Raw genomic sequence first — 144179 nt, forward strand, 5'->3', positions numbered from 1 at the left:
GTGTTTGTAGTGCACTATTCTGCTTTTGTGGTGTGCTGCGCTATTGGTGTAGCATGCCACAGAATGAGTATACAGAAGCAGGGACTCCTGTTTATCCTTGGACTTCCTGTTCCTGCACCTTGAGTGGGCACATACAGGAAGCAGCGCCACTCACATACACAGGGGTCTCCATCGTACCAACCTGGTGGTGAGAGCCGCTAGCTGCAGTGTGCTAGTACCTTGTGCTAATATGTTGTAGTGCTTCCACACACGAGCGCTCCGTACATCTGTAAATGGGCCAATCATAGCAGTGGACCTAAGAAGAATGGCCCGCTCCCAAACCTGACTCTCCCTATGAATCAGGTGGGACCACCCTGGGTATTATAGCCCCAAACTAAAGGAATAGTTTGCCCACTGTCTACATAAACTGGCATAATAGATAAATGCCTCACTGATCACTTTATAGGCAGTATCATTTGAGCAAACGTTGCATAGATGACTAGTACAAGCAAATAAGAGAAACTTGTTGAAGTCACTCACAAACTTTGTGAAGTCTTTCTTACCCCTGACCATAATACCCACTCATCTTACGTCATTATGCTGTCTCAATTCTGCTATTTTTTGTTGTTCAGCATTTACTGTTGTATCTGTGATAAGAGACTAATAAATGAGTTTATTTTTGTTAACTTAGCATTTTTTGAAATTTACATCACTTTGTTTATTTTATAATTTTTTTTTATTTATGATTTAAGCTTTAGATGCTCTATTTTTGCAGTGCTGGAAGGACATAACCCACAGTGGGTAGAAAGAAGTGGCTGCCTCAATGTAGGAGAAAGGGATCTAACACATCATGAGGGATATGGGGAGCTTATAGCTTGCAGTGATGGTGACCACACTGCAGGGAGCGGGGAGTGTTTGTGGCACACACCACAGGGATTGCGATAACATTTTTTATGGGGAACCATCTTCAAAAGGTTTGAGGAGTCAGAGCTACATGAAAAAACAACACTGTAAAAAAAAAAGTAATGCATTTATTAAAGGTCTAGGAACTATATGACCCACCAAATATAAAATGTTTGATTGTCAAGCTAAACCTTTATATTAAAGAATGTTTTCTTTATTGCTGCCTGCGGATCTTCATTCAATGCATGCACGTACAGTATGTACCTGAACAACAGAGCAGTGATGCAGAAGCGCCTTTTATCTACACAAGTGGTAAACAAAAGGATCCTGGATTCTTCATTCCTGCAGCGAGGCATGTAATTTTTCTCAAGGAATAAAATGAAATATTGACAGTGGATTATTAGTTGTATTATTAAAGGGGTACTCCGGTGGAAAACTTTTTTTTTTTAAATCAATTGATGCCAGAAAGTCAAACAGATTTGTAAATTACTTCTATTAAATAAATCTTAATCATTCCTGTACTTATTAGCTGCTGAATACTACCGGCGGAAATTATTTTTGGAACACAGAGCTCTCTGCTGATCACGAGCACAGTGCTCTCTGCTGACATCTCTGTCCAGAGTAGAAGAAAATCCCCATAGCAAACATATGCTGTTCTGGACAGTTCCTAAAATGGACAGAGTTGTCAGCAGAGAGCACTGTGCTCGTGATGTCAGCAGAGAGCTCTGTGTTCCAAAAAGAAAAGAATTTCCTCTGTAGTATTCAGCAGCTAATAAGTACTAGAAGGATTAAGATTTGTTAAAAGAAGTAATTTACAAATCTGTTTAACTTTCTGGAACCAGTTGATTTTAAAAAAATATAAAGTTTTCCACCGGAGTACCCCTTTAAAGGAGTACTCCACTGAAAAACATTTTTTTTTTAAATCAACTGGTACCAGAAAGTTAAACAGATTTGTAAATTACTTCTATTAAACATTTTAATCCTTCCAGTACTTATCAGCTGCTGTTATGATCCACAGGAAGTTCTTTTCTTTTTGAATTCCTTTCTGCCTGACAACAGTGCTCTCTGCTGACACCTCTGTCCTGTGGATCATAACAGCAGCTGATAAGTACTGGAAGGGTTAAGATTTTTTTAATAGAAGTAATTTACAAATCTGTTTAACTTTCTGGCACCAGTTGATTTAAAAAAAAAAAAATAATAATAATAATAATGTTCCCCAGTGGAGTACCCCTTTAATGTCAGAACAACCCACACCATCCTATAGGATAAGTTCATTTCTCACATATGAATGACTGACACACAATAAAACATCAAAGGTTGTTTGATCGAATAACATACAAATAAGAGCTTCAGATGAAGCAGAATAAGTGGCGAAAAATGGATGTTGAAAGAAAAGTAAATACAAATTATTTTTTTTAAATGAAAAAGGAAGCAATAATGGGTAAAATTGGTTTAAGTGCCTGTTTGAAAGCATGATTGCACCTTAATCAGATTGCACCGTGGTGTATTGAGTCCCATGGGGAGAAAATAGCATTTAAAAGTTTGAACGGCAGGCCCAGATGTGCATCTCCTGTAATTTCATGCTTAAGCTTCCATAGGCTGCTACATGTCTCCCTGCAGCTCCTTCTCCCACCCGTCACCGACGGCATTATTAGTACAAGGAGTTTCGTAAATATTAATGAGGTTTGAAACGATCAGCTTTGGGTCTACGAGAAATAGCAGCTGCAGGTAATTCGGAAGGGTGTACAGACAGGAAATTAAAGCCACGTAAAGAAAGTCACTGGAAAATTCAGAAATTACTTAACAGAATTGATCTAAAATGCCTTTTAACCTGCTACAAGGCAGACAAGACCCTTAAATCTGGATTAACTCTTCCACATTATGACATATGCTAATAAATAATTTACTTTATCCCCACAACCATATTTTTTTGAAAGTTGACAAGTGGAATTTGTGAAAACGCAAACCAAGACGTTATTACATCAAAGTGTAACGATTTGTAAAAGTGGTATCAAAACTTGGAGACATACAATGACCCACATTTACCAAAACTACATATCAAATATCCATTATGCATCAAATCTCTGGATTTGATGGTCTACTGAGGATTGATATATTTTTTTATTCTCCAAATAGACTAAATATTAATTGGCTTAAAATAAGCAAAGATTTGGCACCATTTGGTGCATTTTTTGGTTCACATATGTCCACAACCCCTTTTACAAAAGTGTGAAAAAAGTGTCTAAAAAAATCTAAAACAAATAATAAATGTAGCATAAGTCAAGTGAACACCACAGTTGCACTTGTTTGGCAAGGCAGGACACCAGGTGTTTTTACACCTGAAAAAAGGTGCAAGCTAGTGCTGAAACTCGTCGGTTCTATTGCTTCTAACCAATAAAATTGAAAAATCTTATGCAACGGCTGTGACAAAGATTCTGTGTGTAACAATACAGCAGCACTCTTTCAGACCCTATTCTTTTTCTCCATTACATTTGCCTACTTATCCATACCCTAGTATAAATAGATCAGGTCCTCAGAGCAGCGTAATAATATACTTTTATGCCTTTGGTAGAGTTTTGCCTATCCTATTGCATAACCCTTCGGGTAGGGTGACACATACTGTATTTTGCTGTGTAATTGTTGCTGCATATTTTCTTACCCATTGAAGTCAATGAGTAGCAAAATCAGCTGCAGAAAATATGCAGAAAAATATGGCACATGTGACCCTACCTTTAAAAGGTTAGTAGACACCATAGGTGTGGTGGTGGGTTTGAACCACTTTAAAGGGGTACTCCGGTGGTTAAGATTTTTGGCTATATTGCATCTTCTTTTAAACCCTTAAGGACCCAGCCATTTTACACCTTAGGACCAGAGCGTTTTTTGCACATCTGACCACTGTCACTTTAAACATTAATAACTCTGGAATGCTTTAAGTTATCATTCTGATTCCGAGATTGTTTTTTCGTGACATATTCTACTTTAACATAGTGGTAAAATTTTGTGGTAACGTGCATCCTTTCTTGGTGAAAAATCCCCAAATTTGATGAAAAATTAGAAAATTTTGCATGTTTCTGACTTTGAAGCTTTCTGCTTGTAAGGCAAATGGATATTCAAAATATATATTTTTTTATTCACATTTCCAATATGTCTACTTTATGTTTTCATCATAAAATTGACGATTTTTAACTTTTGGAAGACATCAGAGCGCTTCAAAGTTCAGCAGCATTTTTCCAATTTTTCACAAAATTTTGAACCTCGCTTTTTTTCAGAGACCAGTTCAGGTTTGAAGTGGATTTGAAGGGTCTTCATATTAGAAATACCCCACAAATGACCCCATTATAAAAACTACACCCCCCAAAGTATTCAAAATGACAATCAGTAAGTGTTTTAACCCTTTAGGTGTTTCACAGGAATAGCAGCAAAGTGAAGGAGAAAATTCACAATCTTTATTTTTTACACTCGCTTGTTCTTGTAAACCCAATTTTTGAATTTTTACAAGGGGTAAAAGGAGAAAATGTATACTTATTTTTGTAGCCCAATTTCTCTCGAGTAAGCAAACACCTCATATGTCTATGTAAAGTGTTCGGCGGGCGCAGTAGAGGGCTCAGAAGCGAAGGAGCGACAAGGGGATTTTGGAGAGTACGTTTTTCAGAAATGGTTTTTGGGGGGTATGTTGCATTTAGGAAGCCCCTAAGGTGCCAGAACAGCAAAAATAACCCACATGGCATAACATTTTGGAAACTAGACCCCTTGGGGAACGTAACAAGGAATAAAGTGAGCCTTAATACCCCACAGGTGTTTCACGACTTTTGCATATGAAAAAAAAAAATATATTTTTTTTTCACTAAAATGTGTGTTTCCCCCCCAAATTTCAAATTTTTGAAAGGGTTAATAGCAGTAAATACCCCCCAAAATTTGTAACCCCATCTCTTCTGAGTATGGAGGCACCCCATAAGTTGGCATGAAGTGCATTACGGGCGAACTACAATGCTCCGAAGAGAAGGAGTGATATTTGACTTTTTGAGAGCAGATTTTGCTCGGGGGGCATGTTGCATTTAGGAAGCCCCTATGGTGCCACAACAGCAAAAAATACCCACATGGCATACCATTTTGGATACTAGACCCCTTGAGGAACGTAACAAGGAATAAAGTGAGCCTTAATACCCCACACTGGTTTCACGACTTTTGCATATGTAAAAAAAATATATATTTTTTTTTCACTAAAATGTGTGTTTCCCCCCAAATTTCACATTTTTGCAAGGGTTAATAGCAGAAAATACCCCCCAAAATGTGTAACCCCATCTCTTCTGAGTATGGAGGTACCCCATAAGTGGACCTGAAGTGCACTACGGGCGAACTACAATGCTCAGAAGAGGAGGAGCACCATTGAGCTTTTGGAAAGAGAATTTGTTTGGAATGGTAGTCAGGGGCCATGTGCATTTACAAAGCCCCCCGTGGTGCCAGAACAGTGGACCCCCCCCCCCACATGTGACCCCATTTTGGAAACTACACCCCTCACAGAATTTAATAAGTGGTGCAGTGAGCATTTACACCCCACTGGCGTTTGACAGATCTTTGGAACAGTGGGCTGTGCAAATGGAAAATAAAATTTTTCATTTTCACGGATCACTGTTCCAAAAATCTGTCAGACACCTGTGGGGCGTAAATGCTCACTGTACCCCTTATTACATTACATGAGGGGTGTAGTTTCCAAAATGGGGTCACATATGGGGGGGGGGTCCATTGTTCTGGTACCATGGGGGCTTTGTAAACACAAGTGGCCTTCAACTCCGGACAAATTTTCTCTTCAAAATCCCAATGGCGCTCCTTCTCTTCTGAGCATTGTAGTGCGCCCATAGAGCACTTTACATCCACATATGGGGTATGCTCTTACTCAGAAGAAATTGGGTTACAAATTTTGGGGGGGCTTTTTTTTATTTTCCCTTCTGAAAATGAAAAATTTACGGTGACACCAGCATTTTAGTGAAAATTTTTTTTTTTTCATTTTCCCATACAACTTTAATGAAAATTTGTCAAACACCTGTGGGGTGTTCAGGCTCACTATACCTCTTGTTACGTTCCGTGAGGGGTGTCGTTTCCAAAATGGGGTCACATGTGGGTATTTATTTTTTGAGGTTTATGTCAGAACCGCTGGAAAATCAGCCACCCCTGTGCAAGTCACCAATTTAGGCCTCAAATGTACATGGTGCGCTCTCACTCCTGAGCCTTGTTGTGCGTTCGCAGAGCATTTTACGCCCACATATGGGGTATCTCCGTACTCAGGAGAAATTGCGTTACAAATTTTGGGGGTCTTTTTTTCCTTTTACCTCCCGTGAAAATAAAAAGTAAAGGACAACACCAGCATGTTAGTGTAAAAAAAAATTTTTTTTTACACTAACAGGCTGGTATAGCCCCCAACTTTTCTTTTTCATAAGGGGTAAAAGGAAAAAAAGCCCCCAAAATTAGTAGTGCAATTTCTCCCGAGTACGGAGATACCCCATATGTGGCACTAAACTGTTTCCTTGAAATACGACAGGGCTCTGAAGTGAGAGAGCGCCATGCGCATTTGAGGACTAAATTAGGGATTGCACAGGGGTGGACATAGGGGTATTCTACGCCAGTGATTCCCAAACAGGGTGCCTCCAGCTGTTGCTAAACTCCCAGCATGCCTGTTAGTGGCTGTCCGGAAATGCTGGGAGTTGTTGTTTTGCAACAGCTGGAGGCTCTGTTTTGGAAACACTGCCGTACAATACGTTTTTTATTTTTTATTAGGGGGACAGTGTAAGGAGTGTATATGTAGTGTTTTACTCTTTATTATGTGTAAGTGGAGTGTTTTTAGGGTACGTTCACACTGGCGGGTTTACAGTGAATTTACCGCTAGGAGTTTGCGCTGCGGTGAAAAATTTGCCTCAGCTCATACTTGAAGCAGAAAACTTACTATAAACCCGCCAGTGTGAATGTACCCTGTACGTTCACATGGGGGGGAAAACCTCCAGCTGTTTCAAAACTACAACTCCCAGCATGTACTGACAGACCGTGCATGCTGGGAGTTGTACTTTTGCAACAGCTGGAGGCACACTGGTTGGAAAACCTTCAGTTAGGTTCTGTTACCTAACTCAGTATTTTCCAAACAGTGTGCCTCCAGCTGTTGCAAAACTTCAACTCCCAGCATGTACTGATCGCCGAAAGGCATGCTGGGAGATGTAGTTATGCAACAGCTGTAGGGATCGCAACTACAACTCCCAGCATGCAGAGACAGCTGTTTGATGTTTAGGCTTGCTGGGAGTTGCAGTTTTACAACATTTGGAGAGCTATAGTTTAGATACCACTGCACAGTGGTCTCCAAACTGTGGACCTCCAGATGTTGCAAAACTACAACTCCCAGCATGCCCAGACAGCAAACTGCTGTCTGGGCATGCTGGGAGTTGTAGTTTTGCAAGATCTGGAGGTGAACAGTATAGAGATCACTTTGCAGTGGTCTCAAACTGTAGACCTCCAGCTGTTGCAAAACTGCAACTCACAGCAAGCCTAAACAGCTCTCTGGGCATGCTGGGAGTGGTCTCAGACTGTAGCCCTCCAGATGTTGCTAAGTAACTCACCGGTTCCCGTCGGATCCAGGGAGCTGCGTCGCGGTCCTCTTCTTTCGCCGATCGTCGCCCGCTGCCGCCGCTGATCGTCGCCCGCTGCCGTGGCCGATGGGTAAGTGGATCTTCGGCGCCGGTCCCTGTCGGTTTCCCCGTCCTGCCCCGCCTATTGTGGGTGAGCAGAACGGGGAAACCAAAAGTAAACCCCTCCGCCCCCGATCTGCTATTGGTGGTCGCGTCTAGACCACCAATAGCAGAGATAGGAGGGGTGGCAACCCTGCCACCTCACTCCTATCGCTACAGGGGGATCGTGGGTGTCTAGGACACCCACGATCCCCCTTCTATTCCGGGTCACAGGGTCACCATAGACCCGTATGACCCGGAATCGGCGCAAATCGCAAGTGTGAATTCACTTGCGATTTGCGCCGATTGCCGACATGGGGGGGGTCTAATGACCCCCCTGGGCATTTACGCAGGGTGCCTGCTGATAGATATCAGCAGTCACCCCGGCCCGATCCGCCCCCCCCCCCCCCCCCGGCGCGCGTCGGGGACCGAAATTCCCACGGGCGTACAGGTACGCCCTTGGTCCTTAAGTACCAGGGAGCAAAGGCGTACCTGTACGCCCTTGGTCCTGAAGGGGTTAATGTTCATGTTTTTTTGCAATTGACATGTATTATATATTTGTGTAGTATGTCTTTTTTTCTTACCTGTTTGTGGGCCAGGAAGTTCTGTAGTTTTGTGTTGGATCTCTGACTGTTGTCCACAGGTTAGGATTAGGCTGTGGACAAGATGTCATGTTTTTTTTTTCTCTGTTCTTTCAAAACTGCATGAGAGAGATAGGCTACACCCCCTAATCTCCCCCTCCAGGTGGTCACAGGTGTGCATGAGAGCAAGAAGCTCCTACACAGCCCCTCAACTCCCCTCCACCTGCTTTGTCTTCTGAGGACGCAGGTCTGCACTGAAAGAAGACAGAGAAAATGTATGTGAAGGGATAACAAGGTACACGGGCTGGGGATGTATAGACTGCAGGGGAATAAATCTCAGACTGGGGATGATTTCTACGTGTGAGGGGGCTCCTGATTGACACATGCTGGGAGTTGTAGTCCCTGTTATGTGTGTGCATGCTAGTGTTTACAAACCAGTGTGCCTCCAGCTGTATCAAAACTAAAACTCAAAGCATGCTTGGACAGACTTTGGGCATACTGGGAGTTGTAGTTTTGCAACAGCTGGAGGCACACTGATTGGGAAACACTGTCCTTGTCAGGATTCGGCAGGCTGGAGGTGGATCCTCTGTGTCAGAGAGGGATTGGCGTGGACCGTACCGGTGGACCGATTCTAAGTTGCTACTTGTATTCACCAGAGCCCGCCGCAAAGCGGAATGGTCTTGCTGCGGAGGTAGCAACCAGGTCATATCCACCGGTAACGGCTCAACCTCTCTGACTGCTGAGACAGGCGCGGTACAAAAGGACTAGGCAAGAGCAAGGTCGGACGTAGCAGAAGGTCAGGGCAGGCAGCAAGGGTCGTAGTCAGGGGCAACAGCAGAAGGTCTGGAACACAGGCTTGGGACATACACAAAACGCTTTCTCTGGCACAAGGCAACAAGATCCGGCAATGCTGGGAAGGGGAAGTGAGGTTATATGAGCAGGGAGCAGGTGGAGCTAATTAGACTGATTGGGCCAGGCACCATCATTGGTGCACTGGCCCTTTAAATCTTAGAGAGCTGGCGCGCGCGCGCCCTAGAGAGCGGAGCCGCGCACTCCAGAACGTGACAGCCGGGGACCGGGACAGGTAAGTGGCTTGGGAAGCGATTCGCGAGTGGGCGCGTCCTGCTATGTGAATCGCATCCCCAATGTCAGTGTCAGTGCAGCGCTCCCGGTCAGCGGGTCTGACCGGGGCGCTGCAGAGAGGAGAACGCCGTGAGCGTAACAGTACCCCCCCCTTAGGTCCCCCCCTCTTTTTGTCTCCTTGTCCCTTCAAATGAGACGAGAACATAGGGGGCGACTCTTGAGTATCCTTACGGAAAAAAGAGAAGTCCTGGGAAGCTATATCAGCGGCAGGCAATCCAGAAGAAGTGGGAATGGGGAGGGGGGGGGAGAGGGTGAAGCTTGTCACGGGGCAGAGTGTTACCAGGAAGGGGGCTATGAGGAGCAGATGTGAGGCATCGTTTGTGACAAGCAGGACCCAAATTCTTGATCTCCACAGTGGTCCAGTGGCAGACCAAGGAGGACTTCAAAGGTGCAGTTGGGCAGAACAAAAAATTCAATTTTCTCATGATGCAGTCCAATGCTCATAAGCAGGGGTTCTGTGCGGTAACGCACAGTGCAGTCCAATTTTACTCCCTTGACCGAAGAAATGTAGAGCGGCTTGACGAGACGGGTCACTGGGATGCAGAACCTATTAACAAAAGAGGCCAGAATAAAATTTCCAGCAGAACCAGAGTCCAAGAAGGCCACAGCTGAGAAGGAGAAGTTGGCAGAAGGAGCAATCCGCACGGGCACAGTGAGACGTGGAGAAGCAGAATTCACACCAAGATACGCCACTCCCATTTGAACAGGGTGCGTGCGTGCGTTTCCCAGATGCGCAGGACGAATAGGGCAGTCCACTAGGAAATGTTCATTACTAGCGCAGTACAGGCATACTTTTTTATCTCTGCGACGAGACCTCTCTTCATGGGTCAGGCGAGACCGATCCACTTGCATAGCCTCCTCGGCGGGAGGCACAGGGGTAGATTGCAAAGGATACTGGGAGAGAGGTGCCCAGAGATCAAGGTCCTTTTCCTGGCAGAGCTCCTGGTGTCTTTCAGAAAAACGCTTGTCGATGCGGGTGGCCAAATGGATAAGTTCAGACAGGTTAGCTGGAATTTCTCGTGCGGCCAGTACATCTTTGATGTTTCTGGATAAGCCTTTCTTGAAGGTCGCGCAGAGGGCCTCATTGTTCCAGGCTAGCTCTGAGGCAAGGGTACGAAACTGGATGGCGTATTCGCCTACGGAAGAAGTTCCTTGGACTAGGTTCAGCAAAGCAGTCTCGGCAGAGGAGGCCCGGGCTGGCTCCTCGAAGACACTACGGACTTCAGCGAAGAAGGACTGGACTGTGGCTGTGGCAGGATCATTGCGGTCCCAGAGCGGTGTGGCCCAAGACAAGGCCTTTCCAGACAGAAGACTAAGTACGAAAGCCACCTTAGACCGTTCTGTAGGAAATTGGTCCGACAACATCTCCAAATGTAGGGAACATTGAGACAGGAAACCACGGCAGAGATTAGAGTCCCCATCAAATTTGTCCGGTAGAGACAAGCGGAGGCTAGGAGCGGCCACTCGTTGCGGAGGAGGTGCAGGAGCTGGAGGAGGAGATGGTTGCTGCTGTAGCAGTGGCAGAAGATGCTGTAGCATGGCGTTCAACTGCCACAGCTGCTGTCCTTGTTGGGCGATTTGTTGGGATTGCTGGGTGACCACCGTGGGTAGGTCAGCAAGACTTGGCAGCGGCACCTCAGCGGGATCCATGGCCGGATCTACTATCAGGATTCGGCAGGCTGGAGGTGGATCTTCTGTGTCAGAGAGGAATTGGCGTGGACCGTACCGGGGGACCGGTTCTAAGTTGCTACTGGTATTCACCAGAGCCCGCTGCAAAGCGGGATGGTCTTGCTGCGGCGGTAGCAACCAGGTCGTATCCACCGGTAACGGCTCAACCTCTCTGACTGCTGAGACAGGCATGGTACAAAAGGACAAGGCAAGAGCAAGGTCGGACGTAGCAGAAGGTCAGGGCAGGCAGGAAGGGTCGTAGTCAGGGGCAACAGCAGAAGGTCTGGAACACAGGCTTGGGACATACACAAAACACTTTCTCTGGCACAAGGCAGCAAGATCCGGCAATGCTGGGAAGGGGAAGTGAGGTTATATGAGCAGGGAGCAGGTGGAGCTAATTAGACTGATTGGGCCAGGCACCAATCATTGGTGCACTGGCCCTTTAAATCTTAGAGAGCTGGGGTGCCAGAACGTGACAGCCGGGGACCGGGACAGGTAAGTGGCTTGGGATGCGATTCGCGAGCGGGCACGTCCCGCTATGCGAATCGCATCCCCGACATCAGTGTCAGTGCAGCGCTCCCGGTCAGCGGGTCTGACCGGGGCGCTGCAGAGAGGAGAACGCCGCGAGCGCTCCGGGGAGGAGCAGGGACCCGGAGCGCTCGGCATAACAGTCCTAGCCTATTCAGCATACACATCATGTTACACTAGTGTGTCCAAACCAGTGTTCCTCCAGCTGTTGTAAAACTACAACTCCCAGAATTACCTGACAGCCTTTGAGCATTCTGGGAGTTGTAGTTTTGCAACAGCTGGAGGCACACTGATTGGGAAACACTGGCCTAGCCTATTCAGTATATTACAAACAAAGTGCATTGTTTCCAAACCAGGGTGTCTTCAGCTCAGCTGTCTCATAACTACAACTCCCAGCATGCCCAGACAGCTTTTGGCTGTCCGGGCATGCTGGTAGTAGTAGTTTTGCAACACCTGGAGGCACCCTGGTTGGGAAACACTGGTGTATGCCCTACAGAGGTGTGGTGAACTACAACCCCCAGGAGACTACAGAGGCAGCATGCTGGTGTTATACCACAGACTGAAGACTCCTGAATGACACATGCTGGGAGTTGTAGTCTCTTTTGTGTGTGTCTGCCAGTGTATCCCAACCAGGGCTGATTATATTAGTGTGCTGTGTATAAGGGGGCCGACCCGGGGATAATAGTAGGGTGGGTAAAGGGCGGAACAAAAAAAAAAGTGGCATGCTGGGATTTGTACTTTTCAGCACAGCAAGAAACAGGAAATAGAAGCAAAGATAGGAAAACAAAGTGAGGGATAAAAAGACAACAAAGAACGGAAATAGAGTAGGCTAAGCAACAAGAATAGAAATGAAACAAAACAAATAGGGTAAGTCAAAAATGGAAAAACACATTGACCACCGGAGTACCCCTTTAACTACTACACAAGGGAGCACCCTCTGTCTTTAATAGAAAATGTTCCCCCTAGATGTGGCAATCAAAGTGATGTCACATATACTCTCTCCAAAAGTTGCAAAAAAGTTTCTGTATCACTGACATAAAACCTACCTGGCAGGAGTATTGACTACATTTGGTAACTTTGGGTAGCAGGTTCTAAGGGATCCTCTGATCTTCATCCCTTAAACTTTGTTGCAGAGAACTTCAAGGTAATTATAATCAATGTAGTCTGCAATGGCTGTTGTGTCCATGTCTGGTACTGTGGGCAAAAAGTAGAGCAGGCAAAAAATATAGCTGAGCAGTTGAGGTCAGATTTTGGCTATTACAAGTAAAAGACAGGAGGTCAGGGCAGGCAGTCAACACAGATAATAGGAAGTAGGTCAGGGCAAGGAGAAAATGAAGAGAATAGTCAGGAACAACCTGGGTTAGAACTAAAAAACTCAACGAGAAGACTACCTTTACAGGTCATGAGGTCTATACAACCATATTGTTCAGGAAAGAAAATGACCTATTGTTTAAATCAAGTTTTTATGTTAAACATAATATTTAAGAATTTTTGCTATGTTTATTTTAATTTTTAATTTTACCATCTATACTTTAAAGGGTAGCTCCACCATCCCTTTTTTTTCTGTCCCTGCCTATTGCCCATCTATCCCTAACCCCTTTTCTGCCTTTAAATTTCTTTTTTATTATCTTAGAAATGCCATTTGTCTGCCTGGTAGTGTGCTCACTACCAGGCAGACTTCCCCAGCAGGCACGATGTCAGTGATGCCGTCAAGGGGGGCCGACTTCCACCCTTAGTTCACTTATACAGGGTGCCTCCAGCTGTTTCACCAATGCAACTCCCAGCTTGCCCTGACATCTATTGGCTGTCAGGACATGCTGGGAGTTGTAGTGGTGAAACAGCTGGAGGCACCCTGTGGTGAAAACAGTATCCGAGTTACGGCTGCGTAACCCGCTCCCACAAAACCCGCAACCCTCTCCCCGTAACCCACTCCCCATTCAGGCGTGACGTCACGCTAGGCTGCAGCCGGCCACTAGGAGGGAGACCCCTAGTGGCCGGTTTTAACATGTAAAATAAACTATTTTAATTTAAAAAAAAATAATTATTAAACTATATTATAAATCTGTTGTAGTACATAAGTACTACAACATATATAAAAAAAATTAAAAAAAAAGTTGGTGACAGTGCCCATTTAAAATATTCCTGAAATCCTGCAGTTTCCATTCTGGCCACAAGGCCTTAAAACAAGATGAGACCTTATGTTCTGTACAAATCATTTCCCAGCTGTCTTTCCTTATCAACGCAGACAAGAGTACAGTGAAAAGTGACACAAGTGTATACGTAACAGAGATACACACAATAGCTGTTGTTAAACACTCAGCCTTACCCTCCCTTTTGAATGACCTCTGTAAAGGTCTCAGAGCAAGCCCAGACTGCTTTTTCATTAATATGAATGGGACAGCTCCAGTCTATTGTTATGAATCTGAATATTTGGAATGGCTTTCAACACAATCACCCACAATGCAAATAACCGAGCTGGCCAGAAATTGCACCTATACCCGTGGTGCTGAAGAAAAGGAACACGAAAAAACAACGGATCTGGCACTAAAAAGGTTAAAACAATGGATATACGTGCACAATAAAATATATTAAAACTATATTTATTAAGATATCATGCACGTTCAAAGTGGAACACCCACAGGGCCCTTGTGCGTGACCAATAACTCTAAATGAAAATGAAACACATAAAATAGTAGAGGCATACACTAATATAATAAAATAATGAAATGCTAAGTGCAATAGTGACTTAATCCTCAGAAGTTGCTTAAAAGGGTTTTAGCAAAAAACTGGAAAATATAAACTGCGACAAGTCCTGTAAATCAAGGCTGGAGTAAAGGAACAACTTGGTGTTCCGTACGATCCTGCAAACAGAGTGGGGAGCAAAATGTACCATTAACCACTCTCCTGCAAATAAAGTTATATTGTATTCACTGTGTGCTGCCCGCTTCTTGCTATAATACAGCAGTAAATCCTGTAAGCGAAACAAAGTTTAAGGTGCCAAGCACTGCTCACCCTCCTTACGTGTGCACCTCCTGGTTCTTGCACCGGGTGCAGCTACAATCCGTCCTTGTGTGCAGACCTATTAGCCAGGTCTGAAAGCACTGATCTAATTACCGGGTTTGGGTGTAGCGTGCTCACTGGAGGTGTTCCGGAGAGTGTAGGAGTGATGGTCCGGCCAGTACAATGAATGAATGTCGTTAGTAGATGTTGGTGTCCTCGTGGTAGATGTGCATGCCGAGCGCTTTTCGGAAATAAGCATTAAGTAAGCAGCTGGGACTGGTCACAAATCAAATAGATTGTAATTCAGATATTGGATGTATCTTGTTTAGACGCATTTCGGTCCCTCCATAGGGACCTTCCTCAGAAAAAATGATACATAAGCAATAGTAATCAATGTTGCCTATGTCCATGTGGCTTGTTGTGAAGCATATCTTTCAATGTTGATAAAAGCTGGAAAGATGGCTGTCCCATAAAAATGTTTAAAAAATTTAGTAAAAAATGAATGCAAAAAAACAGACAGATTAGAAAAAACAACATGTTTCAGTATCTGAATCAGTAAAAAAAAATCTTTGGGATACATTTACTTTAAATAGGGTATAGTGTAAATGTCTCCATGGCGGGAGTTTAGGGGTGTGAGTGCTTTAACTGTGCATAGAACAACTCAGATGGAAGCAGAGAGAATGCTGCAAGAGGGAACTGGTGGACAGCAACAATCACCACATAGAATGGAAAAGTGGCACCAGGTGGTCACTGCAAGGTTGTTGTACTGAACAATTGTGGTCCTGCTCCAGCCCTGTATCCGATCCTGTACACTCACAGGTTGCCCTAACCAGGGGCGTAGCTAGAAACCCCAGGACTCCGATACAAAAAAATTGCCCTGGGCCCCCCACACCCCTGTACTCCCGCCATGGAGACCTTTACACTATACCCTATTTAAAGGAAATGTATCCCCAACCGCGCCAGAACTGGACATAAACCAAAAATAGCCCCCGGGTATTTCAGAATAAGCAGCCTATTTTTTTTTGGTGGGGGTCCGACTGCTTGGACCCCCACTGATCACCTAGGTTAACGTGGCTCTCCAGCTGTTGCAAAGCTACAACTCCCATCATTTCTTGAGAGCCTCAGGGAGTTGTAGTTTTGTAACAGCTGGAGAACCACAGATTGAAGTACTGTTTCACCCATCATGACTACAGCTGATGGGACAGTCAGACATAATACACAATTATATCATTAACCTGAGTGACATAATCTTTTTTGTCTTTCCTTATCTTTTTCTTCATCTGGTTGAGACCGCAGTGACTTCTTCCAGCTACATCTTCTCTCATCAGTGTCTGATGCACGGACATCATTGGCTCCTCACTTTGTAAGCAGATCCTCATCCTTGGTATGAACACAATAATCATTATAACCCTGCCAAATACTGCCTACCACTGTGCCCCTGAATATAATAGTCACACATTGCACTGCCTTAACATAATACTGCCACACACTATACCCCTGAATATAATATTACCACACTGAACCCTCTGACTATAATACTGCCACACACTGAACCCCTGAATATAATACTGCCACACTGTACCCTCTGAATATAATACTGCCACACACTATACCCCTAAATATAATACTGCCACACACTGTACCCTCTGAATATAATACTGCCACACACTGTACCCCTGAATATATTACCACACTGAACCCTCTGAATATAATACTGCTACACACTGTACCCCTGAATATAATACTGCCACACACTGTACCCTCTGAATATAATACTGCCACACACTATACCCCTGAATATAATATTACCACACTGAACCCTCTGAAAATAATACTGCCACACACTGTACCCCTGAATATAATACTACCACACACTGTATCCCTGAATATAATACTGCCACACACTATACCCCTAAATATAATACTACCACACACTGTACCCTCTGAATATAATACTACCACACACTGTACCCCTGAATATAATACTGACACATACTGTACCCCTGAATATAATACTGCCACACACTGTACCCCTGAATATAATACTGCCACACTCTGTACCCCTGAATATAATACTACCACACACTGTACCCCTTAATATAATACTACCACACTGAACCATCTGAATATAATACTGCCACACACTGTACTCCTGAATATAATGCTACCACACTGAACCCTCTGAAAATAATACTGCCACACACTGTACCCTCTGAAAATAATACTGCCACACACTGTACCCTCTGAAAATAATACTGCCACACACTGTACCCCTGAATCTAATACTACCACCTAACTGAACCCTTTCTATATATTGTGGCACTGGCACCATAGGCAGGAGTTCTGTGCCAGTGCCACCTTACCGTGCCCCCATATATACTGCACCGCCATATGCTGTGCCACACCATGCACCAAGAACCATGATGCACCGACCCACACTGCCCTCTGCCCTCTCTCCTCTCATTCCTGTCCAGCATCCTTCGCCATGCTCTGCTGCACTTTGGTTACGCAAGGGACATTGCTCTATGCTGCTCTTTTGGTCAAATGACAGCTTTATCACAGAATATTCAGCAGCGGTGTCCCTAGAGTGACATGCACACATTAGCCAGGACCAGCAGCAGGCAATTTAATCCTCCCCACCCCGACCCGACTCATGAATCATAAGTGATGATGTGCAGAGCCATGCTGCCTGTCACTGCCAGTCCACCACACACAGCCCTTCCTGGCTCAGCAGCGTTGGCGCCTAAGGGACCGGTCCTGTCTATCATACACACAAACTCATTATATATGCGCACACATACATACACACACATCATACATGCATACACACATCATACATATATACACACATCATACATGCATACACACATCATACATGCATACACACACATCATCATACATGCATACACACACATCTTACATTCATACACACATCATCATACATGCATACACACATCATACATGCATACACACATATCATCATACATGCATACACACACATCATACATGCACACACACATCATCATACATGCATACACACATCATACATGCATACACACACCCACACATATTCATACATGCATGCATACACACATCCTGTCTCCTGTCTATGGATGTTTTTCCTTGTAGTTCTCCTGGTTTTGACTCTTTCCTGCTCTTTTATTGTATTTGGTTTTACTAGTGTACTTCTGGTTTGACTAGTTGTTCTCCTGGTTTGACTCCTGGTCTGTCTCTGGATACTCCTCTTTGAAGTTAGACATTTTCACTGATCTGTCTGTTGCTGACCTAGTTTGTCTGACCTTACCCACACCAAGCACTTATTTATTGTAAAGACAATCATCCAGTTGGGGGCTACCACTTAGGATGGATCATCCAAGTAGGCAGGAACAGTTGTTTTGGGCAAGCTCTTGGCTGCATTGCTTCCTAATTATAGTTGCAAGGGCCACTGTCTTTCTGTGCATATGTTAATGTGCCTATGTGTGATTTATAGAATGTCCACGAGCACAGACCCAGACAGGTCCTCCCATTGTCCGTGGTCTTTTTTGCAAAGTAGGGGCACACATACCTTCATACTGACGCTGGAGAAGAGGTTTGTTGGTTAGAGTTGGTGTCACTGCGGTTTGTTCTGATAATTATTATAATTATGTTACTATAAATCACTAATCAGCCCACACATAGAATACTGTGTACAGTACTGGGCACCAGTGTACAAGAAATATATAGTGGAGCTGGAGAGGGTTCAAAGACGGGCAACCAGAGTAATATGGGGAATGGAAGGACTACAGTACCAAGAAAGATTATCAGCATTGGGGTTATTTCATTTAGAATCAAGAAGGCTTAGGGGAGACCTAATAACTATGTATAAATATATCAGGGGACAGTACAGAGATCTCTCCCATGATCTATTTATACCCAGGACTGTATCTATAACAAAGGGGCATCCTCTACGTTTAGAGGAAAGAAGGTTTCTACACCAGCACAGACGGGGGTTCTTTACTGTAAGAGCAGTGAGGTGGTCATGGTGAACTCTGTAAAAGAATTCAAAAGGTGTCTGGATGCATTTTTAGAGAGTAATAACATTACAGGTTATGTATACTAGATTTATGGGGACAGAAGGTTGATCCAGGGATTTTTTCTGACTGCCATATTTGGAGTCAGGAAGGAATTTTTACCTCTAGTATGAGGGTTTTTTTGCCTTCCTCTGGATCAACTCAGTAGGGACTCATTAGGGTTATAGGTTGAACTTGATGAACTCTGGTCTTTTTTCAACCTTATGAACTATGTTACTATGTTACTAAGGGAGAAAGAATATGGTAACTACCAGCTCTCAAATTAGAGGAGGCACCTGTGATGAGACAGCCCCTATATTTATTCATATTATATTTAAAAAAAACATATGCTAATTATAATTATGAGTAAAAGAAGAATATAATACATATAAATTATGGATGTCTAGCCAATAAACTGTAGTCCTCCAAGGTCATTTATACAATCCCTAACCATCACTGATGTTTGTCTCATAAGCATTTTACTATACATATAAATGGCCTTCTTCATGAGGAGCCTTGGTCAGCAGTATTATGTATTTATGCAGCGCTGTTTAACATTCAGACATTAAAAATGATAACATTTCTAATCAGAATTCAGCATAAATATTTAGGGATAAACACAGAATTACTGTTTTTTTTATAGTCAGTCTGCTCATGGGTATAGCCAAAGTACTCTAGAATATATCAATAGCTTAAAGCCCTATTTACTCCATTCCCAGAATTTGTATGGTGACATTTACTTAAATTACTGAAATTAGATTTCTAATTTTTTCATTCATCATAATGAAGATGATAGATAGATTGAACGATAGATACATGAAAAGATGAGATTAAAATGTATTGATAGAAATAGAAATAGATAGATAGATAGCCTGATAAGGTGGATGGATGGATGGATGGTAGGTAGATAAATAGATATACAGATAAATGTATAAATAGAAAGATAGTTAAACAAACAAAGGATAGATAGAAAATGGATAGATAGATAGATATGAGATAGATAGATAGTAGAGATGAGCGAATTTTTTAAAAATGTCAGCCGATTCGCCAAATTTTTCCCCAAAATTAGTTTTGGTCCGAATTTATTCACGGCAAATCACTATTACAAATAATAATCCTTTCTGGCCTACAGAGAGCCTCAATAGGGGTGCAGACCATTTTGCCTTGCTGAAACACGCATAGGATGTGTGCTGGGTTAGTTAAATAATACTGTTATTCAGTATGACATGCAGATCAGAGGCGTCGCTATTTGAATTACTGTCGCAGAGCGGTACAATGACAGAGCCTGAAGGTGGCATCAGTATAAGGAGACAATAGTGGCTGTATGGCACAGCGTGGAGGTGGCGGCAGCATGAGGAGACCATATAGTGTTTGAATGACACAGCCTGGAGTTGGCGATAACATGAGGAGATCACCTAGTGTCTGAATGACACAGCCTGGAGTTTGCGGTAGCATGAGGAGAACATAAAGTGGCTGAATGACACAGTTTGGAGGTAGCGGAAGCATGAGGAGACCATATAGTTGCTGAATGATACAGCCTCGAGTTGGCAGCAGCATGAGGAGAAAATATAGTGGCTGAATGACACAGCCTGGAGTTTGCGGCTGCATGAGGAGAGCACATAGTGTTTAAATGACACAGCGTGGAGGTGGCGGCAGCATGAGGAGACCATATAGTGTTTGAATGACACAGCGTGGATGTGGCGGCAGCATGAGGAGACCATGAAGTGGCTGAATGACACAGCCTGGAGTTGGGGGAAGCATGAGGAGACCATAGAGTGGCTGAATGACACAGCGTGGAGGTGGCGGCAGCATGAGGAGAACATATGGTGGCAGAATGAGACAGTCTGGAGTTGGCAGCAGCATGAGGAGATCATATAGAGGCTGAATGACACAGCCTGGAGTTGTCGGCAGCATATAGTGGCTGAATGACACAGACTGGAGTTTGCGGCTGCATGAGGAGACCATATAGTGGCTGAATGACACAGCGTGGAGGTGGCGGCAGCATGAGGAGACCATATAGTGTTTGAATGATACAGCGTGGATGTGGCGGCAGCATGAGGAGACCATGAAGTGGCTGAATGACACAGCCTGGAGTTGGGGGAAGCATGAGGAGACCATAGAGTGGCTGAATGACACAGCGTGGAGGTGGCGGCAGCATGAGGAGAACATATGGTGGCAGAATGAGACAGCCAAGAACTGGCATCAGCATGAGGAGAAACTATGGTGGCAGAATGAGACAGCCTGGAGGTGGCAGTGGCAGCATCAGGAGTCCTGAAAGTGACCCGATGACAGAGTGGTGCATTTGGTGGCAATACCAGTATCTTGTGACGAAGGTGGGTGAAAAAAAGGAGAACTTGGCATCTTATGGGTGGCATCTAGTGTTGAGCGGCATAGGCCATATTCGAATTCGCGAATATTCGCAAATATATGGACGAATATTCGTCATATATTCGCGAATATTCACATATTCGGAATATTCTCATTTTATTTTCGCTTATGCGAAAATTAGCATATGCAAATTTTCATATATGCGAAAATTCACACACCTGTCTCACACAGTAGTATTAGAGCCTTCTTTACACCACACAAACTGGAAGCAGAGAGGGATGTGATGTGTACTGTGAAAAAAATACAAAAAAAAAAACGAATATTCGTAATTACGAATATATAGTGCTATATTCGCGAATATTCGCAAATTCGCGAATATGCGATATTCGCAAATAAAATTCGCATTGCGAATATTCGCGTGCAACACTAGTGGCATCAGGCAGGTGGCAGGATCAGAATAGTAGCTGAGGCAGGTAGGCAGAAGAAATTGTGTCTTTTGTTTGAGTGTGCACAAGTAAGTATTGAGGATATGTATTACATAAAACGTAACTTTTAATAACATGCTTAGGATAAAATATATGGACCCCAATTTTTTTTTAAATCAAAGGGAAAGGTGTGCAAAAAGCACCATTTGCCACCTTCACCACCAAGTATCCTAAGCATGTTATTCAAAGTTAAGTTTTACATAATGCATATCCTCAATACTTACTTTTACACACTAACACTTTTACAAAAGAGTCCATTTTCTTCTGCCTACGTGCCTCAGCTACTATTCTGATCCTGCCACCCACCTGATCCATCACATCTGATGCCAAGTTCTCCTTTTTTCACCCACCTTTGTCACCGGGTACTGGTATTGCCACCTACCACACCACTCTGTCACCGGGTCACTTTCAGGACTCCCGATGCTGCTTCTGCCACCTCCAGGCTGTCTCATTCTGCCACCATATGTTCTCCTCATGCTGATGCCACCTCCAGGCTGTCTCAGTCTGCCACCATAGGTTCTTCTCATGCTGATGCCAGCTCCAGGCTGTCTCATTCTGCAGCTATATGTTCTTCTCATGCTGCCGCCAACTCCAGGCTGTGTCATTCAGCCACTATATGGTCTCCTCATTCTTCCGCCACCTCCAGGCGGTGTCTTTCAGCCACTATACTTTTTTTCCTAATGCTACTGCCATCTCCATGCTGTGTCATTATACTATATGGTCCCCTCATGCTGCCGCAAACTCCAGGCTGTGTCATACAGGCACTTTATGCTGCCACCAACTCCAGGCTGTGTCATTCAGCCACTATGTGGTCTCCTCATGCTACCACCACCTAAACACTATGTAATTCAGCAACTATATGTTCTCTTCATGCTGCCGCCACCTCCACGCTGTGTCATTCAGCCACTATATGTTCTCCTCATTCAGCCACTATATGCTGCTGCCAACTCCAGGCTGTGTCATTCAGCCACTATGTGGTCTCCTCATGCTGCCACCAACTCCAGGCTGTGTCATTCAGCCACTATATGTTCTCCTCATGCTGCTGCCACCTCCAGGCTCTGTCATTGTGCTGCTCTGTGACAGGGATTCTAACAGTGACGCCTCTGATCTGCATGTCATACTGAATAACAGTATTATTTCACTAACCCAGCACACACCCTTTGTGTGTTATAGCAAGGCAAAGTGTTCTACACCCCTATTGAGGCTCTCGTTAGGCCAGTAATAGCCCTTTTCAATAGTGATTCGCCGCAAATAAATTCGGAGCAAACCAATTTTTTATTTTTTTTATTTGGCGAATTGGCCGAATCAAAATTTTCAGTAGGGATGTAGAACATTTTGCATTGTCGTAACATGTATAGGGAGTGTGCTGTGTTAGTGAAATAATACTGTTGTTCAGTATGACATGCAGATTACAGGCATCACTATTAGCCCCTTGGGGACCATGGGTTTTTCCATTTTTGCACTTTTGTTTTTTCCTCCTCACCTTTTAAAAATCATAACCCTTTCAATTTTGCACCTAAAAATCCATATGATGGCTTTTTTTTTTGCGCCACCAATTCTACTTTGTAATGACATCAGTCATTTTACCCAAAAAATCTACAATATTACAGAAAAAAAAATCATTTTGCGACAAAATTGAAGAAAAAAACTTCTACGTAGTACATTTTTCGATAAAAATTACACCTTTTCTTTATCCTGTAGGTCCATACGTTCAAAATGATATCCTACTAATATAGGTTTGATTTTGTCGTACTTCTGGAAAAAATCATAACTACATGCACGAAAATTAAAATGTTTAAAATTGTCCTTTTCTGACCCCTATAACTTTTTTTATTTTTCCGCCTATGGGGTGGTATGAGGGCTAATTTTTTGTGCCGTGACCTGAAGTTTTTTACGGTTCCATTTTTGTATTGATGGAACTTTTTGATTGCTTTTTATTCATTTTTCATGTTATAAAAAGTGAACAAAAATACGCTATTTTGGACTTTGGAATTTTTTTGCACTTACGCCATTGACCGCGCAGTTTAACGATATATTTTTATTTTTATTTCTGCATGCAGCGATACCACATATGTTTATTTTTATTTACATTGTTTGTTTTTTTAAATGGGAAAATGGGGGTGATTCAAACTTTTATTAGGGAAGGGGTTAAACAATCTTTAATAACTTTCTTTTTTTTTGGAATATTATAGCTCCCAAAGGGGGCTATAACACTGCGCACACTGATCTTTTACACTGATCACCCTTTTTCAATAGCTATTGAAAAAGATGTGACTCCCGATACGCGTCTAGCTTATCCACCCCACAGCATTCAGATCACCATTGTAAGCCTAACACCATCCTACCATTTGCAACAGCAGGAATCCCTTGCTTTTGGGACCACTGTGCATACGTGCGCTCTCAAATACGAGGACGACACCTTCAGCATTGCTAATCTGAACCTGCATCCACTCACCAGCCACACACGGCATCCTTGTTGCCATCAGAATTGGGAAATCCTTGGACTTACCACGCAGACATCCACACTGAGCCGACTGCCAAGCCGAGCCAGTCTGCGATACGGAGGCCAGTGAAATAGGGGCTTTCATCCCAGGTTTCCTACACACAGCGGAGCGGTTAATTGTGCAGAAGCACCGTCATATATTTGATACTTTATTTGCTACTATTTTGCTAAACTTCAGTGGACTGCAACACTACCAATATACTTGAAGTATACCCGACATTTGTAAAAGTATCTCTGTGGATTACAAAGCATTTCTATGAATTACAAAATGTTATAACTGTCCACAATTTCCTATACCATTGGTGACTGCCCCATTATTTTATTTCAATATTTATTATTTTTTATTATTCTTTGCACAATGTAATATTATTTTAACTGTTTTTGCACAAATTCTTTAATACATTTAGTTGATCCATAGCAAGGACACTGTTAGGACTACTATATTTTACATTAATAAACAAATTTTTACTCATATCATCTACTGCTAGTCTATTTTCACATACACACCTACCTCACATCTCAATTCTAATATTTATTTAATACAATTTTATTTAATATATACCTAGTGGTCTGTATACCACTATATTCTTTATTCCCTTTCTGGCACATAGGGTTATGTGTAACACAGAAACCTCAGTACATATTAGCACAGTGTGAGCCCCCCAATCTCTAGTTTCCTTTATTTAATTAAATTTTACATAGTTACATAGTTAGTATGGTTGAAAAAAGACATCAAGTTCAACCAGGGAATTGAAGGGAAGGGTGTAAGGGGATAAGGGGAAGGGATGTAGTTTTATAATTCTGCATAAGCATTAATGTTATTTTGTTCCAGGAATGTATCTAACCCTGTTTTAAAGCTATTAATTGTTCCTGCTGTGACCAGTTCCTGAGGTAGATTGTTCCATAAATTCACAGTTCTTATGGTAAAGAAGGCGTGTCGCCCCTTTAGACTAAACCTTTTCTTCTCCAGACGGAGGGAGTGCCCCCTCATCCTTTGGGGGGGTTTAACCTGGAACAGTTTTTCTCCATGTTTTTTGTATGGGCCATTTATATACTTATATACGTTTATCATATCCCCCCTTAAACGTCTCTTCTAAAGACTAAACAATTGTAACTCCTTTAATCGCTCCTCGTAGCTAAAATGTTCCATGCCCCATATTAGTTTAGTCGCACGTCTCTGCACCCTTTCCAGCTCCACAGTGTCCCTTTTATGGACAGGCGACCAAAACTGAACAGCATATTCCAGGTGAGGCCGTTCCAATGCTTCATAAAGGGGGAGTATTATGTCCCTGTCCCTTGAGTCCATGCCTCTTTTTATACATGACAATATCCTGCCGGCCTTGGAAGCAGCAGCCTGACATTGCATGCTATTCTGTAGTCTGTGATCTACAAGTACACCCAGATCCTTCTCTACCAGTGACTCTGCCAGTTTAATCCCCCCTAAGACATACAACACATGCATGTTACATTTATCCACATTAAACCTCATTTGCCAAGTGGATGCCCAGACACTTAGTCTATCCAAGTCATCTTGTAACCTATACACATCCTCTATTGACTGTACCGTGCTACAAAGCTTAGTGTCATCTGCAAAGATAGAAACAGAGCTGTTAATACCATCCTCTATATCATTGATAAATAAATTAAACAACAGCGGTCCCAGTACAGAACCTTGGGGTACACCATTAATAACCGGGGACCAATCAGAGTACGAATTATTGACCACCACTCTCTGGGTACGCTCCATGAGCCAGTGTTCAATCCAGTTACAAACTAAAGTTTCCAAGCCCAAAGACCTTAACTTACCTGTCAGACGTCTATGAGGGACAGTATCAAATGCTTTAGCAAAATCCAGAAACACTATATCCACAGCCATTCCTCTGTCAAGGCTTCTACTCACATCTTCATAAAAGCAAATTAGATTGGTTTGACAACTTCTATCCTTAGTAAACCCATGCTGGCTATCACTTATAATACAATTATCCCCTATGTATTCCTGTATGTAATCCCCTATAAGTCCTTCAAACAATTTACCCACAATGCACGTTAAACTTACCGGTCTATAGTTGCCTGGCGAAGACCTAGAGCCCTTCTTGAAGATTGGTACCACATTCGCCTTGCGCCAGTCCCTTGGCACAATACCAGACACCAGAGAATCTCTAAATATCATGAACAAGGGTACAGATATTACTGAACTTACCTGTCTAAGAACTCTTGGGTGTAGTCCATCCGGTCCTGGAGATTTGCTTACATTTACTTTACTTAACTTACCTTGTACCATTTCTACATTAAGCCAGTTCAGTACATTACATGATGTGTTACCAGCACTGACCTGTCCAATGTCAGCTCCTCCTTCTTCCATAGTATATACAGAACTAAAGAACCCATTCAGTAGTTCCGCCTTCTCTTGATCTCTTTAATTTATTTACATTTTTTTAAATCCTTTTTTGAGGACCCATTCTGGTGAGCATCGAGCTGACGGTCTGCCTTGAGGCGAGATACCACCGGTTCCAGCCCTGCCTCTCAGCGCCCCCCCCCCCCCCTTCCGACTGTCTTACTCTGAGTGGAACTGCAAATGTTTCATTTAATCATCTATGGTTCATTCTTATCACTCCAACCTGTTTCATTGTATTCTTGTGGTAATTTCAGAGGTAATATGACTAGAGAGGAGAGATTTTTTTAAAAAATTGATTCGTCAGATTTGATTTGCTCATGTCTACTGAGGTCCCATTGGAGTGCAAGTCTGGTGCCAGCAGCTGTGGTAACTCCAACCCCAATAGTGTATAATTGCTGCAGTGTATAATTTTCTGTAGTGAAAAAGCTTGTACTTGCATCTTAAAATCGAGCTGGCGGTCTGCCGTGAGGCAAGCTACTGCCTGTCCCAGCCCCTGCCTCTCAGTGCACCTCCATGCTCTGAGTATCCACTTAAAAAAGGAAGGTACTGCAGTACCAGCAACTTGGACAGGAGTAGATTCAGCATCTGTTCTGTTGGATAAGTGGGCGCTGAAAGCTAGAAGTGGCTGCAGTGAAAAAGCTCATACTTGTATATTAAAATTGAGCTGGCGGTCCTCCACCAGGCAAGCTACCACCTGTTTCAGCCCCTGCCTTTCAGCAGCCCTGTGACTGTAAAAGTGAGAACATTTCATTTAATCAGTTATGGTTCATTGTTATCGCTCCAACCTGTTTAATTGGATTCTTGTGGTAATTACACAGGTAATACAGTTGCAAGAAAAATTATGTGAACCCTTTGGAATTATATGGTTTTCTGCACAAATTGGTCATAAAATGTGATCTGATCTTCATCTAAGTCACAACAATAGACAAACACAGTCTGCTTAATCTAGTAACACACAAAGAATTAAATCTTACCATGTTTTTATTGAACACACCATGAAAACATTCACAGTGCAGGTGGAAAAAGTATGTGAACCCTTGGATTTAATAACTGGCTTAACCTCCTTTGACAGCAATAACTATAACCAAATGTTTCCTGTAGTTTCAGATCAGACATGCTCAATGGTCAGGAGTAACTTTTCCTCTTAACAGAACAGTTTCAGTTCAGCAATATTCTTGGGATGTCCGGTTTTAATCGCTTTCTTGAGGTAATGTCACAGCATCTCAATTGGGTTGAGGTCAGGACTCTGGCTAATCCAGTAGGTGTATTTTCTTCTGTTTAAAGGGGTACTCCGCCCCTAGCATCTTAGGATAGCGGACAAGATGTCAGATCGCCGGGGTCCCGCTGCTGGGGACCACCGGGATCTCTGCTGCAGCACCCCGCTATCATTACTGCACAGAACAAATTCGCTCTGTGCGTAATGACGGCAATACAGGGGCCGCAGCATCAATACAAGTCTATGGGAGGGGGCGTGGCTGCCATCGCGCCCCCTCCCATAGACTTGCATTAAGGGGGCGGGTCGTAACATCATGAGGGGGTAAAGCTGTGATGTCACGATGCTTTGGCCCCTATATCGCTGGTTATTACGCACAGAGTGAGCATGCTCTATGCAGTACTGATAGCGGGGTGCCGCAGTGGCGATCTCGGGGGTCCCCAGCAGCAGGACCCCGGCGATCTGACATCTTCTCCCCTATCCTTTGGATAGGGGATATGATGTCTAGGGGCAGAGTACCCATTTAAACCATTCTGTTCTTGATTTATTTCTATGCTTTGGGTCGTTGTCCTGTTGCAACATCCATTTTCTGTTGAGCTTCAGCTGGTGGACAGATGGCCTTAACTTCTCCTGCAAAATGTCTTGATTAGCTTGGGAATTCATTTTTCCTTCGATGATAGCAATCCGTCCAGGCCCTGATGCAGCAAAACTCCCCCAAACCATGATGCCCCCACCACCATACTTCACAGTTAGGATGAGGTTTTGATGTTGGAGAGCTGTGCCTCTATTTCTCTACACATAGTGAATGTTTCTTCCAAACAACTCAACTTTGGTTTCATCTGTCTACAGAATATTTTGCTAGTACTGCTGTGGAACATCCAGGTGCTCTTTTGCAAACTGTAAATGTGCAGCAATGTTTTTTTTTGGACAGCAGTGGCTTCCTCTGTGGTAACCTCCTATGAAATCCATTCTTGTTTAGTGTTTTACGTATCGTAGATTCGCTAACAGGGATGTTAGTGTATGTCAGAGACATTTGTAAGTCTTTAGCAGACACCCTAGGATTCTTCTTCACCTCATTGAGCAGTCTGCGCATTGCTCTTGCAGTCATCTTTACAGGATGGCCACTCCTAGGGAGAGTAGCAGCAGTGCTGAACTTTCTCCATTTATAGACAATTTGTCTTTCTGTGGACTGATGAACAGCAAGGCTTTTGGAGATACTTTTATAACCCTTTCCAGCTTCATGCAAGTAAACAATTCTTAATCGTAGGTCTTCTGAGAGCTCTTTTGTGTGAGGCATCATTCACATCAGGCAATTGCTTCTTGTGAAAAGCAAACCCAGAACTGGTAGGTGCTTTTTTTTTATAGGGCAGGGCAGCTGTAACCAACATCTACAATCTCATCTCATTGATTGGATGACACCTCACTCCAATTAGCTCTTGGAGATGTCATTAGTCTAGGGGTTCACATACTTTTTCCACCTGCACTGTGAATATTTACATGGTGTGTTCAATGAAAACATGGTAAGATTTAATTATTTGTGTGTTATTAATTTAAGTAGACTGCGATTGTCTATTGTTGTGACTTAGATGAAGATCAGATCACATTTTATGACCAATTTGTGCAGAAATCAATATAATTCCAAAGGGTCTACATACTTTTTCTTGCAACTGTATATGAAGTTGACCACCATAGTGCCTCAGTCTTGAAAATATTTCGAGTTAACCAGTCAATGAAAGCAGATGGGTTGCTGATCGAAATACGATCGCTAACTGATACCAGGAGCTCAGGCCTCTCGCTGCGACTCCTGACATACTTAGTGCGTATATGAGGGTAGGGCAATATGCTCCACTACACTTAAAACAGTATTTGTCTAGAACAGCAACAGGTGTGTACTTTTGGCTGTACTTTCACAGTAATTAAACCCTTAAAACTTTAACAGGAACAAAATGGTACACCACATAGATGTACGTATGTGGTAGGCACTTTTGAGGGGAGTACAATACGCTCCACTACTCTTAAACCATATTTGTCTACAACAGCAGCATGTGTGTACTTTTGACTGGCCTTTCACAGTAACTAGGTCCTTAGGACTATAACAGGAAAAAAATGGTACACTACATAGATGTACGTACATGGTAGACACTTATGAGGGGTGTACAATATGCTCCACTACACTTAAAATAGTATTTGTTTACAACAGCAGCAGATGTGTACATTTGGCTGGCCTTTCACAGTAACTAGGCCCTTAAGACTTTAACAGGAACAAAATGGTACACCACATAGATGTACATACATGGTATGCACTTATGAGGGGAATATTATACGCTCCACTACGCTTAAAACAGTATTTGTCAAGAACAGCAGCAGGTGTGTACTTTTGACTGGCCTTTCACAGTAACTAGGCCCTTATGACTTTAACAGGAATAAAATGGTACACCACCTATGTATGCTCAGGTTACACTTAAAAGAGGACAATACGTTCTGCTACACAACCTGTATTGGGCAGGCACTAATAGCAGGTGATCTTGACTTTTAGTGCTCTGTTCACCCTAACTGGCTGGCTAGTATTAGCTTTTCAGTTGTTATATACACCAGTGCTGCAGCACACAGTTGCTCTGTACTACACCCAAAATTGCACTTTCTCAATCTCTCTCCCTTCCCCATCAGTGCTTCTAGGCTGGATTTGGGCTTGAGGTGAATCACTGCTGTAAAAATGCTTTTCTGTGCAACACACACTGCTCTCTGTCCCTCTTTCTCTCTCTCTCTCTCTCTCTCTCTCTCTCTGCAATAGAACGCTGACGTGACTGAGGAGAGTGCTCACCCGTCCCCTTCATTAGCATAATAATGAAGGGGACGGGGGCAACAGGGGAACATGAAGCAGACAGAGTAGCTTTGTCAGCCGGCTCCCTGCCTCCAATGCTCACTGGGGGTGCCTTAGGATTAAATCTGTTTAAAAGCCTAACTCTGCGAATAAACAATGACTTTAAGTAAATGCCCTTTATTGTACAGCTCTTCACCAGCACTATAACCCAGTATAGTGTTTTAGTGTGGGTAAACTAGCTTTCAGATTCTCTTTTTTAAAGTACTTAGAAGTAAGTAACTGCGGTAGAAGCAAAATATATACTGAACATGAATCTGTAACCTTCATTTAGTTCTGTAGAACGGATCAAGAAAGAGATTTAAAAAAAATTACTGTCACATCAGAGTTTTTAATCAACTAAAGTCATTGCCCAGTAAACATAGATTTACTGAATCATACATTTTAGGAAAATGATACACGCTTAAAGATAGATGGATGGAGTAGGGACTGATTGCAAATATGAATCCCTTTAATTAATGCTAGTCTATAAGAAGCTTGGAGAAACTGGAGAAACTGCTTCATTTAAATGATAGATTCTATAGGATACTCTAAAATGGACTTAATGAGTGCATCAGCAGCTACTTGAAGACACCACAAAGTGCTGATAACATATTTAGGGAGACATCTTTATTTATTGCTATTCATCTTAAAAGGGTATTCCGGTTGGCAGCCATTATCACCTATGAACTCTATAGAGCAGTGGTCTGTAAACTGTGGACATCCTAGGCTCCCCTTAATGCTGTGCTGTGGTGAAACTACAAGTCCTTGCAGCCCTGTGGAGAATGATCTCCCTCCCACCCAGCGGTCGCTCCACCCATTGAAACTCAGAATGAACATTGGGGCAAAGATCACATAAGAATTGCGAGACCAGCCATCAAACACAGGTACAGGCATTATATTATGAACTACACTAAATTTGCAGCCTCTGTAGCACAGTCAAATAAAAAATAGATCCCGAAATACCCCTTCAAGTAAAATTGTGCTGCACCTTCTCTTCCTGTGTCTGGTTATCCCACACCCACAACACCAAAGTGTCACAAACCGGCAGGACTGGTAGTGAATCCTCTGGACCAGAGAGGCGATGGCGCGGGCTGTACTGAAGGACCGGTTCTAAGCAGTTACTGGTCTTCTCCAGAGCCCGCCGCAAAGTAGGATGGATTTGCTGCGGCGGTAACTACCAGGTCATGTCCCCCAGTAACAACTCGACCTCTCTGGCAGCTGATATAGCGTGGAACACAGGGAGTAGGCAAGAGCGTAGTCAGACGTAGCAGAGGTCAGGGCAGGCAGCAAAGGTTCACAGGAAAGTAGACAGTAGCAACGGGTTCGGCAACTGGCAAGGCAAACTAACACAGTAGGGAACGCTTTCTCAGAGGCACAAGGCACAAAGATCCAGCAAGGCAGGAAGGGGGAGGCAGCTTATATGGGAAGGACACCAATTACTGGTGCGCTGGCCCTTTAAATTTACTGAAGCCGGTGCGCGCACGCCCTAGAGAGGGCCGGGGCCGCGCGCGCCTGGATGCAAGAGTGCAGGGAGCCATGCGCCGAGGATCAGGTTAGCCGGGCAGGGACGCGGCGCGTGAGCGGGAACCAGCCGCCACGCCAGCCGCGTCTCTGAAGCTGTGGAACCCGCACTCCCGGGACTGAGGGCTGAGGCAGCGGGCGCTCTGGTACGGAGGTGATGACCGGAGCGCTCGCTGTGACACAAAGGCACACCCAACTTCCATCTGATCTAAACACCAAAGACAGAGACAAAATAATGATGCACAATAATCAATCTTTATTTATGCACAAAAATAAAATAAAACAATAAATCAATCTTTATTTATGCACAAAAATTTTAAATGTACATAAAAACTGAAGAGAGATGGGTACATAGAATACACTTGCAGAAAAATGAGAGGTAGAGATAGTAATATATTTTACGGAATTATGCCAATGTACAACGGGAATGTATCAGAGGATGGTACAGTATATATCTGTTCACATAATGGTAAATGTACAAAAAGAATAATAATATGACATAATAAGGGCCAGAAGAGTATCTATAATAGTCTGTACAGGGTCCATATGAAAAAGAAACTCATGGATAATGATAGAAATGATATACAACAATGCTATCACATTAAGGCAAGAATATCTCAGCACAGTAAATGCATTGTTATACACAGAATAGATACATAGCTATGCACCCTGTAAGGCGTTGTCTCACCTCAAATCCCAACGCATGTTTTTGCCAGATTGCTTCGTCAGTAGTGATAAGCAGCATATGCCATATTCGAATTTGCGATATTTCGCGAATATGAGAACGAATATTCGTCCCATATTCGTGAAATTCGAATATTCATTATATTCGTGACGTTTTTTTGAATTGAGAAATTTCGCTATTGCGAATGCGAAATTAATAGCGAAATTTCGCTTGTCTGCGCGCTATAACATCATGCGAGGGACGTTGCTAGGGACGTTGCTAAGCTCTGACAACTGTGCTTGCAGTACTCTAATTAGCTCACAGGCATAAGTAGGATGGAATTTCCAAGAATATTCGCATTGCGAATATTCGTATTGCGAATATTCGCAATGCGAATATTCGCAAGCATAAACCTTTCGCCTCACAGTCTCATCCCTGGGTCTTTAATTAAATGATACAAGCAAAGCATTTCAGAAAAGAAAAAAAAGACAAATATTCGTAATAGTGAATTTTAATCGCGAAATTCGTAATATTCGCGAATATGCGATATTTGCGATGAATATTTGAATTGCAAATATTCGTGAGCAACACTATTCGTCACTACATAGTAAACTGGGGGGCATCCCGAGGACCAACTACACTACCATTACCCCATTACCTGCAGGCTATACTTTGCCAAGATTGTGAGTGTGTTTGGGGAGATTACACTGCAACACCATCATTGACATAACCACTAGGACTTCTCCACAGTAGTACTACAAGTCCCAGCAATGCACCCCAGGCGCACAACAGTTTAACTGCTGAGATATCTTTAAAAGTCCCACCAGGATATGATGCCATTAAAGTCCAGTGACCATGAGTTGGAGAGCAACACAGTCTCAGGCAGTGGTGAGTAACACATTATAAAACTGTAGATTTTATACATTTTCAAAAATGTTTTCCATGGTTTTTAATTTTGCATTTAAATATTGTTCTGCAATTGTCCTTAATACACCAAATATATTGTACATTTCCAAGTTGTTGTCCTTGTAAACATAGAAAAAACCCTTGTGTAAAGTTATATAATATGGCCTCTGGTTAGAGCTATTGTCAGACGGACCTTGCTGCGCCGTATATCACAGATCGGTTGCACATTCATATTATTGCATGAACCATAAAAGCGAGCCCCTTACATTGGTGATGCAATTAAAATGAATTCATTAGCAATCTTTATTACAACCCTAATAGGGCATTTTAATAGCATTCATAAAGAAACATCCATCTTCTACAGAAAGCACAAAGTACAATACAATAGGAAGGATGTAGTTAGATATGATTTGAATAAATGGAACCATAATTTCTTTTACATAAACTGTATTAGTGAATAATAGGGCATACAATGAACCTGCTGGGTCAATGCCATAAAGATAAAACAAAAACACAATTATCATAGAAGAAAAATACCGTAGAGTTCAAGCCTAATAAAAGCAAAATAGAAAATATTTTATTGCAATGTTAAATTTCAAATTAACCTTTGATTTCTGTGTCTCCCACGGCGCGGCAACAGTTGTAGCACTTGACATCTTGTCAGATGTCTAATTTACCATCAATGTTGTGTTGCTCTTTTTTTTATAGTACTTTTATGGAGTTATTTAAGGTAATGTCAGATTGGTAAGCACCTGGAAAAGCAACTATCCAGCACTGGAACGTTTTGCTGTTATAAAAGAAAAGAAGGCATTAAAAAAAAGGAAATACTTACCTCTCTTCTATCTCCATTGATCTTCTGCCTTCAGAAGAGGGTAGATGCAGTGACATCAACAGCTGTGCTTTTCTGCTCCATTTACAGTGACTGTGCTGATTTTACAGGCATCAGCACACTATTAAAAAAAAAAAAATAGCCAGCATAACTACCTAATACACGGGTGCATGCTGCTGTGGCAAATACAAACTTTACAAATACAGTGACCCCCGACATACGATGGCCCCGACATATGATAAAATCGACATACAATGGCCTCTCAGAGGCCATCGCATGTCGATGTAAGCATCGACATACAATGCTTTTTTATGTCGGGGCCATCGCATTAAGTGCTATCCGGCAGCGCAAAATGCTTAATCTGCTGCCGGAGAGCAGCTTAATGTTCCCCTTGTGGTGCAGTGAGTATTACTTACCCCTCCACGATGCTTCGGGGTGCCCCTCGGGTCCAACGCTGGTCCTCCGTTGTCTTCTCGGCCCTCTCCGGTGAGGTCAATGCGCTGTTAAACACACCGTCCTGTCATCCAATAGGTATGGCGTACGCAGCGGCGTAATAACGTCGCTACGCAGGCCCAATAAGGCCTTGCGGAAGACAGCGGAGGGCCGAAGAAGACCAGGAGAGCCCAGCAGAGGACCAGAGAAGACCAGGAGAGCCCAGCGGAGGCCCGGGGTCACCATCGGGAGCAGCGGGGACACCATAGGGAGCGGCAGGACGCGGTCCGGAGCGGTGGGGACAGGTGAGTACAGCTTCCTATACTTTACATTGCACGAATCCCTCAACATACGATGGATTTGACAAATTTGACAAACGATGGCTCGTTTGGAACGAATTACCATCGAATGTTGAGGGACCACTGTAGAAGGTTGAAGCAGCACTCTTGGTCAAAAAATGGAGGTTCATAGCGCACTTTTTGATCAAAACGTGTCCCCCATCCACCACGCAGAGGTGGCCTCACATCAGATGGGACCCTTACACACTTACTCTACTCATCTCTGACTGAGAGTGCTGATGCAACCTTCTATTTGTATATATCAGCACACTATACATGGTATTTCAGACAATTGTTTCCACCATTGCCCTTGGTTCTCTGAAGTCACAGCATCAGCCAAAGCTATAACCAACTTTTGCCCATAATTCCATTGAGCGAAGGATGTTAATGTTAAATCTAGTTATTCAGCCATGGCACCAAATATAAATTAACTGTTTGACTGGACACTTTAAGGGTACATCCATATGTGGCGTATTTGTTGTAGATTTTCTGCATGGTACATCCACACCTTTTACTGTACATTATTATTAGAGTGAGATGTAATTTGGAAAATCTCTTCCATACTTTGTGAATACAATCCACACAAAATTTGTGTGTGAATTGACTTGAGATGAGGAATACAATTCTTTAGAATATGTCTGTTTTGGTGTTGGACCCACATTTGTCCTTACATCGGACATGTATGGTACGGCCGTCTGGGCCTTAATAGCTCATGCTGTACATTTTGCGCCATAAAGTGCAGGAGGAGCTATCAGCAGCATGCTTGCAGGGTTCTAATCGATTTTTATGGCAGCCAAAGACCTTTAAGAGGTATTCCAGGATTTTTTTTTTAGGGGCTGTAAAGTTAGTGTAGTTCATAATATAGTGTCTGTACCTGTGTGTGACGGTTTTCTCACAATTCTTCTGTGATTTTCACTCCAATATTTATTTTTACCAGCAAACAAAATGACTGTTGTCTCATTAAATTATTATTAGGTATAGTCCTTCTTCTCTTCACATGGCCTGGCAAGAGTTGGACAGGCTGTGTCTGCTTTATAGACTGATCTAGTGTATATTGAACAAGCTTGGTTCCAACCTTTTGGATAGAAAGGGTTAAACCTGGGAGACCCCTCCCACAGACCTTCTAGCAGTTTCTACATAGAAACCAACTAAGGTAAGTCACACAATCAAAGTTCTATGCATCCTTATAGACAAAATCCACCAGTAGTGGCACTAAGTAGCAAAATGTTTAACCCATGCACTTCCTATAACTACAGTGTATGCAGAGGTAGCAGTGTGAGCTTAAAAATGATAAACCATATGTGTTTGACTATACTTAGATACAGGTGTGGTGACCCAGTACAGGATAACATGTTCTTATGTACTTCTGCCCATCCTGTGTTGCAGAAGTTGCATCAATATCCATCTTAAGCCCACATTTCTCTTGACTCTATTCCATAAACTGTAATGCCATGGTTAATGTATTTTTTTTATTTGCTTGTCACCTTAAACCTGTTATCACGTCTGGGCAGGGAAGTAGTGCACACTATTCGCACCCACTCCCCCTATCCCTACCTACTTACAAACCCACCCTAGGTAGCGGGTCCGTAACCACGGTGAAGGTCCCTAATTACAATAAGTGAGGGCAGTACAGTCAAAATAATCTATATATATAAAACTCACATGTTACTTATATGTCAACAACAAACATAGGCTAGGTGATTTAACCCTTACTTACCCCCATTTGCCAGGGGCGGGGTTTATGTTTAAAGTCCTATACAAGTCTATGGGAAATATATGTTACTGCATAACTTCCACACGGCTGGAGATATTTCGATAATACTTGGTCACATGTTATTTATATGTCCACTTAAAATATAGGATAATTAATTCAACCCCTAACTACCCCCATTTGTGAGGGTCAGGGTTTTTTGTATGAAGTCCCATGCAAATCAATGGGAAACGTATGTTCTCACATAACTTCTGTACGGCTGGAGATATTTCAATACCTAGTACACATATCACAGGTCGGAATATGAGGACAGGAGGGGAGGTCGAGATAGGAGGTCAAGATAGGAAGTCAAGATAGGAGGACAGGGTGGTCAGGATAGGAGGTCGAGTTAGGAGGTCGGGATATGGGGACCAGATATGAGGTGGAGATAGGAGGATGGGATAGGAGGACGGGATAGGAGGTCGAGATAGGAGGTCGGGATAGGAGGTCGGGATAGGAGGTCGGCATAGGAGGTCGGGATAGGAGGTCGGCATAGGAGGATGGGATAGGAGGACGGGATAGGAGGTTGGGATAAGAGTTCGGGATAGGAGGTCGGGATATGAGGACGAGATGTGAGGATGGGATATGAGGTTGGGATATGATGACGGGATAGGAGGTCAGGATATGAAAACAGGATATGGGGTTGGGATATGACAACAATATATGAGGACGGGATATGAAGTCAAAAGCTTCCTCCTTTGTTTATTTTCCTCCCCAACAAGGATTAGGAAGGAAAAACCGGGCAACGCCGGGTATTCAGCTAGTAAACTATAAAGCAGACAGAGGTTGGGACACAGAATGGAATCACTCAGACTAACAAAAAAACAACTAAACATACACACAATAAGTCACTGTCCACAGTCAATACCAAGAGGTTACAGATAAGCCAATTCGCAAAGCCAAGGGAAGAGTCAGAGAGTGGAGCCAAAGGGTCAAAATGCCAGATATAACATATATATATATATATATATATATATATATATATATATATATATATATTATAAATGCTAGCTAGGAGTACATAGAGCTCTATAGCAGCCAATGATTGGGAGCAAACTGCCAGCTTATATGGAGCCAGCACGGGCGTAACCCAGCAACAAGAAACAACAAAGAACCAGTTAGAACCTTTTAACCCTATAGGTTCTGACAATACCCCCCCCCCTTTTAGAAGGGGCCACTGGACCTTTAAATTTACAATTTTAACAAAGAACAGTGGAACACATTATGAACCTTAAATGATAACCTCATTAATAACCTCAATTATCTTATAAGGCTAAATGAACCAAGGAGCCAACTTCTTAGATGGAACCTTGAGACACAAATTTTTTGTAGATAACTACACTTTATCACCTACTTTAAATTTAATTCCACAAGTACGTCTCTTGTTGGCAAACTTACTTTGTACCTATTAAGCATTTCTCAGGTTCTTCTGAATCTGGGCCCAAACTGTGCACAGTTTACTCATGGTAATCTCGACTTCAGGATTATCATTAACAGTATTGGTACAGGAAGAAAACCGTGGATGAAATCCATATACACAGAAGAATGGTGACATACCAGGAGAAGAGTTTTCACGATTATTCAAGGCAAACACAGCAAGAGACAGAAAAGATACCTAGTCCTCCTATCTGCTACAGAACATCTAAGGTACTGTTTAAGATTTTGATTCATACTTTCTGTTTGACCGCTAGATTGAGGATGAAAAGCGTATGAAAAAAAAAACAATTCAACACCCAACTGTTTACAAAAAGCTTGCCAAAATTTTGAAACAAATTGAACCCCTTGATCAGACACAATATTTTCTGGAACCCCATGGTACCTAACAAAATGTCTTAAAAATAAATCAGCAAGAGCTTTGGCCGAAGGGAGAATTTTCAGAGGAATGAGATGACACTGTTTACTGAACATGCCCACCGCCACCCACAAAACGGATTTTCCCTCAGATGGAGGTAGATCAGTCATAAAATCCATAGAGATATGTAAATGGACAAAGGACACAAGTCTCCTGCGGGACATGTCCGAGGAGTTTTTGCTCCAGCACAAATTTCACAAGCAGTAACAAAAGCCTCCACATCCCTGTTGAGAGCTGGCAACCAGAATTTCCTGAAACAATTTCCCTGGACCCCAAATGCCAGGATGACCTGCTAACAGGGAACCATGACACTCTTCAATAATACGGAGGTGAAACTGACTAGGTACAAAGACCTTGTCTCTAAGAATCTCTGGAGGAACCAAGCTTTGATTGCTCAATATGCGGACACTGCAGAAATAACCACACCAAAGAACAGTCTATGGATAAGAATCTATAGGCTGAGAAGCACTGAAACTCCAAGATAAGGCATCAGTCTTGACATTCTTAGTACCCGGACGGTAAGTAATAACAAAATTAAACTAAGTAAAGAACAAGGCCCACAAGGCTTGACGAGGATTGAGACATTTGGCATATTTAAGGAAGGTAACATTTTTGTGGTCAGTGATTACTGAAACCTGATGAGGAACTGCCCCCTCAAGAAAATATCTCCACTCCTCAAAAGCCCACTTGATTGCCAAAAGTTCTCGATTTCCTACATCATAGTTTTGTTCAGCTGTGGAAAATTTTTGAGAGAAAAAGGTACAAGGACGTAACTTAGTCAAAGATGCATTTCCCTGTGACAATACTGATTCCACAGAATGGAATCACTCAAACTAACAGAAAAAACACTAAACATACACACAATAAGTCGCTGTCCACAGTTCGAGTCGATACCAAGAGGTTACAGATAAGCCAATTTGCAAAGCCAGGAGAAGAGTCAGAGAGTGGAGCCAAAGGGTCAAGATGCCAGATATAACAGATACAATATAAATGCTAGCTAGGAGTGCATAGAGCTCTATAGCAGGCAAGGATTGGGAGAAGACTGACAGCTTGCATGGAGCCAGAACAGGTGCTCCAATCAAGGTCAGCTGAGCAGTCAAGACAGACGGGCGTAACCCAGCAACAAGAAACAACAAAGAAGCTGTCAGAACCTTTTAACCCTATAGGTTCTGACACCTGTTGTTAAGGACCTTGTTGTTAGGAGAATATGCAGAGGTGAACTATGTGACTTATCTGCCCAATGGGACTTCTTAAAACCTACTCCATATATAGTGAGGTCAGAGTTCAGTGCAGTTAGTTCTTAGGCATAGTTGAGAGAAGTGTGGAGTCTGTCTGTGAGGTGATTCTGAAGGAGGCCTGAGGTCTAGTCCAGCAACCACCCATCTACTACCAGTTAACCCCTGCGCCTGGGTGATAGTCAAAGCCTGGCGGTTAGCACTACAATCTGGGGGATTCAGTTTAAGTCAAGTCCAGAAAGCAAGTCAGTAAAGTTAGTCAAGTCCAAGTAACTAAAGTATAGCGTACCAGTCAAGTCAGCCATTTACAGCACAATCAACTATAAGTCCCAGCAAGCCGATAAGCTTCCCAAAGTTCACCCTGCATCTCCTTCATGCTAATCTGAGCTGTAACAGATTGTACCATCTTTCCAACCTCTGTAAAGCAAACCAGTTATTCATAATAATAAGTTATTATTTGCCCCATGTCTGGCACAGGAGAAGCTGGTTTACCTCGGGTGGTGTATAGGTCAACCACACCCTGGTGTCACGGAACGGTTTATTACACATTACCCTCATCTGACACCACACAGAGTTAGGTATTTGGAAAGAGAACTTCTCAGTCACATGGCACCTTATAGTTCAATAGCTGGGAGGTGGTACTGGAACACTGTATATGGACTGTGCACTATACAAATAACAAAGGTACTCTGCACTATTGCTGTAATGCACAGCATTGGTTATTACAGTATACATTTGGGGAAAGAAATCTCTGCTGCAATGTTGATGAACTCATTGTGGAAACCATCAAGCTTTACAAACAAAATGAGATATAACACACATTAATGGTTGCTGTTAAAAAGTGCTAAACACTCCTCTTTTAACTCCTGCAAAAAGCAGCACAAAACCGCATAACATATGCACAAAATCATAGTTACATAAAGACACTGTAAAGTGTGTTATCACAGTTTACTCATAAACACCTAAAAGAGGTCCAACTCCCCTCTTTCCAGGGCCAGACTGGGACAAAAAATTGGTCCGGGCATATTAGACTATGCAGCCCATTTTTTTCAGTGGGGCTCCCAGCAGTCAGACTCCCACCAGAATAACATGGGCTGCATTGTCTAAAATCACCTTGGTTCAAGTGGCTCTCCAGCTTTTGCAAAGCTACAACTTTCATCATGTCTACAGAGATTTAGGCATGATGGGAGTTGTAGTTTTATAACAGGTGGAGAGCCACAGATTGGGGTACAGTTCCATCCATCATCACTGCAGAAATAACAAGTGACTACAGGCTCTAATGGGAGTCAGGCAGAATACACAAAGGTAGAATGACTCACAGCTGACGTCGTCTCTGTTGTCTTTCCTTTTCTATTCTTCTTCTGATCTGCACCATCAGGACTTCTTCCAGCTATGTCTACTTCTGCAGAGTCTGATGCCCGACATCATAGGTTCCTCACTTTGTTAGTAGATCTTCATCCTCTATATAAAGACAATAACCATATCAACCCTGCCAGACATCATGCCCCCTAAAAATTATACTCCCAGACACCATGGCTACATTCACAAATCTGTAATTCCGCTCAAATTCTGTTCTGCATAGTTTACTACAGAATTTTTTTGCGGAATTACTGCAGAATTTCTGTGTGCCCAAACCACTTAATTCTGCCTTAATTCAAAGCCTCTTTGAGTTCAAAAGAATTCCGTCTGCAATTTCGCTAAATTTAAAGACATGTCCACAAAAAAATTTGGTGTGTAAATGGAAAACAATGTGACACTGCTGCAACCTGATTTCCACCGGCTGAATGTCCTCAGTGTGGAAGAGCCCTAAGTCTCCGCCAGACCCCTAAATTCTCTTCCAGACACATCTTTCCCCTCCTTTCTCAGACCCTTATCTCCCTCTAGACTCTTCTGTCCCCCTCCAGACCCCTAAGTCTCCTCCAGATTCCTCTGCCCATCCTAGACCCTTCAGTCACCCTTCTTCATACTTCCCTGTCCCCTCCCCAGGCCTTTCTGTCCCATTCTTCTACCACACAGACCTCTCAGTCATCCATCATATTTTACTGACCTCCCTGACCCCTTTGCCCCCTTTTCCTCCCCCCTGACCCCTCAGTAATGTGGCTTCATACTTTTCTGCCCCCCCCCCCCCCTTCTTCTCTCCTCACAGACCCCTCCTTCACATTTTGGAACCCAATCTCCCCACCTCACTTTGTAGAGGAGAGTTGGTAGGGAGGCTCCAGTGGTGGGCGAGGCTCTAGCAGTGAGGAAGGATCCAGGTTTCCCCTCCTGCTCGGCAGAGAGCAACCGGGGCAGAGACATGTCCGTGATGTCAGGGGTGTGCCTGTGCATGGATGTCTGGGGCTCTTAACGTGGCAGTGTCCCTGCCCCTGTTCACTTCAGCTCGATCGGGGAGGGAGGTCTCATGGGGGACTGGGCTGGAAAGTAAAAGGCCAGAGCCGGTTTTATTAAAAAAAAAAATAATTTCAAAAAGCACAGGCACAAATGATCGACAAGGGTGCCAAGAATCATTCCTTCCACCACTGAAATACAGCACTTATAGTCTATTCTAGCAGTACGTCACTAATATTATGCAGTATCTCACAAAAGTGAGTACACCCTTCCCATTTTTGTAAATATTTTATTATATATTTTCATGTAGTAAAGTGCACAGCCTGTATAACTGTGTTTAATGTGCTGTCCCATCAAAATAACTCAACGCACAGCCATTAATGTCTAAAACTTGGCAACAAAAGTGAGTACACCCCTAAGTGGAAATGTCCAAATTGGGCCCAATTAGCCATTTTCCTCCCTTGTGTCATGCAACTCATTAGTGTTACTGGTACAATGTCTCAGGTGTAAATTGGGAGCAGGAATCTTAAATTTTGTGTTATAGCACTCACACTCTTTAATAGAGGTCACTGGAAGATCATCATGGTACCTCATGACAAAAACCTCTGAGGATCTAAAAAGAAGAACTGTTGCTCTACATAAAGATGGAGTCGCTATAAGAAGACCGCCATACACTACATAAAATTGGTCTGCATGGCTGTTGTCCCAGAAGGAAGCCTGTTCCAAAGATGATGCACAAGGAAGCCCACAGTTTGCTGAAGACAAGTAGACTAAGGATATGGATTACTGGAACCATGTCCTGTGGTCTGATGAGACCAAAATAACTTATATGGTGTCAAGTGTGTGTGGCGGCAACCAGGTGAGAAGTACAAAGACAAGTGTGCTTTACCTACAGTCAAACATGATGATAGGAGTGTCATGGTCTGAGCCTGCATGAGCGCTGCTGGGACTGGGTAGATACAGTTCAGTGAGGGAACCATGAATGCCAATATGTACTGTGACATACTGAAGCAGAGCATGATCCCCTTAATTCAGAGACTGGGCCACAGGGCAGTATTCCAACATGATAACAACCCCAAACACACCTCCAAGACAACCCCTGCCTTGGTTAAAAAAAAGCTGATGGCGATGGATTGACCGAGCATGTCTCCAGACCTAAACCCTATTGAGCATCTGTGGGGCATCCTTAACCCCTTAAGGACGCAGGACGTAAATGTACGTCCTGGTGAGGTGGTACTTAACGCACCAGGGCGTACATTTACGTCCTAAGCATAACCGCGGGCATCGGAGCGATGCCCGTGTCATGCGCGGCTGATCCCGGCTGCTGATCGCAGCCAGGGACCCGCCGGCAATGGCCGACGCCCGCGATCTCGCGGGCGTCCGCCATTAACCCCTCAGGTGCCGGGATCAATACAGATCCCGGCATCTGCGGCAGTTCGCGATTTAAATGAACGATCGGATCGCCCGCAGCGCTGCTGCGGGGATCCGATCATTCATAACGCCGCACGGAGGTCCCCTCTCCTTCCTCCGTGCGGCTCCCGGCGTCTCCTGCTCTGGTCTGTGATCGAGCAGACCAGAGCAGGAGATGGCCGATAATACTGATCTGTTCTATGTCCTATACATAGAACAGATTAGTATTAGCAATCATGGTATTGCTATGAATAGTCCCCTATGGGGACTATTCAAGTGTAAAAAAAAATGTAAAAAAATGTAAAAGTAAAAGTAAAAAAAAGTGAAAAATCCCCTCCCCCAATAAAAAAGTAAAACGTCCGTTTTTTCCTATTTTACCCCCAAAAAGCGTAAAAAACATTTTTTATAGACATATTTGGTATCGCCGCGTGCGTAAATGTCCGAACTATTAAAATAAAATGTTAATGATCCCATACGGTGAACGGCGTGAACGAAAAAAAATAAAAAAAAGTCCAAAATGCCTACTTTTTTAATACATTTTATAAAAAAAAAATATAAAAAATGTATTAAAAGTTTTTTATATGCAAATGTGGTATCAAAAAAAAGTACAGATCATGGCGCAAAAAATGAGCCCCCATACCGCCACTTATATGGAAAAATAAAAAAGTTAGAGGTCATCAAAATAAAGGGATTATAAACGTACTAATTTGGTTAAAAAGTTTGTGATTTTTTTTAAAAGAAAAATAATATAAAAGTATATAATAATGGGTATTATTTTAATCGTATTGACCCTCAGAATAAAGAACACATGTTATTTTTACCATAAATTGTACGGCGTGAAAACAAAACCTTCCAAAATTAGCAAAATTGCGTTTTTCGTTTTAATTTCCCCACAAAAATAGTGTTTTTTGGTTGCGCCATACATTTTATGATATAATGAGTGATGTCATTACAAAGGACAACTGGTCGCGCAAAAAACAAGCCCTCATACTAGTCTGTGGATGAAATATAAAAGAGTTATGATTTTTAGAAGGCGAGGAGGAAAAAATGAAAACGTAAAAATTAAATTGTCTGAGTCCTTAAGGCCAAAATGGGCTGAGTCCTTAAGGGGTTAAAGGGGTTATCCAGGAAAAAAACTTTTTTTTATATATCAACTGTCTCCAGAAAGTTAAACATATTTGTAAATTACTTCTATTAAAAAATATTAATCCTTTCAGTACTTATGATCTGCTGAAGTTGAGTTGTTCTTTTCTGTCTAAGTGCTCTCTGATGACTCATGTCTTTGGAACCGCCCAGTTTAGAAGAAAATCCCCATAGCAAACCTCTTCTCCTCTGTGCAGTTCCCGAGACAAGCAGAGATGTCAGCAGAGAGCACTGTTGCCAGACAGAAAACAACAACTCAACTTCAGCAGCTGATAATTATTGAAAGGATTATGCTTTTTTAATAGAAGTAATTTGCAAATCTGTTTAACTTTCTGAAGCCAGTTGATATATATATATAAAAAAAAAAAAAGTTTTTTCCTGGAATACCCCTTTAAACTGGGGATGGGAGAGCTCAAGGTTTCTAACATCCACCAGCTCCATAACGTCATCATGGAGTCATGGAGTGAAGAGGTCTCCGGCGGAAAACTCTAAAGCTCTGGTGAACTTCAGGCTCAAGAGGCTTAACCACTTAAGGACCTAGGGCGTATGGATACGCCTTGACGTCCTGGTACTTAAGGACCAAGGGCGTATCCATACGCCCGTGGGAATTTCGGTCCCCGCCGCGCGCCGGGCGGGGACCGGGCCGGGGTGACTGCTGATATCAATCAGCAGGCACCCCGTGCAAATGCCCAGGGGGGTCATCAGACCCCCCCCCCCCCCCGTCGGCGATCGGCGCAAATCGCAAGTGAATTCACACTTGCGATTTGCGCCGATTCCGGGTCATACGGGTCTATTGTGACCCGGTGACCCGGAATAGAAGGGGGATCGTGGTTGTCTAAGACACCCACGATCCCCCTGTAGACATAGGAGTGAGGTGGCAGGGTTGCCACTCCTCCTATCCCTGCTATTGGTCTGCTATTGATCGTCAGAGGCGACGACCAATAGCAGACCGGGGGCGGGGGGGGTTAACTTTCATTTTCCCCGTCCTGCCCACCCACAATAGGCGGGGCAGAACGGGGAACCGAAGGGGACCGGGCGCCGACGTCCACTTACCCGTCCGGAGGCTGCGGCGACGTTGATCGGCGGGCGGCGTCACGTGCGTCTGAAGAGGACGGCTGCCGGGATCCTACGGAAGCCGGTAAGTAGATCTGGAGGGCTAGAGTCTGAGACCGTGGTCTCTAACTGTAGCCCTCCAGATGTTGCAAAACTACAACTCCCAGCATGCCCAGACAGCTGTTTGGGCATGCTGGAATATGTAGTTTTGCAACAGCTGGAGAGCTGCAGTTTGAGACCACTATACAGTGGTCTCTAAACTATATCCCTCCAGATGTTGCAAAACTACAACTCCTAGCATGCCCACATAGCTGTTTGTTGTCTGGACATGCTGGGAGTTGTAGTTTTGCAACATCTGGAGGTCCACAGTTTGGAGATCACTGTGCAGTGGTCTAAAAACTGTAGCTCTCCAGATGTTGCAAAACTGCAATTCCCAGCATGCCGAGAAAGCAAACAGCTGTCTCGGCATGCTGGGAGTTGTAGTTGGGTACCTCCAGCTATTTCATAACTACATCTCCCAGCATGCCCTTCGGTGATTAGTACATGCTGGGAGTTGTAGTTTTGCAACAGCTGGAGGCACACTGGTTGGAAAATATTGAGTTAGGTAACAGAACCTAACTGAAGGTTTTCCAACCAGTGTGCCTCCAGCTGTTGCAAAACTACAACTCCCAGCATGCACGGTCTGTCAGTACATGCTGGGAGTTGTAGTTTTGAAACAGCTGGAGTTTGCCCTCCCATGTGAACGTACAGGGTACATTCACATAGGCGGGTTTACAGTAAATTTCCTGCTTCAAGTTTGGGCTGCGGCAAATTTTTTGCGGCAGTGCAAACTCCTAGCGGGAAATTCACCGTAACCCGCCAGTGTAAATGTACCCTAAAAACACTACACTACACTAACACCTAATAAAGGGTAAAACACTACATATACACCCCTTACACTGTCCCCCCCCCCCCAATAAACAATGTAAAATGTCTTGTACGGCAGGGTTTCCAAAACGGAGCCTCCAGCTGTTGCAAAACAACAACTCCCAGCATTTCTGGACAGCCACTAACTGTCCAGGCATGCTGGGAGTTTAGCAACAGCTGGAGGCACCCTGTTTGGGAATCACTGGCGTAGAATACCCCTATGTCCACCCCTATGCAATCCCTAATTTAGTCCTCAAATGCGCATGGTGCTCTCTTACTTCGGAGCCCTGTCGTATTTCAAGAAAACAGTTTAGGGCTACATATGGGGTATCTCCGTACTCGGGAGAAATTACACTACAAATTTTGGGGGGCTTTTTTTCCTTTTGCCGCTTGTGATAGGAAAAGTTGGGGGCTACACCAGCCTGTTAGTGTAAAATGTTTTATTTTTTTACACTAACATGCTGGTGTTGCCCCATACTTTTTATTTCCACAAGCGGTAAAAGGAAAAAAAGACCCCCAAAATTTGTAATGCAATTTCTCCTAAGTACAGAAATACCCCAGATGTGGGCGTAAAATGCTCTGCGGGCACACAACAAGGCTCAGGAGTGAGAGTGCACCATGTACATTTGAGGCCTAAATTGGTGATTTGCACAGGGGTGGCTGATTTTACAGCGGTTCTGACAAACGCAAAAGAAAATAAATACCCACATGTGACCCCATTTTGGAAACTACACCCCTCACCGAACTTGACAAGGGGTATAGTGAGCATGAACACCCCACAGGTGTTTGACGAATTTTCATTAAAGTTGGATGGGAAAATGAAAAAAATTTTATTTTTTCACTAAAATGCTGGTGTTACCCTAAATTTTTCATTTTCACATCGGGAAAAAGGAAAAAAGCCCCCCCAAATTTGTAAACCCATCTCTTATGAGTAAGAACATACCCCATATGTGAATTTAAAGTGCTTTGCGGGCGAACTACAATGCTCAGAAGAGAAGGAGCGCCATTGGGATTTTGTAGAGAAAATTTGTCCGGAATTGAAGGCCACATGTGTTTACAAAGCCCCCATAGTGCCAGAACAATGGACCCCCGACACATGTGACCCCATTTTGGAAACTACACCCCTCACGTAATGTAATAAGGGGTACATTGAGAATTTACGCCCCACAGATGTCTGACAGATTTTTGGAACAGTGGTCCGTAAAAATGAAAAATAAACTTTTTCATTTGCACAGCCCACTGTTCCAAAGATCTGTGGGGTGTAAATACTCACTGCACCCCTTATTAAATTCTGTGAGGGGTGTAGTTTCCAAAATGGGGTCACATGTGGGGGGTTCCACTGTTCTGGCACCACGGGGGGCTTTGTAAACGCACATGGCCCCTGACTACCATTCCAAACTAATTCTCTTTCCAAAAGCTCAATGGCGCTCCTCCTCTTCTGAGCATTGTAGTTCGCCAGCAGAGCATTTTACGTCCTAACATGGGGTATTTCCATACTCAGAAGAAATGGGGTTAGACATTTTGGGGGTCATTTTCTCCTATTACCCCTTGTAAAAATGTAAAATTTTGGGGAAAAACTGCATTTTAGTAAAAAAAAAAAAATTTTCATTTACACATCCAGCTTTAACGAAAAGTCGTCAAACACCTGTGGGGTGTTAAGGCTCAGCGGACCCCTTGTTACGTTCCTTGAGGGGTGTACTTTCCAAAATAGTATGCCATGTGGGTATTTTTTGCTGTTCGGGCACCACAGGGGCTTCCTAAATGCGACATGCCCCCAAAAAACCATTTCAGCAAAAGTTGCTTTCAAAAAGCCAAATGTGACTCCTTCTCTTCTGAGCATTGTAGTTTGCCCGCAAAGCATTTTACATCCTAACATGGGGTATTTCCATACTCAGAAGAGATGGGGTTACAAATTTGGGGGGGCATTTTCTCCCATTACCCTTTGTAAAAATGGTAAATTTGGGGGAAAAACTGCACTTTAGTGAAAATTTTTTTTTTTTCATTTACACATCCGACTTTAACGAAAAGTCGTCAAACACCTGTGGGGTGTTAAGGCTCACTGGACCCCTTGTTACGTGCCTTCAGGGGTCTAGTTTCCAAAATGGTATGCCATGCTGGGGTTTTCTGCTGTTCTGGCACCATAGGGGCTTCCTAAATGTGACATGCCCCCCAAAAACCATTTCAGCAAAATTCCCTCTCCAAAATCCTATTGTCGCTCCTTCCCTTCTGAGCCCTCTAGTGCACCCGCCGAACACTTGACATACACATATGAGGTATTTCCTTAATCGAGAGAAATTGGGTTCCAAATTTAGGGGGGATTTTTCATCTATTACTCCTTGTAAAAATTCAAAAACTGGGTCTACAAGAACATGAGAGTGTAAAAAATGAAGATTTTGAATTTTCTCCTTCACTTTGCTGCTATTCCTGTGAAACACCTAAAGGGTTAACACACTTACTGAATGTCATTTTGAATACTTTGAGGGGTGCAGTTTTTATAATGGGGTCATTTGTGGGGTATTTCTAATATGAAGGCCCTTCAAATCCACTTCAAAACTGAACTGGTCCCTGAAAAATTCCGATTTTGAAAATTTTGTGAAAAATTGGAAAATTGCTGCTGAACTTTGAAGCCCTCTGATGTCTTCCAAAAGTAAAAACACGTCAATTTTATGATGCAAACATAAATTAGACATATTGTATATGTGAATCAATGTATAATTTATTTGGAATATCCATTTTCCTTACAAGCAGTGAGCTTCAAAGTTAAAAAAATGCTAAATTTTCAATTTTTTCATCAAATTTGGGAATTTTTCACCAAGAAATGATGCAAGTATTGACAAAATTTTACCACTAACATAAAGTAGAATATGTCTCGAAAAAACAATCTCGGAATCAGAATGAAAGGTAAAAGCATCCCAGAGTTATTAATGCTTAAAGTGATAGTGGTCAGATGTTCAAAAAATGGCCGGGTCCTTAAGGTATATTTGGGCTGGGTCCTTAAGGGGTTAAAGGCAGTGCTGGAAAATAATTAAGGCCACACAAAATATTAAACACTTTGGGCCCAAGTTGGTAATTTCAACCTAGGAGTGTACTCACTTTTGTTGTCAAGACATTAATGGTTTTGTGTTGAGTTATTTTGAAGGGACAACATTAAATACTGTTATACTGGATAAACACTTACTACTTTACATTGTAGCAGAGGGGTCTTTTCTTCAGTGTTGTCACATGGAAAGATATAATAAAATACTTACAAAAATGTAAGGGGTGGACTCACTTATGGCGGAGATATTGCACACACACACACTCACACACAATATATGAAAGTTGGACTCACTTATGCAAGATACTGTAGTCCTGAAAAAGTAATGTATAATCCATAATGAAGGTAAACATGGTTCTGGTTCTGTAGGACAGTACAATATTAGAACATTAGCCTCAGATTGGCCATTGTGGCAAAATCTAATACCCTAAAATAGAAGGAAGAAGAGAGACGCTGTAGAGCTTTGTACCATCTCCACGTAACCATCAGGTACTAAAATCTCTCTGCAGCCTCTTCCTTGTAATGAAAAGTTACAATTATAGTGATGTTCTACTTTGAAAGAAGCTTTTACCTGTCAGAAGATGCCATAAATACCTAAATAATGCTATCTATATGGAAATGTTGATTTCTAAAGTATTCAGTCCAGTAATAATCACATCCACTTAAATGATCTTGCATTATCAAGTTAATAGAAGCTGAAGTCGCTAAAGCAGGAAGCTCCGAGAGCGAGGAGGGAGATTTATAAAAAGTACTATACGAGTTTATTTTCTTTACTGCGCTAGGGGATAATTTTATTTCCAATGTGTCAGTAAAAAGGGAGAGAGGCAGCAAGTTATCATTTCCCCTTGCTTGTTGGAGATGCTTACAGAAATACATAAACAGTGCACTACGGCGCATATTTATTGTGGATGTGAAAAATGATTAACTCTCCTGCAGCGCATGAATCGGAGACCGAGTAAATCCATTCTCATCAGGACCGTCACATAAGCTGCGCTTAGTACATAACTGCCTTCACACTGTACCTCCGGGATTGGGAGCTGGACTTACTGCAAGGGCGACCAATCTTGGGTCATGGATAAACTCTAAATAGAACTGGAATTATATTGGTGGAGGTCCCTGAGAAAATTGCTGGGTGGTGTATTTTTATATATTTTACTGTCCTATACAGAGAGATTCAGACATCACTGTTTGCCTACACCTGTTAGATCAGTGTCCTCACCAGGGTGCCTCCAGCTGTCGCAAATCTACAACTCCCAGCATGCCCGGACAGCCAAAGTTTTATTTTTTTTCCCAACAGAGGACTGATCTTTTCTATTATACATTACTATACTTCCATATTGTAATATAATATTCCTGTGTTACATTAGAAAGGAGCTTATTAGTTCCTGGACATGGGAACATATCTGTACTCTGTGGCTCACAGGCTTCCTTTGTAAAACTTTGGTTGCCTTCTTTACACTATACTCAAAACATAATGCAATTCATAGTAATACACAGTGGTACAGAAAATAGTGGTACAGAATGGTTGGCAGGGATGTGGGCAGTGGGGACAGTTGCACCTGAGCCATGCTGCCCAATTGTGTTTTCACTTTAAATTCTCGGTCTACGTATAATGTGGATGCCAGGAAGTTTGTTAAACATAACCAAAAGACCCCATTCAGACAACCATCTGGAAGGCCAAATATTAGCATAGCACAGGGCCTAGAGGCTTTAGCTGACACCTTTCTTGGGTGCCATATTCTGAATCTGTCGATTGGCTTTTTGTATATTTGGTGTCCACTCTCAGTGGGCTAATAACTGGTAAAGTAAAATCATGTGATAGGTATGCTTTTAGGGTCTATGCACATGGCAGAGCCTAATGCATGTCTGGATGGTAGTGCGTGGTGGCTGTGCAGATACTTAACCCCTTAATGACAATGGTTGTACATTTACGTCCAATGCTCCTGTTATATGAAGTGCACTCAGGAGCTGGGTGCCCTTCATAACCTGTGAGTCACGGTTGCTATCAGCAACCAGCACCCATGGTTAATGCTGGACATCGCAAATCGGGCCGATGTCCAACATTAACACTTTAGACGCAGTCATCAAAGTTGATTGCAGCATCTAAAATGGGAGAAAAATAATCCCGACTAGCTCAGTGGGCTGATCAGAACCCTCATGGCAAAACTGCGGCATCCCGATCAGCTGAGAGGACGGCGAGAGGTCCCTCCCTGGCTCCCTGCTGTCTGATCCGCGCTCCGAGGATCCAGTCAGCCATGGTAGACTGGAGCAATCGAGCACCGATAACACTGATCAATGTTATGCTATGGCATACCATTGAACAGCGTATGCAATCCAATGAATGCATGTAATATTCCCCTATGGGGCCAAAAAACAATGCATTAAAAAAAAAAAAAGGAAAATAAATGTGACAATGAAAGAGAGGTAGCGTGCACTCACCGCGGGTAAACAGCTGCAGGCCCAAGGTTCGGGGTCACCACGGCATAGACGGAGACGGTAAGGGGCGCTCAGAGGCTACGTCGGCTGTTTCGGACGTAGGAACGTCCTTCTTCCGGCCTCAACGTTCACGTCATAGCGTTGCCCTTTTATGGAAGTCCGTGGATAACGTGAGTAACCATAGAAACATGTAAACTATGGGTAAACGTGTGGATCAAAAAGAAGGTCCAGAAAAGCGAAAGTGAATCGAAAATGAAAGAAATAAGCTCCATTGTCAAGTAATAGAGAATAGAGCTATTAATGGAAACTATACATAAATAGTGTTAACTATAATAAAAGTATAGACCATGATAGCAGAAAGTAGCTGGACCCAAGAAGTGAACAAAATAATAAATAAATAGTGTTGAGAAAGAATAATAAAGAAAGTAGAAAAACAGTAGTGTGTATTATTGAATATCTTAATATAATAAGGTGCAGAAAGAGACTAGTATAATTAACTTAAGAAGGGGGACATGTCAAGCCGCTCATTCAGCCCAGCCGGGCCCTGAGCGCTACATCTGAGAATATAGCGTGCTTCACATTGGAGAAGAATATTCTCTCTATCTCCTCCTTGGTTAAGGACTGGAATTTTTTCTATTCCTCCAAAACGCAAAACATCTACATCGTTATTATGCATTTTGTGCAGATGTTTCGCTAAACGTGGGGGACCTGTTCCTTTGGAGAGCGTGTACTTATGTTTGCGAAACCTAGCACAGAGTTGTCTCTTGGTTTTCCCTATGTAGTATCTGTGACAAGGGCAGATTATGTAATAGACGACGAAGGTAGTTTTACATGTAATTAATTGTCTGACAGAAATAGAATAACCACCGAAGGTGAGGTGTTTAGCTCCTGTGTTGAATCTGCAAAATTTGCAGGATCCACAGCGATGGTTGCCCACTGGAGAAAGGTTCTGTAGCCAAGATTCATTAAAGGATGAAGTATGTTGCTTAAGTTTGTCACCAATAGTATGATTCTTCCGGTAGGTAATTAGCGGACATAGAGCTGTAACTTGTCTCAAGTCTTCATCGGTAGATAATATATGCCATTGGCGTCTGATGGTGGAATTTATGACATCGTTCATATGAGTATTCTTAAATGAGAAAGTGAATCTACGCTCTGTATCTTGATTCTTGTTTTTCTTGGATCTATTATACTGTATCAAATAATTTCTGTTCATTTCTTCGACTTTATTGAACGCTGTCTGAATGGTATTGACAGGGTATCCACGAGCCAACAAACGTTTTTCTAGATCTTCTGCTTGCGCTAAATAAGAGACATGCTCACTATTTAGCCTTTTTAGACGCAAGAATTGACTAAAGGGAATAGCATGCTTGGTGTGTGCAGGGTGTGAACTCTTAAAATGAAGTAAACTATTGCGGGCTATTTCTTTCCTATAGCCCTCCGTGTGAAGGCCTTGAGGTGTTTTGATGATCCTAATATCAATTAAGTCCAAATGACTCTGACAGAAGACAGATGTAAACCACATGTTCACTGTGTTAGTATTTAGATAGCTGACAAAACTATTAAAATGTTCCTCAGATCCTTCCCAAAGGAGTAACACGTCGTCTATGTAACGCTTGTATCCTTTAATGTTACTGACATAGGTGTTGTTAGTCGAGAATATATAATTATATTCAAATACTGCAAGAAAGATGTTCGCGAAGGTACAGGAGACCGACGTACCCATTGCAGTTCCTGTCCTTTGGCGGAACCACTGGTTCTCGTACTGGAAGTAATTATTCTCTAGAATGATGGTTATTGCTTCAGATATGAAATTAATGAAAGTTGGAGATTTCCCTGCTTGTCTGAGGAAGAACCTGACAGCCTGTACACCCGCATCAATAGGGATGCGAGTGTACAGGCTCTCAACGTCTATACTAGTAAGATGGTAATGGTTAGTCCAGGTGACATTCTGTAGATATTGAAGGACGTCGCCGGAATCTTTTAAGTATGAAGGAATGGAGGGTAGAAGGGGCCGTAATAGCCACTCTATATATTTTGACAGATATTCAGTCGCGGAGCCGATCCCCGCGACGATAGGTCATCCGGGGGGATCGGTCCGCGACTTGTGGATTTTCGGCAAAATACACCATTTAGGTTTCTTAGGTGCGACGGGTATCAGCCGTTCTGCAGTAGAGTGATTTAAGACCCCCATTTCAACGGCTCGACGAAGAAAAGATCGGAGCGTATCCATGACCCTTCTTGTTGGATCTGATAACACTTTTTCATAAGTGGTGCAATCTGTCAGCTGTCACTTGGCTTCTCTTTCATATTGCGATGATAACATTACGACGATCGAACCGCCCTTATCGGCTCTTGTCAATATTAAGTTTCTCTGTTGGGAGAGCCAAGTTAACATCTTCTGTTCTTCCTTAGTCAAATTTTTAAGTGGGGTTGGATAAATAAGGCATTTCAAATCCTGTGTAACAGATTGTGTAAATAGGTCTAGAGGTGATCCAGGAGGGACTGGAGGGTTAAAGGTAGATTGACGTCCACTGTTAAACCTACAATAGCCAGGGGTTGGCATTGCCATGTCAATATCTTCTGTCTGTGGATCTGCTAATTCAGCTAGCACTTTAATGTGTGATATTTCCTCGTCATTGAGGCCACTTGCAGGAATAAAACCTAATGGTCCTATTGTGCAGGGTCTTTCACCCTCTCTCACAGGGTCATCTGATGTTCTATTCCCTTTTTTGCTAAAGAATTTATGCAGTTGGATTTTACGGACACCCTTAAAAAGATCAATCTCGAATTGAGGCATGTCGAAGGATTCATACACGCCAAAATTGAGACCTTTGGATAATAATGAGATACATTCGGTAGGTAGGTCTATGCCTGAGATATTTATTACATTTGTTGTTCCTGGTTCCAGGTCACTGTTTTCTTCCTGACCATGGTCCTTGTGGGACCTCTTCCTTTTTCTTCTTCCCCTTCGAGTCTTCCTCCTAAAGGGGGGTTCGGGGTGTCATGTGAATCAGATTTGGCTCCTGTATCTCTCATATTGTCGTCGCTGGTATCAGAATCTGTTGTCCAATAATCAGAGGGACGTTTCTTTTTTTGGGCACGTCTTCTCGGGTTATTCCTATTGTTTCTATTGTTAGGTCGTTGAGTGCGTGGTTGATGTTGTCGCCAAGAAAAAATCATGTTATTCTCGTAATCTGTTTAATCGCGTAGGAACTTATCACGCTTTTTTTCTTTGACTTCAATTTCTGTTAATTTAATTTTCTTGTCAAGATTATTAAAAAAAGTGAAGGCTTGATGGTCCGTTAGTCTCAGGCGTAGCTCGTTTTTTGCGTGACATAATTCTTAAGTAGTTCGTACATAGTCAAGTTCTGTTTGTTCTAATATGATGTTCAACAGGTTTTCTGCGTGAGTAAGATGGGCTTTATTCCAAGCTTCTAAGAAGGGTGGATTATTATGGAACTGCGATGGTGCTTTATAAGATCGCAGTCCTCTAGGGATTCTTCCACTGTCTCTATATGCTTTCAGGGAGTTCACTGTCCAAAAGGACCTAAGCTCCTTGTCAGCTAGAGAAGTAATCCTATATTCTAAAGCTTTCACACTGAGTACTTTAACTTCGTCCAGGGAATTGCAGGACATGAAAAACGCCAGTGCGTTGAAAATAAATGTGAATCAACCCCTTCCCTAAAAATAAGTTTGAATCAGCTTGCTTTTCCTATTTTTTTAAATAAAATTATGTACAAAAAAATAAACATAAACATATGTGGTATGGCCATGTGCGTAAATTTTTAAACTAATAAAATATAATGTTAATAAAATGACATGGTCAATGGTGTACATGTAAAAAATTACCAAAGTCCAGAATTGCGTATTTTTCGTCACTTCATCTATCATAGAAAAAATGAATAAAAAGTGATCAATAAGTCCCATGAAAACAAAAATGACACTGATAAAAACTACAGCTCAAGGCGCAAAAAATGAGCCCTCACACATCAAAGTATACGGAAAAATAAAAAAATGATAGGGGTGAGAATAGGGCAATTTTAAAGGGGTTCTCCGGTGCTTACACATCTTTTCCCCTATCCAAAGCATAGGGGATAAGATGCCTGATCGCGGGAGTCCCACCGCTGGGGACCCCTGAGATCATGCACGTGGCACCCCGTTTGTAATCAGTCCCCGGAGCGTGTTCGCTCCGGGACTGATTACAGGCGACCGCCGTGCCGGCGGCGTGTGATGTCACGCCTCCGCCTCCGTGTGAAGTCACGCTCCGCCCCTCAATGCTAGCCTACGGGAGGGGGTGTGATAGCTGTCACGCCCCCTCCCGTAGGCTTGCATTGAGGGGCGGAGCGTGACGTCACACGGGGACGGAGGCGTGACGTCACACGCCGCCGGCCCGGCGGTCGCCTGTAATCAGTCCCGGAGCGAACACGCTCCAGGGACTGATTACAAACGGGGTGCCGCATGCATGATACCGGGGGTCCCCAGCAGTGGGACTCCCGTGATCAGGCATCTTATCCCCTATCCTTTAGATAGGGGAAAATATGTGTAAGCAAGGAGAACCCCTTTAACCCCTTAAGGACCGGAGGTTTTTCCGTTTTTGCATTTTCGTTTTTTGCTCCTTGCCTTTAAAAAATCATAACTCTTTCAAATTTACACCTAAAAATCCATATGATGGCTTATTTTTTGCGCCACCAATTCTACTTTGTAATGACGTCAGTCATTTTGCCCAAAAATCTATGGTGAAGCGGGAAAAAAAATCATTGTGCGACAAAATTGAAAAAAAAACGCTGTTTTGTAACTTTTGGGGGCTTCCGTTTCTACGTAGTACATTTTTCGGTAAAAATGACACCTGATATGTATTCTGTAGGTCCATACGATTAAAATGATACCCTACTTATATAGGTTTGATTTTGTCGGACTTCTGGAAAAAATCATAACTACATGCAGGAAAATTAATACGTTTAAAATTGTCATCTTCTGACCCCTATAACTTTTTTATTTTTCCGTGTATGGGGCGGTATGAGGGCTCATTTTTTGCGCCGTGATCTGAAGTTTTTAACGGTACCATTTTTGCATTGACAGGACTTATTGATCACTTTTATCCATTTTTAAATGATATAAAAAGTGACCAAAAATGCACTATTTTGGACTTTGGAATTTTTTTGCGCGCACGCCATTGACCGAGCGGTTTAATTAATGATATATTTTTATAATTCGGACATTTCCACACGCGGTGATACCACATATGTTTATTTTTATTTTTATTTACACTGTGTTTTTTTTTTTATTGGAAAAGGGGGGTGATTCAAACTTGTAATAGGGGAGGAGTTAAATGATCTTTATTCACTTTTTTTTTTCACTTTTTTTTTGCAGTGTTATAGGTCCCATAGGGACCTATAATACTGCACACACTGATCTTCTATGTTGATCACTGGTTTCTCATAAGAAACCAGTGATCAACGATTCTGCCGGATGACTGCTCATGCCTGGATCTCAGGCACTGAGCAGTCATTCGGCGATCGGACAGCGAGGAGGCAGGAAGGGGCCCTCCCGCTGTCCTGTCAGCTGTTCGGGATGCCGCGACTAGCCGCGGCTATCCCGAACAGCCTGACTGAGCTAGCCGGGAACTATTAGAGGCGTGTCCCGGCTTCACTATGACGCCGGGCCCGCCATGATATGACGCGGGGTTACTGTGTAACCCCGCGTTATATCAGAAGAGCAGGACCAAGGACGTACCGGTACGTCCTTGGTCCTTAAGGGGTTAAGCATACTCATATTACTACAAAAAGTTATAATTTTTTAAAAATCTATTTATATATAAAACTCTGTGTATGTGTGTATGTTCTAGAATCACGTCCAAACAGCTAAAGATATTAACATGAAACTTGGCACACATGTTACTTATATGTCAACAACAAACATAGGATAGGTAATTTACCCCTTACTAACCCCCATTTGTGAGGGTAAGGGGTTTTGTTTAAAGTCCCATACAAGTCTATTGGAAATATATGTTACTGCATAACTTCCAAACGGCTGGAGATATTAGGATAATACTTCTTCACATGTTACTTATATGTCCACTTAAAATATAGGACAGTTAATTTAACCCTTAACTACCCACATTTGTGAGGGTCAGGGCTTTTGTTTAAAATCCCATGCAAATCTATGGGAAATGTATGTTCCCACATAACTTCCGTACAGCTGGAGATATTTCAATAAAACCTGGTATACATATTACTTATATGTCAAATAAAAATATATGATAGTTAAATTAACCCTTACCTACACCCTTATATAAAAGATGGGTTTTTGTTGCAATTATATGGGACTTCCGTTACCTTACTCCACAAGCTCTGCTCTGGATCTTCTGGTGAATGTGTCAGTCTGGCTTTCAAGCCACACCCCATCTCAAAAAGACACGCCCACTGTTTAAGCCCCACCCCATTTATTATCTACCCTTTTTGTGCATCGATCTGTCTTGCATATCCCACCCAATCCCACAAAGCCACATCCCCTTCTATTTTCAGCTTACAATATCTTCATCACAAATCAGTCCCACCTGAGGACAGAATATGAGGATGGGACATGAGAACGGTACATAAGGACGGGACATGAGGAAGGGACATGAGGTTGGGACATGAGGTCGGGATATGAGGTCGGGCCAGGAGGACGGGATATGAGGTTGAAATATGGGGACGGGATATGAGGATGCGATATGGGGTCAGGATATGGGGACAGGACATGGGGAAAAGCTATGAGGACAGGATATGAGGACGTGCTATGGGGTCAGGCTATGAGGACGGGATATGAGGACGAGATATGAGGTTGGGTTATGAGGACGGTATATGAAGACGGGATATGAGGACGGGATAGGAGGTCAGGATAGTAGGTAAAGATAGGAGGACGGGATAGGAGGACAGGATATGAAGTTGAGATATGAGGTTGGGACAGGAGGACGGGATATGAAGACGGGGTATGAGGACAGGATATGAGGACGGGATATAAGTATGGGATATGAGGTTGAGATATGCGGTTGAGATATGTGGAAGGGATATGAGGTTGAGATATGAGGGCGGAATATGGGGTTGGGATAGGAAGTCAAAAGCTTCCTCCTTGGTTGATTTTCCTCCCCAACAAGGATTAGGAAGGAAAAACCAGGCAAAACTGTGTACTCACTAGTTGTTAAATAAAACAAAGCCTATACCTATTGGGTATCATTTCAATCATATGGAACTACAAAATAAATATGAAGTGTCATTTGTACCGAAAAGTACAAATCTTAATTTTTTACACTCGCATATACTCATATGTGTATGTCAAGTGTTCGGCAGGTGCAGTAGAGGGCTCAGAAGGGAAGGAGCAACAATGGGATTTTGGAGAGTGGATTTTGCTGAAATAGTTTTTGATGGGCATGTTGCATTCAGGAAGCCCCTTTGGTGCCAGAACAGCAGAACCCCCCCCCCCCACATGCCACACCATTTTGGAAACTACACCCCTCAAGGCATGTAACAAGGGATCCAGTTAGCCTTAACACCCCACAGGTGTTTGACGACTTTTTGTTAAAGTCGGATGTGTAACTGAAAAAAAATAATAATAATTTTCACTAAAGTGCAGTTTTTTCCCTAAATTTACAATTTTTACAAAGGGCATTGGGAGAAAATGCCCCCCCAAAATGTGTAACCCCATCTCTTCTGAGTATGGAAATACCCCATTTTAGGACGTAAAAAGCTCTGCGGGCGAACTACAATGCTCAGAAGAGGAGTCACATTTGGCTTTTGGGAAGCAAATTTTGCTGAAATGTTTTTTTGGGGGGCATGTTGCATTTAGGAAGCCCCTATGGTGCCAGAACAGCAAAAAAAGAGCCACATGGCATACTATTTTGGAAATGACACCCCTTAAGGAATGTAACAAGGTGTATAGTGAGCCTTAACACCTCACAGGTGTTTGACCACTTTTTGTTAAATTTGGATGTGTAAATGAAAAAACATTTTTTACTTTAAAATAAAAAGTATGGGGGCAACACCAGCATGTTAGTGTTAATTTTTTACATTCTTTTACACTAACAGGCTGGTGTAGACCCCAACTCTTCCTTTTCATAAGGGGTAAAAGGAGAAAAAGCCCCCCAAAATTTGTAGTGCAATTTCTCCCAATTACGGAAATACCCCATATGTGGCCCTAAACTGTTTCCTTGAAATACGACAGGGCTCCGAAGTGAGAGAGCACCATGAGCATTTGAAGACTAAATTAGGGATTGCATAGGGGTGGACATAGGGGTATTCTACACCAGTGATTCCCAAACAGGGTGCCTCTAGCTGTTGCTAAACTCCCAGAATGCCTGGAAAGTCAGTGGCTGTCCAGAAATGCTGGGAGTTGTTGTTTTGCAACAGCTGGAGGCTCCACTTTGGAAACACTGCCAAACGATAAGTTTTTCATTTTTATTGGGGGGGGGGGCAGTGTAAAGGGTGTATATGTAGTGTTTTACCCTTTATTATGTGTTAGTGTAGTGTTTTTAGGGTACATTCCCACTGGCTAGGGCTTACGGTGAGTTTCCCGCTAGGAGTTTGCGCTGAGGCAAAAAATTTACCGCAGCTCAAACATGAAGCAGCAAACTCACTGTAAACCCGCCTGTGTGAATGTACCCTGTATATTCACATGAGGGGAGGGGGGGCAAACCTCCAGCTGTTTCAAAACTGCAACTCCCAGCATGTACTGACAGACCGTGCATGCTGGAGGCACACTGGTTGGAAAACCTTCAGCTAGGTTCTGTTACATAAATCAGTATTTTCCAACCAGTGTGCCTCCAGCTGTTGCAAAACTACAACTCCCAGCATGTACTGATCACCAAAGGGCATGCTGGGAGATGTAGTTATGCAACAGGTGGAGGTACGCAACTACAACTCCCAGCATGCCGAGACAGCTGTTTGGGCATGCTGGGATTTGCTGTTTTGCTCATCTGGAGGGCTACAGTTTAGAGACCTCTGCACAGTGATCACCAAACTGTAGCCCTCCAGCTGTTGCAAAACTGCAAATCCCAGCATGCCCAAACAGCAAACAGCTGTCTGGGCATGCTGGGAGTTGTAGTTTAGCAACATCTGGAGGGCTACAGTTTAGAAACAACTGTATAGTGGTCTCCAAACTGTAGCCCTCCAGATGTTGCTAGGCAACTCGCCGGCTTCCGTAGGATCCATGGGGCCCACATCGCCGTCCTCTGCTGCCGCCGATTGTCGCCCGCTGCCGCCGCTGCCGATGGGTAAGTGGACCTTCGGCGCCGGTCCCCATCGGTTCCCCTGTTCTGCCTGGACAACAGTGGGCGGGCAGAGCGGGGGAACCAAATGTTAACCCCCCTGCCCCCAATCTACTATTGATCGTCGCTTCTGAATGGTCAATAGCAGGGATAGGAGGGGTGGCACCCCTGCCAACTTACTCCTATGCCTTCAGGGGGATCGTGGGTGTCTTGGACAACCCCGATCCCCCTTATTTTCCGGGTCACCGGGTCATTGGAGACCTGTATGACCCAGAATTGCCACAAATCACTGGTGTGAATTTACCAGCGGTTTGCGTCGATCGCCCATAGCAGTCACCCCGGTCTGGTCCCCGCCCGGCACGTGGTACGCCCTTGGTCCTTAATTACCAGGGAGCGAAGGCATACCTTTAAGCCCTTGGTCCCTAAGTGGTTAAGGGGTTAATATGGAGCAATGCAGCCTCTTCACACTATGTTGGACTATATTTCTAGAGGAGAATGTCCCAATATATATGCATAGCAAATTTTGTTTTTCTGGTGGAAATAACTTCAGTATGCTTCTAAATTAAATATGGATGTACAGCAGAAGCTTGGAAATTGATTTATAATGACCTTTGTATATAATTATTTGGTCTTATCTAAAGCCTTCCAAGGCAAGGGACCTTATTTTCTAAAGAATAAACCGTAGATGATAGATGCCTTTGAATCTCTTAAATATCATTATGAGTTTATTTTCATGACATCTCCATAGGTAAAGCAACAAAGCCTGGATGAGCCCTGAAGGTAAACGTGTGCCCTTTATCACAGCTAATTAAGGGCGACATGAGAATCCAGGTTTCCATGAGCACAAACCTACATATTTTATTTATCCATTAGAACATTTGCTACATTCTTGTTTTGAAAACTATCGACAACACAAATGCAAATCAAGCTTAAATATATGTACAACCATCAAGCAAACAAACAGGCATTACAGAGATCCAGCGATCCAGATGTGAAGTGTGGAAAATGGAGAACAGTTTGGCGGGATAGCATTGGATACACACAGCTGCTGTTGGATTACTCAGTCTCCTTCTTCTACAGAATAGACTGCTAATTAAATGGCTAACTATTAAATTTCACTTAGCAGATAGTGTGCGGCGCAGATCGGGGGTAATTAGTCTTTGGCGCCGGTAATATCCTCATTTTTTCCATGCATACTTTTGGAGGGCATTTGAAGCCTTGTGGCCCCTTGCCTGATTAAAACTGGTTGCTGGTTGTCTATTCATTTTCTACACAATAGTCATTAACTCAATAAAAAGGGAAAGTGGCGCAAATGATAGCTAGTTGATTACTCTTACCAATTGACTTCAGCCCAGGGAAGGATTTATGAGTCCTTTACTAATCAGGGATGGGTTTTTTGCCATTCATTAAGGATGTCTATCTGTAAATTAGAAGTCGCTCCAACAGACCAGGTAATAAGTTTAACATTATAAGTATACTTAAAGTGGTCATCAAAAATGTCTTATTTATAAGCTGACCAAATGGGGCCAGTGGCTCATAAATAGACTAATATTCACTGTTCACCTTTCTTACAGAGAGAAGTGACTGATTAAAGAGAAGAAGCAGCATATACTGTATCTGTAAATAAATAGGAAGAGATGGAGCTACAGAACACGCTACATGGTTGAGTTGCTACTTGGCTCGCAATTGATAACTGCAATGCGAGGAATTGATGGTGAGTGGGGCTCATGTCACCTTTATTGTGCATCTTACAGGATTTTAAAGTGAAATGTCAGGAAACAAGGAAGAAGGAAGGTGGAGTGTATTCTGAAGCCAATGCCTTGGATTTCAAGATAGGTTGCTCCACTTCTGGTTGCACCTGCTAAAAAGCGTTCCTAAAAAATAAGGGTTTTAACTAGCAAAACACACAAGATTAAAGGAGTACTCTAGGAGACTAAACTTTTATTCACAAGATGGGGGTAATGTGCATGTCTGATCACGAGGGTCTGACTGCTGGGGCCCCCTGCAATCTTCTGTATTCAACCTCAAAGTGCTCCACTCAATCACCAGCTACAATGATGTCCTGACTCAGACAGCGATTGACTGTACTTAGTACATAGCCGTCATGGCTCCTCCCATAGACATGAATGGAGGGGGGCGTGATGGCTGTGGTTGCCCATCAATGGCAAAAAGCAAAATTTGCTCCAAGCACTGGATGACTGGAGCGCCGTGTCGGAGATCGCGGGGCATGCTGCTGGGATAAGATGTCTAGGGGCGGAGTACCCCTTTAAGTCTAAAATAAGCACTTTGAGCACATTGAAGAGACAGAATACATAGTGCTGTATATCCACAGGATTTTTTTATATGCAGGAAATACTTTTTAAAATTTTCAATGTTGCTAATGCATGGAAAACGCTATAGTAGCGTGGAATTTCTTTCCACTAGAATGTAAATTTGTCAGGGTGGATGCTTCCTTCTGAAGTCTATTTTATGGAGACACAAATTCCAATTACACATGAATATGAGAAATGTTGAAAGACACTATTATTTTAATGAATAGAAACTAATTAATACAAATAAGTTACATTTTGGATTAGTGCTCCCAGTGGAGACAAACACATAGAGCAATCAGATTTATTAAGCCTTGATGAGGTCTAATGGAGTCTGGGAAGCCAAGTAGAAAGGAGGAAATATGTTTTCGCAGCATTGCTATAAAGGACAGTAATCATTCTGTGGTGAGCGGGCATTAAGGCAGCGCAACGTGAACTGGACCGGTGCTAGAAATAGGTTTACTATGGCATTAAGTGAACCCCATTGTTATGTACATAGAGGGAGATGTATCACGGTTACACGGTTGAGTATTTGACCATCGCAAATAATCAGATTCCAGCAATTCTATCTTATTTTACTACAGTATATCTTGTATATGTACTGTTTCTGGCCATTTCCATGTTTTGAACTAGCACTGTGTGCTGCTTCAGGCTACTGGCAAGACACACAGGAGCTAGGTTTAGCCTGGCATGAATATGATAGTCCTGTAATCATTGGGGTACTGTTTTTAGGGGAATATTTATGATTGAGGGTTACAGCCAGAGGCATAGTAGCCTCAGACTGCAATCTAACTAGAAATCTGATATGAAATGAAATCCCCCTTGACTGCTTTGGACAAAAATCAAATCCAAATGTCAGCTTGTAGATCAGTGTTTCCAAACCAAAGTGCATCACACTGTGGCAAAACTACAACTCCCAGCATGCTGGACAGCCATAGGCTGTCCAGGCATGCTTGGAGTTGAAGCTTTGCAACAGCTAGAGGCTCTCTGGTTTTAAAACATTACTGTAGATACTACTGTAGATAATATATATATATATATATATATATATATGTGAATGTATGGTGAGTGAGGGTGGGATCAGTGCGTGCCTCTGACACGCCCCTTTCTGAGCGGTGGATGTCAGAATGAGGGGCAGCAGAATGGAGATATTTTTGAGCCAAAATACAGAAGCTAGACACACAAAAAAGACATGTAAAGCATCTGCATGACCTACTGAGTAACATACATAAGCATTATTTTTTCTGAGGTGCACTTCCAACTAGACAGTCTAAATATGCACCAGCTTTTCATACAGTCTGTTTAGCCTAAATGTATTATGTTCAACAATCACACAGTTTTGATTATCTCAACCATTTTGTTTCTCAACCAATACATCACAATTTAGGAACAATCACAGATTTTTAGGTGTACCAATACAAGTTATTTTCTTCTTATAAAGATGTTGTGTTTATGTATTTTTTTCAATGGGCCAAAGTGGTTATAAAAACTGAAAAATAAAACCCAACAGAATTCCTCACCTCTGCTATTTCAACACTCCTCAGCTCCACACTGATCGCTATGTCCTGATCTCTTCTTAAAGGGGTACTCTACTGGAAAAAATTTTTTTTATCAACTGGTGCCAGAAAGATTTGTAAATTACTTCTATTTAAAAATCTTAATCTTTCCAGTACTTATCAGCTGCTGTATGCTCCACAGGAAGTTATTTTCTTCTTGAATTTCCATTCTGTCTGACCACAGTGCTCGCTGCTGACACCTCTGTCCATGTCAGGAACTGTCCAGAGCAGGATAGGTTTGCTATAGGGATTTGCTTGTACTCTGGACAGTTCCTAAAATGGACAGAAGTGTCAGCAGAACACTGTTTTCCAGTGAAGTACCCCTTTAATACACCGGAATTGCCTGCTCAGCCAATCAGAAGCTGAGAAAGAGTCACCACTGTAGCTAGGGATTGGCTCAGTGAGCATTGTCTGTGTTTTGGGGACAAGGAAACATTGAGTAGTGGGGAACAGCAGTGGTGGGAATTGGGCAGGTAAGTATTGACCTGTTTAAAAACAAAACAAAAAAATCTTATAAATACCAAATTACCTTTTAAGAATTTCCTTTCTCTATGATAATGATTATGTACCATTTATCTGTAAATACACTCATATATTGTAGGATGCAATAGGAACCCACCAATTATTTAGCAATTAAGACACATGGTTACTAAATGATGCCTTCAATATAAGATGGCGCTATTAATCATTGTCTTCTAATGATAGGATTGTTGTAACTACTGTACATGATATATATCAATCAACAATAGCAATAAAATCACTGATAGATTAAGGAAATAACTTTGATAATGTGACCGTGACACTTCACGTTTGTGACGTCACGTCACACCCCCTCCATTCGTGTCTATGGGAGGGGGCGAAACGGCTAGTACAAAGCCATCATGCCTCCTCCTATAGACATGAATGGAGGGGGCGTGGTGGCTGTAGTCACCAGTCATCCAGCACAGAACCGAGTTCGATGACTGGAGTGCTACTGGTAACCCCCGCGATCAGACATCTTATCCCCTATCCTTTGGATAGGGGATAAGAGTTTTTTTTTGGCAGTGTACCCCTTGAAAGATATTGTATGCCTGCTGCTTAGTTTACATTGAGAGTGTTCTTACTGTCTAGCCATTGGAGGTAGGGATGCTATGCATTCCCAAATAACTCCTTACACCGAGCATGAGCCATAAAATATATCTCTCTGCTCAGTATGTAGTTTTCGTGGCTCCCTAGCGTAGGGTGCCATAGACACTACATAGAACTGGGACTCCCTTCATTTTCACAGGAATCCCTGTTCCTGTACAGTAAGCCACAATGTGCTATGCCTCACTGCTTACTGACTGGCTCCTTACACTAGCTGGGCTGGGGTGTCTGCAAATGACCTAGCTAGGCTAGGGCTGAATCCAATTAGAATTTGATGGCTGATTTGAGCCAGATTACTTCAATGAATTTCTCTCATTATTACCCACCCAAAGTGGTTCAAGGAGGGACAATGGCGAGGACCAAAGTAACAAAGGTTAATTAAGGAGTAAGGCCTAACCCATCTGGCCCAACCCAATAAAACAACTACAGTAGCATAACGTGCTGTTAAATATTCACAATGCTTGAAGAGTGATAAACACACAGTGTATGACAGTTTGTTTTGTATGGGAAACCATAGCTTCCGAATAGCCATGCTGACATCTGTCCTTTTCTCCCAAACATGCCTACAATTGATACTTGAGCATCTGAACTGAACTATGGAGTAATGGGAAATCTTGGGTCCGGGCATTCATATGTTATTCTTAACATACCACCTGCCTAAATATTATTGCAGAACAAGTTCATTCCTTCATGGCAGTGGTACACCCTATTGGGAGTGACCTCTTTCAGAAGAATAATGTATCCAGCCACTGAAGTAGTTAATCCTTCTAGTGTCCTTTCTTAGCAACTCTTTGATCAGGGCACCTTCTCTATGTCCTCCCTAGGCCACTGTTAAAGAGTCTCTGCTATATCCCACAAAAGTTTTTTTATATGTTACCCAGGGCATAATCCTGATACTAACATATAATTATTATGTGTATAGTACCTATATTTCTCTCACAAATACCTTTGTTCTGTTGCTCACTTTGTTTGTCATCCTGTGCTTTGGAGGGGGCATGTCTGTCTCTTGCCCTCAATCCGCATGATTCATTTTCATCCCTGGACATGCTACCCTGTGCTGGTTCTCTTCCTCTAATCACTGCAGGCTGCGATGTAACCCCCTCCTCTCTGTTTCTAGACAGAGGAGTGCTAGTCTCACCTCCAGTACTTTATTCCTGCCTGTGTTTCTGCTTGGACAAAAATGATGCTGCAGATTACATCCTGGATGGTATGGGGACCCTTAGTGGTCTTTTTTTTTATAAGCCATGGTTTATGAAAATGAAAGAAACTTTTCTTATGAAGCATATTAGAAAGGTTAATGTTTTGCCAAGATGTACAACATATAAATAATATACAATAATATGAAAAGTGTTTGAATCTGACAGTGCCAATTTAAGGATATTGTGTTGAATATATACTTTCCTTTTCTTATTTTAAAATTGCCATCATAGGAGTTAAATCAAGGCGTGAAGGGAACGGCAAAGGTGGCATGGGAAGCTAATAAAGGGTAAGTTCTTTAAGTATCAAATTACAGTGTCTACAGCTCCTAAAAAAAATGGAAGGCACTTAGGCACCTAACAGGAGAAACAGGAATGAGAAGTGGACTCATGCACAGATAAGACATTTATAATGGCTGAAAAGCTCTTTGCTGGCATTTTTGTGAACATTTCTTAACTTGTGATCTTCCAGGGATCATTGAACATCGGAGCTTTATGCCACAGCTGGCAGTCGGGTAAACGGACAAGAATCCAGCGATAATTGATTGATATGATCCTGGTCCGCATCGCCAGGCATTTTTGGTTTTTTTTCCGGCGTAAATAAAGTGTCTGGCTCTCCATAACTTATTTTTTTGTAAGCTAATCGACCACTTACTTGAATAAAAACGGCCATTTGCTATTTCTTCATGTAGAAACAAAGGAACAAGAATACAAGGTGACAAAGAAGTGACTCATAACGCTGCCAATCTGTCTTCCATCTGCTATGGCGGTGTCTCTTCTAAATTGCGACAGATAATTTGAGTCCGTTAAATGAAATTACAGGTGTATGGATTTGTTCCAGACAGAAGCCTACACTCATTGTACGCAATCAGGTCCTAAGCCTTTATTTGTGAGCAATAGTCATAAAACCAGTGTTTGGTTAACTGCTCGCCTTTGTTCCAGGACATTAAGTGAGCTTCAAACTACTGTAGGTGTGCATGCCATTTATTTCCCTCAAGCAACACAGCATAGAGCAGCTACATTAATGTAACCTTTTCCCTCTATTCCGTCTCTGTGGACTAATATAGACTGCGCTGTCAGGATGTGATTTCGGAACGCTCACAACTGGTCATTAAATTCAGACTTAAATTCAGACTTCAGACTTTTTTTTTTTTTAAGCAGAGAACACTATGGACATTAGCGAACTTTCAGAAATCTGTGACAATTCATGTTTTGCTAATAAAACCATACATTTTATTACAATTGGTGATGACTGCAGGACTTGGTACAGTTCTGCTACATCTGCATGGTTGCATCCTGTAAAAACAGTCGAAAGACCAGACCTCCAGCTGCTGCAAAGCGACAACTCCTAGCATGCTGTTGGCTGTCCGGGCATGCTGGGAGTTGTAGTTTTGCAAAATTTTGGAGGTCCATAGTTTTGAGATCACTGGCCCATAGGACTGTTTTTGCAAGATGGAAACATACAGATGTATGATTATTACTTCTATTTAAAAATCTTAATCCTTCCAGTACTTATCAGCTGCTGTATGCTCCACGGGAAGTTCTTTTCTTTTTTAATTTCTTTTTTGTCTGACCACAGTGCTCTCTGCTGTTATCTCTGTCCATTTCAAGAACTATCCAGAGCAGAAGAAAATCCCAATAGCAAACCTCTCCTGCTCTGGACAGTTCCTGACATGGACAGAGGTATCAGTAGAGAGCACTGTGGTCAAGCTGAAAGAAAATTCAAAAAGGAAAGAGCTTCCTGTAGAGCATAAAGCAGCTGATAAGTACTGGAAGGATTAAGATTTATTAATAGAAGCAATTTACAAATCTGTTTTACTTTCTGGCACCAATTGATTAAAACACAAAAATATGTTTTCCACCGGAGTACCCCTTTAACCTCTTCAGGACACAGGTTCAGGACACAGGGCGTATGGATACGCCCTGCATTCCGAGTCCCTAAGGACACAGGGCGTATCCATACGCCCGTGGGAAATCCGGTCCCCACCGCTAGCCGGTTGGGGACCGGAGCCGGATGCCTGCTGAAATCGTTCAGAAGGCATCGCGGCATATCGCCCAGGGGGGACAATTCAGCCCAGCGATCTGCGGCGGATTCCGGGTCAATCTGGTCTCCAGTGACCCGGTGACCCGGAATTACAGGCTGTTCGGGGCCGTCTCTGACGGCCCCGAACAGCCATAGCCAGCAGGGGTGAGGTGGCACTGGTGCCACCTCACGATCGCCCTGATTCGTCGGCCGGTTTACTGGCCGACCAATCAGGGCACCTGCTGCGGGTGTCACTCCTGCAACCCGCTCCGCCCCTCTTCCTGAGGACGTGATCGGGTGCGGGAAGAGGACCCCGGCAGCTGGGGACCACGATCCCCGGCGTCCCTGTTGGGATCGGGGCCCCAGGAGCGGCGGCGAGGCACTGACCTGCAGCGGCGGCGTGGATCAGCAGTTAGAGGTGAGTGACAGCCTCCTGCTGTTGCTTAGCATCAGCTCCCAGCATGCAAAAAGGGCATGCTGGGAGCTGTAGTTATGCAACATCAGGAGGCAGACCACCACAACTCCCAGCATTCCTTTATGGGCATGCTGGGACTTGTTAGTTTTGCAACAACTGGAGGCACATTTTTTCTATGGAAAAGTGTACCTTCAGCTGTTGTATAACTACAACTCCCAAACAGCTAAAGTGCATGCTGGGAGTTGTAGTGGTGCATCTGCGGGTTGCATAACTACAACTCACAGCATGCCTGTTGGCTGTCGGTGACTGCTGAGAGTTATAGTTTTGAAACAGCTGAAGGCACACTGGTTGTGAAACTCAGAGTTTTTTTTTACCTAACTAAGTGTTTCACAACCGGTGTGCCTCCAGCTGTTGCAAACTACAACTCCCAGCATGCCCCGCACATTCTGGGAGTTGTAGTTTTGCAACAGCTAGAGGCACACTGGTTGTGAAACACTGAGTTAGGTCACAAACTCAGTGATACATAACCAGTGTGCCTACAGCTGTTGCAAAACTAAAACTCTCAGCATGTACAATCTGTCAGTGCATGCTGGGAGTTGTAGTTTTGCAACAGCTGGATGTCCACCCCCCCCCCCCCAATGTGAATGTACAGGGTACACTCACATGGGCAGAGGTTTACAGTAAGTATCTGGCTGCAAGTTTGAGCTGCGTCAAATTTTCTGCCGCAGCTCAAACTGCCAGCGAGAAACTACTGTGAACCCCCGCCCGTGTGGCTGTACCCTAAAAACACTACACTACCACAAAATAAAATAAAAAGCAAAAAACACTACATATACAGATACTCCTACACAGCCCCCCTCCCCTCCCCAATAAAAATGAAAAACGTCTGGTACGCCACTGTTTCCAAAACGGAGCCTCCAGCTGTTGCAAAACAACAACTCCCAGTATTACCAGACAGCCACTGACTGTCCAGGCATGCTGGGAGTTTTACAACAGCTGGAGGCACCCTGTTTGGGAATCACTGGCATAGAATACCCCTATGTCCACCCCTATGCAAGTCCCTAATTTAGGCCTCAAATGGGCATGACGCTCTCAGTTTGGAGCCCTGTCATATTTCAAGGCAACAGTTTAGGGTCACATATGGGGTATCACCGTACTCGGGAGAAATTGTGTTACAAATTTTGGGGGCTATATTCTGCTTTACCCTTTTTTAAATGTAAAATTTTTGGGAAAACAAGCATTTTAGGTTAAAAAAATGTTTTTGTTTTTACATATGCAAAAGTCGTGAAACACCTGTGGGGTATAAAGGTTCACTTAACCCCTTGTTACATTCCCCAAGGGGTCTAGTTTCCAAAATAGTATGCCATGTGTTTTTTTCTTTTTTGCTGTCCTGGCACCATAGGGGCTTCCTAAATGCGGCATGCCCCCAGAGCAAAATTTGCTTCCAAAAAACCAAATGTGACTACTCCTCTTCTGAGACCTGTAGTGCGCCAGCAGAGCACTTTTCACCCCCATATGGGGTGTTTTCTGAATCGGGAGAAATTGGGATTCAAATTGTGGGGGTTTTTTCTGCTATTACCCTTTTTAAAAATGTAAAATGTTTGGGAAAACAAGCATTTTAGGTAATTTTTTTTTTTTTTTTACATTTGCAAAAGTCATGAAACACCTGTGGGGTATTAAGGCTCACTTTATCCCATGTTACATTCCCCGAGGGGTCTAGTTTCCAAAATGGTATGCCATGTGTTGTTTTTTATTGCTGTTTTGACACCCTAGGGGCTTCCTAAAGGTGACATGCCCCCCAAAAACCATTTCAGAAAAATGTTCTCTCCAAAATCCCCTTGTCACTCCTTCCCTTCTGAGCCCTCTACTGCACCCGCTGAACACTTTACATAGACATATGAGGTATATGCTTACTCGAGAATGCAAAAATTGCAAAAATTGCAAAAATTCAAAAATTGGGTCTACAAGAACATGCGAGTATAAAAAATTAAGATTTAGAATTTTCTCCTTTACTTTGCTGCTATTCCTGTGAAACACCTAAAGGGTTAAAACACTGACTGAATGTCATTTTTAATACTTTGGGGGGTTTAGTTTTTATAATGGGGTCATTTATGGGGTATTTCTAATATGAAGACCCTTCAAATCCACTTCAAAACTGAACTGGTCCCTGAAAAATATCGAATTTGAAAATTTGGTGAAAAATTGGAAAATTGCTGCTGAATTTTGAAGCCCTCTGATGTCTTCCAAAAGTAAAAACTCACAAATTTTATGATGCAAACATAAAGTAGACCTATTGTATATGTGAATAAAAATTTTTTTTATTTGTAATATACATTTTCCTTACAAGCAGAGAGCTTCAAAGTTAGAAAAATGCTAAATTTTCAAATTTTTCATCAAATTTGGGGATTTTTCACCAAGAAAGGATGCAAGTTACCACAAAAATTTACTACTATGTTAAAGTAGAATATGTCACGAAAAAACTATCTTGGAATCAGAATGATAACTAAAAGCATTCCAGAGTTATTAATGTTTAAAGTGACAGTGGTCAGATGTGCAAAAAACGCTCTGGTCCTTAAGGCCAAAATGGGCTTGGTCCTTAAGGGGTTAAATGATTAATGTTAACCTGTTCAAATCATAACAAAATTTTACATGTTACCAGATATGCAATGGATATATCAAGCAAATAAAACATATAATAATACAGGAATAATTACACATGTAATACATAAACAGTTGTAAAATATTGATTACTAGCTGAGTACCTGGCATTGCCAGGTTTTTCCTTTCTAATCCCTGTTAGGGAGGAAAATAAACAAAGAAGGAAGCTTTTAACTTCATATCCCATCCTCATATATTGTTTTCAGATCCCAACCCCATATCCTGTCCTCATATCCTGACCTCTTATCCCATCTTTATATTCCATCCTCCTATCCCGTCCTCATATCCTGACCTCCTATCCCGTCCTCCTATCTGGACCTCATATCCTGTCCTCATATCCGTACCTCATATCAGATCCTCATATCCTGTCCTCATATCTCAACCTCATATCAGACCCTCATATCACAACCTCATATCCCGACCTCATATCCCATCCTCATATTCTGTCCTCATATCCTGTCCTCATAGCCCGACCCCATATCCCCTTCTCATATCTCAACCTCATATCCCGTCCTCATATCCCATCCTCATATTCCGTCCTCATATCTTGTCCTCATATTCTGACCTCATATCCCATCCTCATGTCCCGACCTCATGTCCCATCCTCATATCCCGACCTCATATCCTGACCTCATATCCCTTCCTCATATCCCGTCCTCATATTCGGTCCTTATATGCTGTCCTCACATCCTGTTCGTCCGATCGAAACATCCGATCGAAACAAAAATTATACCGCTAAAAACTTCAGATCACAGCGCAAAATATGAGCCCTCATGCCGCCCCATACGCAGAAAAATTAAAAAGTTATAGTGGTCAGAATGGGACATTTTTAAACATATACATTTTCCTGCACGTAGTTATGATTTTTTCCAGAAGTACGAAAAAATCTGAAATATCATTTTAATTGTATGGACCTGCAGAATAAAGATAAAGTGTAATTTTTACCGAAAAATGCACTGCATGGAAACTGAAGCCACCTAAACGTTACAAAATGGTGTTTTTTCTTCAATTTTGTCGCACAATGATTTTTTTTCGTAGATTTTTGGGTAAAATGACTGATGTCATTACAAAGTAGAATTGGGGTCGCAAATAAAAAGCCATCACATGGATTTTAGGTGCAAAATTGAAAGGGTTATGATTTTTTAAGAAGTAAGGAGGAAAAAAACGAAAGTGAAAAAACGGAAAAATGCTTGGTCCTTAAGGGGTTAAACAAAAACCCTGATCCTCATGGGGGTAGTTAAGGGTTAAATTAAATATCCTATATTTTAAATGGACATAAGTAACATGTGACCAAGTATTATTGAAAATATCTCCATCCGTTTGGAAGTTATGCAGTAACATATACCGTATTTCCCATAGACTTGTATGGGACTTAAAATAATAAACCCGACCCTGGCAAATGAGGGTGAGTAAGGGTTAAAGGAGTACTCCAGTGCAAAATAACTTATCCCCTATCCAAAGGATAGGGGATAAGTAATAGATCGCGGGGGGTCCGAGCGCTGGGGCCCCCCGGGATCTATTGAACGGGGCCGCGGCAGTCTGCCGGAAGTGAAGTTTCGTCCCCAGCAGAAAGCCGCGGCAGACACTCCTCCTCCATGTATCTCTATGGGATTCATGGAGGGGGCGTGTCGGCCGCCACGTGATGCGGGGACGGAACGCCCCCTTTCCTGTACCGAGGATCGCAGGGGGCCCCAGCGCTCGGACCCCCCCGCGATCTATAACTTATCCCCTAAGGATGAGTTATTTTGCACTATAGATCTCCATTAAATCACCTATCCTATGTTTGTTGTTGACATATAAGTAACATTTGTGTCAAGTTTCATGTTAATATCTTTAGCCGTTTGGACGGGATGCTGGAACATACACACATACATACGTTGAGATATATATATATATATATATATATATATATATATATATATTTATATATATATATATATATATATATATATATATCAACGTATGTATGTATGTGTGTGTGTGTGTGTGTGTTGGTTCCAGCATCCCGTCCAAACGGCTAAAGATATTAACATGAAACTTGACACAAATGTTACTTATATGTCAACATCAAACATAGGATAGGTGATTTAACCCTTACTCTCCCTCATTTCCCGGGGTCGTTTTTTTTCTCTCTCTCTCTCTCTCTCTCTCTCTCTCTCTCTCTATATATATATAGATAACAAGATGGGCAGGAAACATTTACTCCAATTTTCTGATGAGAGAAAGAGAGACATAAAACATGAAGTAACATCTCTTCCTAAAGCTACCCTCCTTATTGTAAGGAGATCTTTTCCAGCTAATGAATGGAAAACATTTTGTGAAACTTCTAAATATTCTATAACCTAAAAAACTGGAATAAAAAATGACTGTACAGTTATTACCCGTGGCAGAGACTTTTACAGGAATAAAAATCTCCAGGGAAACACCTAATAATTTGTTCATCGTGGACCAAGAAATGGTTCATGCTCTTAAAAACATATCTAACTTCAATTTGGTCTGCAGTAAGGATTTTTTTCTGTATTGAGCACAACTACAGAACAATATAAAACTTGAGTTATGGCTGTTGCCAGTATGATAAATCTTGAGGATGCTTTCAGCCATTAGATGGCACAGTAAATGCAGTGAGAAGTAAAGCATTGATTTTAGTCCTGGGTTTATCACAATGCTCATAGACTATAACAGATAGCGTACTCACAGAATTCTCTTTTTTGGCTGCTAAAATAATTTCAATTTTGTTTTTCACACAGTAATAAATTGCTTATAATGCTAAATGCCAGAGAATATCAAAATGGAGTTTACACTTTTACCATAATCTCTTTTTCTTACACTAGCCAATTTTTGTTGCAGCATTTTTCTCTTTCACTCTTCATAAAATATGCTTGTTTCCAGAAAAAAAACATAAAAATTGTCAAAGATGCCAATGTACATTGTGAAAGGTTCACAATAGGGTTGGCAAGCTCAGTTTTGGCTTTTGCCAGGCAGTTTCACTAAAAGTCACCTATTATTTTTTTACTCTTTTTATGAGGGTTGCCTACTGTTGTCTCTGAATAGGAAAATTAGCCGACTGGGGTCACTAGGCCACCATTATTTTCCAGCTTGGCCTTAAAGGGGTTCTCTGCCCCTAGACCTCTTATCCCTTGTCCAAAGGATAGAGGATAAGATGTCTGATCGCAGGGTCCCGTCGCTGGGGACCCCCACAATCTCTCCTGCAGCACCCGCTTGTCATCAGCTGCTTGGAGTGAAGATCGCTCTGTGCTGATGACTCACGATACAGGGGCCAAAGAATGTCATGGCCCCGCCCCCTTGTGATGTCACACCAAGCCTATGGGAGGGGGCATGACGGTCACCACACCCCCTTCCTTAGACTTGAATAGCGGGGGCGGGGTGGGACATGTATCGTGAGTCATTAGCACAGAGAGATCTTCACTCTGTGCAGCTGATGACAAGCAGGTGCTGCAGGAGAGATGTGGGGGGTCCCCCTTTGGATAGGGGATAAGATGTCTAGGGGCGGAGTACCCCTTTAAGCCTCTTGGGCATAGAGTTTACCAGAGCTTTACAGGTTACCACTGGAGTCCTTTTCCACTCCTCCATGATAACATCACAGAGCTGGTGGATGTTAGGGTCCTTGGGCCCCCCAAGCCAAACCAAGACACTGCCACCACCAAGTTTACCTTGGTCTCATTGGACCACAGGACATGGTTTCAGCAATCCATGTCCTCAGTCTGCTTGTCTTCAGTAAACTGTCTGCGGGCCTTCTTGTGCGTGGTATGGTCTGAGCACTGACAGGCTGAACCCCCCCTGCACACACACACACACACACACACTCCTTCAACATCTTCAGCAATGCTGGCAGTGCTCATACATCTATTTCCTAAAGATAACCTCTGATTAGGATGCTAAGCATGCACATTCAACTTCTTTGGTGGACCAAACTGACCTGTAGAAATGCTGTATGGTCTTGCCACCGTGTTGCAGCTAAGTTTCAGGGTCTTGGCAATCTTCTTTTAGCCTAGACCATCTTTGTGTACAGCAACATTTTTTTTTCCAGATTCTCAGTATTGGAGAGTATGACACCACATTTAAGACACCTGGTCCCCATTCACACCTGAGACCTTGTAACACTAACAAGTCACATGACATTGAGGAAAGAAAATGGCTAATTGGGCCCAATTTGGACATTTCCACTTATGGGTGCACTTTCTTTTGTTGCCAAAGTTTACACATCAATGGCTGTGTGTTGAGTTATTTTGAAGAGACACAACATTAAAGGAGTAGTCCAGGATTGGAAAAGGTATCCCCTATCCTAAGGGACCCCGCGATCTCCCATACAGGGCCCGGGCTCTCCGGCCATACAGCGTGTATCGACCACCGTGTGTCGACCGCTGTATTGAGGGGGCGGACACGCCCCCTCATTACAGCGCTCCAGCTCTCCCATAGAGTTGTATTGAGGGGGGTTGTCAGCCGCCGCTTTGTGTGGTGGTCGACACTCCCCCTTACGGCGGACTACCGGGGCCCCTGTACGGGAGATTATGGAGGGTTCCAGCGGTTGGCCCCCCTGCGATCTGAAACTTATTCCCTATTCTTAGGATAGGTGATAAGTTTTCCAGTCCTGGAGTACTCCTTTAAACATCGTTATACAGGCTGTGCACTCACTACTTTACAATGTAGCAGAGTGTCAGTGTTGTCACATGAAAAAAAAAAAGATAATATATGTACAAATAATTTAGGGGTGGACTCACTTATGTAAGATACTGTACTTGACTGACACTTTCTTTTTCCTGAAAAGCTCCAGGCATTAATAGATTATATAGAGGAGACAAAGGAAGAAAGTAACACAATGCATTCTCTGTGATTCACCTTGTTGATCACATTATAGACTGTAACCTTAGTTTCATGTATGAAAATAGAGCTTTGCTTTAAATGTATCTTTAGGACTTACAGTATAGGATGAAATCTACAGATCATTCTCGTGTTGCCCTTAAGCCAGCAATAGAAATGAAAGCTCCCTTGTATGAATAATGTAGCAAAAAGTTTTGAAAAAGTGATGGTATTGTTCCTAAATGTATTGAATGTTCATTCAGCTGCAGTGATAGAGACAAAAATAGTGAAGATCCAGTAATCTATGGCTCATTACCTTTTCCTTGCAGCAGAGGAGTATTTTTAATCTCTGCCCTGCCGTACAGTCTTTGATGACTGGAGTCTGGGACCCCTACTGTGTATTAAGCAGGGATGTTTTTGCAGCTACAAGCTTTTATGATCCAACATGACCCTCTGTTCTTCAAGTTACAGCAGACGGCAGCAGGGTTGTGAAAAAAGAAGACTTGCCCGGTCTGACGAGATTGGCCTGTAAAATGTCACTGTGCCGTATATATATATATATATATATATATACTAGCTGAGTACCCAGCGTTGCTCGGTTTTTCCTTCCTAATCCTTGTTGGGGAGGAAAATCAACAAAGGAGGAATCTTTTGACTTCATATCCATCCTCATATATTATTTTCATATCCCAACCCCATATCCCGTCCTCATATCCCGTCCACATATCTCAACCTCATATCCCGTCCTTATATCCTGTCCTCATGTCTCGACCTCACATCCCGTCCTCATATCCCATCCTCATATCCCGTCCTCATATGCTGACCTCATGTCCCGACCTTATATCCCGTCCTCATATCCCGTCCTCATATCCCATCCTCATATCCCGTCCTCATATACTGTCCTCACATCCAGTCTTCATATCCTGACCTCATATCCCGTCCTTATGTCCCATCTTCATATCCTGTCCTCAGGTGGGACTGATTTGTGATGAAGATATTGTAAGCTGAAAATAGAAGGGGGTGTGGCCTTGTGGGACTGGACGTGATTTGCAAGCCTGACCGATGCACAAAAAGGGTAGAGAATAAAAGGGGTGAGGCTTAAACAGTGGGTGTGTCTTTGTAAGATGGGGTGTGGCTTGCAAGCCAGACTGACACATTCACCAGGAGATGCAGAGCGGAGCATGTGGAGTAAGGTACTAGAAGTCCCATATACTTTCATGGGACTTGAAACAAAAACCCATCTTTTATGTAAGGGTGTAGATAAGGGTTAGTTTATCTATCATATCTTTTTATTTGACATATAAGTAATACGTGTACCAGGTATTACTGAAATATCTCCAGCCATAGGGAAGTTATGTGGGAACATACATTTCTTGTAGATTTGCATGGGACTTTAAACAAAAAGCCAGACCCTCACAAATGGGGGTAGTTAACTCCTTAAGGAGCTCTGAGTCCGCTCCCTTTCTATAACACGGGTCGGGCCTGGCACTTAGCAAATCGCGGCATCCCGAACAGCTGTAGGACACAAGGAGGGTCCCCTTACCTGCCTCCTGGTGTCCGATCGCTGAATTACTGCTCAGTGCCTGAGATCCAGGCATGAGCAGTCAAGTAGCAGAATCATTGATCAATGGTTTCCTATGAGAAACCATTGATCAATGTAAAAGATCAGTGTGTGCAGTGTTATAGCCACCTATGGGAGCTATAACACTGCAAAAAAAAAGTAAGAAAAAAAAGTTAATAAAGATCATTTAACCCCTTTGTTAATAAAAGTTTGAATCACTCCCCTTTTCCATAAAAAAAACCTGTGTAAATAAAAATAAATATATGTGGTATTACTGTATGCGGAAATATTTGAATTATAAAAATAAATTGTTAATTAAACCGCACGGTCAATGGCGTACGCGCAAATAAAAATTCCAAACTCTAAAATAGCGTATTTTTGGTAACTTTTTATATCATGAAAAAATGAATAAAAAGCGATCAAAAAGTTTGATCAATACAAAAATGGTATCGCTAAAAACTTCAGATCATGGCGCAAAAAATTAGCCCACATACCACCCCGTACGCAGAAAAATAAAAAAGTTATAGGGTTCAGAAGATGACACTTGTAAACATATACATTTTCCTGCATGTAGTTATGTTTTTTCCAGAAATACGAAAAAATCTAACCTATATAAGTAGGGTATCATTTGACCTGCAGAATAAAGATAAGTTGTCATTTTTACCCAAAAAATTACTGCGTAGAAACGGAAGCCTCCAAAAGTTACAAAATAGCGTTTTTTCTTCTATTTTGACGCACAATGATTTTTTTTCTGCTTCAATGTAATTTTTGGGTAAAATGACTAATGAAAGTAGAATTGGTGGTGCAAAAAAAAAGCCATCATATGGATTTTTAGGTGCAAAATTGAAAGGGTTATGATTTTTAAAAGGTATGGGGGAAAAAACAAAAGTGCAAAAATGGAAAAACACTCAGTACTTAAGGGGTTAAGGGTTAAATTAACTATTAAATATTTTAAGTGACATATATGTAACATGTGACCAAGTATTATCGAAATATCTCCAGCCGTTTGGAAGTTATGCAGTAACATATATATTTCCCATAGACTTATATGGGACTTTAAACAAAAACCATGACCCTCGCAAATGGGGGTGGGAAAGGGTTAAATTATCTATCCTATGTCCTCATATCCTGTCCTCAGGTGGGACTGATTTGTGATGAAGATATTGTAAGCTGAAAATTGAAGGGGTTGTGGCTTTGTGGGACTGGGTGTGAATTGCAAGCCAGACCGATGCACAAAAAGGGTAGAGAACAAAAGGGGTGGGGCTTGCAAGCCGGATGGACACATTCATCAGGAGATGCAGAGCGGAGCTTGTGGAGTAAGGTAACGGAAGTCCCAAATACTTGCATGGGACTTGAAACAAAAACCCATCTTTTATATAAGGGTGTAGGTAAGGGTTAATTTAAATAGCATATCTTTTTATTTGACATATAAGTAATATGTGTACCAGGTATTATTGAAATATCTCCAGACGTACGGAAGTTATGTGGGAACATACATTTCCCATAGATTTGCATGGGACTTTAAACAAAAATCCCAACCCTTACAAATTGGGGTAGTTAAGGCTTAAATTAACTATCCTATATTTTAAGTGTACAAATAAGTAACATGTGACCAAGTATTATCAAAATATCTCCAGCCATTTGGAAGTTATGCAGTAACATATATTTCCCATAGACTTGTATGGGACTTTAAACAAAAACCCCTACCCTCACAAATGGGGGTGAGCAAGGGTTAAATTAGTTATCCTATGTTGTTGACCTATAAGTAACATGTGTGCCAAGTTTCATGTTAAAATCTTTAGCCATTTGGACGTGATGCTGGAACCAACACACACACACACACACATACACACATTGAGTTTTATATATATATATATATATATATATATATATATATGTACTAGCTGAGTACCCAGCATTGCCCGGTTTTTCCTTCATAATCCTTGTTGGGGAGGAAAATCAGCAAAGGAGGAAGCTTTTGACTTCATATCCCGTCCTCATATATTGTTGTCATATCCCAACATATCCCATCCTCATATCTCAACCTCATATCCCGTCCTCATATCCCGACCTCATATTCCATCCTCATATCCCGTCATCACATCCCGACCTCATATCCTGCCCTCCTATCCCGTCCTCATATCTTGACCTCATATCCCGACCTCATATCTCGACCTCCAATCCCGACCTCCTATCCTGACCTCCTATCCCAACCTCATATCCCGTCTTCATATCCCGATGTCCATCTCGACCTCATATCCCGTCCTCATATCTTGACCTCCTATCCCTACCTTCTATCCCGACCTCCTATCCCGTCCTCATACTCCGTCCTCATATCTAAACCTCATAACCCATCCTCATATCCCATCCTCATATCCCGTCCTCATATCCCAACCTCCTATCTCAACCTAATTTCCCGTCCTCCTATGTCAACCTCACATCCCATCCTCATATACCGTCCTTATATCCCATCCTCATATCCCGTCCTCATATCCCAACCTCATATCCCGTCCTCATAACCCAACCTCATATCCCGTCCTTATGTCCCATCCTCATATCCTGTCCTCAGGTGGGACTGATTTGTGATGAAGATATTGTAAGCTGAAAATAGAAAGGGACGTGGCTTTGTTGGACGGGGTGTAATTTGCAAGCCAGACCGATGCACAAAAAGGTAAGATATTGAAAGGGGCGTGGATTAAAATGTGGGTGTGCCCTTGTGAGATAGGGTGTGGCTTGCAAGCCAGATTGACACATTCACCAGGATATGTAGAGCGGAGCTTGTGGAGTAAAGTACTGGAAGTCCCATATATTTGCATGGGACTTGAAACAAAAATCCATCTTTTATTTAAGGGTATAGGTAAGGGTTAATTTAACTATCATATCTTTTTATTTGACATATAAGTAATATGTGTACCAGGTATTGTTGAAATATCTCCAGCCGTACAGAAGTTATGTGGGGACATACATTTCCCATTGATTTGCATGGAACTTTAAACAAAAACCCCACCCTCACAAATGGGGGTAGTTAAGGGTTAAATTAACTATCCTATAAGTATTATCGAAATATCTCCAGCCATTTGGAAGTTATATTTCCCATAGACTTGTATGGGACTTTAAACAAAAACCCCGACCCTCACAAATGGGGGTGAGTAAGGGTTAAATTAGCTATCCTATGTTGTTGATATATAAGTAACATGTGTGCCAAGTTTCATGTTAATTTCTTTAGCCGTTTGGACGTGATGCTGGAACCAACACACACACATACATACACACACACATACACACATTGGCCCTCATTTACTAAGAGTGTCGGGTTTATCTCTGAGTGTTTCTTGATTTACTCTGTGTCGCACAGCGCAATCACATGCCCCCAGCAGCGCATGTGTATATATATATGCCCCCTGCACAACATGTGTATATATATATATGCCCCCTGCACAACTCTATCATATGCCCCCCGCAGCGCATGTGTACACATATATATCCTCCCCCGCATAGCGCTATTATATGCCCCCCGCAGCCCATGTAGATATATATTATATATGCCCCGCACAGCGCATCTATATAGATATGCCTCTGAAGCTCTATTAATGACTAATGCAGTGGTCTCCAACTTGCGAACCTCCAGATGTTTCAAAACTACAACTCCCAGCATGCCCGGAAAGCCGTTGGCTGTCTGGGCATTCTGGGAGTTGTAGTTTTGCAACATCTGGAGGTCTGCAGGTTGGAGACCACTGCGCTTCAGAGGCATATGTATATAGAAGCGAAGTGGGGCCATACATATAGCGTTATCTGGTCCCCACTTCGCTACAATACACAATCCTCAGCAAACACCACAGCTGCCCCATCGCCTCCCCCATCCCCGGTGTTATAATTACCTGTTGCCAGGGCCCGGGTCCGCGATCATTCTGGCTTCGGCGCTGTTGCTGGGCGCTGTCACTGTGCGCACTGACGGTGACGTCACGACGTGCGTTGGGGACGTCACTCGTCAGTGCGCACATATATACATATGCCTATGAAGTGCAGTGGTATCCAACCTGCAGACCTCCAGATGTTGCAAAACTACAACTCCCAGAATGCCCGGACAGCCATTGGCTGTCCGGGCATGCTGGGAGTTGTAGTTTTGAAACATCTGGAGGTCCGCAAGTTGGAGACCACTGCATTAGTCATTAAAGTGTACCTGTCGTCAACAAAAACTTTTTATATAATGTAGATAATACTATTATATGTATATTTGTAATATAGATTGATTAAAAAATTTGTATATTTTTGTGTAAAAAATTGCTGTCCCTGCAGCTATTGCCTGTGTGTCTCTATGATGAGTCCAAAAACAGGAAAAGAGGGCAGGAGAAGCAGGGATCTGTGCAGACTCCTGGGTTGTCAATCATCCTGATGTATGATCCAGGAACATAATATAGAGCCTCACTGCACACTGTCCTGCTTTATCTAACTGCACAGAGCCGTGCTTGTCCACCCACACTTCCTGTATTTGGACTCCTCATAGAGACACACAAATAATAACTGTAGGGACAAAAATATACAAATTTTTTAACCAATGTATATTACAAATATACATATAATGGTATTATCTACGTTATATAAAAAGTTTTTGTTGATGACAGGTACACTTTAATAGCGCTTCAGAGGCATGTCTATATAGATGCGCTGTGCGGGGCATATATAATATATATCTACATGCGCTGCGTGGGGTATATAATAGCGCTATGCAGGGGGGATATATATATGTACACATGCAGTGCGGGGGGTATATAATAGCGCTATGTGGGGGGCATATATATATGGTATGGTGTGGTGCTGTGCGGCGTCCGTTGCTGCCGTGGCGCCGTGTCTGCGGGGAGGTGCGACCCATGGACTGGTTTGAGTGGCATTGGGGCCGCTCTGCCAGTGGGTTGTTCCCCCTGTGGGCACTAGTGTTGCGGTGGTGGTGGTCGCCGCCCAGTGCTATACCATTTTATGCTAGGGACATTAGGGACCCACTCTAAATAGGTGGCCTTGATGTGGCGAGTGGGCTTTGTACTTTTTGATCAAAACCTATATACTAACAACCTGTTAGTTTTTGAAATTATGCTAAGAAGCAATCAGATCTTTGTGCAAGATTGTAGATGTGCACCATGTGGCCATCCCTACCCTGTTGCCTCAAATGCGCATTTGAGGCAACAAAAAAAAGTCCCCGATGATAGTGACTTAGTGACCCATGACCCATTTATGGAAAAATACCCCTAGAAGTCTTATCATTTTTTTTTTTTTTATAGAACAGTTTTTTGGGAAATTTAGTGGTTTATGGAGTCAACAATTGGAATGTACTCTGGACTTGGTACATTGGGGTCAGATTATGGGAAATTAAAATGAAAAGGGAAAATGTTGTACTCCATGGAAGTGTGATACTCCCTGAAGCAGTTTTTAATGCAGAGGTCCGGATTATCTGGGCAAGTGTCACATTGAGTGATGGTGTCCTTCCGTATCGCCCTCCTGTGACACACTCTGCATTTTTTCTGGGATCGTTCCTTCTTTCCAGTGTGTGGGACTTCATGATCCTTGCCCCTATAACTCCAGTTCCTTGGGAACTCCGGCCTGCTCTTTTCCGGTCGCCAAAGATCAGGGCCCTTAGGACTTCTTCTTGGAACTGTAGGAATGTCCCTGTGTTGCCAGCGTACTGGGACAGTACAAAAGAGTTGTACATGGCAAACTGTACCAAGTAGACCGCAACTTTTTTGTACCATACCCGTTTTTTCCGTATGGCCATGTATGGCCTGAGGACTTGATCAGAGAGATCAACTACTCCCATATACTGATTGTAGTCCAGAATACAATCAGGCTTGAGGCCCGTTGTTGTGGTACCTCGCACAGGGACAGTTGAGCTGCCGTTACCATGAATTGTGGTCAGCATAGGACATCCCTCTTATCCTTATACCTGACCAGCAACAGGTTTTCATGGGTAAGGGCATGGGACTCACCCTTGGAAATAGGTGTCTGGAGTAAATTTAGAGGGAGGGATGCTGGTATAAAAGTTGTCCACGTAAAGGTGGTAACCCTTATCCAGCAATGGGTGCACAAGGTACCAAACGATTTTCCACTAACACCCAGTGTGGGGGGGGGGGACATTCTAGGGGTTCAATATGGGAATCTCATCCCTCATATATGCTAAACTTGTAAGTGTACCCGGAGGTACTCTCAGTTTGTAGAGTTTCACGCAATACAGCACCCGATTCGAGGGAATATACTGGCGGAAGATGAGTCTCCCCTTAATATTAATAAGAGGCTCATCTACCAAGAGCTCCCTGAGGGGTACATAGGCCTCCAAAAATTTGGCCCCAAAGTGATCTATGACCAGGCGGGGGGAGGGACACATGCTGCATTATCAGTTTCATGCAGGCATTTTTGAATGGCCTCGAACCGCCTCTGTGCCATGATCATACTGTAAAGTGTTTGGTGTATACTATATATAATGGTGTGTGATTAGAAATCACACAGGGTTATAAAAAAGGGGGGGGGCAAATGCAGTGCCCTGAAACCCTGTGTTGCGCTTCAAAATCTGCGGCGGACCCTTGAGGACCTATTAGGGGGGGGGGGGTAATCTTTTTTCTTTATTAAACTTTTTTTTAACCCCTTAACGATGGAGGGCATAAATTTACGTCCTGGTGAGGTGATACTTAACGCAACAGGATGTACATTTACGTCCTAAGCATAACCGCGAGCATCGAAGCGATGCCCGGATCATGCGCGGCTGGTCCCGGCTGCTGATCGCGGACATCCGCGATCTCGTGGATGTCTGCCATTAACCCTTCATATTCCTTGATCAATATAGTTCACGGCATCTGCAGTGTCGCGGTCACTAAAATGGATCATCGGATCGCCCACAGCGCTGCCGCGGCGATCCAATCCACCAGAACGGCAGACGGAGATCCCCTCACCTGGCACCGCTGCCTTCCCGGCGTCTTTTGCTCTGATCTGCCTTCCCGCAGACCAGAGCAGAAGATGACTGATAATACTGATCAGTGCTGTGTCCTATACATAGCACTGAACAGTATTAGCAATCGAGTGATTGCTATAAATAGTCCCCTATGGGGACTATTAAAGTGTAAAAATAAAAGTAAAAAAAGTAAAGAAATAAAGTGAAAAAATTTGAAAAAAACCCTCCCCCAATAAAAATTGTCCCATTTTCCATATTTCACCCCCAAAAAGTGTTAACAATTTTTTATATACATATTTGGTATCGCCGCATGCATAAGTATCTGAACTATTAAAATAAAATGTTAGTGAACGTAAAAATAAAGAAGTCCAAAATAGATGCTTTTTTATAACATTTTATTCCCCCAAAAAATTAATAAAAAATGGATTAAAAGTTCTATATAAGCAAATGTGGTACAAATAAAAATTACAGATCACGGCGCAAAAAATTAGCCCTCATACCGCCATTTATACGGAAAAATGAAGAAGTTATAGGTCTTCAAAATAGGGGTATTTTAAACATAAGAATTTGGTTAAAAAGTTTGCGATTTTTTTTAAGCGCAACAGTAATAGAAAAGTATGTTATCATGGGTATCATTTTCATCGTATTGACCCAATGAATAAAGAACACATGTAATTTTTACCATAAATTGTACGGCGTGAAAACAAAACCTTCCAAAATTAGCAAAATTGCGGTTTTCTTTTTCATTTCACCACACAAATAGTATTTTTTTGGTTGCACCATACATTTTATGGTAGTGAGTGATGACATTACAACGGACAACTGGTCATGCAAAAAACAAGCCCTCATACTAGTCTGTGGATGAAAATATAGGAGTTATGATTTTTTGAAGGCGATTTAGGGGGGCTACCTAACTTTATACCTGGATGCCTATCTACTTACCTACATACCCAGCTACCTGACTATGTACATACTTGGCCTTCATACATGGCTGCCTAACTACCTAGCTAGCCCCCTACCTACCTAACATGTCACCTACCTACATATCTGGCTTCCTGATCTACCTACCTAGCTACCTATTTACCTGGCTACCTACCTACATGCCCTTTTGCTGTGCAGGACACAAAGGAGGGCATTATTACAGTTTGTGGGTTTTTAGATGGAAATATTGTGTAGAGAAGGGGAGAGCACAGGAAAAATGCAGAGTCTGACATGTTTTTCCTGCAGATGTTAAAAGATCCACATGGCGGTCTTATCCGGAAGGAGAAGAAAAGGAAAGAGGGCGCCGCTGATCAGAAAAGACGTAATTGTGAGTCCCAAAATGTAACTTTAATCGCTTATATGGTATATGCATCTTGTGCATAGCTGATATCTACCGCCATATGGTCCTGTATATAATCACTTATATTGTATACAGATCCTGCATAGTATACTGGTCTGTGTATGGTGGTTTTATTCAGTACAGTATGGCGGTATTATCCAGTTATTGAGAGGTGGTATATATTTACTCCTTGTATACCAGTATTATTGGTTATAGAAATTTACCTATGTTAAAGTGTTTCTTACATATATAAATTTTAGTTTATTGTGTGTGGGATTTGGGTGGAATAGGAGCGTGGCAGAAGATTGACGAGCTACAGAGCCTAGCAAGGGCCCTTGCTTTTTTTTTTTTTGGTCCGAAGGCCCCGAGTGTTGTCAGTCCGCCCCTGGGGGGGGGGAGGGAGGGGGTGTAAATAAGGGGGGGGAGGGGGTGTAATTAAAGGGGGGGAAGGGTGGGGGTGTAATTAAGGGGGGTGGGGTGTAATTAAAGGGGGGGTGGGGGTGTAATTAAAGGGGGGGGTGCCAAACAAAGGGTCCGCCCCGGGTGCCAAATTCTCTAGGTACGCCCCTGGCTGTGACATCACAGGGGTGGCTGGCTGCTGATATGCTGCATGCTGCATGTGATTCAGGGTAATCCCGCTAATTCGCCTTCCTGCCTTGCCTTCCAGCCTTCCCAGAGTTCCTTGCCTCATATCCTCACATGTGGATCAGCCATTTTAGATGCCCTGGAGCCTGAACCACCCTAAATGGAGTTTAATGAAGCGATTTGTGCGATCAAATCGTGGGGATATTCACATTCGTTGCGAATCGAATCTTTCCTGAAATTCGCTACAAATTCAGATTCATCAGATTTGATTCGCTCATCCCTAGAAATGTCATATAAACATTTCATTATGGCCTGAAATAGTTCTACTCCCCATGTGCAATGTAAAATTTCCAGGAATTACAGGTACGTTTTAATGTAAATTGCCCCCAAATGCCAAAATCTATCTCTCCATAGTCAGCTTAATATAATAGTTGTTTAACATGTTTAAGACATTCTAAAATATACTCTAGACACCCCATGGGATGGGAACTGAAGTACTGATTAGACAAGTGAATGAAAGTGAATACACAGTAAGTGGAGAACTTCCAAAAACTCTCCGGTGCAACCTCCCTGTCACTCTGCCCACTCAAAGAGAGTGAGGAGTCAATGTAAATGTCCTCTGCCCACTGTGACCAGGGATGAGCGAATCAAATCAGGCGACTCCGAATTCGTGAATAGAATTTCATGAATAATTTGATCCATAAAAAATGTGAATATCGCGGCAATTCGATAAAATGAATCACTTCATTAAACACCATTTAGTGCGGGCCAGGCTCCAGGGCATCTAAAATGGCGGATCCACATGTGAGGACATGGGGCAAGGAACTCTGGGAAGTTGGGAAGGCGGGTAAGCTGGATCACCCTGAATCCCATGCAGCCTATCAGCAGCCAGTCAGCCCTGTAATGTCACAGCCCTATATAATCGGCAGCCATCGCTGCAGCCAGCCACTTCAGCGATTTATTGCAGAGAGAGTGTTTTATTGCATAGAGAGAGAGAGAGCAGTGTGTGTGTTGCACAGAAAAAAAACAGCTTTACAGCAGCAATTTACCACAAGCCCAAATCACCGCAGAAAAGCACTGACAGGGAAAGGAGAGAGAGAGAAAGTACACTTTTGGGTGTACAACTCAGCTGTTCTGTACTGCTGCACTGGAGTGCACTGCTGCATGTCATACTGAATAACAGTATTATTTCACTACCCCAGCACACTCCCTAAGTGTGTTGCAACAAGGCAAATTGAGACTATTGAGACTGTCTCTAGCCCTTAAAAAGCCATTTTTAATAACGATTTGCCGCGACTATATTCGGATCAAACCAAATTTTTTCTGAAAATTGGAATCGCCCGAATTGAATTTTTCTAAAAATTTGCTCATCGCTAACTGTGACCATTGAGATCCAAACTATGACCAGCAAGGGGACAGAAAGCCTCTGCAAACCTTCAGATTCCCATCTAATGTATCATGTGCGCCCTACTGGGACTGATACACTAGCTAGGTGGAACTGTGGGATAGTTTTTGATAAAGAACATTTATATCAAACCCTCAAGAAATTCTAATCTTGGCAGAAAATAATAGATTAGTAGCCATATCCCGAGGCTGGTAACTTCATCAAACAGCAGCTCAGACTCCTCACATATACTAATTAAAATATACATAATAAAACTTATGAACTTTTGAGGACAACATTAATGATGGTGGTGCCTATGCTGCTACAGATTCTTTAGCCAAATATCAGTCGAACCTGGAACATCAGGCGGCATAGATATTAACAAAGAAATATTTTGATTAATAGATTGGATAATATATTAATGTTTTCCCAATTCATCACAGGTTTCCTTCAAGTAGTTAGAAAGTTACTTATAATTATAACACTTTTTCTGATAAAGTTGAGGGGTATTAGCTCAATACTTTGGGGGTTCTCACTTCTTGGGCCCAAGCTGTCATATCACTGAATTGTCCTTTACAGATTAGTATATTTTTTTTTCCTCTCCTTCCTTCGTGTTCTTTTAGTTATTGCATTATTTAATAGGAGTAGGCTTCCATCTCCTTTTTTTCTATAAATAATATATTTTTTGTGAAATCATTTCTTGGTATAATTTTCATAGGAGTATCGTTGACTCTTTGGCCTTGTCACGTTCATACTAATGTACTTGTTTTGGATTTGCTTACATTTTAGCATATTGATTATTGTCATGTGATTCAGTAATGTTGTACACTATGAGCTATGTGTTTTGACTTTGTAAACCTGCACAGGGCTGCTCCATCCACAATATTAGCAATAATAATTAAAATAGGGGAAATGGTCACCTATTTCCTATTGGGAATAAGAAAAAATTAAGATGAGGATTAAAAGGGTTATCCAGCTTAGTATAATTGATGGCCTATGCTCAGGATCGGCAGGGGTCTAACACTATCAGAGAGGCTGTGAGAAAGGGCGCTCTGGTTAGCTCTGCAGCCTCTTGAGTGTTAACTTCTGCTTCTTTCTGCATCTTTGTATACTTTTAGTAGTAGTGGTGCAATTCCTATTCCCATTGCTGCATTAGTTTGCACTGCTGTTACTAAATGTATGACTCTGCAGGTTTGCGAAGCAATGAAGACTCAAGAGGCAACGGCTCTTGTGCTCATGTCGCAGCCCCTTAAAGTAGCTGAACAGTAGAGATGCTTGGAGTTGGAACCTCGCAAATCTAAACTGAGGATAGGCCATCAGCTTTATTAAGCTTGATAACCACTTGTCCAACTAGACAAACTCTTGTCATATGGAAGCCACTGATAGTCGCCTGTTATGATTGGCGGAAGCTGTGTGCAGCCATACTTTTTGTGGCAGGTGGAACATAAGTATACAAGAAACTAATGTACAGGGCTTTTTCAATCAGGGCAAACCCCTTTAAAAAGAATTGGATCCTTTTGTCTTGGGTTGTAATAACATAAATGAAAGGTTCCAATTTGTGGTATGGGATTTGCACTGCTCTGTGTATATCACTATAGTGTATAAATACCGTATTTATCGGCGTATAACACGCATTTTTTAGGCTAACATTTTTAGCCTAAAGTCTATCTGCGTGTTATACGCCGATAAGCCGCTGCAGTTCAATGATTTAAAGCGGGCGCTTTAAATCAATGAACTGTGGCGGCTTTTGTGGGGCTAGAGACCTGCCGTCCCTGCCCGCTTCTCTGCCCCTGCCTATGCTGGGGTTCAGAGACTGCCGCCGACACTGCCCCATTGCCTCCCCCATCCCCTTTTTATTATTACGGTACCTGTTCCCGGGGTCCGCGCTGCTTCTGGCTCCGGCGGTGTCTTGCGTTGTTGCTATGTGCTGCGCTGCGCAATGACGAGTGACGTCTTCAATGCGATGTCACTGTCAGTGGCCAGGCGCACAGTGACAGCTAAGGACGCCTCTGGAGCCAGAAGAAGCATGGACCCCAGAAACAGGTAATTATGAAACCGGGGATGGGGGAGGTAATGGGGCAGCGGCGGCGCAGTCTCTGGATAGCCAGGGGGAGAGAAGCAGTGGCAGCAGGAGTCTAGACCCCAGGAATGGCAGGGGAAGAGAAGCGGGCAGGGACAGCGGTCTCTGACCATGCAAAGCCACGCTTCTGCGGGGTCAGAAACAGTTTATCAGGGTATACACATGCACACACGCACCCTCATTTTACCAAGGATATTTGGGTAAAAAACTTTTTTTTACCCAAATATCCTTGGAAAAATGAGGGTGCGTGTAATAGGTCGGTGCGTGGTATACCCCGATAAACACGGTATCTTAAAGGGTATTCCTGGCTTAACTAACTTTTAACTATCCTACCCATTATGAAGAATTTTTTCTAGTTTAACCTTTACTTACTATATCGCTCTGCAGTGGATTGTCTACTTTTTCCTCATTATATGGTCCCTCCAGGTCTAGCGTTTCCTTTCAGGTCCTGATGACGTTTTCAGGTCCTGAGGGCGCTGGCACGTTAGGATGTACAGATGGACCACAAACATCTTCAGGGGCTGGCTTGTGAGGAAATACAAGAAATAGCCAAGCCCCTGATACCAGCTGCTGCCTCGAGCCGCAAAGGATTGTGAGACGAACGTCATCAGGACCTGAAAGGAAATGCTAGACCTGGGGGGACCATTTAATGATGAAAAAGAAGACGATCCACGGCAGAGCGGTATAGCAAGTAAATGTAAAACTAGCATAATTCTTCCTAATGGGCAGGATAATTGAAAGTGAGTTTAGCCCGGAATACCCCTTTAAGCCATATATACCAGATATTTTAGACTTGTTTCCTTAGGCTGGGTTTGCGCAGCCTTAAATTTTGAAAGCATATTGGGGAAGATTTGTCAAAAACTGTGCAGAGGAAGAGTGGTGCAGTTGCCCATAGCAACCAATCAGATCGCTTGTTTCATTTTTAAAGAGCCCTGTGAAAAATTAAAGAAGCTATCTGATTGGTTACCATGGGCAACTGGGCAGCTTTACCTCTGGACAGATTTTGATAAATCTCCATCATTGTATTTAACTCACACATTTCCTAAAAAATTGCAGTCACATTTTCACGACAAATTGGTGCATAAAGTAAGATAAGCACAGAATTTTACGCTGTGTGAACTCTTAATGGTGTATAATATAGAGTAGGTTCTGGGAATTCATTTTTAACAAGGCTTTAGAAAAATTAAAGAAGCGATTTGATTGGTTGCTATGCACAACTGGTCAGCTTTTCCTCTACACAGTTTTTGATAGATGTTTGTTGAATAGCTGAACATTCTAACATCATTGAATACATTTTAACCCTTCGATAGCGCAGGCTTAGTATGCTGAGTGCCCCCCCCCCCCACCCCCCACTGCTTATTTCTTTAGCTAAGGGCGGGCACTAATAGCCAGTATGCGAAAATCACTGCTGCTGGCTATTAACCCTTTAGATGACAACAGGGACGTGCACACATAGGATTCAAAGGGGTATCAGCCCCTGCCCAGCCCCTGCCCTGACCTTTAGCCGAGCATCTCCCTGTCCTTCTTTTAGAAGTGAGCCTCTCTGCAGGGGTCATTGGTATAGCGCTGGCACTCTTGGAGATGCTCGGTTCCTTTAACAAACCCACCACCCCCTCCTCCCCAGTTCCTCCGTCTTCCTCCTCCTGTTGCTGAACGATCTCGCAAAGTGTAACTTCCTGTCTGCCGATGAGTGAACGAGTCTGCAAGCAGCAGGAAGCACAGAGTCCTGCCTGAACATCCATTTACTGAACTATTCCCTGCGCCCAGCCAGCTTCCTATAAAAGTGAGTGCAGATGTATTGTGTGAACATGTGTGTGTAATGTGTATGCAGGTGTATTGTGTGAACATGTGTGTGTAATGTGTATGCAGATGTATTGTGTGAACATGTGTGTGTAATGTGTATGCAGATGTATTGTGTGAACATGTGTGTGTAATGTGTATGCAGATGTATTGTGTGAACATGTCTGTGTAATGTGTATGCAGATGTATTGTGTGAACATGTGTGTAATGTGTATGCAGATGTATTGTGTGAACATGTGTGTGTAATGTGTATGCAGATGTATTGTGTGAACATGTCTGTGTAATGTGTATGCAGATGTATTGTGTGAACATGTGTGTAATGTGTATGCAGATGTATTGTGTGAACATGTGTGTGTAATGTGTATGCAGATGTATTGTGTGAACATCTCTGTGTAATGTGTATGCAGATGTATTGTGTGAACATGTGTGTGTAATGTGTATGCAGATGTATTGTGTGAACATCTCTGTGTAATGTGTATGCAGATCTATTGTGTGAACATGTGTGTGTAATGTGTATGCAGATGTATTGTGTGAATATGTGTGTGTAATGTGTATGCAGATGTATTGTGTGAACATGTGTGTGTAATGTGTATGCAGATGTATTGTGTGAACATGTGTGTAATGTGTATGCAGATGTATTGTGTGAACATGTGTGTGTAATGTGTATGCAGGTGCATTGTGTGAACATGTTTGTGTAATGTGTATGCAGATGTATTGTGTGAACATGTCTGTGTAATGTGTATGCAGGTGTATTGTGTGAACATGTCTGTGTAATGTGTATGCAGATGTATTGTGTGAACATGTCTGTGTAATGTGTATGCAGATGTATTGTGTGAACATGTGTGTGCAATGTGTATGCAGCTGTATTGTGTGAACATGTCTGTGTAATGTGTATGCAGATGTATTGTGTGAACATGTCTGTATAATGTGTATGCAGATGTATTGTGTGAACATGTGTGTGTAATGTGTATGCAGATGTATTGTGTGAACATGTCTGTGTAATGTGTATGCAGATGTATTGTGTGAACATGTGTGTAATGTATATGCAGATGTATTGTGCGAACATGTGTGTGTAATGTGTATGCAGATGTATTGTGTGAACATGTGTGTGTAATGTGTATGCAGATGTAGTGTGTGAACATGTGTGTGTAATGTGTATGCAGATGTAGTGTGTGAACATGTGTGTGTAATGTGTATGCAGATGTAGTGTGTGAACATGTCTGTGTAATGTTTATGCAGATGTATTGTGTGAACATGTCTGTGTAATGTGTATGCAGATGTATTGTGTGAACATGTCTGTGTAATGTGTATGCAGGTGTATTGTGTGAACATGTGTGTGTAATGTGTATGCAGATGTATTGTGTGAACATGTCTGTGTAATGTGTATGCGTATGTATTGTGTGAACATGTGTGTGTAATGTGTATGCAGGTGTATTGTGTGAACATGTGTGTGTAATGTGTATGCAGATGTATTGTGTGAACATGTGTGTGTAATGTGTATGCAGATGTATTGTGTGAACATGTGTGTGTAATGTGTATGCAGATGTATTGTGTGAACATGTCTGTGTAATGTGTATGCAGATGTATTGTGTGAACATGTGTGTAATGTGTATGCAGATGTATTGTGTGAACATGTCTGTATAATGTGTATGCAGATGTATTGTGTGAACATGTGTGTGTAATGTGTATGCAGATGTATTGTGTGAACATGTCTGTGTAATGTGTATGCAGATGTATTGTGTGAACATGTGTGTAATGTATATGCAGATGTATTGTGCGAACATGTGTGTGTAATGTGTATGCAGATGTATTGTGTGAACATGTGTGTGTAATGTGTATGCAGATGTAGTGTGTGAACATGTGTGTGTAATGTGTATGCAGATGTAGTGTGTGAACATGTGTGTGTAATGTGTATGCAGATGTAGTGTGTGAACATGTCTGTGTAATGTTTATGCAGATGTATTGTGTGAACATGTCTGTGTAATGTGTATGCAGATGTATTGTGTGAACATGTCTGTGTAATGTGTATGCAGGTGTATTGTGTGAACATGTGTGTGTAATGTGTATGCAGATGTATTGTGTGAACATGTCTGTGTAATGTGTATGCGTATGTATTGTGTGAACATGTGTGTGTAATGTGTATGCAGGTGTATTGTGTGAACATGTGTGTGTAATGTGTATGCAGATGTATTGTGTGAACATGTGTGTGTAATGTGTATGCAGATGTATTGTGTGAACATGTGTGTGTAATGTGTATGCAGATGTATTGTGTGAACATGTCTGTGTAATGTGTATGCAGATGTATTGTGTGAACATGTGTGTAATGTGTATGCAGATGTATTGTGTGAACATGTGTGTGTAATGTGTATGCAGATGTATTGTGTGAACATCTCTGTGTAATGTGTATGCAGATCTATTGTGTGAACATGTGTGTGTAATGTGTATGCAGATGTATTGTGTGAACATCTCTGTGTAATGTGTATGCAGATCTATTGTGTGAACATGTGTGTGTAATGTGTATGCAGATGTATTGTGTGAACATGTGTGTGTAATGTGTATGCAGATGTATTGTGTGAACATGTGTGTGTAATGTGTATGCAGATGTATTGTGTGAACATGTGTGTAATGTGTATGCAGATGTATTGTGTGAACATGTGTGTGTAATGTGTATGCAGGTGTATTGTGTGAACATGTTTGTGTAATGTGTATGCAGATGTATTGTGTGAACATGTCTGTGTAATGTGTATGCAGGTGTATTGTGTGAACATGTCTGTGTAATGTGTATGCAGATGTATTGTGTGAACATGTGTGTGTAATGTGTATGCAGCTGTATTGTGTGAACATCTCTGTGTAATGTGTATGCAGATGTATTGTGTGAACATGTCTGTGTAATGTGTATGCAGATGTATTGTGTGAACATGTGTGTGTAATGTGTATGCAGCTGTATTGTGTGAACATGTCTGTGTAATGTGTATGCAGATGTATTGTGTGAACATGTCTGTATAATGTGTATGCAGATGTATTGTGTGAACATGTGTGTGTAATGTGTATGCAGATGTATTGTGTGAACATGTCTGTGTAATGTGTATGCAGATGTATTGTGTGAACATGTGTGTAATGTATATGCAGATGTATTGTGCCAACATGTGTGTGCAATGTGTAGGCAGATGTATTGTGTGAACATGTGTGTGTAATGTGTATGCAGATGTAGTGTGTGAACATGTGTGTGTAATGTGTATGCAGATGTAGTGTGTGAACATGTGTGTGTAATGTGTATGCAGATGTAGTGTGTGAACATGTCTGTGTAATGTTTATGCAGATGTATTGTGTGAACATGTCTGTGTAATGTGTATGCAGATGTATTGTGTGAACATGTCTGTGTAATGTGTATGCAGGTGTATTGTGTGAACATGTGTGTGTAATGTGTATGCAGGTGTATTGTGTGAACATGTCTGTGTAATGTGTATGCAGGTGTATTGTGTGAACATGTGTGTGTAATGTGTATGCAGGTGTATTGTGTGAACATGTGTGTGTAATGTGTATGCAGGTGTATTGTGTGAACATGTGTGTGTAATGTGTATGCAGGTGTATTGTGTGAACATGTGTGTGTAATGTGTATGCAGGTGTATTGTGTGAACATGTCTGTGTAATGTGTATGCAGGTGTATTGTGTGAACATGTCTGTGTAATGTGTATGCAGATGTATTGTGTGAACATGTGTGTGTAATGTGTATGCAGATGTATTGTGTGAACATGTGTGTGTAATGTGTATGCAGGTGTATTGTGTGAACATGTGTGTGTAATGTGTATGCAGATGTATTGTGTGAACATGTGTGTGTAATGTGTATGCAGGTGTATTGTGTGAACATGTGTGTATAATGTGTATGCAGATGTATTGTGTGAACATGTGTGTGTAATGTATATGTAGATGTATTGTGTGAACATGTCTGTGTAATGTGTATGCAGATGTATTGTGTGAATATGTCTGTGTAATGTGTATGCAGATGTATTGTGTGAACATGTCTGTGTAATTTCTGTTACTTACTAGCCTTTGTGTATAGTGTGGTGTGTATGTACTGCATGTATATACACATGTATGGTATATATGTGAGTATGTGTATGTAAGTGTGTATATGTATAGTATTTTATATATGTTATATGCAGTGCTGTATCTGTCACTAGGCCAAGAAGGCCCAGGATTGATACAGCCATACAAAGACCAATATATGGTGGGTTAATGCTCAATATCAATTCCTATAGATCACCTGGGTGATCCAAAAAAAAAAATAACAATTCCCCATATATCCCAAAGTTTTATTATTAATTATTAACACACATAATGTTAATAATTAATAATAAAGCTTTGGAATATATGGGAAACTGTTTTTTTTTGATCAATCAGGTGATCTATAGGAATTGATATTCAGGATTGATACAGCACTTATCGCAGTGGTGGTTGCAAATCGCATGGCGCCCCTGAAGTACACTTATGTTTGGATATAAGTTTTTATATTTGTCTGTAATCAGTGTTTCCCAACCAGGGTGCGACCAGCTGTATAGGCTGTCCGGGCATGCTGGGAGTTGTAGTTTTGCAACAGCTAGAGTCACCCTGGTTGTGAAACACTGATTTATGCATGTATGTGTATTTATCATTGTCTCACAACCAGAGTGCCTCCAGCTGTTGCAACTGCTGAAAGCACTCTGGTTGGGAAACACACACACACACACACACATACACATACATATTTATATTCAGGGATGTGGGACTCCTATTACCCGACACCCGGGACATACTACTGGTGGTTGTTGTAGAGCTTTGTTCCTTTACATACTGGTGGTTGTAGTAGTGCTATGTTCCTTTACATACTGGTGGTTGTAGTAGAGCTATGTTCCTTTACATACTGGTGGTTGTAGTAGTTCTATGTTCCTTTACATACTGGTGGTTGTAGTAGAGCTATGTTCCTTTACATACTGGTGGTTGTAGTAGAGCTATGTTCCTTTACATACTGGTGGTTGTAGTAGAGCTATGTTCCTTTACATACTGGTGGTTGTAGTAGAGCTATGTTCCTTTACATAATGGTGGTTAAAGTAGAGCTATGTTCCTTTACATATTGGTGGTTGTAGTAGAGCTATGTTCCTTTACATACTGGTGGTTGTAGTAGAGCTATGTTCCTTTACATACTGGTGGTTGTAGTAGAGCTATGTTCCTTTACATACTGGTGGTTGTAGTAGTGCTATGTTCCTTTACATACTGGTGGTTGTAGTAGAGCTATGTTCCTTTACATATTGGCGGTTGTAGTAGAGCTATGTTCCTTTACATATTGGTGGTTGTAGTAGAGCTATGTTCCTTTATATACTGGTGGTTGTAGTAGAGCTATGTTCCTTTACATACTGGTGGTTGTAGTAGAGCTATGTTCCTTTACATATTGGTGGTTGTAGTAGAGCTATTTTCCTTTACATACTGGTGGTTGTAGTAGAGCTATGTTCCTTTACATACTGGTGGTTGTAGTAGAGCTATGTTCCTTTACATACTGGTGGTTGTAGTAGTGCTATGTTCCTTTACATACTGGTGGTTGTAGTTGAGCTATTTTTGGGTGGAGACGAGGAGGGAGGGGGTTGATTTTGAGGAGATCAAGCATATAAGGGCCTATAACAAAACCAGTGTTTCCCAACCAGGGTGTCTCCAGCTGTTGCAAAACTACAACTCCCAGCATGCCCAGACAATCGTTGGCTGTTCGGGCATGCTGGGAGTTTTGCAACAGCTGAAGGCACCCTGGTTGGGAAACTCTGAATCAAACATTCCCAGAAGAAAATAAAAGAAGACTAGAACTACAGAAGTTATTTTTTATCACGTTCGTGTTTTCCTCCTCACATTCTAAAAATCATAAAGTTTTCAATTTTTCACCTATATACCCATATAAGGGCTTGTTTTTTGCATCAGAAATCGTACTTTGCAATGACTTCAATAATTTCACCACAAACTCTATGGCAAAACCAGAAAAATATTTATGGGGCAAAATTGAAACAACAAAACAGCAATTTTGTAAGTTTTGGGGGCTTCTGATTCTACACAGTACACTTTTTAGTAAAAATGACACTTTATTTTTATTCTGTAGGTCCATACGGTTACAAGGATACCTAATTTATATAGGTTTTATTTTATTTTTCTACTTTGAAAAAATTATATCTACATGCACCAAAATGTGTGTTTAAAATTGTCATCTTCTGACCCCTATAACTTTTTTATTTTTCTGCATACAGGGCGGTATGAGAGCTAATTTTTTGCACCATGATCTGAAGTTTTTATCGGTACCATTTTTGTTTTGATAGATTTTTATAAAAAAAATGTTGGTATACAAAATACGCTATTTTTTATAGTGCCCTTTTTTTATTGGAGCCCCTACCCTCCAAAATGTCTGTGCACGTCCCTGGATGACAATTTAAGCCAGCTTTAGTGATTCAATGGTGCAGGTCAGCTGACCTGTTGTCATGGAAGCCTGAGGCCTTACCTTGGCTTCCATTGCTTTCTATTAATAAAGCCTGTCTGTGGCAGAAGTATGACTTTGCTCTATATGAGTCATCTAATGATGGAACAAACAAGTCCCCTAGGGGGACTAACTAAGTATAATAAAAAGGATCACATACTGTTATCCAATATATAACTTAAACCCTTCCATAATAGTTAAAATCACGCCCCTTTTCCCATAAAAAAAAAAAAGTGTAAACAAATAAATCCAATAACCTTATTTGCAGAAGTGTCCAAACTATTGAAATACAACGTTAAAGGGGTACTCCACTGGAAAACATTTCTTTTTAAATCAACTGGTGGCAGGAAGCTAAACAGATTTGTATATTACTTCTATTTAAAAATCTTACTCCTTCCAGTACTTATCAGCTATTAAATGCTCCACAGGACATTCTTTTCTTTTTAAATTTTCTTTCTGCCCGACCACAATGCTCTCTGCTGACACCATCTGTCCAGAGCAGGATAGGTTTGCTATGGGGATTTGCTTCTACTCTAGACAATTCCTAAAATGGACAGAGGTGTCAGCAGAGAGCACTGTGGTGAGACAGAAAGGCAATTCAAAATTAAAAGAACTTCCTGTGGAGCATATAGCAGCTGATAAGTACTGGAAGGATTAAGATTTTTATATAGAAGTTATTTACAAATCTGTTTAACTTTCTGGCACCAGTTGATTTAAAAAAAAAATTCCATTGGAGTACCCCTTTAACCCCTTAAGGACCAAACCCATGTTCACCTTAAAGGGTATCTGCAGCTAAAAAACCACTTATTACCTATCTACAGGAAACCCTGCAGTCTCCTGCTTAAGGCCATGGCTCTGCCGCAGCTCTCCCATGCAGGAGGCGTGCCGGCCGCAGTGTGACATCGTGGCCGACACGCCTCCTCCATGTAGTTCTATGGTAGAGGTGGGGAGGCAATGTTCATGCCTCCCTACCTCTCCCATAGAACTGTATGGGGAGGGGGCGTGGAAGGAGTGTACCGTTGACCTCTGAGGTTGACACTACACGCATTAGTCGCTCACATAGAGCGGCAATGCGGGGCCCTATGTGGGAGATCGTGGGGGGTCCCAACAGTCAGCGATCAAACATTTGTCCCCTTTCCTGTGGAGAGGGGATAAGTTGTTTATCGCTGCAGATGTCCTTTAAGGACCAGGACAATTTAATTTTTGCATTTTAGTTTTTTCTCCTCGCCATCTTTTACAAATTTCCATCTAGAGACCCATATAAGGGCTTGTTTTTTGCGTGACCAATTGTACTTTGTAATAACACCTCTCATTTTTCCATAAAATATACGTTTAAATGAAAACCACAATTTTGCTAATTTGGGAGGGTTTCGTTTTCACACTGTACACTTTACAGAAAAAAAGACATATTTTCTTAATTTGTAAAAAATCAGTATGTTTAAAATCACCCTATTTTGACCACCTATAACTTTTTCCTTTTTCTGTATATAGGGCGGTAAGAGGGCTAATTTTTTGAATGGTGATCTGTACTTTTTTTTATACCATATTTGCTTATATAAAACTTTTGTATCACTTTTTATTAATAATTTTTTTAATAAAATGTAACCAAAAAACAGCAATTTTGGACTTCTTTTTTTTTTTACATATATGCCGTTCACCGTATAGGATCATTAACATTATGTTTTGATAGTTTGGACATTTACACATGCGGCAATACCAAATATGTTTTTAACAAAATGTTTACGCTTTTTGGGGGTAAAAATGGGAAAAAGGGACCATTTACATGTTTATTGAGGGAGGGGATTTTTCAAATAGTTTTTTACTTTTCATTTTTACATTTTTAACTTTTGTTTTACACTTTTTATGTCCCCAGAGGGGACAATCTATAGCAGTAATGTGATTGCTAATACTGTTCAGTGCTATGCATAGGGCATAGTACTGATCAGTGTTATCGGCAATCTTCTGCTCTGATCTGTTCGATCTCAGACCAGAAGACCCCAGGAGAGGGCAGGAGGCAGGTGAGGGGACCTCCAGCCACCATTTTAGGCGATCCGATCATCTGCGCGCATTGCCGCAGATGCCGTGATCTGTTTTGATCACGGAATCTGAGGGGTTAATGGTGGACATCGACATGATTGCTGATGTCCGCCATTACTGGCTGATACCCGGGGCTTGCAGTGCATGATGCGAGCGGCGCTCCGATGCTCGCTGTCATGTACAGGATGTAAATGTACGTCCTGGTGCGCAGAGTACCTCCACACCAGGATGTACATTTGTCTGTGGTCGTTAAGGGGTTAATATCACTGCATAGTTAATGGGGTAAATATAAAAAATCCCAAATGTCAGAACTGTGTTTTTTTTTTTTTTTTTTACATCAAATCCCACAAAAAATGGAATTAAAAATGATCAAAAAGTCTGATCAATACCTAAGAGGTCAGATAATTACTATACAAAAGATAAAAACTACAGAGTTTGGCTCAATAAAATAAGCCCCCATACAGTTTCATAGACACAAAAGTATAGGGGTCAGAAAATGTCCATTTAAAAAAATAAAATGTTTCCTGAAAAGTTTTACATTTTTTAAAAGCATCAAGACTTCATCAGAAACTATACAAATTGGATATTGTTGTAATAATACCAATCTGAAGAACACAAATAACATGCCAATTTTGCTGCACAGTGACAGTGAATGATGTAACCCCCATCCCCCCCAAATTTGCTAAACTGTATTGCATTGATGTCTTACTTTAGGAAACATCTGGAAATGGCTACATAGAACAGATCTAGACATCAGTTCATGCATCATTATCTTGGTCGATGTTTCCTTCTGTTTAGAGTTAGTGCTGGTTTTCATTTGTCTCTCTATATGTCTTTTCAATTTCATTCAGCTTATTTTTACATTTTCCATTCTCCGGGCCTTCAGATTTCTGTACTGACCATTTGTTATACATATATTTTCTTTATATTATGACCTTTCCATTTTATTTATCCCTGCATCAAAATTTTACACACGGCTGCCTGGGGACAACTAACATCTTTTGCTGCACTCTTGGTAGTTTGTCTATGTTGATGAAGTTTAACAAATTGTTTCAACTGATAACTCTCTTGCTGGGACCTTTTAGCCAAACCCAACAGCTCTAGCCAAACCCAACACAATCCTTAAAATTGTTTCAACTGATAACTCTCTTGCTGGGACCTTTTTTTTCCAATTAGCCGAACCCAACCCTCTTCAAGTACTCCATATTTGCCTGTTCAGTCCAATACATCTGCCTATCAAGTTGTTTATCCTAACTGTAGGTAACTATTATCTGCTAAATAATGCTGAATATACCTATATACATCACTATGAGTGTCAGATATTGGAAATAAAAAGAGTTTTCTCTTAGAATCCTTCAAGGCCTTGAGTTAAATGTGATTATCAGAGAACTAGATCATCTTTGTGTTATGATCTAATTTTGCATTAAGGTTATATATCAAACACTACCATAAAATGTGTGATTCTAAGGTGCTCATGGAATTACTTTTAAGTTTGTGATGTTTAGAAATGTATTCATCTATTTTGTTCCTTTTTATTTTTATTTTAGTTTTTTAGTTTTTTTGTATAATAATGTTGTACACCTGTAATGAAAATGGGGTTCTTTGCATAAGTACATAGATGGAGTTATGTAATAATGGAAAATAATTAGGAAAGAATTAGGTTTTATTACAGATCTGAAGATATGGGTTTATAGTTACCTCTGGATGCCTCCAATTTAATAGAGGCATCTCAAGAGATGTACTTATTCTAACATTGAAAATTTCAGACTGTGCAAAAAATTATTGTCACATGCTTAGAGGCGGCTCTAGACTTTGGGAGGTCTTAGGCAAAACTCAAACACGAGACCCCCACTGACAGTATGTGGCGACATAGTGTGGGTTAGAAGCACCTGGGGCAAGGCAAAGAGGCATACTCAGGATTTTTTCAGGGGTTGTGGTATAGAAACATAAAATAATACCCCCACACCAGGATTGCATATTACTACTGCAGTGACTAAATAACAGTATTCTACTGATCCTAAGCGAATAAAGACCAGTATGTCACCAATAACACCAATATACAAGGGACAAATGGTGCCACACTATGACTACTACCACTAACACCACACCATCATACTGATAATGAATATCCCCCCATACAGTGCCCATATAATGATGGTACCAACTCTACAAAGGTGCTGCAAACCATTTAAATGATTACAGTGCAGTTACATCCAATGACTCGAAGGCGTCTTCTCGGTGTCGTCTTTCCATTTCTTCTCTGTCTGGCTCAGACCACCATAAAAACCATGGCTTGTCTCTGCTTAATTTTCCAGAAAAACATATTAGGCTTTGTATTTTTCCAGATCATTCCTAAAATATTCCCTACCCTCACTGTCCCAAATAATGCCTCCCTTGGTGTCAGGCATAGTGTAAGGGAGTAGATAAATGTGTTGGGTAGGTTAAAAATGCCTCCAGTAGGTTAATAACCCCCTCCCCATTAGGTCCAAGCTCCCAGTAGATATTTAGGTAGGGTCTCCAGCCTGAATCCTCCACTCTTCTATATATAAGAGGTTGTAGTGTGTACAGGAGGAGTAGTGTGTGGTATTGCTGCCAGTGCTGAGCTCTGGTCTTGCAGCTTCTAGGCTATGAGCATGGCCGGACTGGGGATAAAAATCAGCCCTGAAAATAATTGCATACCAGACCTACAGCATTGTGTCAGCCACTGTATTGAAAGTGTGAAACCAAGAAAAGAGAAAAAGCTAGCAACTATAATGCTGCACATCAAAAATAATTCATGAAAAATACCATATATAATACAAAAAATCCCTTTATTGCACATGTAAGAAAGAGAGATATGGGTACAGACATTTAAAAACAATTAAAAGAAAAAGAAATCTGGACGAAGGAATGTAATCCTACTTCGTCCACCCCGTGCTGGGTGAATAATCCTCAAAAAGGGAAGAGGAATCCTAGCCAAAGAAATACATTTAAATGTCAATCTGCCAATATGACCAAATATGACCATAAACCTCAACGCCACACAAATAATACAAAATTACTGGTGTATAAGTGTACCAAAAATATATACACAAATAACAAAAGCAGAATACAATGCTTTAACCTGTATTCCTGGAGGACTCAATAAATACCATAGGAATGAATTAAATAAAGTGCATCAGAAATCCCTAAAAAAATATACTCATAAATATAAAGTGCGTGTGGCTCAAGGGAATGTATAGCGATTGCTGGTTGGTAAATATGTGTGGCTAGGGTATCCTCATCCAAGCACGGGGGACAGCAGACTCTACGTGTTCCGCCTCCAGCTACAGAGGCTTCCTCGGGAGTGATCTGTCCCCTCTCTCCCTCTCTCTTATATACTCTATAAATCATGTAACACCTGCAAGGTGTTTACCTGTATGGCGTCTTGTAAGCCGCCCACCGATGTACGGAGATAACATCAGTTGCATATTCGCGTGTGGTGCGCATGACGTAACCTCTTGCAAGCGAGGCTTGACTCCCCCTAAAGTATTCACAATGAGGCTTGGTGTAAAACCTCCCAATGCAGGTTAGTGCCCAATGTGCATGTCACTGCATTTGAGGATGAGGCTTGGTTCCCATCATAGAAATGAAATGAAAAAGAGGCTTGGCAAAGTGTGCACATAGCACGCAAGCACAGTAGCAGTATTCACAATAAGGCTTGGTGTGAACACTAGCTCCCCATGCAGGTTAGCGTCCAAGAGTAGAAGAGCAGAAACAAGGCCTCAAGGGACTTAATAGTGACAGACTGAAGGTGCCCCCAATGGCTCCCCTGAAGAACCTTCCTTTGCCCTGCAGCTCCTCATCTCATCTTATCATATAGATATCTGGTCACCTACCTACCAAAGACTCCCTATACTTCCCTCTGTATGAATCCCTCCATCTGAATCTTCTCTAACAGAGGCCCTTTCTGCACCCCCACATAGACTTTCCTGTCCCACATTATAAATGTCTCCCACCTCTTCTGTCCTCCCCCTTATAGATACCCTCCTCCCCTTCTGCCCCCCTTAAAAATCCTTCGTTCCCTTCTGCCCATCCTTATAGAAAGATGAAGAGAGTGATTAGATAGGAAGTTTATGATTTAATCCTAAACCCCACCCTTCTCATATTAATACATTAGGTACACATATGCTTCTTCCTGTTAAAGCAATACGACATGTGCTTAATAGTGTTGCTCGCAAATATTCGCAAATCAAATTTTATTCGCGAATATCACATATTCGCGAATTCGCGAATATCACATATTCGCGAATTCGCGAATATTTGCGAATATAGCGCTATATATTCGTAATTATGAATATTCTGATTTTTTTTTTTTTTTTCACAGTACACATCACAGTGATCATCCCTCTCTGCTTCCAGCTTATGTGGTGTAAGAAGGCTCTAATACTACTGTGTGAGACTGGTGTGCGAATTTTCGCTTATGCTAATTTTTGTATATGCAAATTTTCCCATATGTTAATTTTCACACACGCGAATATTCGCTTATGCGAAAATAAAACGAGAATATTACGAATGTGCGAATATTCGCGAATATGACGAATATTCGTCCATATATTCGCGAATATTCGCGAATTCGAATATGGCCTATGCCGCTCAACACTAGTGCTTAAATCAATTCCACTATACAGGTAAGACTACAGGGGTTATAGGTCCTTCTTCCAAAATCTCCCTTTGCTTAGGGCTCCAGGGGAATCTTTCATGTAGGCAGTGCCAGATATTCATGTGCAGTGATGCAATTGTCACAATGACTATATTAGAAAGTTAGAACACTGCATATAGGCCATTTGATCAACCATATCTACAGTATAAAAATTTGAAATTATCTTTTAAATATTCACATCTGCTTAAAATACATATTACTTTAGACTCCCATACCTTGGGATAGATAGATCACCCGAAAAAGTCCCTCTTTACTCAGTAAAGCATCTCGTTCTTGTACTATATTGCACTTCTGGAATGTTAAAGAAGGTATAAAGTCATTTAATAATTATTTCTTAATTTCATAATTATTTAGTTACTACCCTGGAGACTACACATAGCGTACTTCATTTATATTTGACTATAGCAAATGAGTATTTAATTTCCATGATGCATTTCTTTGTACTTCATGCAAATGTTCTGTATATTAGTAATGTTTTAAAAACAAATTATGGAAATGATCTAGCAAAAACATCGCAGGTGCACATTTACTACATGCAGTAACAGACTCAGGGGCCTTCATCGCAAGTGCTTACAATTTCACAGTATTAAACAGTTCATTACAGATAATGTTTTTAAAGTCTATTTAATGTCTAATTTCTATTAAGTGGGTTGTATCACCTCAACAACACATTTAGGGCATGTGGATGTCATAGAGAACTTCTATGCTTCTAAAAGTTTTTCTTGCCAGATCTCACCAGCCAAACCATGAACACATATGGGCCTTTTCTAGCAGTTGACATTCGTGCCAAGAGAAAATAATGGAGATGTAGTGTGGATAAAGTGCCGGGGAAACTTTTCTACAGTGCTAAACACACAGTGCTAGCCACAGGGATCCCAGAATGAATTAGGGTCCTCATGGGACAACCAAAGTGTTTATGTCTTCTGCTAATAAGGAGAATGTCTTTCTGGATAAAATTATCCCTTAGTACATCTTATGAAACAGAAGAAAGAAGTAGTAGGACTGTCCCTTAGCACCTATCTGTTGTTGGAGGCCACCTCTTGGATCAGACTTCAGGGATGGACTATTCCCTACCTACCATGACAATTACATTGCCATATTAGCATACACTGAGGTTAGGAGATTAGGAGATGCATTGGATGAGCGATGCATTGGTCACATGATACATCCCCCAGCTACTTTCTATGCAGAAACTTCCAGAAAGGCTGTGAGTAGAGTCCCTAGTCCAACCTACCTCTCTCCAGAGGGCTGGACCAAACCAAACAGTTCTAGTCTTGCTTTAGCCAGGCAACAAGTCTCCTACCTTTATTCTTGCAACAGAAGCATATAACTACCTTGAAGATAACACAGTGTAACTATTTTACATCTCAGAGAAATATGTTACTCATTGAGGCTTTGCGTAAGGAAGCCATTTTTCTGAAAATGCGTAAGCTGGCTACACAGTGATAAATGTTTTGACAGCTATATATCTAAATAAAGACTGAGCTATTTAAGATGTCTAACCTGTGCTGTAAATTTTCATTGTTGACTGATAATATATGGTGGGCATCAGTGTGACTGCATGATCAGCCGTGACCCATGGTGTATAGAGCGAGCGCAACTCCAGCCCTTGCCTCATAGTCGGACGAAACACGGGACTTACCTGTATATCCTGGTGCACCAAGTACCAGGCAGCCATGGTGTATAGGTAGACTCTGTGTTTTCTTGGGTTTAACATTAAAGGGGTACTCTGCTGCTCAGCATTTGGAACAAACTGTTCCAAATGCTGGTATCGGCCCCAGGAGCTTGTAACATCATTGCCCCACCCCCTCATGACATCACGACCCCCCCCCCCCTTTCAATGCAAGTCTGGGGCTATGACGTCACAAGCCCCTGGCATCGGCTCCAGCTTTCGGAACAGTTTTTTCCAAATGCTGAGCAGCGGAGTACCCCTTTAGGGTTTATTCACATGTACAGTATTCTGCGCAGATTTGATGCGCAGGATTTCAAGTCATTCAGTTTACATTGAAATCTGCAGCAGAAAATCCTGCGCATCAAATCTGCACAGAATTCTGTACGTGTGAATAGACCCTTAAAGGGAACCTGTCATCACTTTTGTGCTATCTCAATCATGAGCTATTGGGGTGGTCACCGGCGGCATCTTCCTGCCCCACCAGCCTTCCAACCTTGATTGAGAGATCTCTCTCTGCCCCTTTTAAACCAGTAAAAGGCAAACTAAATAACAATGATTATGTCATTAAAATGACTAATTCCTGAGCATGCTAATTCCTGCAGGGTTTGGGCTGTCACAGGGACAAGGAAAAAGTGGATGGATACCAGTGGAGGGCCAGGAGCATGGCTGTGACAGGGAGGAGGAAAGTACAGTGAGGGAGATTTATCAAGGGATTTTAGCAGCTTTTTTTGCTTAAAGCAAAAATACCAATCTGCAATATCTAAGCAATTTTCAGTTTTTATTTTGCAGTGGTCCAGTATTTATCATTGCAAAAGACGCACGTAAGCAAATAAAAGTTGCAAACTCCATCAAAAAGGTGCAAGTGTAAGCAAGGTCAGAACTGGCTTACAAACTTGCCTATGACAGCATTTTCAAAAAGTCGCAAAAAAAAGTCACACGTGAGACTTTTTGTGCGACTTTTTGCACAGCTCCGCTCCTTGGCACCCACTCACATCTACCACCTGCCTGCAAGGTGTTGGGACTACAACTCCCAGCATGTACTCAATGTAAGGGCATGCTGGGAGTTGTAGTCCTGCAATAGCTAGCAGGGGGGTGGTAAATGTGGGTAGGTGGTCGGGGAAACCACCTTTTTGCGAAACTGTGCAAAAAGTCACAGATGAGACTTTTTGTGCGACTATTTTTTTTAACTTTCATTTTCACAAGCAAGGATGGGATGAGCAGGTAGGAGATGTACAGGAGGGTGACAATCTTGTCACCCACCCGCACATCTCCCGCCCACGCAACACTACTACAACTCCCAGTATGTCCTTACTGCAAGGACATGCTGGGAATTGTAGTTGTGCGGCACGGGGGGGAATATGTTAGATGGGCAGGCGGATGACAAGCTTGTCACCCGCCCGCGCGCATGACTACAACTCCCAGCATGTCCTTACTGTAAGGGCATGCTGGAAATTATAGTCATGCAGTGGGGGCAGTTGACAAGCTTGTCACCCGCTTGCACATCACCCCCCAGCCCTGCTGCATGACTACAACTCCCATTATGTCCTGACTGTAAGGGCCTTCTGGGAGTTGTAGTCATGCGGTGCGGTGCTGCCGGGTGGGTTACAATAAATGTACTAACCTATTTTCCTAGTTTTTTTAATTTCAGATCTGTGTATCCTGTGGACTATGACGATGATCAGTGTTTTTTTTTTGTTTAATGTTAATAAAATGGTTAACGAGAGCTTGTGGGGGAGTGTTTTTTGGAATAAAAGTTTTTAAACATGTTTTTTTTATTTTATGTAATTTACAGGCTTAGTAGTGGAAGCTGTCTCATAGATGGAGTCCATTACTAAGTCGGGGGTTAGCGTTAGCAAAAAAACAGCTAATGCTAACCCCCAATTATTACCCTGGTACCCACCACCACAAGGGTGCCAGGAAGAGCCACTTCCAACAGGCCTGGAACATCAAATATGGCGCTCCTGGGCATAGGCGGTAACAGGCTGGCATTATTTAGGCTGGGGAGGGCCAGTAGTAATGGTCCTCGCCCACCCTAGTAACGTCAGGCGGTTGCTGCTTGGTTGGTATTTGGCTGAGAATGAAAATATGATGAACCCTATGCACGTTTTTTTTTTTCATAAATAATAAAAGAAAAAGGCAAAGGGTTCCCTGTATTTTATTCTCAGCCAGATATCAACGAAACAGCAACAGCCTAATGTTACAAGGGTGTGCGAGGACCATTGTTACTGGCCCTTCCCAGCCTAAATAATGCCAGCCTGTTACCGCCTAGGCCCCGGAGCACCATTTTTGACGCTCCGGGCCTCTTGTTACCAGCTCTTCCCGTCACCCCTGTGGCGGTGGGATTAGCGCTAGCTGTTTTTGCAGCTAACACTAAGCCCCGGCTTAGAATTTGACTCCGTCTATAGGACAACTTCCACTACTAAGCCTCTAAAGTAAATAAAAAAACACATTAAAAAAACTTTTATTCCAAAAAACACTCCCCCACAAGCCCTCATTACAAAACGTTAATATTAAACAAAAAAATGCCGCTCATCGTAGCCCACTAAATGTGAAGTAGCCCACAGGATAGACAGATCTGGGGAAAAAAATGGGTTAGTGCATTTAAGGGGAAAAAAAGTGGTAAAGAAATGTAATAAACACACATAATTTTTTTTTGCTTATGTGTGCTATGAAAATGGTATTCCAAAGTGATTTCATTGCTTTTTGCTTATGTGAGCCAAATTTATCAATGATAAATATGTCACACATAGGCAAACCCAGAGCAAAAAAATAAAATGCCCACAGAACTCGCTTGCCAAAGCAAACAATGAGAAATGTCCCCCAGTATGTTTGTTATTTTTATACCACCTGCTACTTCACTGAGCCATGGTTTCTAATTTTAGATTTTCTAGACAAATGTTCAGGAATTTGAGATGAGATTCTGATACCTTGTTTAGTATGAAGATAATTTTGTGCTACAGACACAGTTAACTCGAATTTATGGCTCAGTACACCAGATAATGTGAGTTGGAGTACCAGGTCACATGTAAGAGCACTATAGGACACGTGACTTGGTCCTAGGGGAACCATTACTTATAGAATCATTACACATCTGGGGTGTAGTGGTGATTATTATATTCTGTGGGTGTCAGGAGAGGTGTTATGGCCTTTCTACTAAAGTTCCGTAGCAGACCTCCGGAGCTGATGGGTTTCTACTTATAACAGTTAATGCAGGAAGCCAGTCCAACCTCATTAGCTCTGCATCAGAGTTCTTCTGAGCAGTTTATTGAACGGAAGGCCTGATGAAAACTAGATGGATATAATTATATCAGACTAAAGCTTTCCAACACTCTCATAACGCTGCATCTTGGCAGGTCATTTTCTGCCATACTCACTTTCCCTGTCTTTACGTTGAGAAATGTTAATTGGCATCAGGAGCATTTGTGGCTCATAAACATTCATGCATCAACGCTAGGAGGGAAAAAAAATAAAATAAAATAACAAAAGCCCTCTCTTTATCAGCAAATAGTGATCAGCTTGGAAAATTTCCAGAATCGAGGTGTTTTGAGAAGCACTTCCGCCTCAAACACTACTTATTACTGCTTCAAGCCCCAGCACTAAGCACATACAATGATGTAGATGGGCCTCTGCTGGCTGACACTAATGCTTCGAATTCTACTCCAAACACTAATTATGATATTTCTACCGCCTGTAAAATGTTTCCACTTGCTTAAAAGCAAGGTGGACAAAGGCTGAAACGCAAATATTCTCTAATACCCTCAGTGAAAAGTCCTCCCTGTTGATAAAATGAAGAAATATGGCTTTAATATTACTCCATGAAGACTCCCAAAAGATTAGCAAATGTCTATCACAATGTGTAGCCTGGCTTATTAACCTGTTCTTGCTGATCTCTGTGTAGAATTTCCTCTATGTACAGTATAGCATTTTATGCTTAGATTCATGTCCTCTGGTATTGGTTGAGGGACATTTAGGCCTCGTAGTATGACTCTGTATAGACTCCAAGTTGTTTAAAGCCATAAGACCATGCCTGTAGATATCCATTGAGCTCTACACTACCTCTGTATGCATTTGATTCCATACAGAACCCATAAGAGGAAATGTAGCATGTTCCATCAGATGCCAGAAGCATAATTTTTGTAGGTGGAATATCTTCTACCTCTATAGGCAGAGAGTACCTATAGATCTGTAGTAAAGAGTTGGGGACTCAGTGTACCTTCATACAAGCTCCGTGAAAGGGGTAAATATAGCATTTAGCTTTCGCACCCTTGGCTCAGATAACCAACCTAGTCTCTCCTGTCCATCAGGTAAATGCATACATGCTAAGTCTCTATAGAAAGAAAACTGGGTATCGGCACTGATAAATAATGATATTACTGCTTGTAGTTATTTTACATATATGTGTAATACTCTGGTTTGTATGCCTAAAAGGTGCATCCCATAGTAAGCAGAATACTTAAAGGGGTACTCCGCCCATAGACATCTTATCCCCTATCCAATGGATAGGGGATAAAATGTCTGATTGCAGGGGTCCCGCCGCTTGGGACCCCCACGATCTCCCTGCTGCACCCGGTGTTTGTTTGGAGTGTTGGGTGCAGCGCCAGAAGCTCGTGGCGTCAAAGTCATGCCCAGCTCGTGACATCACAGCCATGCCCCCCCAATGCAAGTCTATGGGAGGGGGTCATGCCCCCTTCCATAGACTTGCATTAAGGGGCGTGGCCATGAAGTCAAGAGCGGGGCGTGACTGTGACGTCATGAGCCTCCGCTCCGCATTGCCAGTCATCCGGCATGGAGCCAAGTTTGCTGTACAGACGAGCTTATTGCAGTCTATAAAGTGAAAGATGTACTGTACAGACAAGGATACAAGGTTTCGAGTGGCGGCTCAAATGACAATGTAGCGGGGGAAACAAACACACCTGCCAGAATTGGTCATGCTCTGTTAGCGCCTTTACAGCCTGTTAAAGCGCCAACAGAGTGCAAAATAATTATGAGTGAGTGCACTGTTCCTTTCTTTATTCTAAGTTATATGGATTTAAAAATTGATACGTACTACCTCTGCACCCTCTATAGTTACACTGCGGCATGGAACACACTGGGCGTCATTTGGTTTCTTCAGATACTCTGCCACCTACAGCATCACACAGTAACAACCACTGCCATTTTAAATGTATTATTTTCCTCACTTGTATGAATCATCATCAGTCAGAACTTTTCTTTTTATTGTGAATCCCTAATGGAGAAGTATATTAAGCAGCGGTCCACACACATTTACCTATCACTATAATTATAGAATCAATCATTAGGAAGAATACAAATGAGAAATTACTTACTTGTAAATCTTTATGTATGGATGGAATGATAAAACTCATGTTTAACAGCTGTAAAACAGTGTTGGCACTAGAGACCTAGAAGCAGCACCAGATTTACATAAAGGGGGGTTCAAGCACTTACTGCCTAGAATCGTAGATGCTAAAGCAGCCTATAGCTCAAATGCCCTTGGCAAATTTGAACAAAAAGATTTTTCTTCATAAGGTTATGTTCACATCCTGCAGATTTGTTACAGATTATTTGTGGATTTAATGCAATTTTTGACTTCCCTATTGAAGTTATTTGAAAAATATGAAAATAAAAAATGTGCCACAAATCTACAGTTTGTCTACATATCCTTAAAGAGATTATTAGCACAGCCAATTTTTCATTTAACATTTTAATTTGTTTTTTTTATATCCTGGCCTTCCTGGAGCCATACTGAACATTTCTTGATGCATCAATACCAATTGTGTTTGTTGTAGATTATGATTTTGTTATTTGAAACAAATTAGCCTTTAGTGGGAGGTGTGCACTTTCTCTCTAACCCCTTAGATGTTGTGGTTGCTGTTGAACACAGCATCTAGAGAGTTAAATCACCAGAACAGAGTTATTTCCCATCCTGGATGCTCAAACCTGATGCTGGGTGTCTTCTGGAATAGACAACTGGCTTCTGCCATGAATGGAGCAGGTTTAGCCTAATGACGCTAAATTAAAGGTATTGCTTGGAACCCTAAATGGTCCATTAAAATGAGACAGGAAACAAGAAAACAGTTTGTGACACTGTGTCAGTCATACATTACATTCTAACAAAGTGACATACTACATAAGTTTTAGATGTCACGCCATAGACATGAATGGAGGGGGTGTGGCGTGATGTCACGTCCCCGTCTTGGAAGCTCGGCGGTTTCCAAAATTGCAGATGCAGCTACGCATAGAATGCGGCTGCTGCAGGGAGATCGCGGGGGTCCCAGCGGCGGGCTCCCCACGATCAGACATCTTATCTCCTATCCTTTTGATAGGGAATAAGATGGTTTTTGCCCGGGATACCCCTTTAAATGGTCACTGCTGTTTCAAACAACTTCCCTTCATGTGATGGTCTATGTGATTTCTAACATATTTGTAAATCACTTTATTCATAAATGATTCACTTCTCTGCGAACTGCTGTCAACTTGTGTCAAGGGAATTCTGTCACTACCAGCAAAGAAACACAGAGCTTGGACAGAGTGCCTACAATCTGAGTCTGCTTGCCTCCTCCAAAGAAACCATACTGTGCCCAAGAGGGCCGATACTGTGCCTGCAAAATAAATTAAGGCTTCCCTTTTATCCTTCAGGATACCCTTTAGTAAATATGTGTGTTCTTACTATGTACACATTGCTGTCTCCTGAATATTACTTGACATTAGCCATCATCATTATTAGCAGCATTGTACTACTTAGGCCATGGCTTCTTTTGTGACATAACTCCTTCCTTGCTGTTATCCTGTTGCTTTTTTCCTTTTTCTCATATATAACATTGTAACCTCTACCACATAGCAGAGAGGAGTAGGTGCTATCCTGTTATTGGCCACCGAAGTAAGAGAAAATGTGCATGTGTGATTACTGCTGACCAACAAACCAGCCTTGGTCCTAGCCCCTGAAATGGGAAGAATAAGAAATAACTGTGCTCCATGACAGGAGCTCTCAGGAACTCAGTAACAGTAATAAGGCTTAATGCAACAAAAAATCATGCAGGTGTTCAGATTCTTTTAAAAGTACAGGTATGCTCTAACAACAGTCTTATCATCTCATTAATATTACTGAAGTTATTTTTCGTCCTATAGGACGCACCGGCGTATAAGACGCACCCAATTTTTAGGGGCAAAATCTAAAAAAAATAAAGATTTTGAACCCAATAGTGGTCTTCAACCTGCGGACCTCCAGATGTTGCAAAACTACAACTCCCAGCATGCCCGGACAGCCAACGGCTGTCCGGGCATGCTGGGAGTTGTAGTTTTGCAACATCTTGAGGTCCGCACATTGAAGACCACTGCAGGAGGAGTTAATATTCACGTGTCCCCACCGCTCCGGACCCGCCACCGCTGCCCTGGATGTCGCTCCATCGCTGTTGCCGTGTCCCCATCGCTCTGGAACGTCTCTGCTGCCGGCCGGGTATCCTCGCTCTCCGTCGCCGCCATCACGTCGTTACGCACGCCGACGCACGTACACGACAACGTGATGACGAGGAAGGAGAGCGCCGGCATCCCTGAACGGAGAAGACACCGAGGAGGCAGGTAAGGTCCCCCCCGGTGTCCTGTAAGCACTAACTCGGCTATTCAGTCGTGCTGTTCGGGACTGCCGCGGTGGTCCCGAACAGCCCGACTGAACAGCCAGGTTAGTGTCACTTTCCCTTCAGACGTGGCGGTCAGGTTTGATCGCCGCGTCTGAAGGGTTAATACAGGGCATCACCGCGATTGGTGATGTCCTGTATTAGCCGCAGGTCCCGGCCATTGATGGCCGCAGGGACCGCCGCGATAGGGGTGTATTCGCCGTATAAGACGCACCGACTTTCCCCACCCAGTTTTGGGGAAGAAAAAGTGCGTCTTATACGGCGAAAAATACGGTAGTTTATTTTCATGCTGTTTTATACCATATTTTACTTAGTAACATTTCATTCTTTTCTGTTTCTCCTAGTATCCTTGACTTACTCATTCACAATAGGTCTGCATGCTATTTCAGGTAAAACCTTTAAAACAATGTAAGAATTTGCATAAAATGATATATTTGTCACCGAGAAAGTGTGATACCAAATAGACAGACAGTAAAATGAAATAAAAATTGACCTATGGAGGAATATATTATGGTCGATGCCTTAAGAAGTGTAATGACAGTAAAGAATCTCACGGTTTATAAAAACCATTATAAATATCAGTCGGGTGTCATGAGCGGCTAATGGGATTTCTCAGTCCGCAATTATACAAAGCAGGTTCCCAGCCAAAATTCCCCGGCACAGGCAGTAAAGCAAAATGACAGTGGACAGGAACAAACTGGAACAGCCTCTACGGATAACAAGATTGTGATTACTGCCCGTCTTCGTTTCCACTTTATTAATTGAAAAATCTTTGGGACATGTGGCCGGGAAAGAAGAAAAGATGGATGCATTAAAGGACTGTTTCCAGAGCAAATATGTTATTGACCCATCTTTGCGGACGACCATGCCGTGATATCTTAATAAGAGGATATGGGAATGGAAATGCAGACAATTAATGGACGCATGTCTTACCCCTGATATATGACTGTTGGCTTAATATACCAGATGGGATTCTTTTATTCTTCCACAAGCAGCTTGTCAGCGACTGTACAGTCAATGGTATAATTAGGAAAGAGGATTTTGTTATTGTGGCTGGAAAATTCTATTACAGCCGGGAAACGGAGGGTTAATCCAATCAAGTTCTTTTCACTTGTAACAAATGTTAGATGGGGACCCCAAGTCAAAGGCTTATAACCTTTCAAGCAATCCTTTATTCTGAATGGTTCGCAAAATATAGGCTTGGTACTCATTTATCTTCTTCCAAGCTTGTATTCTCATTCTTCTATACAAAACCAACAAGACTGATGCGCTATTGGAGAGGTTGTTGTATATGACCCTCTGGGACCAAGTCAAATCTGTCCTCACATCCATCACTGAACATCTGGGGCTTGAATAGATATGTTGTTGGCATGTAAGGATAATCTTTTAATGTTTTCTATTGGAAAAAAAAAGTTTTTTTTTTATGAAGAAAATAACTAGATTATATTGTATAATAATTTGATGAGATGGAAAGTATATGAATAAAGCAGCTGCAAATAAGAATGGCATTTAATAGGCAATAACCATGATCAGCTTATGAGACCCGCTATGATGGAGGAAACCACAATGTGGAACCATTCATCATTTACAGCAACTACATAAAAAACATAAATACTAAATCTGGAATGCTGTAGCATTAACAATAAAATAGTAAATAAAGGATAACTATAAAACTTAGTATAATAAATAGATCCCCATACACATACTGCAACATGCACAATTCATTACAGTAATGATGTCAGGTATTATTAGCAGGGTGTGACTGTAGTACTGTTGTCTATAAAACAATACAAATAAAAGTAGGCTTAAGACCCTTTTAAGGTGCATTCACACCCTGTTTTGTGCCTTCTGGGGACTGATCCGGCTAGAGAATTTCAAAACTACTTCTAAATCCCTGCCAGACCTGTGTCATACCCAATTCAACCAAGCCAAGCAAAGTCATTTCCCAACCATATCTGGCTTTTGGTATGGAAAAAAAAAAACGCAACAGACCACATGTTTTAGTCTAGGTCCAAAGCCAGATGCAGTCGGAAAAGGACCCAGATAGTGACTCCTTTTGGCCCATTGGATTAAATGGTGTATGGTAGGAATAAAGCAGCAGGCAGTTTTAAAATTCTCCCACCAGATTCGGCCTCAGGAGGCACAAATCAAGGTGTGAATGGGTTGACTTTTGCCTGCAAGTGTGCGCCAATAAATAGCCCTTTTTATAATTGTTGGCCACACAACCTTGTTTTTAGGGAACAATGCGCAGCAAACGAATGGCCATTTTTGTGGCTGCTGAAGGAATGTTTTCTCATTTATTCTCATTCATTCATTGATCATTGGGACTTTTAAACGGGTCATTTTTCTGAAGTGTTTATTATGCTTATAATCAGCAACATTTAAACATCAGTAAATGGCCGCCGTTTATATTGGTGATCCAGTATTGTTTTCTGTTAGGGTTGTCCCATACGCAATGAGAATTTGTGCCTATATTGTGCCAGTCTGGAGCACTTTCTCAAATACTGTTCTATACGTCCTCCACATCCAGGAGAACGCTCTCACCTTGGACAAGTAGGAGTGGCTTCCCTAGATGTTAATATTACCTCTCCTTGCTTGACCACCCCAGTTCAAGTATTTTTCTCTGCCAAGAGGTCTTTTATCCCTTCTGCTCTTTTGGACTCTGGTTCCGCTGGTAACTTCATTGGTGCCTCCCAGGTCCATAAACACCGTCTTCCAGTGTCTCGTCTTGTCAAGCCCTTCTACATCTCTTCTGTTAATGGACAAAATCTGAACTGTAAATTGCAATTTCACCTGGAACCCCTCGTCATGCAAGTAAGAAATTTGCATAAGGAAAAAATTTAGTTCTATGTGCTACCACATTGTACTTCGGAGCTTCTTCTTGGTTTTCCTCGGCTTCAAAGGAAATCTGGTGAAATCACTTGTTGGGACAATATTGCCAAGATCACTGTCTTGTTTACCCTGTGATATCTTCTGTGCCTGTTAAACTCAGACGTAAAGTCTTACATTGGGGATTCTTCCTTGCCAGTTGGTCACCTTAGAAGACGGAATGACAGAAGCCTGCAAGTTCTTTACAGCCCATTCCAGAAACCCCCTGTTCTCATGTAGTGGGGAACTCTCTGAATTCCAAGGAAGAGGGGGAGACCAAAGGGGGGGTACTTTCATGCCTGCTTTTTGGCCGGACATGGCGGGCGTGAGCGCTCTTTGCTCATGTCCCCGCTGCTGACGCGCCCGCATACGAATCCCAGACCATCACTCACCTTCCTCATCTTCCGCCTCTCCGTGTCCTCGCAGCCCTGGCACGCGTGCCCCCGCCTCCTAGGGCACGCGCACGCTGGAGCTCTTACTCTTAAAGGGCCAGTGCTCATTTAATTAAGTGTCTACACCTGCACCCTGTCTTTAAATCAGCTCCTCCCTTGGTTCCCTTCCGGACCTTTGGTTACTTTGTGCCATAGTGAAAGTCTGTGTTCCTGTTACTGTGTACCTGTTCCCTGTTACCTTACCTACCCTGTACCTGAGTTATCTGCCCTGACCTTCTGCCCTCTTGCCACGTCCTGCCAGTCCCCTTCTGTGCCTCACCACCTCCCAGCTACCTGTGTGGACGAGTCGTGCCAGGGGTAGCGACCTGGGTGCCGCCAGCCACAGCAAGACCATCCCGTTTTGCGGGGGGCTCTGGTGAAAACCAGCAGCACCTTAGACTCCGCTCCCTGGCATGGCTCACGTCATCATCCACACAGGCCCAGAGGATCCACCACCTGCCGTGACCCATTACACTGAGAAGATATATTGTAAGTAAAGATGGGCAAATTTTTTTAAAAATTCGATTGGCTGACTCACCCAATTTTCCGAAAAAATTTGGTTCAATCCGAACGTATTCGTAGCAAATCGCTATTAAGATCAGCTATTTCTGGGCTACAGAGAGCCTCAATAGGGGTGTAGAACACTTTGCCTTTCCATAACACGCATAGGGAGTGTGCTGGGGTAGTGATATAAGACTGTTATTCAGTATGACATGCAGATTACAGGCATCGCTATTAGAATCACTGCCACAGAGTGGCACAATGACATGGTCTGAATGTGGCAGCAGGGTCGGGAGACCATATGGTGTCACAATGGATGCTTGCAGTCTTTGAATGGGGAGTGCTTCCTGTGATGATCTCAATAGGCAGACTATGAAACGACTTCTAAACTCTCCCTGCCTGCCTGCAGTAATGCAGGCTGAGGTCAATGGTTTTCCCCTGTGCTGATCTGTATTGTCAGTAACACTGATTATTGACCATGCAGTGTCTGCTCTCTCTCTAGCCAGAACAAATGCAGGCTTGAGGTAAATGGATTCACAGCTGTAAAGATCTGTATTGTCAGTAACATTGATTACTGCGCACACACAGTCTCTGCTCTCTCAACAAAAAGGGAAATTCCCGTCTTCGGCAATGGCTGCCAAATATATAGGGCTGTGACATCACAGGGCTAAGCGAAATGTGTAGAAATAAACCTTTTCAATGGGCGCTGTAGGAGCTTCAGAAGAATCCGAGTAGACACCAAATAAGGATTAAAGTGCAGGAGAGCACTATATTTATTAATAGATACCAAAAGATGCGTTTCAGAGGCAATCCTCTTTCCTCAGTAATACCATTACTGAGGAAGGAGGATTGCCTCCGAAACGCGTCTTTTGGTATTTATTAATAAATATAGTGCTCTCCTGCACTTTAATCCTTATTTGGTGTCTACTCAGATTCTTCTGAAGCTCCTACAGCACCCATTGAAAAGGTTTATTTCTACACATTTCGCTTGTTCCACTTGGGAGAAGGTTATCTTCAACCCAGATGTACCTTGGGCTTGGCAGTCTGGACTCAAAAGGATCTTTTCTAACCTCTTTAAAGGGGTGATATGTGCATATCTACTAGAGTCTGGTAAGCGGCCACTCTATAGAATCGATGTTTCCCTGCTACCTTCAGGGACCACGTTACCTGGGGTAATGCACGAGGCGCTGTCCTCTGTTTTTCTTTTTGCTTTTTACATCACAGGGCTGGCTGCTGATAGGCTGCATGCCGCCATGTGATTCAGGGTGATCTCCCCTACCCACCTTCCCAGACTTCCTTGGCCCATGTTCTCACACGTGTAGCCCCCATTTTAGCCCCCATGAGTTACCACGTTACCACGAAGCGCAAGGAAATTCGGATTCGTTCATAATCAAATTTTTCATGAAATTAGGAACAAATTCGATTTTGTCAGCTTCGATTCGCCCATCTCTAAATGTAAGCTTTCAGGATGTCTTAGGTCCCTTCATTGGGCATGTTACCATTATAACTTGCCCAATGAAGGGATCTGAGAGGTCTTGAAAGCTTACTATATATCTTCTCAGTTAGCCAAGAAAAGGTATAATCGCTACTCCACTTAATAGAGCAATTCTCGAGTATGGAACCACTTCACTATCATCTTAAGCACTGTCATTTTCCAGTATATGAATGCTCAGTATTACTTCCTAGAGTTCAATTTGCAGAAAAAGTGTAAATGTGACATCACTTTTGCTGAGTTGTAGCAATCTCCAGGTTACTGTTGTTCAGATGTAAACTGAAGATTTATGCAGCCAGTTCTCTGATAAATGGGAAATTCTGATGTTTTCTCTAGTGATGAGCCTGCGGACATATTCGAATTCAAGATATTTTGTGAATATATGGACGAATATTCATCCTATGTTCGCAAAATTCACATATTCGCTATGTTCGTTCCCTTTTTTTCCATGCAAAAATTCGTAATAGAATTTGCATAGTGCGCATGTGAGATTATATATCTGGAAGTGGCGATATTCACAAATATTTGCATATTCGCATATACAAAATATTCATACTCAACACTGACTCACACAGTAAATAATATTGGAGCCTATTTTGGAAGCAGGGAGGGATGATCTTTTTTTTATTACACCATACACATCATTGTTGTGATGTGTACTGTGAAGGGAAAAAAAACAAATATTCTTTACTAAAAATATATATCGCTATATTCTAAATATTCGCTAAATTGTGAAGTGCTGATATTCACGGTAAAAATTTGCATTTCGAATATTCGCGCTCAACGCTAGTTTTCATAGCTTAGACTGTAATTGGTATTAAAGGGGTGTTCTGTAATATTAACACTGCCTATTTTTGGAATAAGTTTCTAATGTATAATCAATGGGGGATCCCAAGATCCCCACTTATTAGCAGTGTCCGCGGTCAAATCCTGGGTGTGGACCCCCACCAGATATAAATTGATGACCTATTACAAGGAGAGGCTTTCAGCAAAAGAACTGGTCCCAGTGCTAAATCCTATAGAACTGTTCAAAGAAAGATTGGCCCCCATTTTTTTCACAGGGAGGTAAGCTTATTAAGACTAACATTCATTCATAACTATTATAGTAAACTAGAATCCACAAGCTAGGGGAACATTTTACACCAAAAGCTATGTTGTTCTATAGATTCAGAGTTCACTGAGTCTGTCTTTTATGGGTTAATAAAATAAACTTCATGGATGCTTTAAAAAAAGGCTGACCACTCAGAAGCTTTTTAATACCTAAACTAAAGACATCATACAATTGGGCTTCTTACCCTGAATCTATAAATGCCATTCTTATTGCAATCCACTGCCCAAGTTCTGAGATAGCTGCATTAAAAATGATATGCAAAATAGGGGGTTAAGCCCATGGGGCATTGCCCTTGGTTGTTAATGCCCAGCACAGTTCGGCTCCTTCACTCCAAACTAATGCCCTAGGTCTACAAGTAGACGACCATTGACTTTTTAGATGAGTATTTCCCAACCAGTGTGCCTCCAGCCGAAGACTGTCCAGGCATGCTGGGAGTTGTAGTTTTGTAACAGCTGGAGGCACCCTGTTTAGAAAAAAACTGCTTCAGATTGACAGGCAGAAGTTTGTACTTACAGCCAGGGCCATCCGTGTAAATATAATGCAAGCGCCTATGACGTTACTATGGTACATGGGAACTGATCTGCTCCTCTCCTGGCAGTCTCAATCTGTGATCTGTGCTTGCACATAGATTGTCACTAGAGTAAGCTGGGGAAGCAGGAATGAGAGCGTATGTGCAGAGTGCACAGATAAGCAACCCTGTGGAATTTGTCTTCTAATTTCTCAGCACTGGAGATGTGGACTGCAATAAGAGTAGCACTTATAGATTATGGATATGAGGCCCTATTGCACAATTTAGTTTAGGCATTAAAGGGGTGCCCCAGTGGAAAACAAATATATTCAATTCAACAGGTGCCAGAAAGTTATATAGATTTTTACATTACTTCTATTTGAATGTCCTAATCCTTCCTGTACTTATCAGCTGTTGTATGCTCTAGAGGAAGTTGTGATCTGAGTGTTCTCAGTGCTCTCTGCTGACACCTCTGTCTGTGTCAGGAACTGTCCAGAGTAGACACAAATCCCCATAGCAGACCTCTCTTGCTCTGGACAGTTCCTGACAAGGACAGAGGTGTCAGCAGAGAACACTGTGGTCAGACAGAAAATAACAAATCAACTTCCTCTGTAGTATTCAGCAGCTGATAAATACTGAAAGGATTAAGATTTTGAAATATAAGTCATTTACAAATCTTTTTCACCTTTCCAGCACCAGGTGATGTACCCCTTTAGAGTATTTGTCCTTTAAGTATTTGTGCTAATTCTATGAAGTGAACACCTTGTCCTCGGTTATACCACGCAATTCATCTTCCCACCTCACAGATCCGCGTGCACGTTCCTCTGCTCAGCACTTCTTTAGCCCAACACCAGCGAGATAAGGGCCAATTAAGAAAAGAGAATTGAGAGGGATGAAGAGAAAAGGTGAGGCTGCTTTGAGGAACATAAAATGAAATGAATCAAGTCCGGAGGATGAGCTGCGCCTGGCAGGATTTGTGATTCTCCTGAAGCCCAGTGTCCATTTTCATATTGAAGAAATGTCAGATGTGAAAACGACAGAGACTTTTACCTTCCAGGCGTCCGGACACAGCTTAACTGTTATCTACCGATTGCTTCTAATAGATGACATATGCAGATATTCTGCTCCATTCACTAGATGACTTTCTCACTTTCCTTTTATATTGAAGTATATGGGAAATATCTAGTAAATGGTGAAGAATATAATAAATGAATGAATGCACTTCACAATGCATTGATTTAAGAAGTCTTTACTTCTAGATTGGGCTCAAAGTTATTTTTTTATTTTGTTATCAAAGCTTTATTAAACAACAAAAGCCAAGGGTACAGAAGGAGAATGATAGGCAAGGGAATATATAAAAGGGTACAGGAGACCAAAAACAAGCTACCTTGCACAGTAGGAGAAAAAAATGGCAGATAATCGGCAGGTGAGACATAGCGTAGGAGATGATCATAACAAACCAATAGTGTATGAAGAGAACAAATAGGTGCCCACCTTCTGTTCTTCTGTACTCTTGCCCATCCTGTGTGGCAGATGCTCTCTATAATGCACAGTAGAGTGTAATGTTATATAATGGTTAAATTATAAGTATTTTCTATGCCCTTGTTACTTTAAAGAACCTGTTGTTAAGGACCTTGTTGTTAGGGGAGTATGCGGAGGTGAACGATGAGACTTATCTTCCCAATGGGATTTCTCAAAACCTGTTCCATATATAGTGTGACCAGAGTTCCGGGTTCAGTCTCTTGCTGAGGTACAGTTTGATGAAGTGTGAAGTCTGTCTGTGAGGGGATTCTGAAGGAGGCCTTGTCCAGCAACCACGCATCTACTACCAGTTAACCCCACTACCCAGGTGAAAGTCAAAGCCTTGCGGTAAGCACTAAGTCCAGGGAATTTAATACAAGTCAAGTCCAGAAAGTTAGTCAAGTCCAAGTAACTACAGTCTAGCGTGGATTTCAAAAAGTCAAGTCAGTCAAATACAGCACAATCAACTATAAGTCCCAGCAAGCCCATAAGCTTCCCAAAGTTCATCTTGCATCTCCTTCACGCTAATCTGAGCTGTAACAGATTGTATCATCTTTCCAACCTCAGTATAGCAAACCAGTTATCGTAACCTTGAGTCGGAGTAATTCTCCTGTCTGGCACAGGAGAAGCTGGTCTACCTCGGGTGGTGTATAGGTCAACCACTCTCTGGCGCCACAAAACGGTTAATTACACATTATCTTCACCGACACCACACTGCAACAATAAAACACTCTGAATAGGAGGAAAACAAAAATCTGACCAAGAAGCCAGGTAAAGAAAGGAAAAGGAACAGGTGAGAAGGCACAAGGAATAGAAGGTAAAAAGAAGAAGGAGAAAAGAGATAATAAAACAGAAAGGAAAAAGAGGGAGAAGGGAGTCAGGGCACCTAGGAGGAGAGTGAGGCAAGAAAAGAGGTAGTAGAGGAGGGTGGGAGAAGACCAACATGTAGGAATTGGGGGGAGGAAACAAAGTCTAGCCAAAGTAGCCAGTGCAAGGAAAATTTGGCAGGTGTGGCATTAAGCTCTGCCAAACACTCCTCTAGACCCTGGATATAAAGGACCTCATGGAGCCAGTCCGTGATTATAGGTGGGGAGGTATAAAACCTGCGGTGAGGAAGCTAACTGAGTACCCGTAATATCAGCAATGAGCGTACGGACCTCAGACTAAAATGCGGTCAAGGAGGGGCAGAAGAGTTAGACATGAATAAGCATCCCACCCACTTGGCCACACCTCCAGCAAACATCCGGAACAGAAGGATAAAACCGATGTAATGGGGCAGGAACTCTATACCATCAGGAGAGCAGTTTATAGTTGGTCTCCTGAAGAGCCACCATTATAGAAGACTTGGGACATAACATAAAGCAGGTTTCCCATTCCACTCTGCTAGGGGTGCACCCAAGTTCCCACTCCCACCCCTTTTCATAGGAAAGAAGGTCCCGGGAATCCTGACAGTGCAGCATGGAGTAAATCAGGGAGACCTTATGGGCGGGTTTCTCTGCACTCAAATAGGCATCCTCAAAACCAGTCATTTCCCTATGTAAGTCCCCAAAAGCTTGCTAGGTGTCATAGAAGTGTCTGAGCTATGCATAATGATAAGAGCACATCAGGGAAGGTGTTACATTGCCCAAGATGTCCGGTAGGGTCTTCAGAGAGGGGGACTGGAGGACTCGGATGATTGGAAACGGGGCAGCTGGAGTAGCTACCAGGAAGTCACTCACAACCAAACCTGCGGGGAAATCTGGGTTACCTAGCTGGGGGGTTTGGGGGCCTAAAGATTAAACAGGCAAGTCCTGACAAGTTGTTGCAGGCAGGTTTGAAGCAGTACATGGGAAATAAAAGGGAGGGAGGTCATGGTTCCCCTGGTCCAATAGGCCAGGCGGATCCATGGTGTAGAGGTGAGCGGGAATGGTGAGAGCGCCAATTCCAGAAGCAACCACAGGTTGACTCGAGCAAAGGGAAAGCCATCCAGTATATGGGAGGCTGAGGCCGCCAAATAGTAGGAGTACAGGTCTGGAAAAGCAGGCCTCCTTTCAGTTTGGGTTGAGCTAGAGTATCTTTAGCATTTCTGTGACAAAAGTTAGACCATATAGTCAATCTCTGGACTATAGTTAGGTCAAGGGACACATTCATGGCCACGATCTTGGTACAATTAATCTTGCAGTTGCAAAGCCAACCAAAGTCCTCAATCACGGACATTAGTGACGGGAGTGAGGTTTCAGGGGAAGAGATATAAAGAAGGTCGTCAGCAAGGCTGAGCATTTAAAATGCATGTCCTTCACCTGAATACCCTGTATGGCTGGATTAAGGCAAATTGCTTGTAGTAAGTGCTCCATGACTAACACATAGAGTAACGGGGAGAGGGGGCAGCCCTGCCAGGTGCCGTTCCGTCTCCGCATCCGCAGGGGAGGGAAAGAGAACCATTAGTCTAAACTCTCGCCGCGGGATTGCTGTACAATGCTAAGATTCGACTAAGGGCCAAGTGGCTAAGGTACTCCAAGACACCTCTTAAGAGTCCCCAGTCCATGCGATCAAACACCTTTTTGGCATCTGGCAACAGTACCATACATGGGAACTTCGCTGATTGAGCATAATGGATAAGGAAAAACATTTTCAACTTATTATACCACGCCTCTCTAGAGGTGATAAATCCCACTTGATCCAGGTGGACTAGAGACCCCAAGAGGGGAGTGAGACACATCGCTAAGAGCTTCACATATAATTTTGCATTAACATTAAAGGGGTATTCCAGGAATTTTTTTGATTTGACTATGCTTCAGGGGCTGTAAAGTTAAAGGGGTATTATGGGCAAAAACATCTCATCCCCTATCGAAAGGATAGGGGATAAGATGTCTGATCGCGGGGGGCCCACCGCTGGGACCCCCGGTGATCTCCCTGCAGCATCCCAATTTCTATGCGTAGCTGAGTCTGAAGTTTCAGAAACCTCCGGGCTTCCGAGACGGGGATGTGACGTCACGCCACGCCGCCCCCCCCCATTCATTTCTATGGAAGGGAGCGTAACGGCCGCAACCAGCGGCGGGCCCCCCGCGATCAGACATCTTTTCCCCTATCCTTTCGATAGGGGATAAGATGTTTTGGCCCGGAATGCTCCTTTAATGTAGTTCATAATATAATGTCTGTACCTGTGTGTGACGGTTTTCTCACAATTCTTATGTGATTTTCACACCAATATTCATGTATAACAGCATACAAAATGACTGTTGTCTCAGATTTTTCCCAGGTTGCAATGCGGCCGGAGCCTGTCTTCTTCAATGGGTGGAGGGATTGCTTGGTGGGAGAGAGATCAATCTGCAACTAATGCAACAGCTATAGGCACCCTGATTGGAAACGACAGGCCTTTTGAGTTGATGCAGCTCAGTTATATTTCAATGGGTAGGGTGGCTGATGTGTGGGAGGTAGGAAAATGGAATTATGGGATTTGTAGGCAAAAAAGAAAACTCAAACAGGAAATACTGGTTCACAAAAAACTAGCCACAGTGGTATGTAATCTCACAACATAGCCATTTAGCCCCAAGACAAGCACAGATCCTTCCTAAGCATGTCCATTACTGTCTGCCAGGTACATACTAAACTCACCTAATGGTGGATAACCCCTTTAAGAAGCGAATAACTTGAGCAAAGATTAGGATCTTGCCCTCTTTGGGAAGCAAGGTAATGAATGCGGCAAGGAAGTAGTCTGGGAACTGAGATGTGGGGGAGATGGCAATGAAAATGGCTAGAAGGAGAGGGCTTAGTTCAGCCTGCAGTGTCTTATAAAACTTATATAACTGTCCGGTCCCAGGGACTTCCCTGTTGGGGAGAGGGATATGGCAGCCTCTAAGTCGTCCATTGCAAGTAGTGAAGAGTGGCAGGGGCCATATTCGAATTTGCGATATTTCACGAATATATGGATGAACATTCGTCCTATGTTCGCAAAATTCACATATTCGCTCTGTTTCTTCACTTTTTTTCTATGCGAAAATAGTTATGAAATTTATATAGTGCGCATGCACAATTATTAGTGAAGGGGTGGGCAACTTTCCTATTGGTTGCTAGGGATGTTGCTAACCTCTGACAACTGTATTTACATCGTTCTCATTGGCCCACAAGCTAAAATAAGGGAAGGATCAGTGTCCTCTTGAAGTGCCGATATTCGCGAATATTTGCATATTTGCAAATACGAAATATCCGCGCTCCACACCGACTAATAATATTGGAACCTTCTTTGGACCACAAGCTGGAAGCAGGGAGGGATTATCTCTTTTTTTTTTCTTTACAAAGTACACATCATTGTTAAGTGTACTGTGAAAAAAAAAAATATTCGTCATTACGAATATATAGCACTATATTCTAAATATTCATGAAATCGCGAAGTGCCGATATTCACGGTAAAAATTAGCATTTTGAATATTCGCGCTCAGCACTAATTGTAAAGGGTCTATCTAATTCAGCCAGGGCCAAATGAGACAACAAAGGCAGGGAGGTATGCTGCAAATAGGAGAGTATATTAGGGTTCAGACCCTGATGCAGGAACACCCAATGCCGAGAGGTCATAGAGCTGTGAGTAATAGGCATGAAAACAGTCCAGGATATGAGTCGTTAGATGTGTCAGACGAACTGCAGCACCCCTGATTGAGGGAACAAAGAGAGCAGCCCTCTTATCCCTTATGGCCAGGGCCAGCCAACCTGCCCACTTTATTACCCCACTCATAACGAGCCGCAGAGCAGATTTGCCTATAACGGTTATGTTTACGATCAAGAATGGCCTGGAACTCTTTGTGCACCCTGAGGAGGTCCAGAAGAACGTCCTCAGTGGGTGACCGTTTATGCCTCAAAATAATTTTTAATTTTGTGTAGGCTTTTGTTAATATTGCACAATCTTTTTCACGCTGCACTGGCACAGGAAATGAGAAGATATTTATCAAGCTGTCTCGATATGTTTATTAGTGTTTTTGCGCTATATAAGTATGTACATGTGACTGTTTTGGTCATATAAGAGGCTGTTGACATAATTTTTTGGCTACCTACAGTATATTGTTATTCTGACATGTACCGTTGCATGCCTTTGGTATAGTCATAGGTTTCTATAGACCAAATGTAGTCTACCTGTCATTACATTTGGTCTGTTTTACAGTAGCATATGTTTTATTTGGAGGACACAAAAGAATAATCTACTACTTTCTAACGGTATCCAAATGATACCAGTATCAGTGGCATATAGTCAAAATGTGGAGTGAACAACCTCCCAGTGATGCCTTTATTTTACAGGTTGCTCAGGTCTCCATACTCAGCATTGGCAGAGGGACGTGCTGTCAGTTAAAGGTGGAAGCACTAATAGCGTTTTAGGCCCGGGAAAAGTCTGCAGTTTCAGAAGAGATGTATGTGGCTGCGCTGATGTACTTCACCACCATACTGTGATGGGTAACCCCTGGAAGGAGCGGTTAGTAAGAGATAAAGGGGAACATTTTGCACCAATCAGGCAGAGAACACCTGGTCCACATGAGCTGCCTGTTGGAACTTCTGTTGATCTGAGAAGTTGTTGGGCCAAGGAAGATTGAGGATTGCTGAAAGCCAGTGTAGACTTGGACAAAGGGAGCAGTAGTGGACAGAAGGTTGCGAGAGACTTACCCATAGGAGACTCTTATGCAAAGGTTGTAGACAGCTATACAGAGGGTTGCCTATGGTGAAGTACAAGTCATAGGAGAAACAAGGTTTAGATGCTTTGCTGAGTATGACCTTGTTGTCGCTGGAGTGGATGGCAAGCTATTTAGTGACTGTTTGGGGCATAGGGCTAGGGAGACTTGCCAGTTTGCTGCGTTGTGGTCACTTATACAGTAGTATAGGTTGAGTCTACTGTCGACCTGAGTGGGGGAAATTGCTGTGGCTGTGAATCTAATGTCAGATTGGAAGAGGTCTGGGAGACATGAGTTTTACCGAACTTAAATCAACAGCAGCCAATAGCTGAGTCCGGTCAGGACACCTTTTCTAAAACTCTTAAAACAATATTAACATTATTAAAACATTATTCCTCTTTAATATTTATGAATAAATTGACAACTGGCTGTTACCATGTTACTTGTCAAAGTGGTGTTTCCCTACACACTGACGGTGCCAGTATTGATTGGATAGAGAGTCATGAGGTGTAAGGACACACCTCAAATTGGTAACATCCGGTAGTTTAATTATTCCAAAATTTCTTGCAGGAATAACAGAGGATGGCCCAACACAGACCTATAAGAAAAAATGTTCCAGGACTGTTATTTCATTTAAAACATATTTATAAAGTCAGACCTGTCAGGAGAGATAACAGGTTCTCCTTAAAGGAAAACTGTCAGCCTGCTCCCCACGCACTAACCAGTGGTACTCACTAATAGTGCGGGGGATGCTGATCAGTTTGATGCTTACCGTGCCTGGATCTGCCCCGCCGTTCGGCCGTAATCTTCTATTTTCGGTATATGCTAATTAGGTGCTAACTTGCACCGGCCGGGCTAACTGGCACTCTGACGTCAGCGTTTTTGGCTGCAGAGCCGCCCAGCGCATCAATATTCCTCCGCTCCCTCTGCCTCTCCCTCTTCTCCCCGCTCTGTAATGAAGAGGGAGAGGCAGAGGAAGCGGGGGGATATTGATGAGCAGGACGACGCTGCGGCCAAAAATGCTTACGTCAGAATGCCAGTTAGCCCGGCCAGTGCAAGTTAGCACCTAATTACGATATACTGAAAATAGAAGATTACAGCCAAATAGCGGGGCGGATCCGGGCACAGTAAGCATCAAACTGATCAGCGCCCACCGCACTACCAGCCAGTACCGCTGGTTAGTGCGGGGGAAGCAAGCTGACAGTTTTCCTTTAAATTTTGCTTAGAGAAAAAAAATGTATGCTTACACAAGTTGAGCATATTTCATTTAGCTCTTACATATATTAATCCTCACTGTAGGTGGTCACCATTACTGTGGGCAAATGTAAAGCAAGGTACAGTACACTTAAGACTCTTGAAGTGGTAGAAAATACTTATCTGTGCATGATATTTTCTGAAATACCGTACTTGTATGTACAGTAGTCATTTCATGTATTAAATAGTTACTGGAAATCTTTAGAGTAAACAAGGGTACACACAATAATATCACAAAGCGGCTTATACTGTGGACTAACATGACTGGCACTACAATTATACAGCAGCTATTGTAAGTTATATCAGATACCTGATTCAGTTTACAGCACACAACCTGTTCTCATACCAGCAGAAAATTACGTCCATATAATTCTTAAATGATTGCAAATAAAGCAAACGCCATCACCATTAATCTGTATATAATGGGACCGGATCCTTCAGGATTTTATTTAAGAATATTCAATGGGTATGCACATGTTTGCAACAATAGCTTTTATGGCTTCTAAACATCTTAAATAAAACATTGAGAAAATACTGTAGTCTTCATTACACATACCCCACTGTTTTATGTCTACAGCTCCTTAGCAGACCAATGAGTCTCCATTGTGACAAAGACCATATGTGCATCACTGCTCCACAGCAGGGTCTCTAAGGTTTTATGCAATTTTTGACATATTTTGGTTGCTTGTTTATTTGCATTCTATTGTTCCTGAATGATCAGCTTTACTGCTTCGTGGGACCAAGTTCTAGGGATAACTTCAGGTTAGTTGTGGGATAAAGTCAGTGCATGTGTCTAAGCAGCAGTTTCTGCTTTGCTGTTGTTGTTTTTTTTACTATTGTATTATAGATACATTGTTGGATAATAGCAAGGACAAACAAATATAGAGAAACAGAAACATAGCCGCAACGCCCGCAACGCCACGATTTGTATTTTGATCTACTTGCTTCTCAGCATAATTTCGCAAACTGGTTGTATACATTTTGATCAAAAAGTACAAGCCCACTCGCCACGTCAAGGCCACCTGTGGAATTGGTTCCGCAGTGGAGGTGGTATGCCAGTGGTATTTTAGGGACCCACTCTTACTAGGTGGCCTTGACGTGGCGAGTGGGCTTGTACTTTTTGATCAAAATGTATACTAACAACCTGTTAGTTTTTGAAATTATGCTGAGAAGCTAATAGATCAAAATACAAATTGTGGATGTGCGGCTATGTTTCTGTTTCTCTATATTTGTTTGTCCTTGCTTGTCCAGTTATTATCCAACAATGTATCTATAATACAATAGTTAAAGAAAAAAAAGCAAGGACAAAACAACCTATTAACCATATAAACTGGTCATAACTCTGCAAATAAAAAAGCACCCTGTTTTATCCTATTGTGCAACAGTTTTATGGGACCTGTGGCCAACCACCGAAAAAATTAGATATCATTATCATTAAATAGCTTAAGGGGACCTGATCACAAACCTATTTACAGTCTATTGATTGGCCCTTCTCTTCCCATTATGACAGTTCATTGTTTGGCAATTTAGGGAATCAATCAGCTGGGCATAAACTTCATTTTAATAATGGGAGTGAATGTCAGGTGATGGGTGAGATTATATAGTCAGGAGGTGTGGATTAGGCATATATGCCTCTAAATGTAAAACATTGTAATGTCTGTTTATTTGTTTTTGTATTTTTCTATTTAGGTGTATATTCTCACACTAGTTTGTTCAGAGCAGTTTGCTATTTTACCTGTATAGGAGATGGTTAATGCTCTGAACAAATGAAAACTCAGGTGTGGTTATTTAACCAGAGTTCTCCTGCATTATGGTGCTGGTTAGTGTGCAATACACTTTCAAGTCTGCTTGAGCATTTACCTTGTATTTATCTTGTCATTTTATCTGGGTTTTTAGCCATGGTTATATAGCATACTCCGTGTATATTAGTCTGTGTTACATTAGTCAGTTTTAGGATTATGTTTGTTCGTTCTGCTCTGTCTGTGTTCACACTGTGTCTGAGTCTTGCTTGTACCCTGTTATATTCTTGTTCGGTATTCTGGAGTCCATTCAGATTCATCCAGTTCTAGTCTAGTGTTTCATGTATTATATTTCTGTTTCCTACTGGGTCAGCATTTTGTCCACACGGTGGAGTGTGTTTGATGGCCAGTAGCCTACATGGCTTTATTATTAATGGCTACTCCTATAGTGGCGTGGGGAGTCAAGTTTGTATGTTCTGTGTCCCAGTGTGAACAGTGTCCTATATTTATATCCTGTTTGGTTTATCTGACCTTTGTCCTTTGTACTTGTACCTGTTTGTGAACAGTGTTCTATGTTACCTGTTCAGTTTAGTGTTTTGTCTCTCAGTTCTTCTGTTTATCCCCTTCATCTCCTAGATTCTGCCGTATACGCTTGTTCATTTTATCATGTCTGCCGTTTATCTGATATTCGGTTTATGAACTGTTTGTTAATTCACTATAGTCTGCTCTGTTTGTGAGTTTATATTCTGCCCTGTTAGTATTTATATTCTATCTGGTTTGTCTGTTACCTAACTCTGTGTTTCTCCACCAGTGTGCCTCCAGCTGTGGCAAAACTACAACTCCCAGCATGCATGGTCTGTCAGCTGGAGAGGTTTGTGCAGGAACCAGACACCCTGTCCAAGGCCCATGATTCTGCTTCCCCCCGAGCTGCAGAGCCTAGTGCCTACAGCCAGGGGAACTGTGAGTGCCACTCGCCAATCACTAGCTGTGGTGGTACACCGCTGCAGCCAATGATTGGTTGAGTGGATCTGTGACATCACATCTACAGCTCTGAATTCACCTGTGTGAAGGTGGCACCCCATGTTTGCAAAAGCTAAATATGAATGCACCATTCATTTGTGCTGCAGAAATGAGCGTTTGTGCCAGTTCAGTTCCTGAGTTATTGCGCTTTAGATTTTTATGAAGCCCCGCCCACTTTCCACCCCATGAAGTCAAAATTAAAAAACAAATACACCATTTGTTTGTGCTGGTTTGTGCTGCAAAAATGAACGTTTGCGCCGCTTTGGTTTCCGAGATATTGTGCGCTTGATTTTCTGAAACCCCAGCCACTTTCCACCCCATGAAGTCAAAATTCAAAAACAAATACACCATTCGTTATTGCTGCGTTTGTGCTGGTTTGTGCCGCAGAAATGAGCGTTTCTGCTGGTTCGGTTCCAGAGATATTGTGTGCTAGATTTTTATGAAGCCCTGCCCACTTTCCACCCCATGAAGTCAAAATTCCAAAACAAATACACCATTTGTTTGTGCTGCGTTTGTGCTGGTTTGTGCTGCAAAAATGAACGTTTGCACCGCTTTGGTTTCTGAGATCAAAGAAGTTAATTTAGCATTATGGAATTAACGTAGCAGCAATATATGATTTATTATTGTCACGATGCCGGCTGGCAGGAGGTGGATCCTCTGTGCCAGAGAGGGATTGGCGTGGACCGTGCTAGTGGACCGGTTCTAAGTTACTACTGGTGTTCACCAGAGCCCGCCGCAAAGCGGGATGGTCTTGCTGCGGCGGTAGTAACCAGGTCGTATCCACTAGCAATGGCTCAACCTCTCTGACTGCTGAAGATAGGCGCGGTACAAGGGAGTAGACAAAAGCAAGGTCGGACGTAGCAGAAGGTCGGGGCAGGCAGCAAGGATCGTAGTCAGGAGCAACGGCAGGAGGTCTGGAACACAGGCTAGGAATACACAAGGGAACGCTTTCACTAGGCACAAGGGCAACAAGATCCGGCGAGGGAGTGCAGGGGAAGTGAGGTATACATAGGGAGTGCACAGGTGAACACACTGATTAGACCCACTGCGTCAATCAGCGGCGCAGTGGCCCTTTAAATCGCAGAGACCCGGCACGCGCGCGCCCTAGGGAGCGGGGCCGCGCGCGCCGGGACAGGACCGACGGAGAGCGAGTCAGGTACGGGAGCCGGGGTGCGCACCGCGAGCGGGCGCCACCCGCATCACGAATCGCATCCCGGCTGGGGGCGGTATCGCAGCGCACCCGGTCAGTAGATCTGACCGGGGCGCTGCAGCAGCGAGGATGCCGCGAGCGCTCCGGGGAGGAGCGGGGACCCGGAGCGCTCGGCGTAACAGTACCCCCCCCCCCCCTTGGGTCTCCCCCTCTTCTTGGAGCCTGGGAACCTGAGGAGCAGACCTTTGTCTAGGATGTTGTCCTCAGGTTCCCAGGATCTCTCTTCAGGTCCACAGCCCTCCCAATCAACCAAAAAGAACCTTTTTCCTCTGACCGTCTTGGAGGCCAGTATCTCCTTCACTGAGAAGACGTCAGAAGAACCGAAAACAGGAGTGGGAGAAACAAGCTTGGGAGAGAAACGGTTGATGATGAGTGGTTTAAGAAGAGAGACATGAAAGGCATTAGGAATACGAAGAGAAGGAGGAAGAAGAAGTTTGTAAGAGACAGGATTAATTTGGCACAAGACTTTGAAAGGACCAAGATAGCGTGGTCCCAGTTTGTAACTGGGGACACGAAAGCGGACATATTTAGCGGAGAGCCATACCTTGTCTCCGGGAGCAAAAATGGGGGGAGCTCTTCTTTTCTTATCGGCAAACTTTTTCATGCGAGATGAAGCCTGTAAAAGAGAATTTTGGGTCTCTTTCCATATGGTGGAAAGATCACGAGTCACTTCATCTACAGCGGGCAAACCAGAGGACAAGGGAATAGGGAGGGGGGGAAGAGGGTGACGGCCGTACACCACGAAAAATGGGGATTTAGCAGAAGATTCAGAGACTCTAAAGTTGTACGAGAATTCGGCCCAAGGTAGAAGATCTGCCCAGTCATCCTGGCGGGAGGAAACAAAATGCCATAAATAGTCACCCAGGACCTGGTTAATTCTTTCTACTTGCCCATTGGATTGAGGATGATAAGCAGAAGAGAAGTTTAATTTAATCTTGAGTTGTTTACAGAGAGCCCTCCAGAATTTAGACACGAATTGGACACCTCTATCCGAGACAATCTGCGTGGGCAGACCGTGAAGACGAAAAATGTGTACAAAAAATTGTTTTGCCAACTGAGGCGCTGAAGGAAGACCAGGAAGAGGAATAAAATGTGCCATCTTGGAAAATCGATCAACGACCACCCAAACAACAGTGTTGCCACGGGATGGGGGTAGGTCTGTAATAAAGTCCATACCAATCAGAGACCAAGGCTGTTCGGGGACAGGCAGAGGGTGAAGGAGACCAGCAGGCCTCTGGCGAGGAGTCTTATCCCGGGCACAGACAGTACAGGCCCGCACAAAATCCACAACATCTGTTTCCAGAGTCGGCCACCAATAGAAACGAGAGATGAGTTGCAAGGACTTTTTGATGCCCGCATGGCCTGCGAGGTGGGAGGAGTGACCCCATTTGAGAATCCCGAGACGCTGGCGAGGAGAAACAAAGGTCTTCCCTGGAGGAGTTTGCCTGATGGAGGCTGGAGAAGAGGAGATCAGACAGTCAGGAGGAATGATGTGTTGCGGAGAGACCTCTACTTCCGAGGCATCCGAGGAACGAGAGAGAGCATCGGCCCTAATGTTCTTATCGGCAGGGCGAAAATGAATTTCAAAATTAAACCGGGCAAAGAACAGAGACCACCTGGCCTGGCGAGGGTTCAGCCGTTGGGCAGACTGGAGATAGGAGAGATTCTTGTGATCGGTGTAAATAATAACTGGAAATTTTGATCCCTCCAGCAGATGCCTCCATTCCTCAAGTGCTAATTTAATGGCCAGTAGTTCTCGATCCCCGATGGAGTAGTTCCTCTCCGCCGGAGAGAAGGTCCTAGAAAAAAAACCACAAGTAACAGCATGCCCAGAAGCATTTTTTTGTAGAAGAACCGCTCCAGCTCCTACTGAGGAGGCATCAACCTCCAATAGGAAGGGTTTAGATGGGTCAGGTCTGGAGAGCACGGGAGCAGAAGAAAAGGCAGACTTGAGCTGTTTAAAGGCGTCTTCCGCTTGAGGAGGCCATGACTTAGGATTGGCGTTCTTCTTGGTTAAAGCCACGATAGGAGCCACAATGGTGGAAAAATGTGGAATAAATTGTCTGTAATAATTGGCGAACCCCAAAAAACGTTGGATAGCACGGAGTCCGGAGGGGCGTGGCCAATCTAAGACGGCAGAGAGTTTGTCTGGGTCCATTTGTAGTCCCTGGCCAGAGACCAAGTATCCTAGGAAAGGAAGAGATTGACATTCAAACAGACATTTCTCCATTTTGGCATAAAGTTGATTGTCTCAAAGTCTCTGAAGAACCATGCGGACATGCTGGCGGTGTTCTTCTAGGTTGGCAGAAAAAATCAGAATATCGTCCAGATACACAACAACACAGGAATATAAGAGATCACGAAAAATTTCATTAACAAAGCCTTGGAAGACGGCAGGGGCGTTGCACAGGCCAAAGGGCATGACCAGATACTCAAAGTGTCCATCTCTAGTGTTAAATGCCGTTTTCCATTCGTCCCCCTCCCTGATGCGGATGAGATTATAAGCACCTCTTAAGTCCAGTTTGGTAAAGATGTGGGCACCTTGGAGGCGATCAAAGAGTTCAGAGATGAGAGGTAGAGGGTAGCGGTTCTTTACCGTGATTTTATTAAGTCTGCGGTAGTCAATGCAAGGACGTAGGGAGCCATCTTTTTTGGACACAAAGAAAAATCCAGCTCCGGCAGGAGAGGAGGATTTGCGGATAAACCCCTTTTTTAAATTTTCCTGGATGTACTCAGACATAGCAAGAGTCTCTGGGGCGGACAGAGGATAAATTCTGCCCCGGGGTGGAGTAGTGCCCGGGAGGAGGTCAATGGGACAGTCATAAGGCCTGTGAGGAGGTAGAGTCTCAGCTTGTTTCTTGCAAAATACGTCAGCATAGTCCATATAGGCCTTAGGGAGACCGGTTACAGGGGGAACCACAGGGTCACGGCAGGGAGTACTGGGAACCGGTTTAAGGCAGTCCTTGAAACAAGAGGTACCCCAGCTCTTGATCTCCCCTGTGGACCAATCCAGGGTTGGGGAATGGCGTTGAAGCCACGGTAGTCCAAGGAGAATTTCGGAAGTGCAATTGGGGAGGACCAAAAACTCAATTTTTTCATGATGAGGTCCGATGCACATTAGGAGTGTTACGCCTAGCGCTCCGGGTCCCCGCTCCTCCCCGGAGCGCTCACGGCGTCTTTCTCCCTGCAGCTCCCCGGTCAGTCCCGCTGACCGGGAGCGCTGCTCTGTCATGGCCGTTGGGGATGCGATTCGCACAGCGGGACGCGCCCGCTCGCGAATCGCATCCCAGGTCACTTACCCGTTCCCGTCCCCTGCTGTCATGTACTGGCGCGCGCGGCTCCGCTCTCTAGGGCGCGCGCGCGCCAGCTCCCTGAGACTTAAAGGGCCAGTGCACCAATGATTGGTGCCTGGCCCAATTAGCTTAATTGGCTCCCACCTGGTCCCTGACTATATCTAACCTCCTCCCTTGCACTTCCTTGCCGGATCTTGTTGCCCTTGTGCCTAGTGAAAGCGTTTTGTGTGTTTAAAACCCTGTGTACCAGAACTTCTGCTATCTCCCCTGACTACGAACCTTGCCGCCTGCCCCCGACCTTCTGCTACGTCCGACTTTGCTTCTGCCTACTCCCTTGTACCTCGCCTATCTTCAGCAGCCAGAGAGGTGAGCCGTTGCTAGTGGATACGACCTGGTCACTACCGCCGCAGCAAGACCATCCCGCTTTGCGGCGGGCTCTGGTGAAAACCAGTAGTGTCTTAGAACCGGTCCACTAGCACGGTCCTCGCTATCCCTCTCTGGCACAGAGGATCCACCTCCTGCCAGCCGGCATCGTGACAGTAGATCCGGCCATGGATCCCGCTGAAGTTCCTCTGCCAGTTGTCGCTGACCTCCCTACGCTGGTCGCCCAGCAAGCTCGTCAGATCGCCCAGCAGTTGCAACAGATAGCGCAACAAGATCACCAGCTGTCGTACTTGACCACCATGACACAGCAACTCCAGTCACAACTACAGCAAGTACAGTCGCAGCTACAGCAGCAACAACCATCTCCTCCGCCAGCTCCAGCACCCCTTCCGCGGCGAGTGGCCGCTCCTAGCCTCCGCCTGTCCTTGCCGGACAAATTTAATGGGGACTCTAAGTTTTGCCGTGGCTTTCTTTCGCAATGTTCCTTGCACTTAGAGATGATGTCGGATCAGTTTCCTACTGAAAGGTCTAAGGTGGCTTTCGTAGTCAGCCTTCTGTCTGGAAAAGCCCTGTCATGGGCCACACCGCTCTGGGACCGCGATGACCCCGTCACTGCCTCTGTACACTCCTTCTTCTCGGAAATTCGAAGTGTCTTTGAGGAACCTGCCCGAGCCTCTTCTGCTGAGACTGCCCTGCTGAACCTGGTCCAGGGTAATTCCTCCGTTGGCGAGTACGCCATACAATTCCGTACTCTTGCTTCTGAACTATCCTGGAATAATGAGGCTCTCTGCGCGACCTTTAAAAAAGGCCTATCCAGCAACATTAAAGATGTTCTGGCCGCACGAGAGACTCCTGCTAACCTGCATGAACTCATTCATCTAGCCACTCGCATTGACATGCGTTTTTCTGAGAGACATCAAGAGCTCCGCCAGGAAAAAGACTTAGATCTCTGGACACCTCTCCCACAGTCTCCACTGCAATCTGCGCCTAGGCCTCCCGCCGAGGAGGCCATGCAAGTGGATCGGTCTCGCCTGACCCTGGAAGAGAGGAATCGCCGTAAGGAAGAGAATCTTTGTCTGTACTGTGCCAGTACTGAACATTTTTTGGTGGATTGCCCAATCCGTCCTCCACGTCTGGGAAACGCACGCTCGCACTCAGCTCTCGTGGGTGTGGCGTCTCTTGATGCCAAGTCGGCTTCTCCACGTCTCACGGTACCTGTTCGGATTTCCACTTCAGCCAGCTCTCCCCTCTCAGCCGTGGCCTGCCTGGACTCTGGAGCTTCTGGGAATTTTATTCGGGAGTCCTTTGTGAATAAATTCCGCATTCCGGTGACCCGTCTTGTCAAGCCACTCCACATTTCCGCGGTCAACGGAGCCAGGTTGGATTGCACCGTGCGTTACCGCACGGAGCCCCTCCTAATGTGCATCGGACCTCATCACGAGGAGATTGTATTTTTTGTCCTTCCTAATTGCTCTTCTGAAGTTCTCCTTGGACTACCCTGGCTTCAACACCATTCCCCAACCCTGGATTGGTCCACTGGGGAGATCAAGAGTTGGGGTCCCTCTTGTTCCAAGGACTGCCTTCAACCGGTTCCCAGTACTCCCTGCCGTGACCCTGTGGTTCCTCCTGTATCCGGTCCCCCTAAGGTCATTAAGGACTCTGCCTGCCACAGGAAATGCCCCTCCCCCCCTCCCAGTTCCATCAGGCAAGCTTCTGTGTCCCCTCATGGCCCTCGTCCTGGTATCACACTGCCCCGTGCCAGGTCTCGCCCTCTGCCCTCTCTCCCCATTCCTACTCCTGCGGTTCTGCCTGCCGTTGAGGAATCCCTCCATCATTTCCCGGTGTCCTCATCCCAGGGGAGGCAGTTACCCGATAAAGAGAAGGGGAGACCTAAGGGGGGGGGTACTGTTACGCCTAGCGCTCCGGGTCCCCGCTCCTCCCCGGAGCGCTCACGGCGTCTTTCTCCCTGCAGCTCCCCGGTCAGTCCCGCTGACCGGGAGCGCTGCTCTGTCATGGCCGTTGGGGATGCGATTCGCACAGCGGGACGCGCCCGCTCGCGAATCGCATCCCAGGTCACTTACCCGTTCCCGTCCCCTGCTGTCATGTGCTGGCGCGCGCGGCTCCGCTCTCTAGGGCGCGCGCGCCAGCTCCCTGAGACTTAAAGGGCCAGTGCACCAATGATTGGTGCCTGGCCCAATTAGCTTAATTGGCTCCCACCTGGTCCCTGACTATATTTAACCTCCTCCCTTGCACTTCCTTGCCGGATCTTGTTGCCCTTGTGCCTAGTGAAAGCGTTTTGTGTGTTTAAAACCCTGTGTACCAGAACTTCTGCTATCTCCCCTGACTACGAACCTTGCCGCCTGCCCCCGACCTTCTGCTACGTCCGACTTTGCTTCTGCCTACTCCCTTGTACCTCGCCTATCTTCAGCAGCCAGAGAGGTGAGCCGTTGCTAGTGGATACGACCTGGTCACTACCGCCGCAGCAAGACCATCCCGCTTTGCGGCGGGCTCTGGTGAAAACCAGTAGTGTCTTAGAACCGGTCCACTAGCACGGTCCTCGCTATCCCTCTCTGGCACAGAGGATCCACCTCCTGCCAGCCGGCATCGTGACAAGGAGGGGCTCCGTGCGGTAACGTATGGTACAGTCCAATCTTTCATTGTTAACACAATTGATGTAGAGGGGTCTGGCGAGACTAGTTACCGGGATGTTGAACCTGTTGATGAGAGAGGCCAAAACAAAGTTTCCTGCAGATCCGGAATCCAAGAAGGCCATAGCAGAGAAGGAGAAGGTAGATGCAGATATCCGCACAGGCACAGTAAGACGTGGAGAAGCAGAGTTGACATCAAGGACTGTCTCACCTTTGTGCGGAGTCAGCGTGCGTCTTTCCAGGCGGGGAGGACGGATAGGACAATCCTTCAGGAAGTGTTCGGCACCGGCACAGTACAGGCAGAGATTCTCCATGCGGCGTCGTGTCCTCTCTTGAGGTGTCAGGCGAGACCGGTCAACTTGCATAGCCTCCACGGCGGGAGGCACAGGAACGGATTGCAGAGGACCAGAGGAGAGAGGAGCCGGGGAGAAAAAACGCCTCGTGCGAACAAAGTCCATATCCTGGCGGAGCTCCTGACGCCTTTCGGAAAAACGCATGTCAATGCGAGTGGCAAGATGAATGAGTTCATGTAGATTAGCAGGAATTTCTCATGCGGCCAGAACATCTTTAATGTTGCTGGATAGGCCTTTTTTAAAGGTCGCGCAGAGGGCCTCATTATTCCAGGATAGTTCAGAAGCAAGAGTACGGAATTGTATGGCGTACTCGCCAACGGAAGAATTACCCTGGACCAGGTTCAGCAGGGCAGTCTCAGCAGAAGAGGCTCGGGCAGGTTCCTCAAAGACACTACGAATTTCCGAGAAGAAGGAGTGTACAGAGGCAGTGACGGGGTCATTGCGGTCCCAGAGCGGTGTGGCCCATGACAGAGCTTTTCCAGACAGAAGGCTGACTACGAAAGCCACCTTAGACCTTTCAGTAGGAAACTGGTCCGACATCATCTCCAAGTGCAGGGAACATTGTGAAAGAAAGCCACGGCAAAACTTAGAGTCCCCATCAAATTTATCCGGCAAGGATAGTCGTAGGCCTGAAGCGGCCACTCGCTGCGGAGGAGGTGCAGGAGCTGGCGGAGGAGATGATTGCTGAAGCTTTGGTAGTAGCTGCTGTAGCATCACGGTCAGTTGAGACAGCTGGTGGCCTTGTTGCGCTATCTGTTGTGACTGCTGGGCGACCACCGTGGTGAGGTCGGCGACAACTGGCAGAGGTACTTCAGCGGGATCCATGGCCGCATCTACTGTCACGATGCCGGCTGGCAGGAGGTGGATCCTCTGTGCCAGAGAGGGATTGGCGTGGACCGTGCTAGTGGACCGGTTCTAAGTTACTACTGGTGTTCACCAGAGCCCGCCGCAAAGCGGGATGGTCTTGCTGCGGCGGTAGTAACCAGGTCGTATCCACTAGCAACGGCTCAACCTCTCTGACTGCTGAAGATAGGCGCGGTACAAGGGAGTAGACAAAAGCAAGGTCGGACGTAGCAGAAGGTCGGGGCAGGCAGCAAGGATCGTAGTCAGGGGCAACGGCAGGAGGTCTGGAACACAGGCTAGGAATACACAAGGGAACGCTTTCACTAGGCACAAGGGCAACAAGATCCGGCGAGGGAGTGCAGGGGAAGTGAGGTATACATAGGGAGTGCACAGGTGAACACACTGATTAGACCCACTGCGCCAATCAGCGGCGCAGTGGCCCTTTAAATCGCAGAGACCCGGCGCGCGCGCGCCCTAGGGAGCGGGGCCGCGCGCGCCGGGACAGGACCGACGGAGAGCGAGTCAGGTACGGGAGCCGGGGTGCGCACCGCGAGCGGGCGCCACCCGCATCGCGAATCGCATCCCGGCTGGGGGCGGTATCGCAGCGCACCCGGTCAGTAGATCTGACCGGGGCGCTGCAGCAGCGAGGATGCCGCGAGCGCTCCGGGGAGGAGCGGGGACCCGGAGCGCTCGGCGTAACAATTATGATATACTCACAGTTATTACTACATATTAGTACAGAGGTGGAAATGTCTGTATGTGCGTCTGTATGATGTCATAGAGATGTCATAGAGATGCCATAGAGACGTCATAGGGATGTCATAGAGATGTTATAGGGATGTCATAGAGATGTGATAGGGACGTCATAGGGATGTCATAGGGACGTCATAGGGATGTCATAGAGACGTCATAGGGATGTCATAGTGTCAGAGATGTCATAGAGACGTCATAGGGATGTCATAGAGACGTCATAGGGATGTCATAGTGTCAGAGATGTCATAGAGACGTCATAGGGATGTCATAGAGACGTCATAGGGATGTCATAGTGTCAGAGATGTCATAGGGATGTCAGTGTCAGAGATGTCATAGAGATGTCATAGGGACGTCATAGGGACGTCATAGGGATGTCATAGGGACGTTATAGAGATGTCATAGGGACGTCATAGGGATGTCATAGAGATGTTATAGGGATGTCATAGGGATGTCATAGAGATGTGATAGGGACGTCATAGGGATATCATAGGGACGTCATAGGGATGTCATAGAGACGTCATAGGGATGTCATAGTGTCAGAGATGTCATAGAGACGTCATAGGGATGTCATAGAGACGTCATAGGGATGTCATAGTGTCAGAGATGTCATAGAGACGTCATAGGGATGTCATAGAGACGTCATAGGGATGTCATAGAGACGTCATAGGGATGTCATAGTGTCAGAGATGTCATAGGGATGTCAGTGTCAGAGATGTCATAGAGATGTCATAGGGACGTCATAGGGACGTCATAGGGACGTCATAGGGATGTCATAGGGACGTTATAGAGATGTCATAGGGACGTCATAGGGACGTCAAAGAGATGTCATAGGGATGTCATAGGGGTAAGCATTCTGTAATTTCTAACGTCCACTCTGTGTACATTTTATTATACACAATGGGGGTTATCGGCTGAGCAGCATTA

Source organism: Hyla sarda, chromosome 4, assembly GCF_029499605.1.
Source record: "Hyla sarda isolate aHylSar1 chromosome 4, aHylSar1.hap1, whole genome shotgun sequence".
NCBI lineage: Eukaryota > Metazoa > Chordata > Amphibia > Anura > Hylidae > Hyla > Hyla sarda.